This window comes from Salvelinus fontinalis, chromosome 42 (genome assembly GCF_029448725.1).
Source record: "Salvelinus fontinalis isolate EN_2023a chromosome 42, ASM2944872v1, whole genome shotgun sequence".
Classification (NCBI taxonomy): Eukaryota; Metazoa; Chordata; class Actinopteri; order Salmoniformes; family Salmonidae; genus Salvelinus; species Salvelinus fontinalis.
In genome coordinates this window covers 21,017,052-21,122,334 of record NC_074706.1, presented here as the reverse complement: position 1 = coordinate 21,122,334, position 105,283 = coordinate 21,017,052, and the positions used below count along the sequence as shown (strand labels likewise).

General features: G+C 43.1%; 1 protein-coding gene across 1 annotated transcript; it reads right to left on the bottom strand.

Moving 5' to 3' along the window:
* Positions 1–27,787: 27,787 nt before the first annotated feature.
* On the bottom strand, positions 27,788–103,648 carry LOC129841123 (deoxycytidylate deaminase-like). The gene is made up of 6 exons (XM_055909233.1): positions 103,280–103,648; positions 99,017–99,134; positions 93,498–93,633; positions 60,805–60,921; positions 37,753–37,849; positions 27,788–27,968 (listed from the first exon to the last, which is right to left on the bottom strand). Exons 1-6 carry the CDS (start codon positions 103,318–103,320, stop codon positions 27,887–27,889), a joined length of 591 nt encoding a protein of 196 aa, XP_055765208.1. The 5' UTR covers positions 103,321–103,648; the 3' UTR covers positions 27,788–27,886.
* Between the last annotated feature and the right edge of the window lie 1,635 nt (positions 103,649–105,283).

Sequence of the window (105,283 nt, the reverse complement as noted above, 5' to 3'; positions counted from 1 at the left end):
TGTTATATTCATAGTTTATTCATCTGGATATTATGTTTAGATTAAAGCTATTTCTGAGGTTGACTGGATTACGTCAGGTATCTTTATCAGATAACCTCCCTCGTTCGTGAATTTACTTTCCTTTTGGTGGTTTTACTGACTGACCTGAACTACACAGGTAGGATCAATCATGGTTCTTTGCTTCTAGTTTGTGCTTGTTTGGGGGGAGTTTAGGCTGAGAAATGGAGCCCCAGATTGGGCATTGTCTCCATCAGAGGCCTCTGGTCTGGTCTTTGACTACAGCGTAATGTCACATACAGCACCTCCTCAGTCTAATGGATAATTCTCGATGTAACGACAGACCACTACACCAGCTCTGTAGGGTCATGTAATACAGCCAGCTGTGTGTGTGTGTGTGTGTGTGTGTGTGTGTGTGTGTGTGTGTGTGTGTGTGTGTGTGTGTGTGTGTGTGTGTGTGTGTGTGTGTGTGTGTGTGTGTGTGTGTGTGTGTGTGTGTGTGTGTGTGTGTGTGTGTGTGTGTGTGTGTGTGTGTGTGTGTGTGTGTGTGTGTGTGTGTGTGTGTGTGTGTGTGTGTTGTATAAGCTGCATTAGGAAACCCAGAACGGAGAAAACAATCATAACACAACCTTTAGACTAAACAACATATTAAAGACTATGATTCCAGTCCATAGGGGGAAGTAGACTCACAACAAAGACAAAAAGAACTATGGGATCTGACTGTATTGATGCATGATGTTTGCTCTTATTTCCCCGTGGGTCGTCACGACTGGAAGTTTTGTAGTTTGAAGCAATTTTAAGGAAATCAATATGATATACAACATTGGGTCCCTTGTTTCGTTTTTAACACCCCTGTGTCCCTCTGTGCGGTTTGGTTGCCTTGCTGGACGGGTGGAGGGGGAGGATAGGTACATTAGCATTGATTTCAGAGGATGAGAAGAAACTCTGTTACAGTTATCTGGGGATATTTTTGCAGTGTTTGGTAGAGTTTAGGGTTGGCGGCCATCTTGCATTGTTAGTTTACCATCCATGAGGTCTTGTCCTCTGAGGTGTTCTCTTTAATCTTTTAATGAGGGTGATGTTTAGTAAAGCCATGGCAACAGTGGAACACCGGACAATGTTTTTCCTGCGGCCAATTGGCAGGCCCCACTGACGTGTGAAATGATTCAACACTTTTTATTGTTTCCAACCTTGTCGGCTCATAACGAGCAGTTACGGGCATTGACCAAATAGGGTTCTGTATGTTTGAGTGGCATGCCTTGATTTTGGGACCAACTGTAACCCACAAAGTTCCATGGTTCCTTAGAATGTTTAATCAGGCTTTGGGCCCCAGTCACTCCCTAGTCAAAACCCATAGTGGCTTCCTCGTTTACCTCGTCAGCGTCAAATAGGTAGTGGGGTGTGTCAGGAAGGAAGGGGACAACTAGGAGAAATGCATCATCAATGCAGGTGGTGTTATATTCATAGTTTATTCATCTGGACATCATGTTTAGATTAAGGCTTATTCTGAGGTTGACTGGATTACGTCAGGTATCTTTATCAGAAACCTCCCTTGTTCGTGAATTTACTTTCCTTTTGGTGGTTTTACTGACTGGAGGGGGGGTTGGCATCTGGTCTTTGACTACAGCGTAATGTCACATACAGCACCTCCTCAGTCTAATGGATAACTCTCAATGTAACGACAGACCACTACACCAGCCCTGTAGGGTCATGTAATACAGCCAGCTGTGTGCGTGTGTGTGATGACAGACCAACATACTAGACCTGTAGAGGGAGGCGATTATGGGTCTGGACAAAGAGGTTTATAGGGGACCATATTTCTATATTGTACCGAATGTGGCTCAGTGAAATGCCTATTGAGTAAGAATAAGGATTCAATTGATGTACTCCATGTCTACTGCATTGCCTATGGAGTTGATATTATTAGAATATAATCAACTGAGAGAAAAGAATAGCTAGAACCTTGGGACCACATCTCCATCTGTATCCTCTCACACAGAGGAGTCTATGAAGTTCATCCCACTGTAATGTTAGAGCCAAAATGGCCGCCACTCCACAGACAGACCATGTCCACTTAACTTACAGTAGAGCAGATGAATGGCCACTGATGTCTGTTGGCTGAACATGAGAGTCTCTGAGGCTCTGTGTTCAGCCAGCTGAGTGAGTGATCTCAGTGGCAAACATTAGAGACAAAATGGCCACCACAGACATGCCAAGGACTCATCCAACAGTCCAGCTGCCCAGTTTCACTACTGTAATCCTGCATCTGTCATGTCCTTCTGACTGAGCTAAGGCCAGAGCTGGAGTTCTAGTCACACAGACGTTTCATAGAACTCCAGACAGTGTTTTTATAGAACGTTGTCTGTGGTTGTGATTGATGGACTGATTGGTTGATTGATTTTATTTGAGATATGCCAGAATGTGTTAGGGCCCATGGGATATCATATCAAAGCACTAAAACACGTTTCCCTATGTGGTTCTCAATTGTAAAGAATATAAAATATCACATCTCACGTGATCATTACCTATGGACTTGCTCTGTTGACAATGGATAACCATGTATGCATATTGTGCCCGATTCAGACTTAGGAAATGTACGCCTTTCCTACGCACGCCTTTCCTTTGCACTTCTCAGTAGTTGGTGTTCAGACTTACCTTATGCAGGTGCGTAATGGGCTTTGCAGGCGTGGTTCCCTTGCGAGTTCTGAATAATTGTAATTCAACCGTTGAAAACTTTCCCACTTGCTGGCCAACAGATTTTCTCATTGAATTAAAACTCCATCAGCTTTTCAGTTAATTTATCTAAAGCCATCCCTTTAAATTCGTTGTACTTTTAGTTTGAATTTTCTCGACACTCACTAGAATACTTTCAGAATATTAGGAATGAATGAAAGAAAGCCATGTAGGCCTACATTTTTTAATATATATATATATATATATTAATTTAACCTTGATTTAACTAGGCCAGTCAGTTAAGAACAAATTCATATTTACAATGATGGCCTACCCCGGCCAAACCCTAAACCGGACAACGCTGGGCCAATTGTGCGCCGCCCTATGGGGCTCCCAATCCCGGCCGGTTGTGATACAGCCTGGAATCGAACCAGGGTCTGCAGTGACACCTCTAGCACCACCAATTGGTAGATTAAAAATACTCTGATCTTGTATATTATTTAGAGTTAGGAATGCATGAAATATATTGGTGAATCAAAAATACAGTGGTTTGATTCATCCTGAAAGTTGCCATATTAAATTGTTCAAACATTAATATTGGATGTTGAGAAAAGTGTACAGGAGTTGAACAGTAATCCTATAAATCTACCCTAATAATCCTCACTAATCATGGACCGTCCCCCAGGTTCCAGGTTTAAAATGCTACGTATGGTCTGCGTTCCATAATGATTCAAATAGGCAGGCTACATGTCCCAAAAAATGTGCTTGTAATATGTTAACCTAATATGATCCCCTACTGCTAGCAATCCTCAGGAACAGGAAGGTGACAGAGGAAAGAAAGGTAAACTAACTACAGTTGAAGTCTGAAGTTTCCATACACCTTAGCCAAATACATTTAAACTCAGTTTTTCACAGTTCCTGACATTTAATCCTAGTAAAATTCCCTGTCTGAGGTCAGTTAGGATCACCACTTTATTTTAAGAATGTGAAATGTCAGAATAATAGTAGAGAGAATGATTTATTTCAGCTTTTATTTCTTTCATCACATTCTCTGTGGGTCAGAAGTTTACATACACTCAATTAGTATTTGGTAGCATTGCCTTTAAATTGTTTAACTTGGGTCAAACGTTTCAGGTAGCCTTCCACAAGCTTCGCACAATAGGTTGGGGGAATTTTGGCCCATTCCTCCTGACAGAGCTGGTGTAACTGGGTCAGGTTTGTTGGCCTCCTTGCTCACACACACTTTTTCAGTTCTGCCCACAAATTTTCTATGGGATAGAGGTCAGGGCTTTGTGATGGCCACTCCAATACCTTGACTTTGTTGTCCTTAAGCCATTTTGCCACAACTTTGGAAGTATGCTTGGGGTCATTATCCATTTGGAAGACCCATTTGTGACCAAGCTTTAACTTCCTGACTGATGTCTTGAGATGTTGCTTCAATATATTCACATAATTTTCCTGCCTCATGATGCCATCTATTTTGTGAAGTGCACCAGTCCCTCCTGCAGCAAAGCACCCCCACAACATGATGCTGCCACCCCCGTGCTTCACGGTTGGGATGGTGTTCTTCAGCTTGCAAGCATCCCCCATTTTTCTGTTTCATCAGACCAGAGGACATTTCTCCAAAAAGTACGATCTTTGTCCCCATGTGCAGTTGCAAACCGTAGTCTGGCTTTTTTATGGCGGTTTTGGAGCAGTGGCTTCTTCCTTGCTGAGTGGCCTTTCAGGTTATGTCAATATAGGACTCATTTTACTGTGGATATAGATATTTTTGTACCTGTTTCCTCCAGCATCTTCACAAGGTCCTTTGCTGTTGTTCTGGGATTGATTTGCACTTTTCGTACCAAAGTACGTTCATCTCTAGGAGACAAAAAGGGTCTCATTCCTGAGCGGTATGACGGCTGCGTGGTCACATGGTGTTTATTCTTGCGTACTATTGTTTGTACAGGTGAACGTGGTACCTTCAGGCATATGGAAATTGCTCCCAAGGATGAACCAGACTTGTGGAAGTCTACAATTTTTTTCTGAGGTCTTTGCTGATTTCTTTTGATTTTCTCAAGCAAAGAGGCACTGAGTTTAAAGGTAACAGGTACACCTCCAATTGACTCATAATGATGTCAATTCGCCTATCAGAAGCTTCTAAAGCCATGACATTTTCTGGAATTTTCCAAGCTGTTTAAAGGCACAGTCAACTTAGTGTAATTAAACTTCTGACCCACTGGAATTGTGATACAGTGAAATAATCTGTCTGTAAACAATTGTGGGAAAAATTACTTGTGTCATGGACAAAGTAGATGTCCTAATTGACTTGCCAAAACTATAGTTTGTTAACAAGAAATTTGTGGAGTGGGTGAAAAACGAGTTTTAACGATTCCAACCTAAGTGTATGTAAACTTCCGACTTCAAATGTATGTAATGGAATGATACAAAATGTAAGGAAACTAAAGTGACAGTTATACATGTATGTGGGTAAAACTGACGGTGGCTACCGATAGTGGCTAATATTTAACACAGTACAAATGGTAAAATATACAGTAAAGAGTCCTGGCACATAATTAAAACAGTCTGGAAATCATAAATCAACTCAGTAGGTTTGGTGCTATACTGTCATTTGCGCTACAGAAGCCTATAGCGTGGGTTTCCAAATATCATCCTTGCAAGTTATAAGGCCAGCATTTCGTTAACGTCACTGTGGGAAAGGTCATATGTTGATATGCCTCAGTTTGCTCCCATGTGACTGGTTTAACATTTTTTCTCTCCAGTGACCATAAGGTAAAATCGATCTTAAACAATCGTCATTTATATTTACAATCCCCTTATCCAAACGGCTTACTCATTTACCTTTCTCTTATCAATAACTCTTTATCAATTTGTAAATGACAGGGCATGGGGAATGGTGCTATTTCTATGGGGCAAAAGGAAGTAGATGTTGTTTCACTAGGAACTGACAGGTTGCTTGACCTTATGCGTAATGTCGCTGCGCGTAAAGGTGGTAGAATTTATGATGGAATCAAGTCAAGGTCAGAATGTAGACACTCCTCCGCCACAAATTCATACAATATCTTTGACATCCGCCCCAAATGAATAGTGGGTGTATAGCATGCTATTCTCATGCTTAGATTCAAGGTCAGAATACGTGGTATGAGAAAACGGAATCACATCCCATTCACGTATGCTTAACTCGGGTCGGAATTCCACCCATGATGCACATTCATGCTGGATTGGTACTGGCACCTCATGTAGATGCCTTTCATACCAACATCACAGCACGGACTCTCCAGGTATTTTCAACATCACTCGTCTAGCCTCTGGCAGGTGACGGTGTGAATTAGCCACATCATGGACTGTAGCTAACAGTGGCCATATCATGTACTCTCAGTCCGTGCTGCATCTGCATCTGTAAAGCGTAGTTTGTCGCAATTAAATCACTAACGTATTCTGAATTAAATACTCAAATAGTAAATGTACATACATGTTTCCCCTTCTAACTGCAGCAGGTTATTTTAGCTATTCATGATGTAGCACAGGATAAACAAACTAGTATGTCATATCGCTTTTCATACAAAATGGCTGCAGTCTTCTCTTTATCAAACTGTTGACTTTGATCATCCATCCAAGTTTTTCTGATAGCTTTTCCTCGTCCCATCACTCTGCATCGTCACGCGTCTGAGAGAGGGGGGGGGGGGGGGGACTGAGTGGGAGACGGGAGAGAGGGACAGATTGGCTGATTAATCAAAAACGGACTTTAATCGTTGTTTACCGCTGCTTCCTCTGAACGCAAAGATTAATCGGAAATCTAGAAGTCAGAAGGAAATGTCTCTGTTTGTGACAATGCTCCTTAGTCAAAAGCTTTCCAAGAGTTTTGAGTCAATCAGAAAGGACCTTCTGTAAAACACTGCCAAATATTGCATCACAACTAAGAAGCTACAAAAGCAGCAAAGATATTTATTGTAGTCTTGAATGAAGCCATACTATAGCCTATGTACTGAAGCCAACTTTAGTCTTCTATTGTATAGTGCATGGGGATGACACATCATATTTGCCTTCAAACTAGAATCTCCACTTGAAATTTGCTGTGAGCCTCTATCCTTTTTAGGCTGTGTGAGAGAGGGAAGATGTTTGTGAAGAGTGCTGCAAAAGCGAGATGTATGAGTTTGTCAGTGATCATGGTAGCTGTATTCGCTCATAGAGCTGCTAGGGGAGCAATTTAAACTCCCGAGCCCCCTGCCGCTGTCCAGCTGTCCAGATTAATTACAATGGACAGGACCATAGAGAGACTGGCTGGAGAGGAGTAATGATGAATGGACACAATCTCTCACACACACACACACACACACACACACACACACACACACACACACACACACACACACACACACACACACACACACACACACACACACACACACTGCATATGTCCAGACCCAGACTCACTATTAACCCCAGAGAGGTGAGAGACAGCAGCATGTCTTTTCAGTCAGTTCCCACTGGGTACAGATATCAGCTCCATGTCTAGTTTTGCTTTACATTTGGTTGAGTAGTCAACTAACGTGAATTCCATGTGAAATCAACATGTCACCATGTCATTGTATTTAGGTTGAAAGTTTTTTTTTTTATTTTTTTTTTAAGTTAAATAAATAGAAATGCCCATTCGTTAATGACTTTTTGCAAATCCAATCAGTTTTCCACGTTGATTCAATGTCATCACATGTATTTTTGGGGTTGGAAATAACGTGGAAACAACGTTGGTTCGACCTGTCTTTTTCCTAGTGGGTTGTACTGATACGGGAGGAACAGAATGAATGCCTTTGGCCCAGCAAACAACAAGAAGAGTGATATACCCAGACACGTGTCCCACTGGGCACAGACGTCAATTCAGCATCTATTCCACATTGGTTCCACGTAACTTAATTGAAATGACTTGGAAACACCGTTGATTCAACCAGTGTGTTATGCCTGATTCACATAAGTCCGACCCGAACTGTTCTGGCTGGGCTGGCTCAGATATTTTCTTTTCACATGGTCCTTCCAGTAACTATGGTGGATGTGTAACCAGGCCAACACAGTACAGCTCGGCACAGTTCAGCTTGTTTTGGCTCAGTAGTGTTAAACAGTATTACTCTGGAATACTAAATGGCTCATTTTAACGGAGCCTTCACAAAAGAATTGTGCCCATTTTTCAAGGTCTAATGCAAATGACTAATGTTTAGGTTTAGTGTTGGTACAGTATGTACTGTGTGTTCTCAGTGTGCTGGAAGAAGAAATTGTTCCTCCGAGCGTTTTTGTCAGAGCTTTTTTGTCAAAGCTGTGTCTTAATGTCGGATTAGAAAAAGAACCGCCACTCAGGGCCGGTTCAGTGCCAAAATGTCTGATATCTCCCAAACGGGGTTTAGGCTTTCAATGAGGTGCAGAAGAGTATTGGCTTCAAGTAAAGAGAGAGAGAAAGAGAGTGGAACAGAAAAAATATCTAGAGAGAGAAAAAGAACAGAGAAAAGCGATTGAGTGCAGATTATATAAACTCCCCTTGGGACACTACTGCATAATGGGGACATTTAAACCCCTGTTTCATCTATATTTCACTGTTTCCATAATAACAATAATTATATACTGACTTGTATATAGTCTAAAATCTACACACCGATAGCAAGAAAGGAGACGGCTATTCATTTTTTTTTTTATTTTTTTTTTCTCAATGACGATCTGGTTTTAAACTGTCAATCAAAGTCACTACACTAAGAGGAAGAGGATGCCAAGGTACACATTCTTAACTTTCCCCTTCCATTCTTTTCTCTGTGTCTATCTGGGCCCGTATTCATAAACCGTCTCAGTGGGAGTGCTGACCTAGGATCAGTGCTTGCCTTTTAGACCATAATGAATAAGATTATATGGACAGGAGAGGACCTGATCCTAGATCGTTACTCTTCTGAGACGTTTTATGAATGCAGACCCTGTTTTTTAAATCAGTCAGTCACAGACACTATAAATGGATTCCAAGCAACACAGTCTGAAAGCTAGGGAGACTGTCAGGAATGTTATTTTAGTGTTTTGTTTTGTCGTCCATGCTAGTTTGTCTTGAGAGGGACATGGCCTTACGTCTACATTGTGTTCGAACCAACGTCAGTCAAACCCCGGCCCAACTATCCCAATCCAATAAAACATTACCCACTGGGCACACCACGTCATTTCAACGTGGATAATTGGGTAATATTTGGTTGAGACGTTGATCAATGAGATTACAACCTATATTCATCCACTCAAAAAGAGAGCCAAAAGTTAGTTGAATTTCCATTGTGTTATCAACATGTTTTCAACCATCTAAAAGCACAACCAAATTCCAGTGGACTTTTTTCCCCTTGATTTTTGGTTTCGTTGTCACCCAAATGTCTGTCACTGCGCTTTCAACCATTTAAAAACACAGCAAAGTTAAAATGCGAATACAACGTCAGGTATTTTGCCTATTTATCTCGTTATCACTGTGATAGCAGAACAAAAATGACCTGGATTGTAGTTGAGATTACAGTTAAAGTACATGGCACATATTATTACAGCAACTGTGACGATCTCCACAGACCTGCAATGACCTACGCACGCTATCTTAAACATGCAGGCTTTATATGATTCCATATAAGAAGAAATGTATAGTTATAGGACCCTCCAGATGTTAAGGTTGGATGTTACATTTGTTTGTAAGATAGCATTAACTGTAGGTTATTTATTGTATTACAAAAGTAATATTAAATTGTGTTTGGTTGACAATGCAACCCAATATCAACATTTAAAGGAGATCTACTGCTTGGATAGTTCCATGAGCTGAGCCACAGGCTTATTCACATTCTTTAACTTTTATGCGTAGTTGAATTGAAGTGAATCAAACATATCATTTGTTAACTTGTCGACATGTTAATAGACTTTTTATTGTGTATAAACGCAACATGTTGGTCCCATGTTTCATGAGCTGAAATAAAACATCCCAGAAATGTTCCACACGCACAAAAAGCTTATTTCTCTCAAATGTGCACAAATGTATTTACATCCCTGTTAGTGAGCATTTCTCGTTTGGCTAGATAATCCAGACACCTGACAGGTGTGTCATATCAAGAAGATGATTAAACAGCATGGTCATTACACAGATGCACCTTGTGCTGGGGACAATAAAAGGCCACTCTAAAATGTGCAGTTTTGTCACACAACACAATGACAGATGTCTTTTGAGGGAGCATGCAATTGGCATGCTGACTGCAGGGATGTCCACCAGAACAGTTGCCAGATAATTGATTGTTAATTTCTCTACCATAAGCTACCTCCAACCATAAGCTACCTACATGTAACCACGCCAGCCCAGGACCTCCATATCCGGCTTCTTCACCTGTGGGATCATCTGGGACCAGCCACCCTGACAGCTGATAATTTATGTTGGATTCACGTCTCCATCTCAACCAAAAATCTAAGTTAAAGAATAGGAATAAATGAAATCAAACTTTAAACGCGCTTTAGATAAAGTTTGATTGAATTATATTCATTAACTTCGATTTTTGGTTAAAATGGAGACGTGAGTCCAACCTATCAATTATTAATTTGTAGACAAACTGGAATTTAAGCCAGACTAAGTCAGTGGCACAGAAGGAACTATCCAAGCTGAATATTCATCTCCTTTAAATGTTGCTATTTGGTTGTGTTGACAACCAAACACAATTCAACATCACTAAATATCATTACATTTTAAATCCACCAGAGCTTGCAACCCTAGTCCTATTGTCTATTTTTAGCTGAATTCCTTGTTGAATTGAAACAATAGCAGTGGATGCTATACTGAATAGGCCTAAATAGTATATTTGATGATATATAAGTGATCAAGTATGGATACATTTAATTTGCTCTGTTTAACCTACCCTTTGGAATGACTTCGATAGCAACAGTGAATATATTTCATTTTTAAGTGGAGATCGCTCAACAATCATTCTGACGATAGCACATTGGTTATAGTCAGTGACAAATATCATATCTAAGCAGGGCTGGGATTGGTTAAAATCCTGGATGGGAGATCAAAGGGTAGCTATACATAGATCAATTCTCCAGTTGGAGGTCTTGCAAAGCCAAAAGTTTTGACGATCTGACGTTGTTTTAAAGGTTTATCTCTATTGAAATTTGGTTGCCATGATCCTGTGGTTGAAATTTCACACAATTTTTTTTTTATAATGTTGATGAATTCTTTCACAATCCAATGTATTTCCCACGTAGATTCCACATCACAATACGTTGCGAAATGACGTTAAAACAACGTTGATTCAACCAGTGGATAGGGGCCAGTTTCCCAGACACAGATTTTGGCTAATCCTGGACTAAAAAGTATGCTCAATAGGAAATTTGAATTGAAATAGCTATTTAGTCGTACATTTAGGCTTATTCTGTGTCAAGGAAACTGTCACAAACACGAACTACTACTTAGTAATGATAATGGTTTGGAGAGGTGTAGTAATGATAATGGTTTGGAGAGGTGTGGTAATGATAATGGTTTGGAGAGGTGTAGTAATGATAATGGTTTGGAGAGGTGTAGTAATGATAATGGTTTGGAGAGGTGTAGTAATGATAATGGTTTGGAGAGGTGTAGTAATGGTTTGGAGAGGTGTAGTAATGATAATGGTTTGGAGAGTTGCAGTAATGATAATGGTTTGGAGAGGTGTAGTAATGATAATGGTTTGGAGAGGTGTAGTAATGATAATGGTTTGGAGAGGTGTAGTAATGATAATGGTTTGGAGAGTTGCAGTAATGATAATGGTTTGGAGAGGTGTAGTAATGATAATGGTTTGGAGAGGTGTAGTAATGATAATGGTTTGGAGAGGTGTAGTAATGGTTTGGAGAGGTGTAGTAATGATAATGGGTTGGAGAGGTGTAGTAATGATAATGGGTTGGAGAGGTGTAGTAATGATAATGGTTTGGAGAGGTGTAGTAATGATAATGGTTTGGAGAGGTGTAGTAATGGTAATGGTTTGGAGAGGTGTAGTAATGGTAATGGTTTGGAGAGGTGTAGTAATGATAATGGTTTGGAGAGGTGTACTAGCCTAATGATGATAATGATATGGTCATCAAGAAGCACTTTATCCAAAAGCGATTTTAAAGTTTTTAAATTCAAGCAATTTCACCATCTGGACCTGACAGTAGGGATTAAGACTTTATTTTCATTTTAGTTTCTTAACTCACACTAATGAGAGAAGCAGCTGAAAAAATAAAGTTTTTTCCCTTCTATTAGCCTAAACGGACGCGAACTGTCTCCAAATAACCCCTCCCAAAGTTGATGACATCTTCAAAAGACACTACATAAAATTATATCAAGGAGTTGTCTATAAAAATGATCAACTATTAAGTGCGGTCCTATTGACTTAAATTCATCTCTGAGAAGGTCAAGCGCTGCTTGGTTCTTTAATCCAAATGTCACAGCAGAAAGATAAGCAGAGTCCCAATGAGCCAGGGTACGCACATTAGCAGGATAGCATCCTGAGTGTTCCGAGCGAGACACACACACACGAACAGATGGACACACACACCGCACATTAGCAGGATAGCATCCTGAGTGTTCCGAGCGAGACACACACACACACACACACACACACACGCACACACACACACACACACACACACACACGCACACACACACACACACACGAACACATGGACACACACACCGCACATTAGCAGGATAGCATCCTGAGTCTGCCAAAAGATTACCAGCAGTCCTCCTGGGCCAAGCTTTTAAACCCTCTCATTTCCTGATGTCGGCTTAGAGGGAGCACGTGTGTTTTCCATCTTACTTAGAACCTAATTTACCAGCTTCCTTCTTGTGTGTCTCCAATCTTCAAGTAGTAAAGCAACTCATGTACTTGCTTTTAAGCCCATGGCAATATTCAATCTGCATGAAGTTTTCTGGCTGGTCAGTTGTCAAGCTATCCTGAGGGACGATCTCTTTCAGGACATTTCAAGGTGACCCTTAACTGTAACCCTCTGAAGGTCACTCCGGGGTTAGGACGTGGTGACACCAAGACGTCTTATACACTGTGGACTCTGTGGACTGACTGACAGAAAAGGCAGTGAGACTGACAGGTTTTTAAAAGTCTTATACAGTAGGCCTTCAGTCAGGCATATGTCAGGATTCTACATGGGGGAACATTTTGAATTGAATAGGATTTCACCTAACACCTCTAGACTGACCACCAGATAAACTGACGGTGTGGTGTACTACAGTTTTGCCACAGTGGGAATGTGTGTGGCATCCCCAGGTCTCCTCCCCTGAGGCGTGTTTTGAGAAAGCCCGATAAAATGCAGCTGACTCTCTTTTCATCTTCTAAATGAAAGCAGAAATGAGTGAAATAACAAAGGTTTGGAAACAAGCCATTCTGATTCAGAGCTCCAAAACCCAAAGACTAGCGCTCTCCTACCTCTTTTAACAGCTCCTCTGTAGGAAGTGACCAGGAAGGAACAAATATAACAACAAACGCCCACCCTGCCTAACAACAAGACGACAGCCAGGCGGGCGAGGAGGAAGTTAGCGAAAGGCGGCTCGGCCAATAATTGGCGACTGTCACGATGCAATAAGTGGGAGATTGTGGCGCGTGTGTGTTCATTCTCGCTGTAAACGGCATTGTGAAAAGCTTCTCTCATCGCAATGAACTTCGCTGTGCATAAACTGTATCAAGAGAACACTCAAGATTCCATCCCCATTGAATAACATTGGAAAAGAAGTCAGCGAGCATTGCTCCCTCCCAAAGAAAATAGAAACACTATTTAGCTTGACGTTGTACTGGAACCCACTGTGTATGCATAGGCCATTACTCATTTGGGAGATGGACCAAACATAATGTGAAGAATTGGGCTTTATTTCCCCCTTTACTGTTGCATGGTGTAACTATTAACCGTACTCTGGGTGAGTCCAAAATGGCACCATATTCCCTATATAGTGCACTACTTTTGACCAGAGCCTTATGGACCCTGGTCAAAAGTAGTGCACTATAAAGTGATTGAGGTGGTATTTGGGACGTAGCGTCTGTCTGTAAATCTATGCTTGATTCCTTGGTGTCATCACCCCTCTCTGTCTTATACACTGTGGACCGACTGACAGACAAGATGCGTGAGACTGACAGGTTTTTATAAGTATTATACAGTAGGCTCCAGTGAAGGCTGCTTAGGGGAGGACGGCTCATAATAATGGCTGGAATGGCGTGTAATGGAATGGTATCAAACAAATGAAAACCTTGTGTTTGATACCATTCCATTCAGGGCATTATTATGAGCCGCCCTCCCCTCAGCAGCCTCCACTGGTAGGCCTTTAGTCAGCCACATGTCAGGATTCTACATAGGGGACCAAAATGTATTTTAACAGGACTTCACCCAACACCTCCAGACTGTATAGCCACAGTGGGAATGTATGTGCTGCTTCCCCCTGAGGGGTGTTTAGAAAAAGCCAGATAAAATGCAGTTGACTCTCTTTTCATCTTCTAAATGAAAACAGAAATGTGTGAGATAACAAAGACTTGGACACAAGCCATTCCACTTCAGAGCTATAGCTTTCCCCTTGTCGGAACAGATCCTCCATATGAATTGAAGGAACAAATACAACAAAACGCACACCCTGCCTAACAGCAAGACGACTGCCAGGCGGGCGAGGAGGAAGTTAACGAAGTGCCGCTCGGCGGCGAGCCCAATAATTGGCGATGAGCGCGATGCAACAAGTGGGAGATTCTGCCGCTGTAAATTACCTGCATGCGTGCGTAGATGCGCGCGGCATGCATGGGTGCGTTCTCGGTGTGAATGGCACCGGGGGAAACTTATTTCACCACTATGAACTACGCTGTGCATAAACTGTATCACGAGAACCCTCAAGATTCCATCCCCATTGAATAACATTGGAAAAGAAGTCAGCGAGCATTGCTCCCTCCCAAAGAAAATAGAAACACTATTTAGCTTGACGTTGTACTGGAACCCACTGTGTATGCATAGGCCATTACTCATTTGGGAGATGGACCAAACATAATGTGAAGAATTGGGCTTTATTTCCCCCTTTACTGTTGCATGGTGTAACTATTAACCGTACTCTGGGTGCGTCCAAAATGGCACCCTATTCCCTATATAATGCACTACTTTTGATCTTTTTGAAGGAGTTTGAGCTTCTGTAGTGCAGGGGAGGTTAAAGGAGGACATAATAAATCTGTGTACGGTACACACACACACACACACACACACACACACACACACACACACACACACACACACACACACACACACACACACACACACACACACACACACACACACACACACACACACACACACACACACACAGAGAGAGAGCCGTCAGAAAGAGTCAGGAGTGTGTGAGTGTTTGTGTGCACTCTTTAGCAGATGTGTGTGTGTATATGAGAGAGTATTTAGGAGTTACTCATTTAGCCCAAGTCCAGCTCAGTCTTTCGTTAGCGAAACGACACACACACACACACACACACACACACACACACACACACACACACACACACACACACACACACACACACACACACACACACACACACACACACACACACATCACTGTTTCTGACCAGCTCCCACAGCAATTAGAGAAGCTCCCAGGACAACCCAGAGCGGTGTGTGTGCGTGTGCATGCGTTTAGCAGAGCAGGAAATCCAAAAGCCCAGACCTGGGGGCTCTGCTGGCCCACTGTGACACATCCTGATTCCTACAACCTGTTAATACAGAGGGGATACATAGATAGCCCCTCTCTCTTTCTCTCTCTCTCTCCATCTGTTTCTTTTTACTTATTTTCCTTCCTCTCGCTTTCTTTCACTCTCTTTTTCTGTAACTCTATCAAATTGTCTTTCCTATTAGCTGAAACAACACTCTCTTCCCCTCCACTAGATTTCCAATAATTAATGACATGTTGATGCAGCGAGAAGGAAATTAACATTTGTTAAATTGAACACTGACTATTAAAGGAAAGCAACTCTTCCTGTGTGTGCGCGTGTGTGTGTGTGTGTGTGTGTGTGTGTGTGTGTGTGTGTGTGTGTGTGTGTGTGTGTGTGTGTGTGTGTGTGTGTGTGTGTGTGTGTGTGTGTGTGTGTGTGTGTGTGTGTGTGCACGCACGTTGTGCGTGCAAGAGGTCATTGAACCTCTCCATAACATTGTTTTCTTGAGATAAGATGTTATCCCGGGAATCTTGACGGGGAAACAATATTATTCCCATTTGGGAGCGTTGAGACCCAATTTTTACACAGGCACCGTGACAGTACAGCTCTGTGAATAGTCAATTACACATCTGCTCAGGTAGAGAGAGCAAAGTGTTACTTTGATAGATTTAGCCTGTGAGAGATCATTAGGACCCCACAGAAGGACGGATCTCATGCCTCTCATTCATCTCTATTCATTTCCTGAGCATTAGATGGAGTCGGCTGTCTACTACCGGTGGGAATAGGTTTGTAACGCAGGAAGGGGGATATTCTCTACAACAGCGACTGTGATGTCCCACCGACACCAACCATGCATACATCTGTTCTCTGACCATGAACACAAACTAAGATGTCTTCCAGCGTGCTTCAGCACTCTGTGTTTCTCCCCGAGTTGCCTGATTGACATCTACAGAACCGTGAAGAACCTTCATGTCCCTCTGTCTGATTGGCGTGCATTCACATACCACTTCCACAACCACCCAGGATTTATCAGCTAGCTAAGCGACCGGCGTGACCCTCCCTGTCAGAGAGAAGCAGTAGCAGGTTGACTTTAACCAATCACATGCGTTTTCCTTCGGGGCAGAGCTGCCTCCAGAACTCGATTCATCCCAAAAAATGTGAACCTGCGAAGCAGTAGAGTTACTTCCGCAGCAGTTATTAGTCTAACACACCGACTTAATGGGAAGAGACAAGTGTGTAATGATTATTATTTGGCCACACTCTCCTGTCCTGTCTTTCAGCAGAGGAGAAATCTATGGAAGGTGTCACAAATTGCCCATCCGTCCTAGTCGGAATGTAGAGCGACGCTGCTGGAGCGTGTTGTCGTTTTGGAGGGCGGTGGATGGGTCTTTGCGTTTGTGCGTGTGTGTCTGCTACAGATTCCCTGGATCATCTTTTCCTCCCCTTTCCCTACACTCTTTGGAGAAAAAAAGTGCTGTCTAGAACCTAAGGGTTCTTCGGCTGTCCCAGTATGATAACCCTTTTTGGTTCCAGGTAGGACCCTATTGGGTTCCATGTAGAACCCTTTTCCCAGAGGGTTCTAAATGGAACACAAGAGTTCTACCTGGAACCAAAAAGGGTTCTCCTATAGGGACAGCCAACAAACCCTTTTGGAACCCTTTTTTCTAAGAGTGTAAGGTAGACCTTTTGAGCACCATCAGTGCTCTTGGCCATTTCTGAATTTCTAGATAATAGATGGGTAAATAGATGGGAAAATAGATGATAGATGGGTAAATAGATGATAGATGGGTAAATAGATGGGTAAATAGATCGGTAAATAGATGATAGATGGGTAAATAGATGGGTAAATAGATGATAGATGGGTAAATAAATGATAGATGGGTAAATAGATGATAGATGGGTAAATAGATGATAGATGGGTAAATAGATGATAGATGGGTAAATAGATGGGTAAATAGATGATAGATGGGTAAATAGATGATAGATGGGTAAATAGATAATAGATGGGTAAATAGATGGGTAAATAGATGATAGATGGGTAAATAGATGATAGATGGTACATAGGTGGTAAATAGAAGATAGATGGGTAAATAGATGGGTAAATAGATGATAGATGGGTAAATAGATGATAGATGGGTAAATAGATGATAGATGGGTAATTAGATGATAGATGGGTAAATAGATGATAGATGGGTAAATAGATGATAGATGGGTAAATAGATGATAGATGGGTAAATAGATGGGTAAATAGATGATAGATGGGTAAATCGATGATAGATGGGTAAATAGATGATAGATGGGTAAATAGATGATAGATGGGTAAATAGATGATAGATGGGTAAATAGATAATAGATGGGTAAATAGATAATAGATGGGTAAATAGATAATAAATGGGTAAATAGATAATAGATGGGTGAATAGATGAATAGATAATAGCTGGGTAAATAGATAATAGATCGATAAATAGATAATAGATGGGTAAATAGATAATAGATGGGTAATAGATGGGTAAATAGATAATAGATGGGTAAATAGATAATAGATGGGAAAATAAATGGGTAAATAGATAATAGATGGGTAAATAGATGGGTAAATAGATAATAGATGGGTAAATAGATGGATGAATAGATTAATAAATAGAAAATAGCTGGGTAAATAGATAATAGATGGGTAAATAGATAATAGATGGGTAAATAGATAATAGATGGGTAAATAGATAATAATAGCTTGGTAAATAGATAATATTAGCTTGGTAAATAGATAATAGATGGGTAAATAGATAATAGGTGGGTAAATAGATAATAGATGGGTAAATAGATAATAATAGCTTGGTAAATAGATAATAGATGGGTAAATAGATAGATGGGTAAATTGATAATAGATGGGTAAATAGATGAGTAAATATATAATAGATGGTTAAATAGATGGGTGAATGGATAATAGATGGGTGAATCGATGGGTAAATTGATAATAGCTTGGTGAATAGATGGGTGAATAGATGGGTAAATAGATCATAGATGGGTAAATAGATTAATAGATGGGTGAATAGATGAGTAAATAGATAATAGATGGGTGAATAGACAATAGATGGGTGAATAGATGGGTAAATAGATAATAGATGGGTGAATATTTGGGTAAATAGATAATAGCTGGGTAAATAGATAATAGCTGGGTAAATAGATGGGTAAATAGATTAATAGATGGGTAAATAGATGAATAGATGGGTAAATAGATGAATAGATGGGTAAATAGATGAATAGATGGGTGAATAGATGAATAGATACATAAATAGATAAGGCGAGTGTGAATGTTTGACAGATGAAAAAGGTTCACATTGCAGTTTGAGATTAGATGAGCTTTTACCTGTTTGAAATTGAATAAAGATAAGACCATGGGAAAAGGTCAATGACTAAACATAAGTTGAAACTCATCTCTTTGTTCTATATTCAAATCGGCTAAACAGAATACATGTGATGTTTAAATATAGTCCGTTTTCATTAAGCTGTCATAAAACTATCTTTGAAATTAAACGTAAAACTACTAAAACATATTTGACACATTCAGCTGAAGACGTCTTTTGTTTCTAGCCATGTTCAGTACACTCCATCTGCTGTAGTATACACTGTAAATCAATTTCAAGGTGTGCAAATCGTCTCACAAACTATCAGCCTTTGCGCTTTTGTGTGTTGACATACAGTGGAGTGAATATTAAAAAAGACGCCTCAGGTAAAAAAAAAAAATAATAATCTTCGTCTATCTCCACCCGATCCATTATTTCCGTTGTTCGTAATCAAAGATAGCATTTCCAGATGTGAACTATTTTGCTTGTTTCCCACGAGGGAAAAGCAGATGGGGTATGGTGCATCGGGATCAGTAATATGCTATTTCCCAGAAATCCACTTCACATCCCCTAACGGGCCCAGCTGTGATTTGTCGTGATGTATCACGTCTTGTAGTCATTTGTGGATGATCTGTTCTTTCCAATCAGAGGCTTCGGTGGTGATCTGTAGTCAGTGAATGTAATCAAAGGCCTGTCGAGGTAGCTTTTGTTGATTGTGTGTGCTTGCATGCATGTTTTCCCATCAACGGCTTCTGTTACATATCTACCAGTCTCTTAGCATGTGTGTATAGCTCATTTATACCAGAGCATCGCTGACAAGCAGGAAGCTCATAAAACACTGCATTTCCTGTTTCTGTCCCTATCGCCACAGTGACAACTTCACACATTGTTGACAAGCCCCTGCATGATGTCATATCTTTCCTTTTGACATCGGATTCCATCGTCCCAGACTGGCATGCACACAGATTGGAAAATAATGGCTCTGTAATGCTGATATGCCTTTCTGTTATAGGCTTTTACATTAACAACAAACCGTTGTGACAACAACAATATTGTTGTCAGTGAACCATCAATGGCCATGTTATAGTAGTTTTAAAATAATTAAAACATTACTTAATAATAATGAAAAGTACTTTTTTGGGGGGGGTCACTATTCTTTACTACAACTCAATATATGACCTTTGACCAGTCATAGCTCTCACCGTATCGGATCATACGATATATCAGGAATGTCTCAAGGGGCATAATCCAGTCATTTTACCTACACTACTTCCCTGTGGACTTCAGTGACACTCTGGGCAACCAAGCTAAATTGGTCTTGTGAAGGGACAATACTGTAGTTGAATGGAGGTGGCATCATGGGTGTAGTGAGGGATGTGAAACGTTCTTAACGTGGCAGATAGAAATAGACTGAATAGAGCTGACAGGACTGACAGACGATCGTATCTGAACGTTCTGTAACCTTAAAATCCTCCTCGTCACGCCTGGTAGAATGGACAAAGCCAGGACTGTGCACACTGGGCTCCACTGAAGCCCAGCTAGATAAACACCATTTAGATCGGTGGTTGCCAACCTTTTCAAGCCTAAGATCACATCCCAAGCCCAAATGTAAACCAAAATCTACCACTTGCAAAAAATGACGAAAAAAACAAGGCCACTATGTAGTTCCACTTTGACATTCTTTATTTTTGTTACCTGTCAGTCACAAGCAAAGTATTAATTTAATTATACAAATAGTATAATCAGAAGTAAGTGCAACTATCATTCAACATTTTATAACAGTCATATTACATTTTTCAATATTTCCACAGGCCTATGTAACAGTATAACTTTAAACCGTCCCCTCGCCCCGACCCGGGCGCGAACCAGGGACCCTCTGCACACATCAACAACAGTCACCCACGAAGCAGCGTTACCCATCGCTCCACAAAAGCCACGGCCCTTGCAAAGCAAGGGGCAACACTACTTAAGTCTCAGAGCAAGTGACGTAACTGATTGAAATGCTACTAGCGCGCACCCGCTAACTAGCTAGCCATTTCACATCCGTTACACTCACCCCCCTTTCAACCTCCTCCTTTTTCCGCAGCAACCAGTGATCCGGGTCAACAGCATCAATGTCACAGTATAACTTTAAACCGTCCCCTCACCCCGACACGGGCGCGAACCAGGGACCCTCTGCACACACCAACAACGGTTGCCCACGAAGCACGGTCGTTACCCATCGCTCCACAAAGGCCGAGGCCCTTGCAAAGCAAGGGGCAACACTACTTAAGTCTCAGAGCAAGTGACGTAACTGATTGAAATGCTACTAGCGCGCACCCGCTAACTAGCTAGCCATTTCACATCCGTTACACCTACTACTCATTAATCATTCATATATAACCTCAATAATCAGTCAATTACAGGCCGAAGCCAATCATGTACAGTTTCACTTTTCCTTTTTAAACATCATATTTCAAGACATTTCAAAATGACAATACTCAAGTAAGTGCAACTAGCACTCAAAATGTTATGACAACAGTCACGTCATTCAATTGTTCCAAAATATTTTCACACAAATCACAGCCCTACTACCATTCATTACCTCAACAAATCAGTCAATTACAGGCCTAAGCCAATCATGTACAGTACTGTTTCACTTTCCCTTCTTGAACAACACACAACACAGATCATATCCTGTTGTAAACAAATTAGCCTACAACACATTTCAAACTGGCAATACTCACTCACTCTGATGGCCGTGGATGAGATCCCCCTCCCACACTCACACATGCAATGTGATGGCTGTGATTTCACACTATCAACAAGTGCTCTGTAGTCTGGCTCACAGTATCAGCCTTTCTGCGGCAAACTGTCTGTGAGATGTCTATTAGTTGGACAAGACCTGTTCTTTGACTTGATTATTTTCATCTGTGAAAGGGCCATCTCACAGAGATATGCTGATACAAAGTAGGCCTTCGCCCTCAGTGCGCAGGATGAAAGGAGGGGAAACTTTTCAGTGTTTACAGGACCCCAAAAGTCGCTGTCTCTTGATCTTGCTTTCAACTCGATGTCATTTTGCAATTCAATTATCTCCATGTCAACTCCGATTGGTAAAGCAAATACTTGCTGGAATTTGGCAGCCACCTCCTGAATCCCAATGGGGAGGAAAGGGTTTCAGATAAATGCAACAACCTCCCCTGTGTCATTTAACTCCTGAAAACGCCTGTTGAATTCAGATGCCAGTTTCTCCAGGTGGGCACAGAATTCTTGCGGGAGAAAAACACCCTTTGTTTCCGATGTTTTGCGAGATTTTCTCCAGGTTTGGGAAATGCACCAGCCTTCCATTCCTCAGCTGAGAGGCCCCCACCCCCACCTTGGCCTTAAAGGCATCGGCAGCGCTGATCACGTGTGCCACGTCTGTCTTTTCCCTGAAGCTCATAGTTGAGCTGGTTCAGTTTTGCTGTTATGTCCTCATGCTCCTCATTTCGAGACTCCCGAAATGATTTGATCGCGGGCAACAAGTCAACAAATCGCTGCAGTACTTTCCCGCGACTCAACCACCTTACACAAGCGTGGAGAATCAAGTCCCCATATGCGGCATTAAGCTCATTTAATAAAGATTTAAACAAGCGGTGCTGAAGTCCTTTTGCGCGACTCGAATTAACAATCATAATGACAAATGTCATGACATGAGACAATTGCCGGTGTCCGTCTGTAGTGATCGCTACCAGCTTATGAATGGGAATGCTGTTATCATGCACATAACGTTTAAACTCGTTGCAAATGTCCTCACCTCTCGTCCTCCCTTTTAATGGTAAGACTCCTTAGTAGTTGAAACCTTAAAAGCCATGCGAACAAACACCATCAGCTGTGCAGTGTCAGTCATATCCTGAGATTCGTCAAATTGCAGCGAAAAGCACTCATAAAGTGATATCCTTGAGCACTTGTTGATTCACGTCCTCCTATAACAACTCTACCCTTCTTGTCACAGTGGCTGGTCCAAGTGGCACACTTCCGATAGCATTTTTAATTTCCTCTTTGTTTTTGAATTCTTTGGACAATGTCTCGGGGGCAGCGGCCATTGCCTCCAGGTATAGCTCTCCGTCAGTAAACGGGTTCTTTGTTTAGCCAAGAGATGGCTGACACGGAAGAATGCCTCTGTTGCAGCCTTACTGCTAGCTGTCGGTTTGGTAAAAAGCGACTGCTGTGCTTTCAATATAGACTTGAGCTCGTCAACTTTCTTTGAACGAAGCGTGCTCTTTAGCGGGTAGGTTTCTTTGAACTTGGGATGGATGGTGTTGTGGTGCCCTCCACGTTACCCCTTTTAGTGAGCACTAGAGCCTGGTGGAAAATCCTTTTGTCCTTTAACTACCGTGAACAGAAAATTGTGTTTCCATTCTACATGAAAATTATAAGATATTTGGCTTTTTTCCGTTGTGCATCCATCGTTTCGTTAGTTTGATGCTTCCAAGATCGACGGGTTGGTTACTCCTGATTTAAATGGAGATGGGGTTGTGGATCCAGAGTTACATGGAGCACTAGATGAATGGTATTACATTGTATGTCTATAGATTAGCCACCCTATGTGCCCCTGTAAATCCTCTATATCAGTGCCCATCTAGGCCCAATCTGACCCAATCACCGGAGTGAACCCCACAATGGCTGCCATGTAAAGACACATTGTTCCGTTCTACTGGCTCATGGAAGACCCAACATGGGCGACAGCTTCATCTGATTTAGCCATTATATTGATTGATCATTACAAGTCTACGGATTCAACAGGAGAATATGACAGTACTGTGATATTGTTTGGTCTGATTAACAGAAATGTTACTCCAGATATAATTCAAATTGAACCTAACCTCAGATGATGTGCCCATCTGTTTATGTGGAGGGAGAAAAGACAGTGGTACAACCATATTCAAATGAGTTGACATGTAGGCCTTTATTCATCTTCAGTTATTTTATTGCCACTCAGCTTCTCCTCTCCTGTATAAGTGACTTCTTAGATGATGAACTTCTGCAAAGTGAGAAAAATCTTCAGGTGCATATAGGTAGAGAGGAGCGACTTTGCAGTGGCTAGCTACACACACACACACCCCTTCGTCTCACGCGTCATTTCACCTACATAAACAGCAGGTCTGTCGTCTAAGACCTTGGTCACAGCGCTACAAAGACGTTAATGAGACGTCGTCACTTGGACACTAAAGACAGGGAAAGAGACATGATCATTATTCAACACAGGTGCAGCTGTTGTGTTCGCTACTTATGAGGAGAAAGAAAGGAAAAAGAGGGGGTGGATAGAGACAAAGACAGAAAGGAAGAGATGCTGACAGGTGAGGCAAAGCGACAGACAGACAGACGGACCCATAAGAAAAAAACCTACGCAAAAAATGTTTAACAAATATAACGTGAAATATACAAAGAGTGTACAAAACATTAGGAACACCTTCCTAATATTCAGTTGCACCCCCTTATGCCCTCAGAACAGCCTCAATTCGTTGGCATGGACTCTACAAGGTGTCGAAAGCGTTCCAAAGGGATGCTGGCACATGTTGACTCCAATGCTTCCTACGGTTGTGTCAAGTTGGCTGGATGTCCTTTGGGTGGTGGACCATTCTTGATACACACGGGAAACTGTTGAGCGTGGAAAACCCAGCAGCGTTGCAGTTCTTGACACACTCAAACCAGTGCGCCTGGTACCTACTACCATACCCCGTTCAAAGGCACATAAATCTTTTGTCTTGCTCATTCCCCCTCTGAATGACACACATACACAATCCATGTCTCAATTGTCTCAAGGTTTAAAAATCCTCCTTTAACATGTCTCCTCTCCTTCATCTACACTGATTTTAAAGTGGGGTTAACAGGTGACGTCAATAACGCATCATAGCTTTCACCTGGATTCAACTGGTCAGTCTTTGTCATGGAAAGAGCAAATGTACCTAATATTTTGTACACTCAGTGTACAAACAATAGTACTGTAACGACCCTGGGTTTATACGCATGGATATCGACTCTGCCGCTTGAGCATGCTTTTGCGGCACAGTCGATAGCGCGCTGGACTTCGGGCTAGAAGGTCGAGGGTTCAAGACCTGCTCCCTGCTGTTTCATTACAGTACGCAAGAATAAACACTATGGGACCACGCAGCAATCATACCGCTCAGGAAGGAGAAGCGTTCTGTCTCCTAGAGATGAACGTACTTTGGTGCGAAAAGTGCAAATCAATCCCAGAACAACAGCAAAGGACCTTGTGAAGATGCTGAAGGAAACGGGTACAAAAGTATCTATATCCACAGTAAAACGAGTCCTATATCGACATAACCTGAAAGGCCACTCAGCAAGGAAGAAGCCACTGCTCCAAAGCCACGGGGACAAAGAACGTACTTTTTGGTGAAATGTCCTCAGGTCTGGTGAAACAAAAATTGAACTGTTTAGCCATAATGACCATCGTTATGTTTGGAGGAAAAAGGGGGAGGCTTGCAAGCAGAAGAACACCATCCCAACCGTAAAACACGGGGGTGGCAGCATCATGTTGTGGGGGTGCTTTGCTGCAGAAGGGACTGGTGCACTTCACAACATAGATGGCATCATGAGGCAGGGAATGTGGATATGTGGATATATTGAAGCAAAATCTCAAGACATCAGTCAGGAAGTTAAAGCGTGGTCGCAAATGGGTCTTCCAAATGGACAATAACCCCAAGCATACTTCCAAAGTTGTGGCATAATGGCTTAAGGACAACAAAGTCAAGGTATTGGAGTGGCCATCACAAAGCCCTGACCTCAATCCTGTAGAAAAGTTATGGGCAGAACAGATAAAGCATGTGTGACACCAGCTCTGTCAGGAGGAACTTATTGTGGGAAGCTTGTGGAAGGCTACCCAAAACATTTGACCCAAGTTAAACAATTTAAAGGCAATGCTACCAAATACTAATTGAGTGTATGTAAACTTCTTACCCACTGGGAATGTGATAAAATAAATAAAATCTTAAATTATTCTCTCTACTATTATTCTGACATTTCACATTCTTAAAATAAAGTGGTGATCCTAAGACAGGGAATCTTTACTATGATTAAATGTCAGGAAGTGTGAAAAACTGAGTTTAAATGTATTTGGTATTTCCATACAAATGTATTACACATAGATTTTAAATGTATGTCACACATTAAAATGCATTTCAAAAGGCATATTTTTGTATCCTAAAATGCATTCCCCAAAATATATATAAAAAAATCTGTATGAGACGAAAATAGAACCAGACAGTGATCGCTCGTTGGCATGTCCACCTGTACCTCCAACATGGACCTAGCTATAAAATGGGAGTCCACTACTGCTCCTTAGCGCTCTGTCTCTCTTCCCTCCTCTCTCTCTCTCTCCCAGCCCTGGCTGGCCGGCGTGCATTTTTATACGATAACCGCAGCAATCACTCTGGTTGGCAAACCTGAGATGCTCATGCCAACATCAGATGTGAGCATGCAGGACGAAAGCATTTCAGGTAATACTAGCAAGGCCATTCAGGTGAAGCTGAGGTGTAGACTTGAGACAAAGGATTCAGGGAAGCTGAGGTGTAGACTTGAGACAGGCGATTCAGGGAAGCTGAGGTGTAGACTTGAGACAGGCGATTCAGGGAAGCTGAGGTGTAGACTTGAGACAGGCGATTCAGGGAAGCTGAGGTGTAGACTTGAGACAGGCGATTCAGGGAAGCTGAGGTGTAGACTTGAGACAGGCGATTCAGGGAAGCTGAGGTGTAGACTTGAGACAGGCGATTCAGGGAAGCTGAGGTGTAGACTTGAGACAGGCGATTCAGGGAAGCTGAGGTGTAGACTTGAGACAGGCGATTCAGGGAAGCTGAGGTGTAGACTTGAGACAGGCGATTGTAAGTGGAGGCATCCAGCAAAACATGTTGTGGCTGCGTTCAGGGTTTATGGGCCAACAGAGGCCCTAACACACTGGAGGTAGAGATGCAGAGGGAACCAGGGTAAGATGTGCATGCATTGCCTTGCACCTTCCAAAGCTCTTGAACTAACAGCAGTCGCTCTCGGTGTACTTTCGTCAGAGGCACCTATTAAAGAGCATGAAGGGCGTCGCCTGAAAGGGTGGAGAGGAAAAGAGGTTGGGGGAGAAGAGAACGGAGAAGGAAAAAAAAGTGTTTGAGTGTGGTGTCCCAGAGGCCTCTCCGAACCCTCTCCTGAGACTCACCATATCAACACCCTCTAGATCAGACACAGGCTAATCAATTACCTTTTCATTCTACCTTCCTCTCCATCACAGACACTCGTTTCAAGGCCGGGGAAAGATGGAAATGTCAGGTTCTTTTATTACCACTTCACACGCTCTCGGACTGCCTTTTTGTCAGGAGTGAGTGGGGATGATTTCCTATTCTGTATACATGTCTACATGGAGGTTGTTTGAGTAGCACACCTAAAAGGCATCTGTTATGGAGTTATCCTTCTTCAAATATCTATTCCATTTCTCTCCCTTTTTTCTGTCCGGGTCCAACCACCAGCTCGATTTGCAAACCTGTTTCTTGGCAACGCAAGCAGAACATGGGGTCCAGGGAAATTGAACAGCATAGTTTAGTGTGGGGTATAGAATTGACCTGCATATTCACAGTATTACACACGCACGCACCACTTCATGTCCAGCAGATCTATGCTTGGATATTACCCAAAATACTGTGTGTCTTTGGAGGAATTAGAGCTTTTGTCAATGTACAGTACTTCTACCACCTGATCACACCTCTATTCAAAGTAATAACCAGAAAGAATGAGAGACAACGCTATAGCAGTTTCTATATTTTTTTCATAAACACTGTACACTTGAATGATTTTAAAAAACATTGCTCATAGTTTATTTGGTTGACATTGCATGTGTAGCACACAATGTGTTTAGTGTTTCAGTACTCCCACCATTTGTGACATTGTCTAACCTTTAGAATGACTAAAACAGTAACGATTGGAAAGAGTATCCTGACTGAAAAAAAAGAATCGAAAGAGACCACAGTAAAAGTAACCCCATGTAAATTCACAAGTCAATAAAAAAAAAAACATTTCACACTGTAAAAGACAAACAAAATCTTTACAATGACATTTTTCTATATGATTTAACTTTTACAGTAGATATCCTACTAGTTCCTCTAGTCGTGGTAGGTTGTTAGGGGAGGAGTAGACATCAAAGCACCCACTCTTTCTTTCCCTCTTCTTTCTTTCTCAAGGTGAGTGTGTTCAGCCTGTTCCGTTGAACATCCCAGAGTGGTTAATAGAATTAAAATCGATGACAATCTTGTCTCGCTTGGGCTTGAACTGCCTGTGAACAAACAGACACACACAGAGGGAGAGAGCGATGAAAAAAGGAGAAAAAGCAAGTCACTCTTTGTGAAGCTAGCTTTTTCAGCACAGGGACTGTTTTGAGTCAGAGACAGGAGAGGGAGAGCAGCAGAGACTGTTTTGAGTCAGAGACAGGAGAGGGGGAGAGGCAGCAGAGACAAAGATGAAGGGATGGGAGACAGGTAAAAAAAAAAAAAAAAAATTGAGAGAAAGAAGAAACTCAGCTTCCAGATTTTATTTATCTCCTGCGCCCAGGAAGGAGCTCTGGGGGATCCAATTACCCACAAGCCGCCTGGGGAGAGGGGGTGTAGGGTGGAGTGGCCGCCCCTTTGATGAGGTAATGACAGGGACCAGGGACGCATTCTGCCCCCTTATCGCCGCAACCCCCTGCCGAGGTCCCCAATACCAGCAGAGAGTAGACTCCTCCTGTCCTCATCTGTCTCTTTACTTATCTCTCGCTGTCCCGCTTTCTCAGTCCCCATGCCTGGACTCCCCGTACAGACCTGAAGCTGTATAGTTAGATCATGTCTATTAGCAGGACCCCTGGATCTGTCCCGGGGCCCTGGAAAGAGAGGCCTGTAGCACTCCACCCTGTGTGGCTCAAGCGCATCACAGGCTACATTTCAAAATGGCACCCTATATAGTGCATTACTTTTGACCAGTGCCTAGGGTACCACTTTGGACGTAAAAGCTTTGGTAGCACAACAGCTACCACTACCGCAGTGAAATGGCAGGCCACTAGCCTTTCTGGAGGCTTTTTATAAAGTCGTTTCTTAACACCTTGTCGTGGCGTACGTGCCCAAGCAGAAGAGGAGAGGCACTGTAGCGTGTCACAGTTCACCACTGCACAACACACTAAAAGCCTTGCTGCCTTGTAAAACGCCACCACTAATAGCGTTCCAGGACACCTTTCTTTCTGAAGACAGACCCACCGTCCTGCACATACACGCCCTTAGCCTGTTCACGGGCGCGCACACACACTGAATGAATGCTGCTTGCCACCTGCTTTTAAATCCCAAGGCCAAAGATGTTCTCACCACTCAATCAAATCAAAATGTTATTTGTCACGTGCCAAATACAACAGGTGTAGACGTGAAATGCATACTTACAAGCCCTTAACTTCTTATGGCTGGGGGCAGTATTGAGTAGCTTGGATGAATAAGGTGCCCAGAGTGAACTGCCTGCTACTCAGGCCCAGAAGTTAAGATATGCATATTATTAGTAGATTTGGATAGAAAACACTCTGAATGATGTCTGAGTATAACAGAACTCATATGGCAGGCAAAAACCTGAGAAAAAATCCAACCAGAAAGTGGGAAATCTGAGGTTTGCCTATCCAATATACAGTGTCTATGGGGTCATATACACTTCCTAAGGCTTCCACTAGACGTCAACAGTCTTTAGAACCCCGTTTGATGCTTCGACTGTGAAGGATGAGGGAATGAGAGCTGATTGAGTCAGGGGTCTGAGCTCACTCAGGCGTGCCCCTGTGAGTTAGCTGCGTTCCTTTTCTTTTCTAAAGACAAAAAAATTCTCTGGTTAAAACATTATTGAGGATTTATGTTAACATCCTAAAGATTGATTCTATACATCGTTTGACATGTTTCTACAAACTGTAATGGAATTTTTCGACTTTGTTTGGCCTGCGCGTCATGATTTTGGATTTTTGAACTAAATGTGAACAAAAAGGAGGTATTTGGATATAAATTATGGACTTTATCGAACAAAATAAACATTTATTGTGGAACTGGGATTCCTGTGAGTGCATTCTGATGAAGGTCATCAAAGGTAAGTGAATATTTATAATGCTATTTCTGACTTCTGTTGACTCCACAACATGGCAGGGACCTGTATGGCTTGTTTTTGTGTCTGAGCGCCGTACTCAGATTAATGCATGGTGTGCTTTTTCCGTAAAGTTTTAAAAAAAAATCTGACAGCGGTTGCATTAAAAAAAAATATGCATTTTGTTGGTTAAGTAAGAAAATACTTGCGGGGAAAAAAGTTACAAAATAATGAGGCTATATACAGGGGGTACCGGTACCGTGTCAATGTGTTGGGGTACAGATAATTAAGGTAATATGTAAAGTACCAGTCAAAGGTTCAGACACACCTACTCATTCAAGGGTTTTTCTTTATTTTTACTGTTTTCTACATTGTAGTGAAGCCATCAAAACTATGAAACACATATGGAATCATATGGCCCATCAGGAAGTCCAGGATCCAGTTGCAGAGGGAGGTGTTTAGTGATGAGCTTTGAAGGCACTATGGTGTTGAACGCTGAACTGTAGTCAACGAACAGCATTCTCACGTAGGTGTTCCTTTTGTCCAGGTGGCAAAGGGCAGTTTATAGTGCAATGGAGATTGCATCATCTGTGGATCTGTTGGGGCGGTATGCAAATTGTAGTGGGTCTAGGGTTTCTGGGATGATGGTGTTAATGTGAGCAATGACTAACCTTTCAAAGCACTTCATGGCTACATACGTGAGTGCTACAGGGCGGTAGTCATTTAGGCAGGCTACCTTGGCATTCTTGGGCACAGGGACTTTGGTGGTCTGCTTGAAACATGTAGGTATTACAGACTCGGTCAGGGAGAGGTTTGAAATGTCAGTGAAGACACTTGCCAGTTGGTCAGCGCATGCTCTGAGTACGAGTACTGGTAATCTGTCTGGCCCTGCGGCCTTGTGAATGTTGACCTGTTTAAAGGTCTTACATCGGCTACGGAGAGCGTGATCACACAGTCGTCCGGAACAGCTGGTGCAGTGTTGCTTGCCTTGAAGCAAGCATAGAAGGCATTTAGCTCGTCTGGTAGGATTGCGTTACTGGGCAGCTCGCGATTGGGTTTCCCTTTGTAATCCGTAATCGTTTGCAAGCTCCACCACATCTGACGAGCATCAGAGCCGGTGTCGTAGGATTCAATCTTAGTCCTGTAATGATGCTTTGCCTGTTTGATGGTTTGTCGGAGTGCATAGTGGGAAAGTCTTGCAGCTTAGCATCCACATCATCAGACCACTTCCGTAATAAGCGAGTCACTGGTACTTTCCGCTTTAGTTCTTTCTTGTAAGCAAAAACCAGTAGGATAGAATTATGGTCAGACTTTCCAAATGGAGGGAGAGCTTTGTATGCGTCTGTGTTTTTTTTTGCCCTCTGGTTGCACATCCTGGTAGAAATTAGGTCAAACGTATTTAAGATTTCCTGCATTAAAGCTCCTAGAAGCCAGGGACACTGTTTCTGGGTGAGCATTCTCGTTTGCTTATGGCCTTATACATCCCGTTGAGAGCGGTCTTAGTCCCTGCATCAGTTTGTGATAACACTATTTACCAAGAGTTGTCTACAGCTTATCATGAGGTACTCTACCTCAGGCGAACAAAACCTTGAGACTTCTTTAATATTAGAGATTGAGCACCAGCTGTTGACAAATAAACCACCACCCGTCTTACCGGAGGTTGCTGTTCTGTCTTGCCACGGAAAACCCAGCCAACTGTATATTATCCATGTCCTTGTTCAGCCATGACTCAGTGAAACATAAGATATTATATTTAATGTCCCATTGGTAGGATAGTTTCGAACAGAGCTCATCCAGTTTATTTTCCAGAGATTGCGCGTTAGCCAGTAGGAGAGATGGTAAAGGCAGATTATCCACTCGCCGCTGAATTTTCAAAGCCTCCATTTCAGTCCACATAACATTTGACAAACTACAGTAAATTTTACAAAACACAAATTGTATTTTTCTGTAATTCCTATTTTTGGAAAGGGGAGGATGCTCAACCAACGTGAGTCGAGGTTCTACCAAAGAAAAAAAAAGTACTCATAATTGAAAAGGAGTAACACTTGCTCACCATTAGAATTTTGTTTTAAGCAGGGTTAAAAGATTAACGCTTCAGCCTTCAACGAGGGCAATTCAACTGGTTATACTGCGTCAACACTGATTCATTCATTTGTGTATTTTCCTCAAGGTCAAAAAAGTTCCTTGAAACTTCTATTGAGTATGCGATCCAGTTAGTCAAATGTAATACACGCTTTCGATCCAAAATGCCAACGGATAAAGACGGAAAATAAAGAGAGGGATGGCGGAAAGGAGAGGAATAAAATAGTAATTGCAAACGTGTAGGAGGAAGTACATGATCAGCTAGCTCAGGGATTTGGCCTTGTTTCCCAAACTCGGTCCTGGGGACCCCCCTGAGTGCACATTTTGTTTTTTGCCCTAACACTACACAGCTGATTTAAAATGATCAGAGCTTGATGGGGGCACCAGGACCGAGTTTTGGAAACCCTGAGCTAGAGGACAACCTGAATAGGTGTGTGTGCACGCATGTAGAGGACATACTCAATAAAACCAGCTAGTGGAGGTAACCTCTACCCCATATGAACACATCTTCAAAGATTTCTATATACACTGCTCAAAAAAATAAAGGGAACACTAAAATAACACATCCTAGATCTGAATGAATGAAATATTCTTATTAAATACTTTTTTCTTTACATAGTTGAATGTGCTGACAACAAAATCACACAAATTATCAATGGAAATCAAATTTATCAACCCATGGAGGTCTGGATTTGGAGTCACACTCAAAATTAAAGTGGAAAACCACACTACAGGCTGATCCAACTTTGATGTAATGTCCTTAGAACAAGTCAAAATTAGGCTCAGTAGTGTGTGTGGCCTCCAAGTGCCTCTATGACCTCCCTACAACGCCTGGGCATGCTCCTGATGAGGTGGCGGATGGTCTCCTGAGGGATCTCCTCCCAGACCTGGACTAAAGCATCTGCCAAGTCCTGGACAGTCTGTGGTGCAACGTGGCGTTGGTGGATGGAGCGAGACATGATGTCCCAGATGTGCTCAATTGGATTCAGGTCTGGGGAACGGGCGGGCCAGTCCATAGCATCAATGCCTTCCTCTTGCAGGAACTGCTGACACACTCCAGCCACATGAGGTCTAGCATTGTCTTGCATTAGGAGGAATCCAGGGCCAACCGCACCAGCATATGGTCTCACAAGGGGTCTGAGGATCTCATCTCGGTACCTAATGGCAGTCAGGCTACCTCTGGCGAGCACATGGAGGGCTGTGCGGCCCCCCAAAGAAAAGCCACCCTACACCATGACTGACCCACCGCCAAACCGGTCATGCTGGAGGATGTTGCAGACAGCAGAACGTTCTCCACGGCGTCTCCAGACTCTGTCACATGTGCGTGTGAACCTGCTTTCATCTGTGAAGAGCACAGGGTGCCAGTGGCGAATTTGCCAATCTTGGTGTTCTCTGGCAAATGCCAATCGTCTTGCACGGTGTTGGGCTGTAAGCACAACCCCCACCTGTGGATGACGGGCCCTCATACCACCCTCATGGAGTCTGTTTCTGACCGTTTGAGCAGACACATGCACATTTGTGGCCTGCTGGAGGTCATTTTGCAGGGCTCTGGCAGTGCTCCTCCTTGCACAAAGGCGGAGGTAGTGGTCCTGCTGCTGGGTTGTTGCCCTCCTACGGCCTCCTCCACGTCTCCTGATGTACTGGCCTGTCTCCTGGTAGCGCCTCCATGCTCTGGACACTACGCTGACAGACACAGCAAACCTTCTTGCCACAGCTCGCATTGATGTGCCATCCTGGATGAGCTGCACTATCTGAGCCACTTGTGTGGGTTGTAGACTCCGTCTCATGCAACCACTAGAGTGAAAGCATCGCCAGCATTCAAAAGTGACCAAAACATCAGCCAGGAAGCATAGGAACTGAGAAGTGGTCTGTGGTCACCACCTGCAGAACCACTCCTTTATTGGGGGTGTCTTGCTAATTGCCTATAATTTCCACCTGTTGTCTATTCCATTTGCACAACAGCATGTGAAATGTATTGTCAATCAGTGTTGCTTCCTAAGTGGACAGTTTGATTTCACAGAAGTGTGATTGACTTGGAGTTACATTGTGTTGTTTAAGTGTTCCCTTTATTTTTTTGAGCAGTGTATATATATATTTTTTTAATCATTGGAAGTGTATGGGTACATCCCAAATGGCACCGTATTCCCTGTAGAGTGCACTACGTTTGACCAGAGCCCTATGGGTAGTGCCATAAAGTAGGGCACTATATAAGGAACAGGGTGCCATTTGGAACGCAAACCAATATTTCGTATTTTCTGGCTTCCTGTCTCCAACAGTAAAAGTCTTATTTGATCTGACGAGGATGAAGTATTAAGACTGTATTTAAATACCTAAGCTGTAACCCTGTGTGTGTAATGTGGCTCAGAGGGAGATTTCCAAGCATGTGTAGTAGCGAAAGACATTTCAATGGGAATCAATTAAAGAACGTTCTGCTTGTTCATGTACCTGCAAATAAGGACATGTTGGTGAAAGATATGCTTTATTTTTCCCAGTGTTTATCTATAGAGTATGAAAGTGTTGTTCGGGGTCTATACAGTTTGTTAAAGTCCTGCAACGGGTCGGATACCCACGATTCCCTGCGGTTGAGCCGCAAAAATAAAAATAAATCTGCTAGCGGGTGGAATGAAAACATTCAACACACGGATCAGAACAATTATATTGCGGGTCGGAAATGTTTTCAATCAAGATAAAAAAATAAAAATAAAAAAACCCAGGAACTTGTGTTGAACTGTGTTGCAAAATCAATTAGGCTATGTGAGCGGTGAGGCAGACATTGCCTGGGCCTAGGCTACCAGCCACATAGCGAGAGATTAGAGCAGGAAACTGTCCAATAGTAGAATGTGTGGTGCTGAAACATTCCTAAATTTGACGACGTGCAGAGCTTATATTTCCTTCTGCCACGTGACAATATGTTGCAAAGTTTATTTTCCCTGACTACTAGCTCACGTGAAAATGGGTAACGTAACAGGAGAAATAAAACCAAAAAGGGTACGATGGTGAAATACAAATCAAATGTATTTATAAAGCCCTTCGTACATCAGCTGATATCTCAAAGTGCTGTACAGAAACCCAGCCTAAAACCCCAAACAGCAAGCAATGCAGGTGTAGAAGCACGTTTGTGGAAACTGGTCCTGCTCGATTGAAATCGCCTGTTTGGAAGGATTTTGGAGTAATTGTGGACAAGGACGACAACAACCCAGTAGATGGAAAAGTGCAAGCAGGTATTTGTTCATGATAATTCAGTAGATTATTTTAATTCAGGCTTTCGTTCATTTCGACCATACACAGCCATATCAATTTTAAACCTGTGCAGCTGGTAAAAGTTAGAGTAGCCAATAGCCTACTAAATAAATGAATGCTATTTGATTCTGGGAATTGTTTAAATTTCAATTAAACTGTTTAATTATCTAAATAATATTGAATGTAAAGGTATAGGCTTACATTTGGTAGTAAGAAAGCCTATAGAAGGCTCTTTTTCAAATGTGAGATGTCAATGTGCAATTCTTAAGAGGCGCTGAACTTCATAATTTGGTCTAGTTTTTTGGCTTGGTCATTATTAAGAAATGCTGCAGCCATGACTGAAGCCAAACGAGAGTTGTCTTGTGGGGACCGTCAATAAATTAGTTCATTAAGCCCCATCTATGGATTTCACATGACTGGGAATACAGATACCTTAGAAAAAAGGTAGAGGCGTGGATCAGAAAACCAGTCAGTATCTGGTGTAACCCACATTTGCCTCATGCAGCGTGACATATCTCCTTCATACAGAGTTGATCAGGCTGTTGATTGTGGCCTGTTGAATGTTGTCCCACTCCTCTTCATGGCTGTGCGAAGTTCCTGGATATTGGCGGGAACTGCAACACATCGATCCAGAGCATCTCAAACATGCTCAATGGGTGATGTGTGAGTATGCAGGCCATTGAAGAACTGGGACATTTTCAGCTTCCAGGAATTGTGTACAGATCCTTGCAACATGGGGCATTGTATTATCATGCTGAAACATGAGGTGATGGTGATGGATGAATGGCATGACAACGGGCCTCAGGATCTCGTCACGGTATCTCTGTGCATTCAAATTGGCATTGATAAAACGCAATTGTGTTTGTTTTCTGTAGTTTATGCCTATCCATACCATAACCCCACCGCCACCATGGGGCACTAGGTTCACAACGTTGACATCAGCAAACTGCTCGCCCCCACACAACGCCATATACACTGTCTGCCATCTGCCTGGTACAGTTGAAACCGGGATTCATCCGTGAAGAGCACACTTCTCCAGTGTCCATCGAAGTTGAGCACTGTGGTCAGGTCAAGACCCTGGTGAGGATGATGAGCACGCAGATTAGCTTCCTGATAAGGGAATTTATATGTTTAAGGTAATAACTAAAGAATTCCACCCTGAAACGTATTAGAATTATAAGACTATATTCCAATATTACATGTGTGGGACAAGTTAAGAGGGCGAAATGTATGGTTGAGAAAACAGAGGCTGGTAGACTACACATGACAACTCTAAAAAGGCTGACAACAGGAGGGCCCTTCCAATCTAGGGAGGAGAGGAGAGTACGGCGAGAAACTGCCAAGGCTGGTAGAAAAGTGATAAAGCTGTGTGTGTGCGGGCGCGTGTAGCGGGGGTTATAAAGAGTGTTCAAATTTTGGTTGACTTTAGAATGTTCTCGTGAATAAAGAACCAACCTTATGCAGAAATCTGGGACTTTGCCTAATTCTTATTAACCATAGCTTTACAACCTAGGGGGAATTGGTCAAAGCTGTAGTGATTGTTATCGTCATTGGGATTGAAAATTCTCGTGACAGTTTCTGACAGTTTGAGCAGAAATTCTTCAGTTGTTCAAACCCACAGTCTGGGTGGTTGGTCGGATGTGGAGGTCCTGGGCTGGCGTGGTTACAAGTGGTCTGCGGTTGTGAGGCTGGTTGGACTTACTGCCAAATTCTCTAAAAAGACACGGCTTATAGTAGAGATTTTATTCTCTGGCAACAGCTCTGGAGGACTTTCTTGCAGTCAGCACGCCAATTGAACACTCCCTCAACTTGAGATATCTGTGGCATTGTGTTCTGTGCCAAAACTGCCCATTTTAGAGTGTCCTTTTATTGTCCCCAGCATAAGGTGCACCTGTGTAATGATCACGCTGGTTAATAAGCGTCTTGATATGCCACACCTGTCAGGTGGATGGATAATCTTGGTAAAAGAGAAATGCTCACTAACAGGGATGTAAACACATCTGTGCATAACATTTGAGAGAAATAAGCTTTTGTGAGTGTGGACCATTTCTGGGATATTTTATTTCAGCTCATGAAACATGAGACCAACACAACATGTTGCGTTTATATTTTTGTTCAGTGTAGATTATGTAGAGACATGACATTATCAAAATATCTATCTGCTCTTTTCATCACACCTCTTTCCACCCACTCACATCTCACCACCCCTCTCCCCCCCCCCACCTCTATGACCTCCCCCCCCCCACTCAATCCTGTGTTGTTTGTGAGAGCAGATTGGCAGCAGGTAGTTAGCTGTAGGCTGTATGGGGTCTGGTGCAGTCTGGCACTGATGACCCCCCCCCCCCCCCAGTAGTCCCAGGACAGGTCGTTAGTGGGTAGGGTTTACACCCCTGAAACAACCTCCATATCCAGGCACTAACCCCCCCCCCCCCCCCCCCCCCAACCCTCTGACACGCATGTATACAGGTTCAAAAAGACACACATGTAACTCCGAGGGGAGCGCCATCTAAGCTCCAACTCTGTTTGTTTGGACCCTCTTCTCACAGAACTGTCAGCCCTCTCTGGCTGGCAGATGTCAATTAAGTCATCCACACTCCTCGTCCCTCCATCCCCTCAATCCAGGAGCAATACACACACACACGGCGGCTCAGGAGACTCACTTGTATTGGATCCCTGCCAAGTTAAGCAGCCGTCTGGAGGCAGTCATTTCAGGGATGTCGTGGTACTTGTCTGACAAATAAATCACGTCCTTTATACCTGTAGGTAAGAGACAGCGAGGGGAAAGAGGGAGGGAGAGAGTCAATTATCTATCGGACAGGCTCGGGATGATGGTGAGTGGTGACTAAGGGAGGGAGGGAGGCCTCAGTAAGCCCTGCAGAGTAGAGAGGGAGGAGGGGTGCAATTTTGAGTGTGTGTACTGTATGGGGGCGGTCGATAAACCCTCAACAGCAGGCCGAGTCCAATACCGAGAACTAAAGACGACGCAGGAAATCTACCAACCCCAGCTGTCATCTTTAAAAGCACCCCCTTCCTGCTTAATGGAGGTGTGTGTGTGTGTGTGTGTGTGTGTGTGTGTGTGTGTGTGTGTGTGTGAGAGACTAAGCGGTATACAACAGGGCCTGGCTCGATTAGTATATCTACCGTACCATCATGCTTGGGAGGTCCTCGGCTCCCTACACAAACACAATATACACACACACAATATCACTCTGGCAAAAAGGTCACATACAGCGGGTGCCCGCCTTATCTGCCATCACCCCACTGAAAGCCCCCTAAACTGCAGAGATAGGATTGGTTGTCCCCCATGGCTCTGTGCTGGGCCCGCCTGATATCTTCCCCGCATCATCAGAGCTTTCGGAGCCGCTGGCTCAATCCGGCTCAGAGTTACCCAGCATGGCTTCCCAGTCTCACCTACCCTGTATTATCGGACAGTTTCATCTGCGGGAAACTGTGAAAGAACCGGTATTTATCCTGTGATCTGCTGAGGGGAGACCACGCAGAGTGAATTCTATTCACCACAGTAGATAAAGAGCGACTGACTATAGGGCTGGCTGGTGGTGTTACTGTTAGCAGCACTATCTATACAGGGAGTGAAAGACAGGCTAGCCTCTAGCATAGTGGTTTACCCCTTCCAGTAGACAAACAGTGGCGATAATATCCACTCAACTGGTATGGATTGGACTGTTATGCTCATCATATTCTCTTCACTTTGTATCACACCAGTTGTTGTACAGTTACTAGTCCGATCGCTGATGTTAACAGAAGAGAAATGGCAGCATGTGGAGCTACTGAAATCTAACTAATCACAGCAAAGCAGAGGTTCTTAATTCTGGTCCAGGTAATCCAGGGTGCATATGTGTTTGCCCTAACACTACACACCTGATTCCACTCATCGTCAAACCTTTTCCTAGTGGAATCAAGTGTGTCGTGCAGATTTAAGAAACACTGGTCTGAGCAACTACAAGAGCGAAGCTTACTTCACAACAACCACACAGACCACTATTCAAAAGAAACATTAGCAGCGAATAAATATGGACGGAAAACAACAAAGCCTATCTGAATGTGTGCAGCGATGCTGCCTGGCCTAACAATGGATCAGATAAATAGATGAAAACGCACAAAGCGTCGCTTCTCCCAAGTGGAAGTAACAAAGACCTTTATGGTCGGATTGTTTGCAGCCGTAGAAGGCCGCAGAGACAGTACGTGGGCGAGTTCCTTTATTCATAAACCACCCGCTGAGAATATTATCTCTGATATCTGGATTTGCATATAAGGTTATTATCATTATTCCTAGGTGTATTAGCTTTGAAAACCACAGAGATGCAATGAGTGTGAATATACATCCTAAAAAAACACCTATGACATTCTTGGGAAGAACTTGTACACGGCAAAGAAAACAATGTAAGAAAAAAAAACTTTCCTGCAAAAATAAATAACCGCAACAAATAAATAAAACATTTAATCAAACTTGCTTACTTATTGAAGTAATGTCCGGGTGTGAGTTTGCATATGGTAGTAGTCTGAACGGGGATAATGCCAGTGTTCCAAATGTATAGCCAATAAACAAACCATGAATAAAAATGCACACACAATGGACTGTCAATATTGCCTAGTGAGGGCTCTGCAGGATTTGGCATTCGCGCTTGGCTGACTCCGCTGGGGTGTGATGGAAGGGGAATAATGATTGGTGGTGGAGATGGTGAGGGTGGGGGCCACAGTAGGTGTTGCTCATGCTGTCAAGACCACCATGACTCTTAAGTAGCACAGAGGGGTGGGGGGGGGGGGGGGATCAGGGAGATGGCTTGAAATTACACTGGTTTATTTTGGCAGAGAAATGTGTGTGTGATGACCTTACTATGTAATTGGGCAACTGGGAATTTCGTTTTGATGTGTGTAAGGAAGGCGCGGGCTGTGTGTGTGTTCTTTGGGCCGAGATATGGTCGTTTGGGGGTGCAGTGGTTATGAAGTGGGTCTTCACTGCCTCACAGCTCTAATAAGAAGGCAAAGCCTCTAGAGGATCCAAGATCAACCCAACCCACAGCCCGGAGTGAACAGGCCGCAGCATGGAAAAGTGGTGTGTGTTTCTGTTTGAAAGCGCTTCTCCCAAGAGAGAGAAGACTCAACATCCGCACTGCTTGAGACACAGTTTCAGATAACCTTCTGCACCAAACGGGGAGCTTTACAAGTCGCCAAGGACAAGAGCTTTAGTCTAGCGTACGGTAGCCGATACACATAATTTAAAAAGAAAATGGTATGAAATTAAACTAGTCCTTCTAAAACACATCCTTCAGAGCCAAGATGGGGGGGGGGGGGGGGTGCAATGGAGGTTTGCCTTACGACCATAGAGAAGAGGTTGTGAGTTGTGAGTGTCGGAATCTGGTCAAGCAGCAGTGGCCAGCCCAGTCTCAGCCACCTTCTGCCTATGCTTCTACTATCGGTCTCCCTGTTCCCGTGTACTGTCCAAATACGGACAAAAAGAAATACAACAGGGATTAGATGTTCCTAGATGGGGTTCTGAGTCTGACGACTTGAGACGCCAGTCGTAGTCATGTTAGAAAAGGGAGGTGCAGAATTGAACAAATGTACTATTGAAAATCATCTCTTTCCACTGATCTATAGTGAAGCAACAGAGGAAAACAGAGCCATATTTTAAATATAAAACGTAAAAGGACAATATATTTAAATAAAGCACATTTGTTTTCTCTCTCTGGTAGATATATTTTTGTGAAGTATACTGAAGGTGAAATGCACATCCCAACCTTTAGAAAACCAATGTTACTGTAGAAGGCCTGCACGGCACAATGTATAATTTATCATGTCTGTAAAAACATAAATAGCCTTTTATCCATCTCTACCCGTTGCCAAGACAACAGACTAGCAATAAAGAAAATACATTTTATAGATTGAAGACTGAGAAACAATACATTTTGAACTGATAACAGACCGCAAAGCGCTACAGAGGGTTGTGCGGACTGCCCAGTACATCACTGAGGCCGAGCTCCCTGCCATCCATGATCTCTAGATCAGGCGGTGTCAAAGGAAGGCCAAAAATTGCCAAAGACTAAAGCCATAAACTGTTCACTCTGCTACCATCCGGCAAATGTCACCGGATCATCGAATCTCGGACCAACAGGCTCTGAGACAGCATTCTTATGGCTTGGGGGTAGAAGCTAAAGAGTTAATTGAATGGTTACTCTGAGTATTTGCATCGACCCCATCTTGCACTGACTCTATGCAGACTCACAAAGACGAATATATTGCAGCTCAAAAATGTATGTATGTAAACTCTATGTATGTAAATAAATGTCCATTTCAGGACTCTGTCGTTCAAAAGATAATTCGGAAAAATCTAAATAACTTCACAAATCTTCATTGTAAAGGGTTTAAAAACTGTTTCCAATGCTTGTTCAATATTCCAAGGTGGCTTAGCAGTTCAGACGTCTTTTTCCGTATTGTCGTGTCGTGTCCTGTATATATATATATTTACACCTTTTCTTCACATATCTTTTATTTATTTTATTATTCAAGAACTCAACTACAAAAGCTTTCCTGCAAAAGCTTTCCTGCAACCCGCTTCACCAATTACAATAAGTATTATTTACCTCAATCTGAAAATCCATCGTGGAAGCTAGCCAGGGGCTAATTCAGAAGCTAGCCTGAAAGCTAACCAGAAGCTACTCCGATAGCTAGCCAGAAGCTAATCTGTAGCTGCCCCGAAATTAGCCGGTTTGCTGGCTAGCGTTGGTGTTTCAGCTGCCCACGTTTTGCGGTCATCAGCTATTCCTTTAGCTCGATAATCTACCGGCACTTTTGTGCAACTCGACTCGGACCGGAGCATTCCGGAACTTTTTTTCTCTCAGTTTCCCCGGATTCTAACCGCAGGCTCTGGACACTTGCACCCTGATTTCGCAGCTAGCTAGCTGCATACCGTGTGACTATTGGCTTACGTCGACCCCGGAGCAAACTCAAATCATGCTGGAGCTAGCCAGCTGAGGAGTTCCATCACCATCCGGACCCGTTTCTTTTGTTGCTGCTGCAGATACGGAACCCCACCGGGCCTTCACGACTGACTGCCGCGACTGACTGCCGACGTTATCTGCCCGAGGGATTTATCCAACCGGCACCTCCGTCCCGACGCTACCTGAACGCTCATCTGAGGCCCGCTAATCGTTAGCTGTCTTATCGGCTGCTATCTGAACAAAACCCCACTACACGGAACCTACCGACGGAAACGCACGAGGTATCTACAAACAGACCTCCATCCTATGCTGCTACCGATAGCCATATACCCGGCCAGCTGTCTGGATCGCCACGACCCCAACCAACCTCTACTCACTGGACCCTTATTGATCACTCGATTAAGCATGCCTCTCCTTAATGTAAATATGCCTTGTCCATTGCTGTTCTGGTTAGTGTTTATTGGCTTATTTCACTGTAGAGATTCTAGCCCTGCTCTCTATACCATATCCAACCTCTCAGTTCCACCACCCACATATGCGATGACATCACCTGGTTTCAATGATGTTTCTAGAGACAAGATCTCTCTCATCATCACTCAATACCTAGGTTTACCTCCACTGTATTCACATCCTACCATACCTTTGTCTGTACATTATTCCTTTAAACTATTTTATCGCCCCCAGAAACTTCCTTTTACTCTCTGCTCTAGTAGCTCTAGGCGACCAATTCTCATAGCTTTTAGCCGTACCCTTATCCTACTTCTCCTCTGTTCCTCTGGTGATGTAGAGGTGAATCCAGGCCCTGCAGTACCTGGCTCCACTCCTATTCCCCAGGCGCTCTCTTTTGATGACTTCTGTAACCGTAATAGCCTTGGCTTCATGCATGTTAACATTAGAAGCCTCCTCCCTAAGTTTGTTTTGTTCACTGCTTTAGCACACTCTACCAACCCGGATGTTTTAGCCGTGTCTGAATCCTGGCTTAGAAAGACCACCAAAAATTCAGACATTTTTATCCCCAATTACAAGATTTTCAGACAAGATAGAACGGCCAAAGGGGGCGGTGTTGCAATCTACTGCAAAGACTGCCTGCAGAGTTCTGTTATACTATCCAGGTCTGTTCCCAAACAATTTGAACTTCTACTTTTAAAAATCCACCTCTCTAAAAACAAGTCTCTCACCGTTGCCGCCTGCTATAGACCACCCTCTGCCCCCAGCTGTGCTCTGGACACTATATGTGAACTGATTGCCCCCCATCTATCTTCAGAGCTCGTGCTGCTAGGCGACCTAAATTTGAACATGCTCAACACCCCAGCCACCCTACAATCTAAGCTTGATGCCCTCAATCTCACACAAATTATCAATGAACCTACCAGGTACCACCCCAATTCCGTAAACACGGGTACCCTCATAGATATCATCCTAACAAACTTGCCCTCCAAATACACCTCTGCTGTTTTCAACCAAGATCTCAGCGATCACTGCCTCATTGCCTGCATCCGTAATGGGTCAGCGGTCAAACGACCTCCACTCATCACTGTCAAACGCTCCCTGAAACACTTCAGCGAGCAGGCCTTCCTAATCGACCTGGCCGGGGTATCCTGGAAGGATATTGATCTCATCCCGTCAGTAGAGGATGCCTGGTCATTTTTTTAAAATGACTTCCTCACCATCTTGAATAAGCATGCCCCATTCAAGAAATTTAGAACCAGGAACAGATATAGCCCTTGGTTCTCTCCTGACCTGACTGCCCTTAACCAACAGAAAAACATCCTATGGCGTTCTGCATTAGCATCGAACAGCCCCCGTGATATGCAACTTTTCAGGGAAGCCAGAAACCAATATACACAGGCAGTTAGAACAGCCAAGGCTAGCTTTTTCAAGCAGAAATTTGCTTCCTGCAACACAAATTCAAAAAAGTTCTGGGACACCGTAAAGTCCATGGAGAATAAGAACACCTCCTCCCAGCTTCCAACCGCTCTGAAGATAGGAAACACTGTCACCACCGACAAATCCACTATAATTGAGAATTTCAATAAGCATTTTTCTACGGCTGGCCGTGCTTTCCACCTGGCTACCCCTACCCCGGACAACAGCACTGCCCTCCCCTCTGCTACTCGCCCAAGCCTTCCCCATTTCTCTTTCTCCCAAATACAGTCAGCTGATGTTCTTAATGAGCTGCAAAATCTGGACCCTTACAAATCAGCCGGGCTAGATAATCTGGACCCTTTCTTTCTAAAACTATCTGCTGAAATTGTTGCCACCCCTATTACTAGCCTCTTCAACCTCTCTTTCGTGTCGTCTGAGATCCCCAAAGATTGGAAAGCAGCTGCGGTTATCCCCCTCTTCAAAGGGGGGGACACCCTTGACCCTAACTGCTACAGACCTATATCTATCCTACCCTGCCTTTCTAAGGTCTTCGAAAGCCAAGTCAACAAACAGATTACCGACCATTTCGAATCACACCACACCTTCTCCGCTATGCAATCTGGTTTCAGAGCTGGTCATGGGTGCACCTCAGCCACGCTCAAGGTCATAAACGATATCGTAACCGCCATCGATAGGAAACAATACTGTGCAGCCGTATTCATTGACCTGGCCAAGGCTTTTGACTCTGTCAATCACCACATCCTCATTGGCAGACTCGACAGCCTTGGTTTCTCTAATGATTGCCTCGCCTGGTTCACCAACTACTTCTCTGATAGAGTTCAGTGTGTCAAATCGGAGGGTCTGTTGTCCGGGCCTCTGGCAGTCTCTATGGGGGTGCCACAGGGTTCAATTCTTGGACCGACTCTCTTCTCTGTTTACATCAATGATGTCGCTCTTGCTGCTGGTGATTCTCTGATCCACCTCTACGCAGACGACACTATTCTGTATACTTCTGGCCCTTCTTTTGACACTGTGTTAACAACCCTCCAGGCGAGCTTCAATGCCATACAACTCTCCTTCCGTGGCCTCCAACTGCTCTTAAATACAAGTAAAACCAAATGCATGCTCTTCAACCGATCGCTGCCTGCTCCTGCCCGCCTGTCCAACATCACTACTTTGGACGGCTCTGACTTAGAATATGTGGACAACTACAAATACCTAGGTGTCTGGTTAGACTGTAAACTCTCCTTCCAGACCCACATCAAACATCTCCAATCCAAAGTCAAATCTAGAATTGGCTTCCTATTCCGCAACAAAGCATCCTTTACTCATGCTGCCAAACATACCCTTGTAAAACTGACCATCCTACCAATCCTCGACTTCGGTGATGTCATTTACAAAATAGCCTCCAAAACCCTACTCAATAAATTGGATGCAGTCTATCACAGTGCCATCCGTTTTGTCACCAAAGCCCCATATACTACCCACCACTGCGACCTGTACACTCTCGTCGGCTGGCCCCCGCTTCATACTCGTCGCCAAACCCACTGGTTCCAGGTCATCTACAAGACCCTGCTAGGTAAAGTCCCCCCTTATCTCAGCTCGCTGGTCACCATAGCAGCACCTACCTGTAGCACGCGCTCCAGCAGGTATATCTCTCTAGTCACCCCCAAAACCAATTCTTCCTTTGGACGCCTCTCCTTCCAGTTCTCTGCTGCCAATGACTGGAAGGAACTACAAAAATCTCTGAAACTGGAAACACCTATCTCCCTCACTAGCTTTAAGCACCAGCTGTCAGAGCAGCTCATAGATTACTGCACCTGTACATAACCCATCTACAATTTAGCCCAAACAACTACCTCTTTACCTACTGTATTTATTTATTAATTTATTTTGCTCCTTTGCACCCCATTATTTCTGTCTCTACTTTTCACTTTCTTCCACTGCAAACCAACCATTCCAGTGTTTTTTTTTTTTTTTTTTTTTTTTTAACTTGCTGTGTTGTACTCACTTCGCCTCCATGGCCTTTTTATATTTTTATTTATTTATACATATATCTGTTTGCCTTCACCTCCCTTATCTCACCTCACTTGCTCACATTGTATATAGACTTTTTTTTTTTTCCACTGTATTATTGACTATATGTTTGTTTTACTCCATGTGTAACTATGTGTTGTTGTATGTGTCGAACTGCTTTGCTTTATCTTGGCCAGGTCGCAATTGAAAATGAGAACGTGTTCTCAATTTGCCTACCTGGTTAAATAAAGGTTAAATAAATAAATAAATAAATTAACCATAAACATTTAATGAATATGCACCTGTGGAACGGTCGTTAAGACACTAACAGCTTACAGACGGTAGGCAATTAAGTTCAGTGATGAAAAGTTAGGACACTAAAGAGGCATTTCTACTGACTCTGAAAAACACCAAAAGAAAGTTGCCCAGGGTCCCTGCTCTGCGTGAACGTGCCTTAGGCATGCTGCAAAGAGGCATGAGGACTGCCTCATTGCAATGTCCGTACTGTGAGCCGCCTAAGACAGAGCTACAGGGATACAGGACGGACAGCTGATCGTCCTTGCAGTGGCAAACCACATGTAACAACACTTGCACAGGATCGGTACATCCGAACATCACACTTGCTGGACAGGTACAGGATGGCAACAACAACTGCCCGAGTTATACCAGGAACGCACAATCCCTCCAGCAGTGCTCAGACTGTGCGCAATAGGCTGAGAGAGGCTGGACTGAGGGCTTGTAGGCCTGTTGTAAGGCAAGTCATCACCAGACATCACCGGCAACAACGTCGCCTGGACCCACCATCGCTGGACCAGACAGGACTGGAAAAAAGTGCTCTTCACTGATGAGTCACGGTTTTGTCTCACCAGGGGTGATGGTCGAATTTGTGTTTATCGTCGAAGGAATGAGCATTACACCGAGGCCTGTACTCTGGAGCGGGATCGATTTGGAGGTGGAGCATCCGTCATGGTCTGGGGCAGTGTGTCACAGCATCATTGGACTGAGCTTGTTGTCATTGCAGGCGATCTCAACACTGTGCATTACAGAGAAGACATCCTCCTCCCTCATGTGAAACACTTCCTGCAGGCTCATCCTGACATGACCCTCCAGCATGACGATGCCACCAACCATACTGCTCGTTCTGTGCGTGATTTGCTGCAAGACAGGAATGTCAGTGTTCTGCCATGGCCAGTGAAGAGCCCGGATCTCAATCCCATCGAGCACGTCTGGGACCTGTTGGACCAGAGGGTGAGGGCTAGGGCCATTACCCCCCCAGAAATTTCCAGGAACTTGCAGGTGCCTTGGTGGAAGAGTTGCTCAGACACATTATTCAATTTCGGTTAACCAGATTCAACAACAGACATTTGACTATGTTCATACAAATATTTACACATGTTAAGTTTGCTAAAAATAAACGCAGTTGACGTTTCATTTTTTGCTGAGTTTATCTATGCATGTACACACACACACACACACACATATTAAAATAACAAAATTGATCAGAAATACAGCGCAGACATTGTTAATGACTATTGTAGCTGGAAACGGCAGATTAATGGAATATCTACAAAGGCCCATTATCAGCAACCATCACTCCTGTGTTCCAATGGCACATTGTGTTAGCTAATTTATTTATTTATTTATTTATTTTACCATTATTTTACCAGGTAAATTGACTGAGAACACATTCTCATTTGCAGCAACGACCTGGGGAATAGTTACAGGGGAGAGGAGGGGGATGAATGAGCCAATTGTAAACTGGGGATTATTAGGTGACCATGATGGTTTGAGGGCCAGATTGGGAATTTAGCCAGGACACCGGGGTTAACACCCCTACTCTTACGATAAGTGCCATGGGATCTTTAATGACCTCAGAGAGTCAGGACACCCGTTTAACGTCCCATCCGAAAGACGGCACCCTACACAGGGCAGTGTCTTTCGGATGGGACGTTAAACGGCACCCTACACACTGCATTGGGATATTTTTTTTTTAGACCAGAGGAAAGAGTGCCTCCTACTGGCCCTCCAACACCACTTCCAGCAGCATCTGGTCTCCCATCCAGGGACTGACCAGGACCAACCCTGCTTAGCTTCAGAAGCAAGCCAGCAGTGGTATGCAGGGTGGTATGCAAGTGTATAATTTTAAAAGGCTAATTAATCATTAGAAAACCCTTTTGCAATCATGTTAGCACAGCTGAAAACTGTTGTCCTGATTAAAGAAGCAATAAAACTGGCCTTCTTTAGACTAGTTGAGTATCTGGAGCATCAGCATTTATGGGTTCGATTACAGGCTCAAAATGGTCAGAAACAAAGAACTTTCTTCTGAAACTCATCAGTCTATTCTTGTTCTGAGAAATGAAAGCTATTCCATGCGAGAAATTGCCAAGAAACTGAAGATCTCGTACAACGCTGTGTACTACTCCCTTCACAGAACAGTGCAAACTGGCTCTAACCAGACTAGAAAGAGGAGTGGGAGGCCACGGTGCACAACTGAGCAAGAGGACAAGTACATTAGTGTCTAGTTTGAGAAACAGACGCCTCTCAAGTCCTCAACTCGCAGCTTCATTAAATAGTACCTGCAAAACACAAGTCTAAACGTCAGCAGTGAAGAGGCAACTCCGGGATGCTGGCCTTCTAGGCAGAGTTGCAAAGAAAAAGCCATATCTCAGACTTGCCAATAAAAAGAAAAGAACACAGTCACTGGACAGAGGAACTCTGCCTAGTAGGCCAGCAACATTAACAATGTCTACACTGTATTCCTGATTAATTTGATGTTATTTTAATGGACAAGGACATTTATAAGTTACCCCGTACATGCATACACACACAGTACCAGTCAAAGGTTTGGACACCTATTCATTCTAGGGTTTTTCTTTATTGTTACTATTTCCTACAATGTAGAATAGTGAAGACATCAAAACTATGAAATAACACATATGGAATCATGTAGTAACCAAAAAAAAAAGTGTTAAACAAATCTAAATATATTTTATAATAGAGATTCTTCAAAGTAGCCACCCTTTGCCTTGATGACAGCTTTAAACACTCTTATTTTACCTCTGCATTGTTGGGAAGGGCTTGTAAACAAGCATTTCATTGTGAAGTCTAGACCCGTCGTATTCGGCGCGTGTGACAAATCAAATGTTATTTGATATTGTTGTTATGTAACTAACCAGTCACTCCGGAATACTAGTGACCAGTCATGAATGGGATGGAAAACTCTAGTTGGAACCAGAGAGACAGTTTGAGTTGTAAAAAAAGCAACATTCTGGAACGTTCCACAACAGTGACTTAAGTGGATGGGAGAGCAGCTTAAGTAATTCAGAAAAGAGGGAGGAGGATAGGGTAGCTAGCCATTTGGGACCAGACTAAAACTTTGGAACATTTCAAAATTAGCCCACTCTCTGCGACGGTGGAAGTTGGTGACAGACACAGAGTTTGTGTGTGCGGGTGAATGCCTCAGAGCGTGTGCCTGTGACAGACATGTTCGGCCCCTTGCAAGCGTCAGCCCAAAGTGACAAGATGGTAGAGAAGGATGGCAGGCAGGCGCTGGGGAGTCAGTCCAAGCCCAATAGACTGAGGAGGCTCCCACGAATCCATGTTTTACACATCCTTTTGGCCAGCTACAGAAAGAAAAGAGGGAGTGAAGGAGAGAGAGGAATATCAGGCAAGGAAAGTAAAAGAAAAAACAGAGAAAGGGGGGCCTAATACGTGGCAGTCGAGAGACCAAATGAGAAAGAGGAGAGAAAGAGAGATAAGGCAAGGGAAATCTGAGGTGAGGAAGAAAGCAGCCTTTCGTTATGGCTAAGTGGAAGGATGGGCATCACCTTAAGAGTTCCAACCCAACTTTACTATATAGTGACTTCTACCGTGATCATCATTACTTTTTTGTACAGAAAGCTCTTATTACTGTCACATATTATATTATCACATATTATTGTCACCGTCGAAGCACTTCTGGATATCAGATCGACAGCTACTAACCTAGATTTTGACTTCAACTCCGACCTCAGCTGTTCCACTGTTCATACCGAACCCTATTCCTTTGTTCCACGGGCTACCAAAACGCTGCAGGCATAGACGTGGGAGACGAGGTGGAGTCCTGGTGAAATTGAGGCGAAGTGAACACCGAACGGCGCTCCCTTCCGTTCGATTGGCAAATCACGTGAGAATAACATGAGCTTCGTTCGAGAGTCTCCTATCAGAGAGACTTGAAAAGCTGCAAAATTATATGTCTTACTGAAACGTGGCTGGATGATGACGCTATGCACGTGATACACTGTGGATTCGCCATGCAGCGGCAGGATCGGACGGCAGTGGCGGCAAGTCGAAAGGAGGTGGAGTGTTTTTTCAAAAGTAACTGGTTCTGCTGCTTCAAGTGTGAAGGAAATCGCTTTTGATCACCTGGTATATAATAGGTCATGGTAAGCTGTAGGCCCTTTTACCTACCAAGAGAGTTCTAATTTGTAATTATCACAGTCTACATCCCTTTACAATCCAACACCACTCTGGCTCTCAAACTGTATGGGGCCATAAACGAACACGAAACTGCTCCCCCAGAGGAAGCATTTATGGTGGGCAGAGACTTTAACGTTGGGAGACTTGAAACTGTTCTACCAAAACGTCTCTTGCGCCACTAGGGGCGCTAAAACTACCCACAGAATCGTACACAAGGACCTCCCTCGTCCACCTTTCGGAAAATCTGACCATGACTCCGTTCTCCTGCTTCCCGTTTACAAAGAGGAAGTACAGTGAGGCACTCAATACGGAAGTGGTTGGATAAAGCAGACGCGAGGCTACAAGACTGTTTGCTAGTACAGACTAGGATATGTTCTGGGATTGATCTGATAGCATTGAGGAGTTTACCACAAAAGTCACAGGGTTCATCAATAAGTGCATAGACAATGTAATCCCCACAGTGACTATAAGAACGTATACAAACCAAAAACCATGTATTACAGAAAATAGAGTTGGGCTAAAGGTTAGAGCTACCGCTTACAAGAAACAGGACATGGAAAGAAAGCCCGCTATTACCTCCGACAAGACATTAAACATGCAAAAGCTCTATATAGGAAGGTGGAATCCTATTACACCGTCTCCGATGCTCGTCGTTTGTGGCAGGGTTTACAGATGATAACGGATTACAAATGGAAACCCAGCCATGAGTTCCCCAGAAATGTAGAACTCCCAAATGAGCTACATGCCTTTCATGCTCCCGTCGAGGAGTATAACACTGTGCCTTGAGTGAAAGCCCATGTTTTTCCGGATTACTGTGCGAGCTCGCTCTTTGTGGACGATGTGAGCAAAACGTTCACAAGGTCGCCAGGTCAGACGGAATACCAGGCCGTGGTCACAAAGCATGCGCAGAGCAGCTGGAAAGTGTCTTCACACATTTTCTCTCCTTGTCGCAGTCTGTAATCCCAACATGTTTCGAGATGACCACCATTATCCCTGTTCCCAAGAGCTCCAAGGTAGCCTGCCTAAATCGCCCTGTAGTCATGACCCACATCAACACCATTATCCCAGACACCCTAAACCCACTAAAATTAGCATACTGCCCCAACAGTTGATGCAATTTCTGGACAAGAGAAATAACTTTGAGAATGATGTTTATTCAACACCATAGTCCCCTCCAAGCTAAGGACCCTGGGACTGAACCCCTCCCTCTGCAACTGGATCCTGGACCTCCTGACGGGCCCTGTGGTGAGGGATGGCAACAACACCTCCGCCCCGTTGACCCTCAACACAGGGGCCCCTCAGGGGTGTTTGCTTAGTACTCCCTGTTCACCCACGACTGCGTGGCAGTGCACGACTCCGATACCATTGAGTTTGCGGACGACACAACAGTGGTAGGCCTGATCACGGACGGAAATGAGTCAGCCTACAAGGAGGAGGTCAGAGACTTAGCAGTGTGGTGCCAGGACAACAACAACCTCTCCATCAACGTCAGTAAGACCAAGGAGCTGATTGAGACAATAGGAGAGACAAGGGAGTGCACGCCCCAATCCACATCGTCAGGGCTTTTGTGGAGTGGGTCGAAAGCTTCAAGTTCCTTGGCGTCCACATCACTATGGACTTAACATGGTCCACACATACCCGTGAAGAGGGCACGGCAGCGCCTCTTCCACCTCAGGAGGCTGGAAAGATTTTTCATGGGGCCTCGGCTCCTCAAAGTTCTACAGCTGCACCATCGAGAACATCTTGATGAGCAGCATCACCGCTTGGTATGGCAAATGCACCGCCCTTGACAGCAAAGTGCTACAGAGGGTGGTTCGGACAGCACAGTACATTCAGGACTTCTATATCAGGCGGTGTTAGAGGAAGGCCCTAAAAATTGCCAAGACTCCAGCCACCCAAGCCATAGACTGTTCACTCTGCTACCGTCCGGCAAACAGTACAGGTTCCAACAAATCTTCTACCCACAAGCCATAACACTGCTAAATAGTGAATTAAAATGGTACCTGAACTATCTTCCACTGGCCCTACGCACACTCACTAGACTACCCCACTGAGTGTACAAAACATTAGCAACACCATAATATTGCGTTGCACGCCTAAATTCTTCTGGGCATGGACTCTACAAGGTGTCGAAAGCGTTCCACAGGGATGCTGGCCCATGTTGACTCCAATGCCTCCCACAGTTGTCAAGATGGCTGGATGTCCTTTGGATGGTGGACCCTTCTTGATACACACAGGAAACTGTTGAGTGAAAAACCCAACAGCATTGCAGTTCTTGGCACACTCAAACGGTGCGCCTGGTACCTACTACTTTACCCTGTTCAAAAGGCACCTAAATCTTTTGTCTTGCTCATTAACCCCCCCGAAAGTCCCATCTCAATTGTCTCAAGGCTTAAAAATCATTCTTTAACCAGACTCCTACCTTTCAACCACCCCATAGTGGATTTATCAAGTGACATAAATAAGTGATTGTAGCTTTCACCTGGTCAGTCTTTGTCATGAGAGAACAGTGTACATTGACACTCCCACACACATTACTACATACGCGCACATAAAAATTATGTCAAAATACGTAAACATCTAGTGGAAAGCTACTGCTACTCTGTTCTTCATTGTATTATTATTTATCCTGATGCCTAGTCACGTCACCCTGCCTTAATGTATATACACTACATTACCAAAAATATGTGGACATCTGCTCGTCAAACATTTAATTCCAAAATCATGGGCATAAATATGGTGTTGGTCCCCATTTGCTGCTATAACAGCCTCCACTCTTCTGAAGGCTTTCCACTAGATGTTGGAACATTGAAGCAGGGACTTGTTTCCATTCAGAAACGAGCATTAATGAGTTCGGGTACTGATGTTGGGCAATTAAGTGTGGCTCACAGTCGGCGTTCCAATTCATCCCAAAGGTGGTTGATGGGGTTTAGGTCAGGGCTCTGTGTAGGCCAGTCAAGTTCTTCAACACCGATCTCGACAAACCATTTCTGTATGGACCTCACGTTGTTCACGGGGACATTGTCATGCTGAAACAGGAAAGGGCCTTCCTCAAAATGTTGCCACAAAGTTGGAAGCACTGAATGTATGCTGTAGTGTTAAGATATGCCTTCACTGGAACTAAGGAGCCTGAACCATGAAAAACAGCCCCAGACCATTATTCCTCCTCCACCAAACTTTTGAGTTGGCACTGCGTTTGGGCAAGTAGCGTTCTCCTTTCATCCCCCAAACCCAGATTTGTCCGTCAGACTGACGGTGCAGCGAGATTCATCACTACAGAGAACGAGTTTCCATTGCTCCAGAGTCCAACAGTGTCAAGCTTTACACCACTCCAGCCAACACATGGTGATCTTAGGCTTGTGTGCGGCTGCTCGGCCATGGAAACCCATTTCATTAAGCTCTCGACAAAACAGTTATTGTGCTGAGGTTGCTTCCAGAGGCAGTTTGGAACTCAGTAGTGGGTGTTGCAACTGAGGATAGACGATATTGAAGCTCTACGAGCTTCAGCACTGGGTGGTCCAGTTCTGTGAGCTTGTGCGGCCTACCAGTTTGCGGCTGAGCTGTTGTTGCTCCTAGTCATTTCCACTTCACAATAACAGCACTTACAGTTGACCGGGGCAGCTCTACCAGGGCAGAAATTTGACAAACTGACTTGCCACGTTGAAAGTCACTGAGCTCTTCAGTAAGGCCATTCCACTGCCAATGTTTGGCTGTGGAGATTGCATGGCTGTGTTCTCAATTTTATACACCTGTCATCAACAGCCAAATCCAGTAATTTTGAAGGGATGTCCACATACTTTTGTGTGTGTGTATATATAGTGTATACCTCAAATACCTCCTACTTCTCCACATTGATCTGGTACTGGTTCTCCCTGTGCAGTTGAAGTCGGAAGTTTACATACACTTAGGTTGGAGTCATTAAAACTCGTTTTTCAACCACTCCACAGATTTCTTGTTAACAAACTAGTTTTGACAAGTCGGTTAGGACATCTACTTTGTGCATGACAAGTAATTTTCCCAACAATTGTTTAAAGACAGATTATTTCACTTATAATTCACTGTATCACAATTCCAGTGGGTCAGAAGTTTACATACACTAAGTTGACTGTGCCTTTAAACAGCTTGGAAAATTACAGAAAATGTAATTGCTTTAGAAGCTTCTGATTGACTCAAATTATATCAAGTAGCCTATTGGAGGTGTACCTGTGGATGTACACTGCTCAAAAAAATAAAGGGAACACTTAAACAACACAGTGTAACTCCAAGTCAATCACACTTCTGTGAAATCAAACTGTCCACTTAGGAAGCATATAGGCAATTATAGGCAATTAGCAAGACACCCCCAAAAAAGGAGTGATTCTGCAGGTGGTGACCACAGACCACTTCTCAGTTCCTACTAGAGTGAGAGCACCGCCAGCATTCAAAAGTGACCAAAACATCAGCCAGGAAGCATAGGAACTGAGAAGTGGTCTGTGGTCACCACCTGCAGAATCACTCCTTTTTTGGGGGTGTCTTGCTAATTGCCTATAATTTCCACCTTTTGTCTATTCCATTTGCACAACAGCATGTGAAATGTATTGTCAATCAGTGTTGCTTCCTAAGTGGACAGTTTGATTTCACAGAAGTGTGATTGACTTGGAGTTACATTGTGTTGTTTAAGTGTTCCCTTTATTTTTTTGAGCAGTGTATTTCAAGGCCTACCTTCAAACTCAGTGTCACTTTGCTTGACATAATAGAAAAAAAAAGAGAAAAAAATCAGCCAAGACCTCAGAAAATAAATTGTAGACCTCCACAAGTCTGGTTCATCCTTGGGAGCAATTTCCAAACGCCTGAAGGTACCACGCTCATCTGTACAAACAATAATACGCAAGTATAAACACCATGGGACCACGCAGCCATACCGCTCAGGAAGGAGACGTGTTCTTTCTCCTAGAGATGAACGTACTTTTGTGCGAAAAGTGCAAATCAATCCCAGAACAACAGCAAAGGACCTTGTGAAGATGCTGGAGGAAACAGGTACAAAAGTATCTATATCCACAGTAAAACGAGTCAGCAAGGAAGAAGCCACTGCTCCATAAAAAAGCCAGACTACGGTTTGCAACTGCACATGGGGACAAAGATTGTACTTTTTGGAGAAATGTCCTCTGGCCTGATGAAACAAAAATAGAACTGTTTGGCCATAATGACCATCTTTATGTTTGGAGGAAAAATGGGTGAGGCTTTCAAGCTGAAGAACACCATCCCAACCGTGAAACACGGGGGTAGCAGCATCATGTTGTGGGGATGCTTTGCTGCATAAGGGACTGGTGCACTTCACAAAATAGATGACATCATGAGGCAGGAAAATGTGGATATATTGAAAAAACATCTCAAGACATCAGTCAGGAAGTTAAAGCTTGGTCACAAATGGGTCTTCCAAATGGACAATGACCCCAAGCATACTTCCAAAGTTGTGGCAAAACGGCTTAAGGACAACAAAGTCAAGGTATTGGATTGGCCATCATAAAGCCCTGGCCTCAATACTATAGAACATTTTTGGGCAGAACTGAAAAAGTGTGCAAGCAAGAAGGCCTACAAGCCTGACCCAGTTACACCAGCTCTGTCAGAAGGAATGGGCCAACATTCACCAAACTTATTGTGGGAAGCTTATGGAAGGCTACCTGAAATATTTGACCCAATATAAACAATTTAAAGACAATGCTAGCAAATACTAATTGAGTGCATGTAAACTTCTGACCCACTGGGAATGTAATGAAAGAAATAAAAGCTGAAATAAATAATTCTCTACTATTATTCTGACATTTCACATTCTTAAAATAAAGTGGTGATCCTAACTGACCTAAAACAGGGAATTTTTACTAGGATTAAATGTCAGGAATTGTGAAAAACTGAGTTGAAATGTATTTGGCTAAGGTGCATGTAAACTTGACTTAAACTGCATATAGCTCCATTCTTGTGTATTTTATTCTTCCTTACGATTGTATTTTTAAACTCTGCATTGTTGTGAGGAGTTGTAAGAAAGCATGTCACAGTTAAGTCTACAACAGTTGTATTTGGCAAATAAAATGTTAATAGATTTTATATTTCAAGTGACTTACAATAGCAGGTCTTGTAATGGGCCAGTCATAAACAGGAGAGGGAGACACTATGGAGGAGCATTCCAATGGGATTAGGAAAACAAAAGGCCTCCAGATTAGCTAATGGGAATACAATGGTAGCGAGGCCGCTGGGAGGAGAGGGGTGAAGAGGGGCAACCAGTGAATTAGCTATGTAGACTCAGAGGACGGATAACCTGCTAGGTGTTAGGACAGGACACCGCTTGTCAACACAAATATTCTTCATTATATGTACAACGATCTTAAGACGGATAATGATTCCTCAATTCAAAATCCATACTGAGTCGTTAAAGATAAATGCGCCAACGCATGACTGAGTTGAGGATTGAGGAGAGAGATAGTTTGGCGCGCTACACCAACACAGCTCTCAGTATTAAAGTACTGCCAGCGTGGGAGTCAGGCCGGACCACAGCACTGCCAGCGTGGGAGTCAGGCCGGACCACAGCACTGCCAGCGTGGGAGTCAGGCCGGACCACAGCACTGCCAGCGTGGGAGTCAGGCCGGACCACAGCACTGCCAGCGTGGGAGTCAGGCCGGACCACAGCACTGCCAGCGTGGGAGTCAGGCCGGACCACAGCACTGCCAGCGTGGGAGTCAGGCCGGACCACAGCACTGCCAGCGTGGGAGTCAGGCCGGACCACAGCACTGCCAGCGTGGGAGTCAGGCCGGACCACAGCACTGCCAGCGTGGGAGTCAGGCCGGACCACAGCACTGCCAGCGTGGGAGTCAGGCCGGACCACAGCACTGCCAGCGTGGGAGACAGGCCGGACCACAGCACTGCCAGCGTGGGAGACAGGCCGGGCCACAGCACTGTCAGCGTGGGAGTCAGGCCGGGCCACAGCACTGCCAGCGTGGGAGTCAGGCCGGACCACAGCACTGCCAGCGTGGGAGTCAGGCCGGACCACAGCACTGCCAGCGAGGGAGTCAGGTCGGACCTCAGCACTGCCAGCGTGGGAGTCAGGTCGGACCTCAGCACTGCCAGCGTGGGAGTCAGGCCGGGCCACAGCACTGCCAGCGTGGGAGTCAGGCCGGGCCACAGCACTGCCAGCGTGGGAGTCAGGCCGGGCCACAGCACTGCCAGCGTGGGAGTCAGGCCGGGCCACAGCACTGCCAGCGTGGGAGTCAGGCCGGGCCACAGCACTGCCAGCGTGGGAGTCAGGCCGGGCCACAGCACTGCCAGCGTGGGAGTCAGGCCGGACCACAGCACTGCCAGCGAGGGAGTCAGGTCGGACCACAGCACTGCCAGCGAGGGAGTCAGGTTGGACCACAGCACTGCCAGCGTGGCAGTCAGGCCGGACCACAGCACTGCCAGCGTGGGAATCAGGCCGGACCACAGCACTGCCAGCGAGGGAATCAGGTCGGACCACAGCACCAGATTTTTCACATTAGAACTGAGACCGGCTGAGAATATAATAGGAGGCTGATTTGAGGATTTATAGTGTAAATAACAAGACAGTTATGTACTATTAACCGTCTGGTAACATGGGGGGGGGGGGGGGGGGGGGTGGAGGAGAGCGAGAGAGGGGGAAAGGAGGAGAGAGAGGAGGAAAGGAGGAGAGAGTCAAAGTAAGTAATTGGGTGAATAAAAGAGTGCCAGTGAAAATGGGAGAAAAACAGAATGATTGAAATAGAAAAGAAAAGCGAAAGATAAAAAGGTGAAAAGATATTGGAGGGAGAGAGAGAGAGTTCTGGGTGGCTCCACATGGTTACTGAGAAGCAGCGCAACTCATTTCAACTTCAGTCCAAAAATAAAAGCCAACAGAGATTTGTTCAAACGTTGATTGAATGGGTGGCCTGCTGGAGACCGAGAGGAAACGAAGGGGGAGCGGTGAGAATGATACGACCACAGTGCCCCCTAAAGCCAGATGAGTACACCTCTTTTTCCCTCCATCTCTCATCTGAAGAGCCTGTGTATTGAGAGGCCAAGAGGGTTTCGTTCAAGGCGCGCCGAGAGGCTATCGTTCAAGGCCTTGCAAGCGTTCTTAGAGAGCTGAGCCGTTCTCTTCGTCGGTACATGAGGCGCATTTATTAAAACACACAAACGACCGGACAGAGCGGCCCACACAGACAGACAGACAGACAGAGACAGACAGAGAGACCCACTCTGTCAGACCATACTTTAACTTATTCCCTAGGTTTCAGAGGTTCAAACGCACTCTTTGACCCCACAAATGGAGACGTTGTAATCAAGGCTGAATGGAAATAAGCTTATTTCTAGAGTGAGAGATTAAAACCAGACGAACAGGTGCAGCGCTAAGGAGCGTTGTGGAATTGAGCCCAACTGCCTTCCGTAGGCCTATCGGATTCCCTGACACGTTTCACGGTAAATAGCAAACACATCTAAACACATCTATTGTTAAACCCTCTGATTCTCCTCATGCTGTTATGACAGTGAGACGGATAGATAGGAGAGAGAGAGTCGGGGGAGAAAAAGGGAAAGAAAAAGAGAGAATTAGTAAGAGATTCAGAGAGGAAAAAAGCTTTTTCTAGTGGCGGGGAGGAGTGAACAGTCATCACACGCCACCTTTGTGAAACATGGCACTTGTTGCTAAGCGTTTGACGAGCCAGGTTGAAACTGCATCACAAATTAGGTTGGCTTGTTGCTGTTCAGTTTCCTTCTCTGCTCTTGCAGGTGCGGGTGAACGAGAAGTGTGTGTGTGTGTCTGTGAGTGTATACACTCTCTCCTTAACGAAGTAGGAGCCTGGAGATAGATCTTACACCCCACTGTGCCGGGGAGAGAAGAGGGCCTGGCAAGCCCCGCTTGTGATCAGAGTGAAATAGTGTGTGTGGGAGTGTGTCGGAACTATGAGTGTGTGTATGCATGGCTGCATACATGTCAGTATATATAGCTCCGTGTGTGTGGGCGTAGGAGTTGAGTGTGTGTGTGCCTCACTTCGGTATGCAGCTCCAGGAGGGCCTCTTGCCTAAGGAGCAACAGCAGGGGGTTGTGGGAAGATAACGGGGAAAGGAAAGTTTTTCGAGCGAGGGCAGAAAGCGGTAGAGAGGGAGCGAAGGAGAAAGAGAAGGATAGAAAAGGGGGGGAAAGAGCTGTGCTTGCCGTTCGTGTTTGAAAAAGGCGGAGGTTGCGGAGTATAATAGTCCTGTTTTCTATCGTAGGTGGGGGGGAGCAATGAGAGCGGTAGGGGTACTGGTTGCACCACCCCCTTGAAACCTTGTCCTCTGTTGGGGGGGGGGGGGGTCCCCAATCCCCCGTGTGACGTCGCTCCCTCGCCGAGCGTTCTGTCTAACAGAATCACCTTGACACACAGACTGTACCACGGCACACGCGCGAGCGACATTGGTGATGATCAAAACGCACCCAAAACACTCTGCTGAGAAGCTGTTGAGATTGTCCCGAGAGCAATCGCCGCAGTTGAATTAGTTTTAACAAAAAAATTTATATACGTTACTGCCATTTGGTAAACAAACGCCAGTGCAGCAGGAAGCTAAGTTAAAAAGGGAAGACGGTATCTCCTACCTGCGTGCTTGTTGTAGGTTGCTGTGTGGTCTGCCCATCCATCAAAGCTAATCACGTAAGCGTTAGTCTAATACCTGCATAACTGATACTGCACAGAGTGAACACTGTGTGGCACTTAGGCTAAACACAATGTGAGGTAAGCTAAACTGCTATGCATTGTGGTTGTCAAGCGGGATGTACAGAGGGAGAAAAGATGGAAAGAGGTGATGCGTTTAGTGGACTGAGGAGAGAGCTCTCGCTGTGAATAGCTGAGTCAAGGACGAGAGAGGGAGGAGCGTGTGTGTCCCTGAGAGAAGAGGCATAGAGAGGAGCAGTAGTGTGTGTGTCCCTGAGAGAAGAGGCATAGAAAGAGAGGAGCAGGAGTGTGTGTCCCTGAGAGAAGAGGCATAGAGAGGAGCAGTAGTGTGTGTGTCCCTGAGAGAAGAGGCATAGAAAGAGAGGAGCAGGAGTGTGTGTCCCTGAGAGAAGAGGCATAGAAAGAGAGGAGCAGGAGTGGAACACGGGAAGAGCATGAACGAAGGTAGAAAATAAAAAAGGAATGCGGAGAGAGAAGAAACCACGACAACACCAAAGGTATGGAACGAGAGAATGAGTGTGTGACCCTGAAAGGATGAAAAGGAGCGGAGAAAAGGTGTCACAGAGAGATGAAAAAGAAAGGTAAAGGGTGGAGAAAAGCAAAGGCAGTTGTGAGGGAAGGCAACAGTTGGGAGAAGGCTCGCCTGTTTGGAAATGGAGAACAAAAATGACAGAACAGAGGGATGGGTGAAGGAGAGAGGGAGGGGTCTCATCTGCGTGTGTGGGGGGGGGGGGGTTCCCACCTGCTTGGATGATGAGCTTGGCACACTCGTTGCAGGGGAACAGAGCCACGTACATGGAACAGCCCTTCACGTCCGCTGAGTTCTTATTCATGATCGCATTCAGCTCCGCATGGCACACTGGAGGAGAGAGGGGGAGGAAGAGAGAAGGGGAGAAGGGGTGGAAGAGTGTGAAAATCTGGTCAACACACCAGGGGTGGCAGTGAGTCAAAAGAGACATTAATATGCAGATGATACAGGTTTCCTAGTTCCAACAGCCACATAAAAAAATTCACTGGTCTAGGATCAGGTCCCCCCCTGTCCATATAATCTCATTCATTGATCTAAAAAGGCTAAACTGATCCTAGTTCAGCAATTCCACTTTGAGACTCAATACAGGCCTTAATTCCCATTGTCCAGTGGAAAGTGATGCAACGAGAGTGAACAGATGCCTCCTCTCCCCTCCACCCTGGCAGCCATAAAATGACTGCTTCCTAACGTTAATTACGGGAAATGAATTGCCCCCTATCAGCGACGGTGGCCAATTACAGAGCACACCGGCCAACCCCCAAACTGTAGTATGATTACCATACCCATACCCCCCCCCCCCCCCCACTAGCCCCATGCCAGCCAGCCAACCACGCCGCCACCCGCTACTGCTGCAGATTGGCTTTGGCACAACATCAGAGCACGGAACGGCACGACATGCATGTTGGTCCACTGCGCTCACAGCAAGCAGGCAGAACTCATGAGAGAGAGAGAGCCAAGGGATGGTTAACTTGGAGAATTTGTGACAAACAGTTGTCATGGCAGCATGTCTTCGGTGGGGAACACGACAAGATATTATCCTGAGCACTGTTTAATGTTACGGTCACTGGTCTCAGTTACTATTAGAACAGTGGTAGTTACCATTACCACCACTGGTCTCAGTTACTATTAGAACAGTGGTAGTTACCATTACAGTCACTGGTCTCAGTTACCATTAGAACAGTGGTAGTTACCATTACAGTCACTGGTCTCAGTTACTATTAGAACAGTGGTAGTTACCATTACAGTCACTGGTCTCAGTTACTATTAGAACAGTGGTAGTTACCATTACAGTCACTGGTCTCAGTTACTATTAGAACAGTGGTAGTTACCATTACAGTCACTGGTCTCAGTTACTATTAGAACAGTGGTAGTTACCATTACCACTCACTGGTCTCAGTTACTATTAGAACAGTGATAGTTACCATTACCAGTCACTGGTCTCAGTTACTATTAGAACAGTGGTAGTTACCATTACAGTCACTGGTCTCAGTTACTATTAGAACAGTGGTAGTTACCATTACAGTCACAGTTACCATTAGAACAGTGGTAGTTACCATTACCAGTCACTGGTCTCAGTTACCATTAGAACAGTGGTAGTTACCATTACCGTCACTGGTCTCAGTTACTATTAGAACAGTGGTAGTTACCATTACAGTCACTGGTCTCAGTTACTATTAGAACAGTGGTAGTTACCATTACAGTCTCAGTTACTATTAGAACAGTGGTAGTTACCATTACAGTCACTGGTCTCAGTTACTATTAGAACAGTGGTAGTTACCATTACCAGTCACTGGTCTCAGTTACTATTAGAACAGTGGTAGTTACCATTACAGTCTCAGTTACCATTAGAACAGTGGTAGTTACCATTACAGTCACTGGTCTCAGTTACCATTAGAACAGTGGTAGTTACCATTACAGTCACTGGTCTCAGTTACTATTAGAACAGTGGTAGTTACCATTACCAGTCACTGGTCTCAGTTACTATTAGAACAGTGGTAGTTACCATTACCACCACTGGTCTCAGTTACTATTAGAACAGTGGTAGTTACCATTACAGTCACTGGTCTCAGTTACCATTAGAACAGTGGTAGTTACCATTACAGTCACTGGTCTCAGTTACCATTAGAACAGTGGTAGTTACCATTACAGTCACTGGTCTCAGTTACCATTAGAACAGTGGTAGTTACCATTACAGTCACTGGTCTCAGTTACTATTAGAACAGTGGTAGTTACCATTACCACCACTGGTCTCAGTTACTATTAGAACAGTGGTAGTTACCATTACAGTCACTGGTCTCAGTTACCATTAGAACAGTGGTAGTTACCATTACAGTCACTGGTCTCAGTTACCATTAGAACAGTGGTAGTTACCATTACAGTCACTGGTCTCAGTTACCATTAGAACAGTGGTAGTTACCATTACAGTCACTGGTCTCAGCTACTATTAGAACAGTGGTAGTTACCATTACCACTCACTGGTCTCAGTTACTATTAGAACAGTGGTAGTTACCATTACAGTCACTGGTCTCAGTTACCATTAGAACAGTGGTAGTTACCATTACAGTCACTAGTCTCAGTTACTATTAGAACAGTGGTAGTTACCATTACCGTCACTGGTCTCAGTTACTATTAGAACAGTGGTAGTTACCATTACAGTCACTGGTCTCAGTTACTATTAGAACAGTGGTAGTTACCATTACAGTCACTAGTCTCAGTTACCATTAGAACAGTGGTAGTTACCATTACCACCACTGGTCTCAGTTACTATTAGAACAGTGGTAGTTACTATTAGAACAGTGGTAGTTACCATTACAGTCACTAGTCTCAGTTACTATTAGAACAGTGGTAGTTACTATTAGAACAGTGGTAGTTACCATTACAGTCACTGGTCTCAGTTACTATTAGAACAGTGGTAGTTACCATTACAGTCACTGGTCTCAGTTACTATTAGAACAGTGGTAGTTACCATTACAGTCACTGGTCTCAGTTACTATTAGAACAGTGGTAGTTACCATTACAGTCACTGGTCTCAGTTACTATTAGAACAGTGGTAGTTACCATTACAGTCACTGGTCTCAGTTACTATTAGAACAGTGGTAGTTACCATTACAGTCTCAGTTACTATTAGAACAGTGGTAGTTACCATTACAGTCACTGGTCTCAGTTACTATTAGAACAGTGGTAGTTACCATTACCAGTCACTGGTCTCAGTTACTATTAGAACAGTGGTAGTTACCATTACACTCACTGGTCTCAGTTACTATTAGAACAGTGGTAGTTACCATTACAGTCACTGGTCTCAGTTACTATTAGAACAGTGGTAGTTACCATTACACTCACTGGTCTCAGTTACTATTAGAACAGTGATAGTTACCATTACCAGTCACTGGTCTCAGTTACTATTAGAACAGTGGTAGTTACCATTACAGTCACTGGTCTCAGTTACTATTAGAACAGTGGTAGTTACCATTACAGTCACAGTTACCATTAGAACAGTGGTAGTTACCATTACCAGTCACTGGTCTCAGTTACCATTAGAACAGTGGTAGTTACCATTACCGTCACTGGTCTCAGTTACTATTAGAACAGTGTTAGTTACCATTACAGTCACTGGTCTCAGTTACTATTAGAACAGTGGAGGTTACCATTACAGTCACTAGTCTCAGTTACTATTAGAACAGTGGTAGTTAACATTACAGTCTCAGTTACCATTAGAACAGTGGTAGTTACCATTACAGTCACTGGTCTCAGTTACTATTAGAACAGTGGTAGTTACCATTACAGTCACTGGTCTCAGTTACTATTAGAACAGTGGTAGTTACCATTACCACTCACTGGTCTCAGTTACTATTAGAACAGTGGTAGTTACCATTACAGTCACTGGTCTCAGTTACTATTAGAACAGTGGAGGTTACCATTACAGTCACTAGTCTCAGTTACTATTAGAACAGTGGTAGTTAACATTACAGTCTCAGTTACCATTAGAACAGTGGTAGTTACCATTACAGTCACTGGTCTCAGTTACTATTAGAACAGTGGTAGTTACCATTACAGTCACTGGTCTCAGTTACTATTAGAACAGTGGTAGTTACCATTACAGTCACTGGTCTCAGTTACTATTAGAACAGTGGTAGTTAACATTACAGTCACTGGTCTCAGTTACCATTAGAACAGTGGTAGTTACCATTACAGTCACTGGTCTCAGTTACTATTAGAACAGTGGTAGTTACCATTAGTCACTGGTCTCAGTTACCATTAGAACAGTGGTAGTTACCATTACCACTCACTAGTCTCAGTTACTATTAGAACAGTGGTAGTTACTATTAGAACAGTGGTAGTTACCATTACAGTCACTGGTCTCAGTTACTATTAGAACAGTGGTAGTTACCATTACAGTCACTGGTCTCAGTTACCATTAGAACAGTGGTAGTTACCATTACAGTCACTAGTCTCAGTTACCATTAGAACAGTGGTAGTTACCATTACCACTCACTAGTCTCAGTTACTATTAGAACAGTGGTAGTTACTATTAGAACAGTGGTAGTTACCATTACAGTCACTGGTCTCAGTTACTATTAGAACAGTGGTAGTTACCATTACAGTCACTGGTCTCAGTTACTATTAGAACAGTGGTAGTTACCATTACAGTCACTGGTCTCAGTTACCATTAGAACAGTGGTAGTTACCATTACAGTCACTGGTCTCAGTTACTATTAGAACAGTGGTAGTTACCATTAGTCACTGGTCTCAGTTACCATTAGAACAGTGGTAGTTACCATTACCACTCACTAGTCTCAGTTACTATTAGAACAGTGGTAGTTACTATTAGAACAGTGGTAGTTACCATTACAGTCACTGGTCTCAGTTACTATTAGAACAGTGGTAGTTACCATTACAGTCACTGGTCTCAGTTACTATTAGAACAGTGGTAGTTACCATTACCACCACTGGTCTCAGTTACTATTAGAACAGTGGTAGTTACCATTACAGTCACTGGTCTCAGTTACTATTAGAACAGTGGTAGTTACCATTACAGTCACTGGTCTCAGTTACTATTAGAACAGTGGTAGTTACCATTACAGTCACTGGTCTCAGTTACTATTAGAACAGTGGTAGTTACCATTACAGTCACTGGTCTCAGTTACTATTAGAACAGTGGTAGTTACCATTACCAGTCACTGGTCTCAGTTACTATTAGAACAGTGGTAGTTACCATTACACTCACTGGTCTCAGTTACTATTAGAACAGTGGTAGTTACCATTACACTCACTGGTCTCAGTTACTATTAGAACAGTGATAGTTACCATTACCAGTCACTGGTCTCAGTTACTATTAGAACAGTGGTAGTTACCATTATTGTCACTGGTCTCAGTTACTATTAGAACAGTGGTAGTTACCATTACAGTCACAGTTACCATTAGAACAGTGGTAGTTACCATTACCGTCACTGGTCTCAGTTACCATTAGAACAGTGGTAGTTACCATTACCGTCACTGGTCTCAGTTACTATTAGAACAGTGGTAGTTACCATTACAGTCACTGGTCTCAGTTACTATTAGAACAGTGGTAGTTACCATTACAGTCTCAGTTACTATTAGAACAGTGGTAGTTACCATTACCAGTCACTGGTCTCAGTTACTATTAGAACAGTGGTAGTTACCATTACAGTCTCAGTTACCATTAGAACAGTGGTAGTTACCATTACAGTCACTGGTCTCAGTTACTATTAGAACAGTGGTAGTTACCATTACACTCACTGGTCTCAGTTACTATTAGAACAGTGGTAGTTACCATTAGTCACTGGTCTCAGTTACCATTAGAACAGTGGTAGTTACCATTACAGTCACTGGTCTCAGTTACCATTAGAACAGTGGTAGTTACCATTACCACTCACTAGTCTAAGTTACTATTAGAACAGTGGTAGTTACCATTACCACTCACTAGTCTCAGTTACTATTAGAACAGTGGTAGTTACTATTAGAACAGTGGTAGTTACCATTACAGTCACTGGTCTCAGTTACTATTAGAACAGTGGTAGTTACCATTACAGTCACTGGTCTCAGTTACCATTAGAACAGTGGTAGTTACCATTACAGTCACTGGTCTCAGTTACCATTAGAACAGTGGTAGTTACCATTACAGTCACTGGTCTCAGTTACTATTAGAACAGTGGTAGTTACCATTAGTCACTGGTCTCAGTTACCATTAGAACAGTGGTAGTTACCATTACAGTCACTGGTCTCAGTTACCATTAGAACAGTGGTAGTTACCATTACCACTCACTAGTCTCAGTTACTATTAGAACAGTGGTAGTTACCATTACCACCACTGGTCTCAGTTACTATTAGAACAGTGGTAGTTACCATTACAGTCACTGGTCTCAGTTACTATTAGAACAGTGGTATTTACCATTACAGTCACTGGTCTCAGTTCCTATTAGAACAGTGGTAGTTACTATTAGAACAGTGGTAGTTACTATTAGAACAGTGGTAGTTACCATTACAGTCACTGGTCTCAGTTACTATTAGAACAGTGGTAGTTACCATTACAGTCACTGGTCTCAGTTACCATTAGAACAGTGGTAGTTACAATTACAGTCACTAGTCTCAGATACCATTAGAACAGTGGTAGTTACCATTACCACTCACTAGTCTCAGTTACTATTAGAACAGTGGTAGTTACTATTAGAACAGTGGTAGTTACCATTACAGTCACTGGTCTCAGTTACTATTAGAACAGTGGTAGTTACCATTACACTCACTGGTCTCAGTTACTATTAGAACAGTGGTAGTTACCATTACCACCACTGGTCTCAGTTACTATTAGAACAGTGGTAGTTACCATTACAGTCACTGGTCTCAGTTACTATTAGAACAGTGGTAGTTACCATTACAGTCACTGGTCTCAGTTACTATTAGAACAGTGGTATTTACCATTACAGTCACTGGTCTCAGTTACTATTAGAACAGTGGTAGTTACCATTACAGTCACTGGTCTCAGTTACTATTAGAACAGTGGTAGTTACCATTACAGTCACTGGTCTCAGTTACTATTAGAACAGTGGTAGTTACCATTACAGTCACTGGTCTCAGTTACTATTAGAACAGTGGTAGTTACCATTAGAACAGTGGTAGTTACCATTACCACTCACTGGTCTCAGTTACTATTAGAACAGTGGTAGTTACCATTACCACTCACTGTCTCAGTTACTATTAGAACAGTGGTAGTTACCATTACCACTCACTGTCTCAGTTACTATTAGAACAGTGGTAGTTACCATTACCAGTCACTGGTCTCAGTTCCTATTAGAACAGTGGTAGTTACTATTAGAACAGTGGTAGTTACTATTAGAACAGTGGTAGTTACCATTACAGTCACTGGTCTCAGTTACTATTAGAACAGTGGTAGTTACCATTACAGTCACAGTTACCATTAGAACAGTGGTAGTTACCATTACCAGTCACTGGTCTCAGTTACCATTAGAACAGTGGTAGTTACCATTACAGTAACTGGTCTCAGTTACTATTAGAACAGTGGTAGTTACCATTACCGTCACTGGTCTCAGTTACTATTAGAACAGTGGTAGTTACCATTACCGTCACTGGTCTCAGTTACTATTAGAACAGTGGTAGTTACCATTACAGTCACTGGTCTCAGTTACTATTAGAACAGTGGTAGTTACCATTACCACTCACTGGTCTCAGTTACTATTAGAACAGTGGTAGTTACCATTACAGTCACTGGTCTCAGTTACTATTAGAACAGTGGTAGTTACCATTACAGTCTCAGTTACTATTAGAACAGTGGTAGTTACCATTACCAGTCACTGGTCTCAGTTACTATTAGAACAGTGGTAGTTACCATTACCACTCACTGGTCTCAGTTACTATTAGAACAGTGGTAGTTACCATTAGAACAGTGGTAGTTACCAATACCACTCACTGGTCTCAGTTACTATTAGAACAGTGGTAGTTACCATTACCACTCACTGGTCTCAGTTACTATTAGAACAGTGGTAGTTACCATTACCAGTCACTGGTCTCAGTTCCTATTAGAACAGTGGTAGTTACTATTAGAACAGTGGTAGTTACTATTAGAACAGTGGTAGTTACCATTACAGTCACTGGTCTCAGTTACTATTAGAACAGTGGTAGTTACCATTACAGTCACAGTTACCATTAGAACAGTGGTAGTTACCATTACCAGTCACTGGTCTCAGTTACCATTAGAACAGTGGTAGTTACCATTACAGTCACTGGTCTCAGTTACTATTAGAACAGTGGTAGTTACCATTACCGTCACTGGTCTCAGTTACTATTAGAACAGTGGTAGTTACCATTACCGTCACTGGTCTCAGTTACTATTAGAACAGTGGTAGTTACCATTACAGTCACTGGTCTCAGTTACTATTAGAACAGTGGTAGTTACCATTACAGTCTCAGTTACTATTAGAACAGTGGTAGTTACCATTACCAGTCACTGGTCTCAGTTACTATTAGAACAGTGGTAGTTACCATTACCACTCACTGGTCTCAGTTACTATTAGAACAGTGGTAGTTACTATTAGAACAGTGGTAGTTACCATTACAGTCACTGGTCTCAGTTACTATTAGAACAGTGGTAGTTACCATTACAGTCACTGGTCTCAGTTACTATTAGAACAGTGGTAGTTACCATTACAGTCACTGGTCTCAGTTACTATTAGAACAGTGGTAGTTACCATTACAGTCACTGGTCTCAGTTACTATTAGAACAGTGGTAGTTACCATTACCACCACTGGTCTCAGTTACTATTAGAACAGTGGTAGTTACCATTACCACTCACTGGTCTCAGTTACTATTAGAACAGTGGTAGTTACTATTAGAACAGTGGTAGTTACCATTACAGTCACTGGTCTCAGTTACTATTAGAACAGTGGTAGTTACCATTACAGTCACTGGTCTCAGTTACTATTAGAACAGTGGTAGTTACCATTACAGTCACTGGTCTCAGTTACTATTAGAACAGTGGTAGTTACCATTACAGTCACTGGTCTCAGTTACTATTAGAACAGTGGTAGTTACCATTAGAACAGTGGTAGTTACCATTACCACTCACTGGTCTCAGTTACTATTAGAACAGTGGTAGTTACTATTAGAACAGTGGTAGTTACCATTACCACTCACTGTCTCAGTTACTATTAGAACAGTGGTAGTTACCATTACCAGTCACTGGTCTCAGTTCCTATTAGAACAGTGGTAGTTACTATTAGAACAGTGGTAGTTACTATTAGAACAGTGGTAGTTACCATTACAGTCACTGGTCTCAGTTACTATTAGAACAGTGGTAGTTACCATTACAGTCAAAATTACCATTAGAACAGTGGAAGTTACCATTACCAGTCACTGGTCTCAGTTACCATTAGAACAGTGGTAGTTACCATTACAGTCACTGGTCTCAGTTACTATTAGAACAGTGGTAGTTACCATTACAGTCACTGGTCTCAGTTACTATTAGAACAGTGGTAGTTACCATTACAGTCTCAGTTACTATTAGAACAGTGGTAGTTACCATTACTAGTCACTGGTCTCAGTTACTATTAGAACAGTGGTAGTTACCATTACAGTCTCAGTTACCATTAGAACAGTGGTAGTTACCATTACACTCACTGGTCTCAGTTACTATTAGAACAGTGGTAGTTACCATTACAGTCACTGGTCTCAGTTACCATTAGAACAGTGGTAGTTACCATTACAGTCACTGGTCTCAGTTACCATTAGAACAGTGGTAGTTACCATTACAGTCACTGGTCTCAGTTACTATTAGAACAGTGGTAGTTACCATTACAGTCACTGGTCTCAGTTACCATTAGAACAGTGGTAGTTACCATTATAGTCACTGGTCTCAGTTACCATTAGAACAGTGGTAGTTACCATTACAGTCACTGGTCTCAGTTACTATTAGAACAGTGGTAGTTACCATTACCACTCACTGGTCTCAGTTACTATTAGAACAGTGGTAGTTACCATTACAGTCACTGGTCTCAGTTACCATTAGAACAGTGGTAGTTACCATTACAGTCACTAGTCTCAGTTACCATTAGAACAGTGGTAGTTACCATTACCACTCACTGGTCTCAGTTACTATTAGAACAGTGGTAGTTACCATTACAGTCACTGGTCTCAGTTACCATTAGAACAGTGGTAGTTACCATTACAGTCACTAGTCTCAGTTACCATTAGAACAGTGGTAGTTACCATTACCACTCACTGGTCTCAGTTACCATTAGAACAGTGGTAGTTACCATTACCAGTCACTGGTCTCAGTTACCATTAGAACAGTGGTAGTTACCATTACAGTCACTGGTCTCAGTTACTATTAGAACAGTGGTAGTTACCATTAGTCACTAGTCTCAGTTACTATTAGAACAGTGGTAGTTACCATTACCACTCACTAGTCTCAGTTACTATTAGAACAGTGGTAGTTACTATTAGAACAGTGGTAGTTACCATTACAGTCACTGGTCTCAGTTACTATTAGAACAGTGGTAGTTACCATTACAGTCACTGGTCTCAGTTACTATTAGAACAGTGGTAGTTACCATTACCACCACTGGTCTCAGTTACTATTAGAACAGTGGTAGTTACCATTACAGTCACTGGTCTCAGTTACTATTAGAACAGTGGTATTTACCATTACAGTCACTGGTCTCAGTTACTATTAGAACAGTGGTAGTTACCATTAAAGTCACTGGTCTCAGTTACTATTAGAACAGTGGTAGTTACCATTACAGTCACTGGTCTCAGTTACTATTAGAACAGTGGTAGTTACCATTAGAACAGTGGTAGTTACCATTACCACTCACTGGTCTCAGTTACTATTAGAACAGTGGTAGTTACCATTACCACTCACTGTCTCAGTTACTATTAGAACAGTGGTAGTTACCATTACCAGTCACTGGTCTCAGTTCCTATTAGAACAGTGGTAGTTACTATTAGAACAGTGGTAGTTACTATTAGAACAGTGGTAGTTACCATTACAGTCACTGGTCTCAGTTACTATTAGAACAGTGGTAGTTACCATTACAGTCACTGGTCTCAGTTACCATTAGAACAGTGGTAGTTACCATTACAGTCACTGGTCTCAGTTACCATTAGAACAGTGGTAGTTACCATTACAGTCACTGGTCTCAGTTACTATTAGAACAGTGGTAGTTACCATTAGTCACTGGTCTCAGTTACCATTAGAACAGTGGTAGTTACCATTACAGTCACTGGTCTCAGTTACCATTAGAACAGTGGTAGTTACCATTACAGTCACTGGTCTCAGCTACTATTAGAACAGTGGTAGTTACCATTACCACTCAATGGTCTCAGTTACTATTAGAACAGTGGTAGTTACCATTACAGTCACTGGTCTCAGTTACCATTAGAACAGTGGTAGTTACCATTACAGTCACTAGTCTCAGTTACCATTAGAACAGTGGTAGTTACCATTACCACTCACTAGTCTCAGTTACTATTAGAACAGTGGTAGTTACTATTAGAACAGTGGTAGTTACCATTACAGTCACTGGTCTCAGTTACTATTAGAACAGTGGTAGTTACCATTACAGTCACTGGTCTCAGTTACTATTAGAACAGTGGTAGTTACCATTACCACCACTGGTCTCAGTTACTATTAGAACAGTGGTAGTTACCATTACAGTCACTGGTCTCAGTTACTATTAGAACAGTGGTAGTTACCATTACAGTCACTGGTCTCAGTTACTATTAGAACAGTGGTATTTACCATTACAGTCACTGGTCTCAGTTACTATTAGAACAGTGGTAGTTACCATTACAGTCACTGGTCTCAGTTACTATTAGAACAGTGGTAGTTACCATTACAGTCACTGGTCTCAGTTACTATTAGAACAGTGGTAGTTACCATTAGAACAGTGGTAGTTACCATTAGAACAGTGGTAGTTACCATTACCACTCACTGGTCTCAGTTACTATTAGAACAGTGGTAGTTACCATTACCACTCACTGTCTCAGTTACTATTAGAACAGTGGTAGTTACCATTACCAGTCACTGGTCTCAGTTCCTATTAGAACAGTGGTAGTTACTATTAGAACAGTGGTAGTTACCATTACAGTCACTGGTCTCAGTTACTATTAGAACAGTGGTAGTTACCATTACAGTCACAGTTACCATTAGAACAGTGGTAGTTACCATTACCAGTCACTGGTCTCAGTTACCATTAGAACAGTGGTAGTTACCATTACAGTCACTGGTCTCAGTTACTATTAGAACAGTGGTAGTTACCATTACCGTCACTGGTCTCAGTTACTATTAGAACAGTGGTAGTTACCATTACCGTCACTGGTCTCAGTTACTATTAGAACAGTGGTAGTTACCATTACAGTCACTGGTCTCAGTTACTATTAGAACAGTGGTAGTTACCATTACAGTCTCAGTTACTATTAGAACAGTGGTAGTTACCATTACCAGTCACTGGTCTCAGTTACTATTAGAACAGTGGTAGTTACCATTACAGTCACTAGTCTCAGTTACCATTAGAACAGTGGTAGTTACCATTACCACTCACTGGTCTCAGTTACTATTAGAACAGTGGTAGTTACTATTAGAACAGTGGTAGTTACCATTACAGTCACTGGTCTCAGTTACTATTAGAACAGTGGTAGTTACCATTACCACCACTGGTCTCAGTTACTATTAGAACAGTGGTAGTTACCATTACAGTCACTGGTCTCAGTTACTATTAGAACAGTGGTAGTTACCATTACAGTCACTGGTCTCAGTTACTATTAGAACAGTGGTAGTTACCATTACAGTCACTGGTCTCAGTTACTATTAGAACAGTGGTAGTTACCATTACAGTCACTGGTCTCAGTTACTATTAGAACAGTGGTAGTTACCATTAGAACAGTGGTAGTTACCATTACCACTCACTGGTCTCAGTTACTATTAGAACAGTGGAAGTTACCATTACAACTCACTGGTCTCAGTTCCTATTAGAACAGTGGTAGTTACTATTAGAACAGTGGTAGTTACTATTAGAACAGTGGTAGTTACCATGACAGTCACTGGTCTCAGTTACTATTAGAACAGTGGTAGTTACCATTACCAGTCACTGGTCTCAGTTCCTATTAGAACAGTGGTAGTTACTATTAGAACAGTGGTAGTTACTATTAGAACAGTGGTAGTTACCATGACAGTCACTGGTCTCAGTTCCTATTAGAACAGTGGTAGTTACTATTAGAACAGTGGTAGTTACTATTAGAACAGTGGTAGTTACCATGACAGTCACTGGTCTCAGTTACTATTAGAACAGTGGTAGTTACCATTACCAGTCACTGGTCTCAGTTCCTATTAGAACAGTGGTAGTTACTATTAGAACAGTGGTAGTTACTATTAGAACAGTGGTAGTTACCATGACAGTCACTGGTCTCAGTTACTATTAGAACAGTGGTAGTTACCATTACCAGTCACTGGTCTCAGTTACCATTAGAACAGTGGTAGTTACCATTACAGTCACTGGTCTCAGTTACTATTAGAACAGTGGTAGTTACCATTACAGTCACTGGTCTCAGTTACTATTAGAACAGTGGTAGTTACCATTACAGTCTCAGTTACTATTAGAACAGTGGTAGTTACCATTACTAGTCACTGGTCTCAGTTACTATTAGAACAGTGGTAGTTACCATTACACTCACTGGTCTCAGTTACCATTAGAACAGTGGTAGTTACCATTACAGTCACTGGTCTCAGTTACCATTAGAACAGTGGTAGTTACCATTACAGTCACTGGTCTCAGTTACTATTAGAACAGTGGTAGTTACCATTACAGTCACTGGTCTCAGTTACCATTAGAACAGTGGTAGTTACCATTATAGTCACTGGTCTCAGTTACTATTAGAACAGTTGTAGTTACCATTACAGTCACTGGTCTCAGTTACTATTAGAACAGTGGTAGTTACCATTACCACTCACTGGTCTCAGTTACTATTAGAACAGTTGTAGTTACCATTACAGTCACTGGTCTCAGTTACTATTAGAACAGTGGTAGTTACCATTACCACCACTGGTCTCAGTTACTATTAGAACAGTGGTAGTTTCCATTACAGTCACTGGTCTCAGTTACTATTAGAACAGTGGTAGTTACCATTACAGTCACTGGTCTCAGTTACTATTAGAACAGTGGTAGTTACCATTACAGTCACTGGTCTCAGTTACTATTAGAACAGTGGTAGTTACCATTACAGTCACTGGTCTCAGTTACTATTAGAACAGTGGTAGTTACCATTAGAACAGTGGTAGTTACCATTACCACTCACTGGTCTCAGTTACTATTAGAACAGTGGAAGTTACCATTACAACTCACTGGTCTCAGTTCCTATTAGAACAGTGGTAGTTACTATTAGAACAGTGGTAGTTACTATTAGAACAGTGGTAGTTACCATGACAGTCACTGGTCTCAGTTACTATTAGAACAGTGGTAGTTACCATTACCAGTCACTGGTCTCAGTTCCTATTAGAACAGTGGTAGTTACTATTAGAACAGTGGTAGTTACTATTAGAACAGTGGTAGTTACCATGACAGTCACTGGTCTCAGTTACTATTAGAACAGTGGTAGTTACCATTACAGTCAAAGTTACCATTAGAACAGTGGTAGTTACCATTACCAGTCACTGGTCTCAGTTACCATTAGAACAGTGGTAGTTACCATTACAGTCACTGGTCTCAGTTACTATTAGAACAGTGGTAGTTACCATTACTAGTCACTGGTCTCAGTTACTATTAGAACAGTGGTAGTTACCATTACACTCACTGGTCTCAGTTACTATTAGAACAGTGGTAGTTACCATTACACTCACTGGTCTCAGTTACCATTAGAACAGTGGTAGTTACCATTACAGTCACTGGTCTCAGTTACCATTAGAACAGTGGTAGTTACCATTACAGTCACTGGTCTCAGTTACTATTAGAACAGTGGTAGTTACCATTACAGTCACTGGTCTCAGTTACCATTAGAACAGTGGTAGTTACCATTATAGTCACTGGTCTCAGTTACCATTAGAACAGTGGTAGTTACCATTACAGTCACTGGTCTCAGCTACTATTAGAACAGTGGTAGTTACCATTACCACTCACTGGTCTCAGTTACTATTAGAACAGTGGTAGTTACCATTACAGTCACTGGTCTCAGTTACCATTAGAACAGTGGTAGTTACCATTACAGTCACTAGTCTAAGTTACCATTAGAACAGTGGTAGTTACCATTAAAACTCACTGGTCTCAGTTACTATTAGAACAGTGGTAGTTACTATTAGAACAGTGGTAGTTACCATTACAGTCACTGGTCTCAGTTACTATTAGAACAGTGGTAGTTACCATTACAGTCACTGGTCTCAGTTACTATTAGAACAGTGGTAGTTACCATTACCAGTCACTGGTCTCAGTTCCTATTAGAACAGTGGTAGTTACTATTAGAACAGTGGTAGTTACTATTAGAACAGTGGTAGTTACCATTACAGTCACTGGTCTCAGTTACTATTAGAACAGTGGTAGTTACCATTACAGTCACAGTTACCATTAGAACAGTGGTAGTTACCATTACCGTCACTGGTCTCAGTTACTATTAGAACAGTGGTAGTTACCATTACAGTCACTGGTCTCAGTTACCATTAGAACAGTGGTAGTTACCATTACCGTCACTGGTCTCAGTTACTATTAGAACAGTGGTAGTTACCATTACCGTCACTGGTCTCAGTTACTATTAGAACAGTGGTAGTTACCATTACAGTCACTGGTCTCAGTTACTATTAGAACAGTGGTAGTTACCATTACAGTCTCAGTTACTATTAGAACAGTGGTAGTTACCATTACCAGTCACTGGTCTCAGTTACTATTAGAACAGTGGTAGTTACCATTACAGTCACTAGTCTCAGTTACCATTAGAACAGTGGTAGTTACCATTACCACTCACTGGTCTCAGTTACTATTAGAACAGTGGTAGTTACTATTAGAACAGTGGTAGTTACCATTACAGTCACTGGTCTCAGTTACTATTAGAACAGTTGTAGTTACCATTACAGTCACTGGTCTCAGTTACTATTAGAACAGTGGTAGTTACCATTACCACCACTGGTCTCAGTTACTATTAGAACAGTGGTAGTTACCATTACAGTCACTGGTCTCAGTTACTATTAGAACAGTGGTAGTTACCATTACAGTCACTGGTCTCAGTTACTATTAGAACAGTGGTAGTTACCATTACAGTCACTGGTCTCAGTTACTATTAGAACAGTGGTAGTTACCATTACAGTCACTGGTCTCAGTTACTATTAGAACAGTGGTAGTTACCATTAGAACAGTGGTAGTTACCATTACCACTCACTGGTCTCAGTTACTATTAGAACAGTGGAAGTTACCATTACAACTCACTGGTCTCAGTTCCTATTAGAACAGTGGTAGTTACTATTAGAACAGTGGTAGTTACTATTAGAACAGTGGTAGTTACCATGACAGTCACTGGTCTCAGTTACTATTAGAACAGTGGTAGTTACCATTACCAGTCACTGGTCTCAGTTCCTATTAGAACAGTGGTAGTTACTATTAGAACAGTGGTAGTTACTATTAGAACAGTGGTAGTTACCATGACAGTCACTGGTCTCAGTTACTATTAGAACAGTGGTAGTTACCATTACAGTCAAAGTTACCATTAGAACAGTGGTAGTTACCATTACCAGTCACTGGTCTCAGTTACCATTAGAACAGTGGTAGTTACCATTACAGTCACTGGTCTCAGTTACTATTAGAACAGTGGTAGTTACCATTACAGTCACTGGTCTCAGTTACTATTAGAACAGTGGTAGTTACCATTACAGTCTCAGTTACTATTAGAACAGTGGTAGTTACCATTACTAGTCACTGGTCTCAGTTACTATTAGAACAGTGGTAGTTACCATTACACTCACTGGTCTCAGTTACTATTAGAACAGTGGTAGTTACCATTACACTCACTGGTCTCAGTTACCATTAGAACAGTGGTAGTTACCATTACAGTCACTGGTCTCAGTTACCATTAGAACAGTGGTAGTTACCATTACAGTCACTGGTCTCAGTTACTATTAGAACAGTGGTAGTTACCATTACAGTCACTGGTCTCAGTTACCATTAGAACAGTGGTAGTTACCATTATAGTCACTGGTCTCAGTTACCATTAGAACAGTGGTAGTTACCATTACAGTCACTGGTCTCAGCTACTATTAGAACAGTGGTAGTTACCATTAACACTCACTGGTCTCAGTTACTATTAGAACAGTGGTAGTTACCATTACAGTCACTGGTCTCAGTTACCATTAGAACAGTGGTAGTTACCATTACAGTCACTAGTCTCAGTTACCATTAGAACAGTGGTAGTTACCATTACCACTCACTGGTCTCAGTTACTATTAGAACAGTGGTAGTTACTATTAGAACAGTGGTAGTTACCATTACAGTCACTGGTCTCAGTTACTATTAGAACAGTGGTAGTTACCATTACAGTCACTGGTCTCAGTTACTATTAGAACAGTGGTAGTTACCATTACCACCACTGGTCTCAGTTACTATTAGAACAGTGGTAGTTACCATTACAGTCACTGGTCTCAGTTACTATTAGAACAGTGGTAGTTACCATTACAGTCACTGGTCTCAGTTACTATTAGAACAGTGGTAGATACCATTAGAACAGTGGTAGTTACCATTACCACTCACTGGTCTCAGTTACTATTAGAACAGTGGTAGTTACCATTACCACTCACTGTCTCAGTTACTATTAGAACAGTGGTAGTTACCATTACCAGTCACTGGTCTCAGTTCCTATTAGAACAGTGGTAGTTACTATTAGAACAGTGGTAGTTACTATTAGAACAGTGGTAGTTACCATTACCAGTCACTAGTCTCTGTTACTATTAGAACAGTGGTAGTTACTATTAGAACAGTGGTAGTTACTATTAGAACAGTGGTAGTTACTATTAGAACAGTGGTAGTTACTATTAGAACAGTGGTAGTTACTATTAGAACAGTGGTAGTTACTATTAGAACAGTGGTAGTTACCATTACAGTCACTGGTCTCAGTTACTATTAGAACAGTGGTAGTTACCATTACCACTTACTGGTCTCAGTTACTATTAGAACAGTGGTAGTTACCATTACAGTCACTGGTCTCAGTTACTATTAGAACAGTGGTAGTTACCATTACACTCACTGGTCTCAGTTACTATTAGAACAGTGGTAGTTACCATTACAGTCACTGGTCTCAGTTACCATTAGAACAGTGGTAGTTACCATTACAGTCACTGGTCTCAGTTACCATTAGAACAGTGGTAGTTACCATTACCAGTCACTGGTCTCAAGTTACTATTAGAATAGTGGTAGTTACTATTAGAACAGTGGTAGTTACCATTACAGTCACTGGTCTCAGTTACTATTAGAACAGTGGTAGTTACCATTACCAGTCACTGGTCTCAGTTACTATTAGAACAGTGGTAGTTACCATTACCAGTCACTGGTCTCTGTTACTATTAGAACAGTGGTAGTTACCATTACAGTCACTGGTCTCAGTTACCATTAGAACAGTGGTAGTTACCATTACCACTCACTGGTCTCAGTTACTATTAGAACAGTGGTAGTTACTATTAGAACAGTGGTAGTTACCATTACAGTCACTAGTCTCAGTTACTATTAGAACAGTGGTAGTTACTATTAGAACAGTGGTAGTTACTATTAGAACAGTGGTAGTTACCATTACAGTCACTGGTCTCAGTTACTATTAGAACAGTGGTAGTTACCATTACAGTCACTGGTCTCAGTTACTATTAGAACAGTGGTAGTTACCATTACCACTCACTGGTCTCAGTTACTATTAGAACAGTGGTAGTTACTATTAGAACAGTGGTAGTTACCATTACAGTCACTGGTCTCAGTTACTATTAGAACAGTGGTAGTTACCATTACCAGTCACTGGTCTCAGTTACTATTAGAACAGTGGTAGTTCCCATTACAGTCTCAGTTACTATTAGAACAGTGGTAGTTACCATTACCAGTCACTGGTCTCAGTTACCATTAGAACAGTGGTAGTTACCATCACTGGTCTCAGTTACTATTAGAACAGTGGTAGTTACCATTACCAGTCACTGGTCTCAGTTACCATTAGAACAGTGGCAGTTACCATTAAAAACCACTGGTCTCAGTTACTATTAGAACAGTGGTAGTTACCATCACTGGTCTCAGTTACTATTAGAACAGTGGTAGTTACCATTATAGTCACTGGTCTCAGTTACTATTAGAACAGTGGTAGTTACCATTACAGTCACTGGTCTCAGTTACCATTAGAACAGTGGTAGTTACCATTACACTCACTGGTCTCAGTTACTATTAGAACAGTGGTAGTTACCATTACAGTCACTGGTCTCAGTTACTATTAGAACAGTGATAGTTACCATTACCAGTCACTGGTCTCAGTTACCATTAGAACAGTGGTAGTTACCATTACCACTCACTGGTCTCAGTTACCATTAGAACAGTGGTAGTTACCATTACCACTCACTGGTCTCAGTTACTATTAGAACAGTGGTAGTTACTATTAGAACAGTGGTAGTTACCATTACAGTCACTAGTCTCAGTTACCATTAGAACAGTGGTAGTTACCATTACCACTCACTGGTCTCAGTTACTATTAGAACAGTGGTAGTTACTATTAGAACAGTGGTAGTTACCATTACAGTCACTAGTCTCAGTTACTATTAGAACAGTGGTAGTTACTATTAGAACAGTGGTAGTTACCATTAGAACAGTGGTAGTTACCATTACAGTCACTGGTCTCAGTTACTATTAGAACAGTGGTAGTTACCATTACAGTCACTGGTCTCAGTTACTATTAGAACAGTGGTAGTTACCATTACCACTCACTGGTCTCAGTTACTATTAGAACAGTGGTAGTTACTATTAGAACAGTGGTAGTTACCATTACAGTCACTGGTCTCAGTTACTATTAGAACAGTGGTAGTTACCATTACTAGTCACTGGTCTCAGTTACCATTAGAACAGTGGTAGTTACCATCACTGGTCTCAGTTACTATTAGAACAGTGGTAGTTACCATTATAGTCACTGGTCTCAGTTACTATTAGAACAGTGGTAGTTACCATTACAGTCACTGGTCTCAGTTACTATTAGAACAGTGATAGTTACCATTACCAGTCACTGGTCTCAGTTACTATTAGAACAGTGGTAGTTACCATTATTGTCACTGGTCTCAGTTACTATTAGAACAGTGGTAGTTACCATTACAGTCACAGTTACCATTAGAACAGTGGTAGTTACCATTACAGTCACTGGTCTCAGTTACTATTAGAACAGTGGTAGTTACCATTACACTCACTGGTCTCAGTTACCATTAGAACAGTGGTAGTTACCATTACAGTCACTGGTCTCAGTTACCATTAGAACAGTGGTAGTTACCATTACCAGTCACTGGTCTCAAGTTACTATTAGAATAGTGGTAGTTACTATTAGAACAGTGGTAGTTACTATTAGAACAGTGGTAGTTACCATTACAGTCACTGGTCTCAGTTACCATTAGAACAGTGGTAGTTACCATTACCAGTCACTGGTCTCAAGTTACTATTAGAATAGTGGTAGTTACTATTAGAACAGTGGTAGTTACCATTACAGTCACTGGTCTCAGTTACTATTAGAACAGTGGTAGTTACTATTAGAACAGTGGTAGTTACCATTACAGTCACTGGTCTCAGTTACCATTAGAACAGTGGTAGTTACCATTACCACTCACTGGTCTCAGTTACTATTAGAACAGTGGTAGTTACTATTAGAACAGTGGTAGTTACCATTACAGTCACTAGTCTCAGTTACCATTAGAACAGTGGTAGTTACCATTACCACTCACTGGTCTCAGTTACTATTAGAACAGTGGTAGTTACTATTAGAACAGTGGTAGTTACTATTAGAACAGTGGTAGTTACTATTAGAACAGTGGTAGTTACTATTAGAACAGTGGTAGTTACTATTAGAACAGTGGTAGTTACTATTAGAACAGTGGTAGTTACCATTAGAACAGTGGTAGTTACTATTAGAACAGTGGTAGTTACCATTACAGTCACTGGTCTCAGTTACTATTAGAACAGTGGTAGTTACCATTACAGTCTCAGTTACTATTAGAACAGTGGTAGTTACCATTACTAGTCACTGGTCTCAGTTACTATTAGAACAGTGGTAGTTACCATTACAGTCTCAGTTACCATTAGAACAGTGGTAGTTACCATTACAGTCACTGGTCTCAGTTACTATTAGAACAGTGGTAGTTACCATTACCACTCACTGGTCTCAGTTACTATTAGAACAGTGGTAGTTACTATTAGAACAGTGGTAGTTACCATTACAGTCACTGGTCTCAGTTACTATTAGAACAGTGGTAGTTACCATTACCAGTCACTGGTCTCAGTTACTATTAGAACAGTGGTAGTTACCATTACCACTCACTGGTCTCAGTTACTATTAGAACAGTGGTAGTTACCATTACAGTCTCAGTTACTATTAGAACAGTGGTAGTTACCATTACCAGTCACTGGTCTCAGTTACCGTTAGAACAGTGGTAGTTACCATCACTGGTCTCAGTTACTATTAGAACAGTGGTAGTTACCACCACTGGTCTCAGTTACTATTAGAACAGTGGTAGTTACCATCACTGGTCTCAGTTACCATTAGAACAGTGGTAGTTACCATTACAGTCACTGGTCTCAGTTCCTATTAGAACAGTGGTAGTTACCATTACCACTCACTGGTCTCAGTTACTATTAGAACAGTGGTAGTTACCATTACAGTCACTGGTCTCAGTTACCATTAGAACAGTGGTAGTTACCATTACAGTCACTAGTCTCAGTTACCATTAGAACAGTGGTAGTTACCATTACCACTCACTAGTCTCAGTTACTATTAGAACAGTGGTAGTTACCATTACAGTCACTGGTCTCAGTTACCATTAGAACAGTGGTAGTTACCATTACACTCACTGGTCTCAGTTACTATTAGAACAGTGATAGTTACCATTACCAGTCACTGGTCTCAGTTACTATTAGAACAGTGGTAGTTACCATTATTGTCACTGGTCTCAGTTACTATTAGAACAGTGGTAGTTACCATTACAGTCACAGTTACCATTAGAACAGTGGTAGTTACCATTACAGTCACTGGTCTCAGTTACTATTAGAACAGTGGTAGTTACCATTACACTCACTGGTCTCAGTTACTATTAGAACAGTGGTAGTTACCATTACAGTCACTGGTCTCAGTTACCATTAGAACAGTGGTAGTTACCATTACCAGTCACTGGTCTCAAGTTACTATTAGAATAGTGGTAGTTACTATTAGAACAGTGGTAGTTACCATTACAGTCACTGGTCTCAGTTACTATTAGAACAGTGGTAGTTACCATTACCAGTCACTGGTCTCAGTTACTATTAGAACAGTGGTAGTTACCATTACCAGTCACTGGTCTCTGTTACTATTAGAACAGTGGTAGTTACCATTACAGTCACTGGTCTCAGTTACCATTAGAACAGTGGTAGTTACCATTACCACTCACTGGTCTCAGTTACTATTAGAACAGTGGTAGTTACTATTAGAACAGTGGTAGTTACTATTAGAACAGTGGTAGTTACTATTAGAACAGTGGTAGTTACTATTAGAACAGTGGTAGTTACTATTAGAACAGTGGTAGTTACTATTAGAACAGTGGTAGTTACCATTACAGTCACTGGTCTCAGTTACTATTAGAACAGTGGTAGTTACCATTACAGTCACTAGTCTCAGTTACTATTAGAACAGTGGTAGTTACCATTACCACTCACTGGTCTCAGTTACTATTAGAACAGTGGTAGTTACCATTACAGTCACTAGTCTCAGTTACTATTAGAACAGTGGTAGTTACCATTACCACTCACTGGTCTCAGTTACTATTAGAACAGTGGTAGTTACCATTACAGTGTCAGTTACTATTAGAACAGTGGTAGTTACCATTACCAGTCACTGGTCTCAGTTACCATTAGAACAGTGGTAGTTACCATCACTGGTCTCAGTTACTATTAGAACAGTGGTAGTTACCATTACAGTCACTGGTCTCAGTTACTATTAGAACAGTGATAGTTACCATTACCAGTCACTGGTCTCAGTTACTATTAGAACAGTGGTAGTTACCATTACAGTCACAGTTACCATTAGAACAGTGGTAGTTACCATTACACTCACTGGTCTCAGTTACTATTAGAACAGTGGTAGTTACTATTAGAACAGTGGTAGTTACCATTACAGTCACTAGTCTCAGTTACCATTAGAACAGTGGTAGTTACCATTACCACTCACTGGTCTCAGTTACTATTAGAACAGTGGTAGTTACTATTAGAACAGTGGTAGTTACTATTAGAACAGTGGTAGTTACTATTAGAACAGTGGTAGTTACCATTACAGTCACTGGTCCCAGTTACTATTAGAACAGTGGTAGTTACCATTACCACCACTGGTCTCAGTTACTATTAGAACAGTGGTAGTTACCATTACCAGTCACTGGTCTCAGTTCCTATTAGAACAGTGGTAGTTACTATTAGAACAGTGGTAGTTACCATTACCAGTCACTGGTCCCAGTTACTATTAGAACAGTGGTAGTTACCATTACAGTCACTGGTCTCAGTTACTATTAGAACAGTGGTAGTTACCATTACACTCACTGGTCTCAGTTACTATTAGAACAGTGGTAGTTACCATTACAGTCACTGGTCTCAGTTACTATTAGAACAGTGGTAGTTACCATTACCACCACTGGTCTCAGTTACTATTAGAACAGTGGTAGTTACCATTACCAGTCACTGGTCTCAGTTCCTATTAGAACAGTGGTAGTTACCATTACACTCACTGGTCTCAGTTACTATTAGAACAGTGGTAGTTACCATTACAGTCACTGGTCTCAGTTACTATTAGAACAATGGTAGTTACCATTACCATCACTAGTGTATACCGTAAATGAACACTGATCCGCAGTGTGATCCAACAGCCAGCCCCCCCCCCCCCCTTTAAAACTGCTCCTAAAATTGACCAATAATGTGGACCTCACAAAAGCCTTTTGTGGTCCCAATTAGCTGCAGAGTTACTTGAAACCAGAATGGCCTTCCCAGGTAGAGGGCAATTATCCCCAGTAACCATGAGACTTTCTGAACAAGAGGGATGTTAAGTGTGTGTGTGTGTGTGTGTGTGTGTGTGTGTGTGTGGTCTTGGCTAAGATGACTGCTGTTCCTTGTAATTGCATATTACAGCCTTTATTATGGCCAATTATTTCCCTTTGAAGATGATTAGACATTTTCTACAAGGTTTTTTTTCTTTTTCCCCCTTTACCCAGTTTCACAAAGAAATTGCTGTGTAAAAAACCCTTCACATTGTGTCTAACATCATGCTACAACCTGGGCAGCAAATGTACACAAGGACCTGGATAGTGGAAACCCTAAGAGGGCTTTTAAGATACCCCTGGATGGGATGAGGAGAAGAAGAAATCTTGTGTTTGAAGATACAAAATCATAATGAGATTCTTTCTGACGAGAAGAGGATGCAGAGCAGAGAGCGTAAGAGCGAGGAAGAGGGGTGAGAGAGAGACCCATTGGCCAGAAAGAGTGGGAGAGAAATAGATTAGGGGAAATAAGTGATTCTTCACCTAGCTTTGCTAACAGCACGAGAAGACTTGGGCATATCTGCGCCACAGCTATGCACAATACGTTGCCCAGTATATTCCCCATCTGCAAAAACATAAACGTATCTTTATGAAAGAGCTTGGAGAGAGGTAGGGAGAAACTAGACAGGAAAGACTAGGGTGTTTCTCTAAAACCTTGAAATTATTCTGAAGTGGACCGGAGGAAGAAATAGGCCTACATCCTTTGAATGTAAAAAAGGGCTGTCTGGAGATTCGCCAACTCATTTACTTTCGTCAGTTCGCTCTCCCTCTCTGTCCTCCAAACCCAGCAACCCTCCTAACCTCTGCATATTAACTGGATACATCCTTAAAGCTTCAGGTATCTCAACACACACACACACACACACACACACACACACACACACACACACACACAAAGCTTCAGGTCTCAACTCAAACTGCTTTCAATTACCGGTGAAACTCGAAGAATTCAAAAAGAACTCCTTCAAAAATTAATAACTGGGCAGTTAGTTTGACTTTCCATATTTTTTGTAGAACCATCTCTCCTGAACTCTGGAGATTCATTCTCCGGGTCCCGTGGCCATTAGAAAAAGCTGTGATGAAACACTGATGTGTCTAATGTATAGTCTGTCTGGGAATGTTGGAATGGAATATTCTGGAACACCTGTAGCCAATTACATGTGGATGTTGGGCTGCCAGTGACCCAATGGCATAGTGTATAGGGTTTCTGTAGGAAGCCAGAGAGGGAGGGGTCTGGAATTGTCTAGGATAGACTGGAGTGCACTGAAGGGTTAGTACTATACATTGTCAACTTATAAAGCCCTGTAGAAGTTTCTATAAGGCCTTTGGCTATTAGGTAAAATAAACTGTACACATGCAAAGTCAGTGTGTGTGTGTGTGTGTGTGTGTGTGTGTGTGTGTGTGTGTGTGTGTGTGTGTGTGTGTGTGTGTGTGTGTGTGTGTGTGTGTTCTGGCAGATGGTCAGTTAGGTGCTCTCTGACCACTGTAGCCAATTAGAGAAGCTATTGAGAGGTCAGAGGTCAAGATTGGCCACCTGCCAACCGACATGGAGTCTTGTATTTGCATGCACCTTAAAAAATAAATTAAAATTAAAAAATAAAAAATCACACACACCATGTCCGAATACCCATACTAGCGTACTACATGCTTAAACTGCATACAATGCATGTACTCATCGTCGCATACTATTTAGCACGTACTGTTTAGTAAAAAAGTATGCAGTATGCCACGGCCACAGCCGTAACGGCTCCTGACTGGTTGAGTAGGTGGGGCGGGGCCGAGTGCCGGTGGATTTTTCAAAATTCAACAGACGTGCACCACATTAAGCAGCCTGATAATAGCTCATTTCCAATTCGATTCATTTCTCTTAACTCTGAATAGAATAGATATGGAGTTATAGGCCTACTCAGGCTGGTTATAAGCAGACTATCACATTCAACCTAAACCGTAGGTAAATATTTTCCACTTGAACATATTTATTAGTGAAACCAAAGTGCTGTAACATAAATAAATTAAATCAAATAGTCTAGGACACACCAAAACTTTAACTGTTCAAATCGGGTGTATGGCAAATTCAGAACAGCTGTGCAGCAACATAGTAAACTAAAGCACTGGTCATTGGGAATGAGATCAGAGTGACTGCTAAGGCTTGTCCCCGGTGCCGACATTGTCAGAAATCCAAAGATGGTTTAGAAAGCCAAGAGAAGAATAAAAGCTTTTCAAATTAGAAAACCGTAATCGACTATTTATAAAAAAGAAGATTTTTTTTTTTTTCAAAGATGTAGCCTATGATGCAATACTCAATCATTTTAAGGATAACAAAATCTACTTCCACTACATTTGAACACCGCCGCAGAAACTTCGCTATTCGGCATCTTCCCAATTAAGTAGCCTAGTTTTGTTGTTTGGCTACTTGAAGAGAACTAGGGCCCGTCACTCGCAGACCACCTCTTCCAATGCATTGTGGGAAAGTGTGCATCTAATCCCACTAGATAAAGAACTGAGATGAGTATAACATCCTGGCATTTAAACTATTCTCGATTTTCGAAAACTCACATACTATAAAACACATTTTCACCTACTGAAAACGCCCCATTGCGTCGTTTCACGCTATTCAGTGATTTTGGGAGCGCATCCCCTTATCTAATTGATCAGCTTTTGTCAAAGCCAACATGAGTATGACATCCGGACAATAAAAGTATACTCTTATTTTCAAAATGTCGCATACTATTATACTTAAATTTTTTCTGCATACTATTTAGGATGCAACTATGGTTATTCGGACTCTCTCCCAGAGTCAACACACTCACACAAAAAGCGCTAATATAACCACTGCAGCACAAAATATTGCGGCACTACAGCCTATTAGCCAGTCACCCTGATTTAAGACACACGTCTTTCCTGATTCCCACAGGCTTGTCGAGTCATGTGACTTCTAAAGCGCCACTAGATTCTGTCTGCATCTCAAATTGCACCCAATTCCCTATAGGCCCCGGTCAAAAGTAGTGCAATATGTAGGGGATAGAGTGTCACTTGGAACACAGATTCTGTCTCCGCTGCCAGGGGACACCAGAGAGTGCCTGGCCCCTAGCCAGAGATGCCACAACCCTGAGGAGACTAGAGAGAGGGAGGGGGAGATGGAGAGAGGGCATAGGGAGAGAGAAAGAGAGCAAAAACAAGCGTGTGCCAGTGGGAGAGAGGCTGTAGAGCCGACCGACACAGCAGACAAATAGAGGGCCTTTAACTTTGCTACATCGGCTCAAGCAATTACATGGCTATTCCTTTGTGTTAGTAGGGAAAAGAATGGGTACGAACTAGGCATTAGGAATGAACCGGGTCGGGAGCAGAACAGAGTTACGGGCAGAGGACCGAGTTTCTATTATTCCTAGATAGTTTTGCTGTGTGTGTGTGTGTGTCTGTGAGAGAGAGTCACTGCCAAGGGAGCGGTTTGATTACCTCTCCTCTCATTCTCTTTAATAACAGTACTTAAAGAATGCTTCATCTACAGAACAGAGAGAGACAATAGTTACTGGGCTTACTAAGGAAGAAAGGGATGAGGGTTTTCTGAATGTGCTTTTAGAAAAGGGTGGACGCAGTATTAATCGTCTTGAATATACTGTCCTGCTCTGTATATTATAGTATGATCATACATTCCCTCTAGTTAAACGAAGTGGGACAATGCAACATATTGTGATATTATAGAGGTAGAAAGTCATTTATCTGAGACACACACTTTGTAGGGTCAGGAAGAGTTTAAAAGATCAGTCCCCCAGAAATTGACAAACTGCTCTTAGTGCTTTGCCTCTTCACACCCTCGCCATGGTAACCGTTGATAGTCTCCCACGCTGGCATCTGCTGCCCACAGTCTGCCAACTGTGCCCTCCACCTTCTCTCCCAGTGGGCCCTGTCCCCATTGCATTCACAATAGTCTATCTCCCCCCCCCCCCCCCCCCCAGAGTTCCCCCAAAGTGGCCTACACCTTATATAAGCAATTTAATACGGTATGCGATTGCAGTGAAAAGTATGACTCTGAAAGAAAGGCCCTTGGTAAGGTAACCGGATTTAGGAAATTAAAAAGCGGGAATTTTATTTATTTTATGTATAGCTGTGCGAAAATTATTAAAAATAAAAAGTGGACTTGGAACTATATTTAACTATCAATTTTCATTATAGTTCTTTCAAATAATTTAATTGTAAAACACAAAATGGATTACCCTCCCAGGTCTTAATCTTAGCCCATCTAGTAATTCAAAAACTACCCAAGTCTGGTAGCCTATGCTGTTGGAGACACTTTCTGGCCATGGTTATTCTCGAGATGGTTACAATGCATCACCGATCAAACGTTCTTGTAAAAAAGGTCCAACTAGGACATTTTAAGGGGACAGGCCACCAAAACCGGGGAACGTCAGCGGAAACCGGGGAAATCCGGTCACCCTAGGTATCTCTAACAGGTTATAATTGCATATGATTAGTAAGTCCTTATGTACTAGGAATGTACTTGTTTCACTTCACAAACTAACTGCCACCACTGGTCCTAATACCTATCATGAGCTCTCAAGGCTTATACATCAAACTTTTCTACATTTCACACCAACCAGAACGCTCAATAGATCAGGACCTGATTAGAATAGCGTCTGGTACAAGAGGCACAGCTGCTGCTGCACTAGTAATGTGGTTTACACACACACAAAAAAATATTCACTGACAATTAGGTTCACGATAACAACTAAAAACGTTTTAAATATGCCAGTCATAGTTGCCAGAGTAGAGGCTAATATCGTCATTAAAATCAGAAGTTGGGAGAGAAAACACTAGTAGTACGTTCCATCTAGGTTGTGTGTGTGTGTGTGCGCATTCGCTCTGTGAGCTTTGAGAGGACAAGGACACTAACTGGAAGTTGTAGTCTCCAGCGCCCTCTTCAGGTGAAACTGTGTCACTTCTTCTAGTTCAGACATCCAGGGGCTGAGACAAGAATCAAGATGTCCTTGTAGAACAGAGGTATAGCTACTGAATCATTTCACTGTAAAAGCTCTCACTCGGACACGCTCTCTCTCGCTCGCTCTCAGAAGTAGAAACAGATAGTACGAGCAAGCAGTTGAAGGAGACAGGAGAGCATTCCATCTTCCACCCAGCTATTCTATCATTTTCGAAGAAACACATTTATTTTCCAGCGTGTGCCATCCGCTCTCATTTCACCCTCAAACTACCTGGTTTCCATGACAACTGCACAAAAACATCTCTCCTTTCCCGCTCGTTGGGGTTAAGAGCACCGGCCTCCATCGCCGGTGTTACATTAAAACCCCATCTGTGCTGCCGAGTAGTCGCTCTCTTCCTTGTTGGCCTCAGCTGTGTTGTCTGAGCGTGTGACGCTTGTTGTTTCGCCCATTAAAAAAACAACTGCCTTAAGCAACAACAGATGACTGGCTACTGCTTATTGTTAAGGGCTTGTCTGGTTTGAAAGAGGCTGTGCACTGTAATCAGAGGCAACTACGAGGTGAGAGAGAGAGAATAAGAGTGAGGATGAGTGTGAAAAAGGACACCATGTGGTACTGTGAGGAAAAGGACGGCCTCGGCAGGCCCAGACAGATGGAGCCTAGCGTCTGTCTTGAGTGCGAGAGAGAGAGGGGGCATCGGGGGGTGAGAAGGCAGGAGTCAATCACCGCACACACTTCACATGTTCGACTGGCTAGTGCTGTTCAAGTGGCTCGTGTGATTATGGCCTAGCAGCATGTCAGTTGGGGTTCACAGTTCACTAGCTGCCGAAGTGGCCGGCATGTTGCCCAGGCCTGGGTTCCACCCTTCATTTCCCTTCAAATGCTTTAGTTAAGATTGATTGAGCTTGTTTGCAGCATTGGAACGAATGGAATAGACCCAAAAATGCTAACACCGCTAATATGGCACCGAATCGAATGCTTAGTATTTCAAGGAAAGCTCATGCTGTTTTAAACCTAGTTCCGACTTACATCAAGTTATGGAACCAGCATACACCGAGTGTACAAAACATTAAGAACACCTGCTCTTTCCATGACAGACTGATCAGGTGAAAGCTATGATCCCTTATTGATGTCACTTGCTCACTGTTCGCTGCTCTGGCACCCCAATGGTGGAACAAACTCCCTCACGACGCCAGGACAGCGGAGTCAATCACCACCTTCCGGAGACACCTGAAACCCCCTCTTCAAGGAATACCTAGGATAGGATAAAGCAATCCTTCTGCCCCCCCCCCCCCCCCCCCCCCCTTAAAAGATTTAGATGCACTATTGTAAAGTGGCTGTTCCACTGGATGTCATAAGGTGAATGCACCAATTTGTAAGTCGCTCTGGATAAGAGCGTCTGCTAAATGACTTAAATGTAATGTAAATGTAACTTGCTAAATCCACTTCAAATCAGTGTAGATGAAGGGGAGGAAACAGGTTAAAGAAGGATTTTTAAGCCTTGAGACGTGGATTGTGTATGTGTGCCATTCAAAGGGTGAAGGGGCAAGACAAAAGATTGAAGTACCTTTGAACATCGTAGGTGCCAGGCGCACCAGTTTGTGTCAAGAACTGCAACGCTGCTGGATTTTTCCACACACAACTTAATACAATTGTGGGAAGCATTGGAGTCAACATGGGCCAGCATCCCTGTGGAACGCTTTCGAAAACTTGTAGAGTCTATGCCCCAACAAATTGAGGCTGTTCTGACTGCAAAAAGGGGGGTGCAACTCAATATTAGGAAGGTGTTCCTAATGTTTTGTAAACTCAGTGTATATAGTCGAGTTTTCACATTAACCTAGGATTCCTCATTGTGGTGATATTACTAAAGTAAATCTTACCGCAGGGATAGTAGGTAGTGGTACCATAGCGATGTTCCTAGGTAGATCCTACCATAAGGAGACTTGATAGTGGACTGTGGTACTATAGCGATGTTCCTAGGTAGATCCTACCATAAGGATACTTGATAGTGGACTGTGGTACTATAGTGATGTTCCTAGGTAGATCCTACCATAAGGAGACTTGATAGTGGACTGTGGTACTATAGTGATGTTCCTAGGTAGATCCTACCATAAGGATACTTGATAGTGGACTGTGGTACTATAGTGATGTTCCTAGGTAGATCCTACCATAAGGATACTTGATAGTGGACTGTGGTACCATAGCGATGTTCCTAGGTAGATCCTACCATAAGGATACTTGATAGTGGACTGTGGTACCATAGTGATGTTCCTAGGTAGATCCTACCATAAGGAGACTTGATAGTGGACTGTGGTACTATAGTGATGTTCCTAGGTAGATCCTACCATAAGGAGACTTGATAGTGGACTGTGGTACCATAGCGATGTTCCTAGGTAGATCCTACCATAAGGATACTTGATAGTGGACTGTGGTACTATAGTGATGTCCCTAGGTAGATCCTACCATAAGGATACTTGATAGTGGACTGTGGTACTATAGTGATGTTCCTAGGTAGATCCTACCATAAGGAGACTTGGTAATGGACTGTGGTACTATAGTGATGTTCCTAGGTAGATCCTACCATAAGGAGACTTGATAGTGGACTGTGGTACTATAGTGATGTTCCTAGGTAGATCCTACCATAAGGAGACTTGATAGTGGACTGTGGTACTATAGTGATGTTCCTAGGTAAATCCTACCATAAGGATACTTGATAGTGGACTGTGGTACTATAGTGATGTTCCTAGGTAGATCCTACCATAAGGAGACTTGGTAGTGGACTGTGGTACTACAGCAATGTTGCTAGGTAGATCCTACCATAAGGAGACTTGATAGTGGACTGTGGTACTACAGCAATGTTGCTAGGTAGATCCTACAATAAGGAGACTTGATAGTGGACTGTGGTACTATAGTGATGTTGCTAGGTAGATCCTACCATAAGGAGACTTGGTAGTGGACTGTGGTACTACAGCAATGTTGCTAGGTAGATCCTACCATAAGGAGACTTGATAGTGGACTGTGGTACTACAGCAATGTTGCTAGGTAGATCCTACCATAAGGAGACTTGATAGTGGACTGTGGTACTATAGTGATGTTGCTAGGTAGATCCTACCATAAGGAGACTTGATAGTGGACTGTGGTACTATAGTGATGTTGCTAGGTAGATCCTACCATAAGGAGACTTGGTAGTGGACTGTGGTACTATAGTGATGTTGCTAGGTAGATCCTACCATAAGGATACTTGATAGTGGACTGTGGACTGTGGTACTATAGTGATGTTCCTAGGTAGATCCTACCATAAGGAGACTTGATAGTGGACTGTGGTACTACAGCAATGTTGCTAGGTAGATCCTACCATAAGGATACTTGATAGTGGACTGTGGTACTATAGTGATGTTCCTAGGTAGATCCTACCATAAGGAGACTTGATAGTGGACTGTGGTACTACAGCAATGTTGCTAGGTAGATCCTACCATAAGGAGACTTGGTAGTGGACTGTGGTACTACAGCAATGTTGCTAGGTAGATCCTACCATAAGGAGACTTGGTAATGGACTGTGGTACTATAGTGATGTTGCTAGGTAGATCCTACCATAAGGAGACTTGGTAGTGGACTGTGGTACTACAGCAATGTTGCTAGGTAGATCCTACCATAAGGAGAATTGGTAATGGACTGTGGTACCATGGCGATGTTGCTCGGGAGATCCTACCGTAGGGGTATTTGGTATCCAGTCTGTCTTTGGCAGAGCAGGACCAGGGCAGCAGGTCATCATCACAGCCGTTGGGCATGCCGTTGTAGCCAATGCCCACGATCTTATTCTCCCGGTTAACAATACATGCTCCAACCTAACACACACACAGAGACAGAGACAGAGTTCATTTAACGTTCAGACAGAGTGCACATATTATTTCGCAACTGTGTCGCATCTAGGCTAGAAGATGTGACTAGGAGTACCATTGGTCCCCCTCAAAAACAAACGGCAAAACATTATGTATTTGGGTGAGAAACTATTTTCCTACCCAATCTAGCCTAGCATGTAGGCCTAAGAGTTTAACATTTATGCAAGTAGAGGCAGAGCAAGTTGGAATGAAAAGTGAGGAGGGTCAATGTTCAGTGGTTTAGAGAGTTGGGGAAGAGAGGAGAGAGGGATGTCCAGCTGAGAGCTAGGCCAATTAGAGATGGAGCGAGCGAGAGAGATGAGAGAGACATCAACTTTATCAGGAATCGCATGCAAGCACAAAACCTCTACTCCGCCGTAACTAACACAGTGGAACAGGCAATCAGGAGGGATTCTAATCTAACTCACAAAAACATCGAAGTTTTCTAACCACTTCTTCTCACTTCTTCTCTAATAACGATCGGTCATCCAACCAATGAGGGTGCGGCGGCGGAACCGTACCGCATGCCCTTCACTGTACTGTTAGTTGGTTTTCTCCAGATGAACTGGCATAGCTCCAACACATCAAACGACCCAGAGAGCCCACCCCCCGCCATGGCTCTCCCCAGGACGCTGTGCTTTGATCAGGGCTAGAAACGCACCGCCAGGCCCCTTATCACTTTAAAAAGACCCACGCACCACCTTCCTCCGCTCGCCCCCCTCTCCTAGCCTCATCCCGTCCATCGATACATCAACCCCCCCAATACCCTCCACCCAGCCCCATCACTCATATGTTAGAATGATAGAAGGGTGTCAGAGAAATGTGTGAAAGACAAAGTCAGCCAGAGAGACAAAAAGACTAGAGAGCGAGTCAGAGAGAGAGCGAAACGATAGAGGGTCCTTCTCTGTGTCATAGGACCGACTAAGACAAAGTCAGACGAAGCTTGAAGATGGTACGTAGTGTTGCTGTTCAGATCACAGATCAAATTAAGTTCAGTCTCGACTCGCTGTGTGCACACATGCGACTGTCTAGAGAGCATTGCTGAATTAATGTAGGGGGGCTATTTGAAGGGTACATCTGACGAGGGTAGAGACTAGAGAGAGAGCTGAGCCTTAAAACAGAGGCTGTAGCGTACACACGACCACATCGACAGAAGAGGGGGGAACTAAAAGGGGGGGGGGGGACTAAGAAAGTGGCTTCTTGAGAGCGAGAGAGCTCACTGAGGGATAAGCTACCATCCTTTCTTGTGGGTGGACTGCGTCAACTAAGGTGGTCAGATATCAACGGGGGGGAAATGTGGCAAAAGCGAAAGGCGGAAGGAAGCCTCGTCCTTCGGCCCCCCCGTGGCTGTCTGTAAACACGGAGGCCTCGTGAGGACCCGTCGCTGAGAGACATGAAACGGCACCAGATATCCCTTTCTTCCGAGAGGGAAAAAGGAGGAGAAAATAAAGGATAGACGACTAAAGCGCCAACCCTCCGTTTCATCCTCGTACTGTTTTGATCAGGAAAGGCTTGGCTGGCTTAAAAACTTTTCTTTCTTTCGTTCTTCTAATCCCCACCTCTCTCTCTCCTGAGGTGGAGACAAGACAACATCCTGAACTAGCTTAGAAATGAGAGGTCATTAGAGAGGGCTTGTGTTGAAATTTCCTCCCTTTCTCGGTCTCGGTCTCGGTCTCTTGACTTTTTCTACATTTAGTTGTGTTACAGGCAGAATTTAAAATGTATTACATTTACATTCATGGTAACTGGCCTACAAACACACACGAAATACTCCATAACGTCAACGTAGAATTGTTTTTAGACATGTTTACATAAATGAAAAACTGAAATGTCTTGAGTCAATAAGTATTCAAACCCTTTGTTATGGCAAGCCTAAATAAGTTCAGGAGTAAAGTTTTGCTTAACAAGTCACAATAAGTGGCATGGACTCACTGTGTGCAATAATAGTGTTTAACATGATTTCTGAATGACTACCCCATCTCTGTACCCCACACATACAATTATCTGTAAGGTCCCGCAGTCAAATCAGTGAATTTCAACCACAAAGACCAGGGAGGTTTTCTAGACAGTCGCAGACACGCACCTCATGTGCACTTACTCGCGCACACACAGAACAAAGCCAAGGGGACTTTAAAAGTTCAAGTTAAATGGCTAGTTAGTTAAATGGCTGTGATCGGAGACAACTGAAGATGGATCCACAACATTGTGGCAAATAAATATACTTTATGTCCTAAATACAAAGCGTTATGTTTGGGGCAAATTCAATATCTCTGAGTACCACTTCATATTTTCAAGCATGGTGGTGGCTGCATCATGTTATGGGTATGCTTGTCATCGGCAAGGACTAGGGAGTTTGTGATAAAAAGAAATTGAATTTTTCACTTTGTCATTATGGGATAGTGTGTAGATAAATGAGAGAGAAAAAAATCAATTAAATCCAGTTTGAATTACATTTACATTACATTTAAGTCATTTAGCAGACGCTCTTATCCAGAGCGACTTACAATCAGGCTTTAACACAATAACATGTGGAACAAGTCAAGGGGTGTGAATACTTTCTGAAGGCACTTACTCCCAGCAGCAGGTGTGGAGTCAGTGGGCACCTGGATAGAGAGAGAGATGGAGTGAGGATTATTGGATCCATAGACCCCCCTGCTGTGCCCCACTGGTCTCTCCCCCCTCCGTCCCCATTCCTTCCCCTGGGGGTTGAGCTTATCACAGAGGAGCAGAGCCAGCACTCGTCGAGGGCTGGGCGATATGGCCAGCATATCATGGTATTTTTCTCATGTTTGACGGTATTTCATTAGGATCCCCATTAGCCTGTTGCAAAAGCAGCAGCTACTCTTCCTGGGGTCCATACACAACATGAATCACGACATAACACAGAACATTAATAGACAAGAACAGCTCAAGGATAGAACTACATAAAAAAAACTGTAAAGGCACACGTAGCCTACATATCAATACAGACACACAAACTAACGGGAGGTGTTGCTTTATCTGTTTTTGAAACCAGGTTTGCTCTTAATTTGAGCAATATGAGATGGAACAGAGTTCCATGCAATAATGGCTCTATATAATACTGTAGACTTTCTTGAATTTGTTCTGGATTTGGGGACTGTGGAAAGACCCCTGGTGGCATGTTTGGTGGGGTGTGTGTGTGTGTCAGAGCTGTGCGTAAGTTGACTATGCAAACAATTTGGGATTTTCAACACAATGTGATTCAGTCAGTCTCTACTCAACTCTTAGCCAAGAGAGACTGGGGCATGCATAGTATTTATATCAGCCCTCTGATTACAATGAAGAGCAAGACGTACCGCTCTGTTCTGGGCCAGCTGCAGCTTAACTGGGTCTTTCCTTGCAGCACCCGACCACACGACTGGACAATAATTAAGCTTGACAAAACTAGAGCCTGCAGGACTAGCTTGGTGGAGTGTGGTGTCAAAAAAGCAGAGCATTTCTATCACGGACAAACCTCTCCCCATCTTTACAACCATTGAATCTATATGTTTTGACCATGACAGTTTACAATCTAAGGTAACACCAAGTAATTTTGTCTCCTCAACTTGTTCAACAGCCACACCATTCCTTACCAGATTCAGGTCTAGAATTTAGGAGATGATTTGTACCAAATACAATGCTCTTAGTTTTAGAGATGTTCAGGACCAGTTAATTACTGGCCACCCATTCCAAAACAGACTGCAACTCTAAGGGTTGCAGTGACTTCAACTGTGCTTTATTTTGACGTTATTTTATGTTTTTGAATAACGTAAATTCAAAATTTGCTTTATGAGTAGTGTGTGACCCTAGGATGGCAACACATACATTCTAAGTGATTTCAATGGGTCTCTCTCCCCATTCTTATTGTTTTATACTATTCAATTCAACTTCAACTCAGAACTGTTCAGCATTTATCAATTTCTGCATTTCCTGCACTAATTTGAGATCATATCCATACTGCCACATAGGGCTGCACAATATTGGCAAATGTTGCAATTGCGATTTTTAACCAAATGTTGCAATTGCTGATCAAAACTCTTGGGTGAACTATTGGAATCATGGAAATATTATTATTATTTTAATTCTATAGTTAGAATAGAATAGTAGGCATAGTTTGACATGACAACAAATGAAAATGCCAGGGAGGAGTTATTGTGACAGGGTAGGAACCAAAGTGTTGGTCAGTGTTCCCTTCGGGACACTAATATTTTTGGCTACATGAAATGTTGTTTTCTCTTCGCTACTTCATGTAGCTAACATACTCATGCTTCGCCTAATACTCTTTGGTTTAGAAGCATGTTGCACAAACAACATGCTGATTTAGGCCTAAACCGTCACTGGTTTCAGGCTGTATAGCTAGCTATGTTTGCACTGACTCAATACATTTATTAGCTAGCTATAACTATTTAGTGGCAACTTGCTAAGAAAAGACAGACTAGCTGTTTGCAGATGTAAGAAACAAACTAATAGTGTAATTATAGAATGCTTGTGGATTTATATTACTGAACGCAAGTGTTTCGTGGTCGAGCAACAACAAACGCGCTCAAGTGACAGGGGGCGGGGCTAGGACGAGAGACTTTTGTACTCACACACACACTAACATGCACAAATGCACATACACTTTCATACAGCTGTATACAGCTGTATCGAATAATTAAAAATTAGTCCAGATTTCCCACACATCTATTTTTGACCAAATACTTTAGGAACCATTAAAAAAAAAGTATTGAAAATCTCTGCCCTGTAGCCATTTTTCCCCCTCCATTTCTCCAATATCCCTCACTCTCCCTCCATCCACTTCTGTGGGTCAGAAATCCATTTCAAAACAAGCTCTAGGTCGATCATCAAACTAGACAGCACAGTGCAGACAGGGGGTATAGGTGTCGAAACAAATCAAAACCGACATCCAACTTGGAGCTAACAGGCCTACACCAGTCATCCAATCCCTGACTAAGGCAGACAAGGGCTAAGGCCCCCGACCGCTTGAAACACCCCCCCACCGCCCAAACCGGGTGCTTGCCCCACAGCCAGGGAACTCTGGGAACTCAATCAAATACCCGCCGCCGTCTTGACCGGCAGTGTCAAAGAGTGGCGTCCGTGCCAGGGCCTGATCAGAAAGGCAGGGGGGCTTTATTGAGGGCGAAGGGCCTGGCATCTGGATTAATATTTAATAACAGGCGGGGCTGTGGACGCCTTACACAGCCGTGGTAGAGGGAGAAAGGGAGAGAAAGCGGGTTGGAGGGCTGGGGGTGTCAGGATCAATGACGAGGTGGGGTAGGAGGTGGTGATGTTGTTACCTAGGATCTCGAAAGCTTCTTTGAGCTGTGTGTGTGTGTATGTATGCGTTTACCTGTGAGCTGGGATCCTTGCTTCTCTGAGCTGACAGGAAGGCTACAGCCATGAAATATTCAGGCCACTCCAGGTAGTCCTCACGCTTTTTCGTCTGAGCAGAATCAGAGGCCGGGGTCCTAATGGAGGGGAAGAAAGGAGAAAGAGATGGATAGAGAGAAAGAAAACGGAGAAAAGGTCAGAACGGGGGGGGATAGAAGGGGAGACAAAAACAAGGAGACAAAAGAAAATGGTCAGAAAAATGAGCGAAAGAAAGGTGAGGAAGAGAAATAGAGAAAAGGAGGAGAAGACAAAAGGAGGGAGGATGAGGGAAAGAAAGCGGGTGAGTCTTCGGGATAAGAGAAGACAATAGAAGGAAAGTGACAAGCTAGGGCGGGATGGAGTAAAACAAATTAAATCTTCAAAAGGCTCGTTGGTCAAAAAGGAGCAGTCAGGGGCATCGGTCACGTGTTTCACTTGAGGGCGGCATGATGTAGTCTCGGTCTCCATCCTCTTGCTTTACAAAGGAACACGTGTGCCGGCGTGAACGCAAACACACACAGACAAGTTCAGACCGACACTTCACACACATCGATTCAAAGGGCTTCAAACCTGGGTCTTAACCCCATGGAGAACAGACACCCACTCCTTATAATTACAACACCCCTGTCTAGAGTCCTCACTATCCCAGCGTACCTTCTTCGCGTTTTGAAAACAATTATATCCTCTCTTCACTGCTGTGCTCCAGGCCACTCACCCGCCATTACGGATCCAGACACAGGAACCGGGAGCTATTATGGGTACAGTCGCAGAAAGTCCCACTGGGTCAGGCTGGAGCACCTTGGAAACTGAAGCAGCAGTACCCAGCAATTAAACACTACCCATCGCCAACCTAGGGCCGATCGTGGCATAGATCTAGGCCTAGATATCATGTCTGCCTGTCTACAAAGCACTCTCTAAAGTGGATCCAAAGACACAGCGACGGCAGAAGAGGAAGGGATACTTTGAGCTCCTCCACAGTTTGGAGTGTGATCTCTCGGCCGTGCGTTTCGACCTGGCAATTAAACCCTACCCACCTGGCTGGCACACGACAAAGAAATGAAAAGAGTGCCAACCTAGGGCAATAGAGCCAATCGAGACCCATTGCTGTCTAGCAACGCACCACGTCTGCCTGTCTACAAAGACAAGATCGGTGATGTCTTTCGCCTATACCCCCCCCCCCGCAGACACGACTGGAATCGAAAGAAATGAAGAAGGGATCAGAGAAAGAGATGGAGGGAGAAAGAGGGACGTGTTTGGAGTCTGACACTTTGAACTCCTCTACAGCGGAGATCTCGTCCCTACATTTCAAATTGGCTAATGGTTGCCAGCATGCGGAGCAAGACTGTCAAACGGGGAAAACTTTAAAGTGACATTTCCAGGCGTTCGGATGCATTAAGTGGCGTACATCATAGGGCAGAGGGGCCGTCGTCGCTCAAAAGACAAAAGAAACTACTTGTGTATGCCTTTTCATTGCGGCTTGATCAAATGACGTGGCATTTGTATTTAATTAGGCCTAGCGAATCTAGTTAGAGAGGCTGTTGTAAAATCATTTACAGTTGATGTAGCGATTTGATTTGTTCAAATGTTTAATAAAGCAAGATGAGAGGAATAATACATGACATGAATCATAAAACATGAATCGAAACACATTTTCAGTTGAGTAGGCCTCCATCTTCCAATGCAGACTTTCAATCTGGTCCAGCTTTTTAGGGAGAGCATCTGACTCTTCCTTGATACATCTAATTAAGCATTGGTCTCCGGGGAAGCTTTGGTAGCTTAAATGTCTTCTGTTGTCAATTTGTGCAGATGGGTCTTCCATCTCATCATTCATTAAAGCATCACCTCGAATCTTAATAATCGCCCCACCTGAGACCTGACACCTGGTGGTATTCACGCGGTCTTTCAGAACCCTGGAATCGTCCTGCTGCCATATGTTCAAATGCTGACATAGAATTACAATGACTAGAACAGTCAGACATTGCAGTGCCCAATCCCATGCCGCTCAAGTTCAATTCATTGTAATTCTATGGTTCTCCTATGCTACTCCAATGCTAGCTGTTGCTGTGGTCTCAGTCACCCTTCCCTCCAGGACATTGGTCCTTTAAATGAGATGCAGATGAGTGTGTTCGATCCCCTGGGCTCTTCTGGCTTTCACAGGCACCAGATTGTCATATCAGAGGTCCTACTCTGCAGAACGGTGGCCAGCCTTCCTGAACAGGATTTTCAACCGTACAGCTGCTGGGAGAAGAGATAACATGCCATGGGATAATGCTTCCCGGGCGTTCTCCCTTCTGGGGTTTATTATTCCCCAAAATGCCCATTCCTTATTGGCTTAATGAGCGGGAGGATTAGGCTATCATCGCGCTTCCAAGCAGCACGCCAAAATAGGACTTTTCCTGGCTATACTTGGCCCTACATCGTAGGCTCTATCTGGGAACAGAGTTTGGGAAGTTAAGGCATTAGGCTACCTGGTTTAGTGAAAGTGCAGAATGCCTGTCTGAAAGGGACGCTCGACATAGTGAGTGGTATTAGGGAAGGCAGGAAGGCACCTCGGAATGCCAAGTTTGCCAACGTGCATGTTGCGTGGGGATGGAAAGGTCAGAGGTACGCGACCAAACTGTCAACTCAATACATGCACCCTATGGTTGCTACCATAGAATTAGGAATTGAATAGGACATTTATGGTTGCAACCAGTTCAGAGTTGATATGGAACACGTCGGCCTATACGCCTAGCCTTCAGCCTCAGCATTCTTCACTGCAATGATGAGAATGCAAAAGCAGAGCTTGGGTCAGAAGAACATGACCAAACTGTCAACTCGATGGCAAGCCACAGTTACTCTGAAGGCAGCCTAAAGAGTTCAGGCTGAGGATTAATATGGAAACGGTATAGGCCTTCAGCCAAAGCATTCTTCACATCAATGAAGGTGATACAAGTGTAAGCAGGGTGGAGAGTCGAATACATTCAAAGGCTGAACCAGTAAAAAGAGAACAGCGGTGTGCCGTACACTGAAAAATATCTATGATGAAGGCTAAACATGATGCAACCAGTCTCAAAATGCCATCCAGATTTCAATCAAACACATCCGGAACTCAAGCCTTCATAACAGCGTGAAATCACGGTGCAAAGAGACCGTTATCGAGCCTGTAGAGGCCCTGGGAGGCACCGTCTCATTTTGGGGGATCAAAACAGCCAAAGTGGGCCTTCAGCCAGCAAAAAGTGGTGGTGAAGAGGGCCAGGGGCCAGCCCAGGTCCCCTTAACCTTTCTGGGCCCCTGGCACTCTGCTGGGCGACGGGAACCCCTCCAGGTGTGTGTGAGACAGTTGAGGGCATGTTACTGGTTGAGCTAGAGTGCTCCTCGTGTTTGACATTTGACACAGAGTCAGAGTGACAGTGTGGTTGCGACTGGGAGTAGTGTGTGTGGGATGTGTGTGCTTGTCCTCATTGCCCTCCTGCTCATTAGCTTAGGCCCTGTGCCAACGCTGCTGACATTCCATGGGCACACCCTCAAATAAGTATGAACGGGGGGACACGTCATCCCTTTTTGAGGGCCACGGATTCATATTGTACTATTTTCAGCTGAAGAGAAACTCTCTGTGTGTGTGTCATGGCTTATGCAGGATCCATATTCTACATCTTAATTAAACATCCCGTCCTCATGTCTTTCACCAAGATGGGATCGGGAACTAAGGGGAGTAGGAAAGAGATTACCTGATGCTAACTATAAAACTGAGACACAGTGCACGGAAACTAAGTGAAAATCATGTCTGAAGAGGATAGATTCTATTTTATCCTGAGAATGAGGACAGCTACAGTGGTTTCTAAGGTGTACACACAGACTGTTGAAGCTGCCAACCCTCCCCAGTCTCGCACACACTTTTCCCTCTTAGTTATTCCCACAACTCTCACTAAATGCCTTGATCCCAATGAAGTTAGTTCTGTCGGTTGGTATACATTATAGCTAAGTGCCCAGCTTGCACATGACCTTATTTCAATATACTGTAACTTAGCTAGCTATCTATCTATCTTACTAGCTAGCTACATTGCTAATGACTTTCTGAATATGCTGCTAACAACAAACGCGAACTATGTTTATTTATTGAAGTTGTGTGTTGCTATCAGAGAACTGAAGGAGCTAGCTAGCTATTACTACTTAGCCTAGCTAGCTAGTACTACTGTAAAACGTATGCAACCAAACAACTGACAATTCGCTGCTAACTTCAAAGTGAAACCATAAAAGTTACCCATTCAGTTGGGATGCCTCGTGCTTCATTTCTTGACTCATCTTTGCTTCTGTGCTAGCAAACGGCCAAGCTAACACTGTACAGATGAAGCGTAGGGCGCCTTTCTTTCTCCCAACACAGTTAAGCCAAAACCACGCCCAGTTATTCAGAGGGGCGTCTACAAGGCGTTGAGCGCTCTCCAAGTCTGGAAGTGAATATCGCGTTGAGCGCTCTCCAAGTCTGGAAGTGAATATCGCGTTGAGCGCTCTCCAAGTCTGGAAGTGAATATCGCGTTGAGCGCTCTCCAAGTCTGGAAGTGAATATCGCGTTGAGCGCTCTCCAAGTCTGGAAGTGAATATCGCGTTGAGCGCTCTCCAAGTCTGGAAGTGAATATCGCGTTGAGCGCTCTCCAAGTCTGGAAAGGAATATCGCGTTGAGCGCTCTCCAAGTCTGGTAGTGAATATCGCGTTGAGCGCTCTCTAAGTCTGGAAGTGAATATCGCGTTGAGCGCTCTCCAAGACTGGTAGTGAATATCGCGTAGCGCGAAATTTCAGTCACTGATTAATAACATTTCCCCGTATTTCAAGATTGAAAATATGAAAACATAATGTCGTGGACCAAGTGAGCCATTAAAGTCCCTTAAACGCTCAAAGACAGATTCAATGGCTGTAGCATAGTGTATTCAACTGAATGATTAGCTAATAAATATTTGAGAAATTATGAATAATAAGCATATTCTTTTACCTGATAATAGGCTACTACTGATAATATAGCAACTTCAAATACCGAGCTAGTAACGTTAAGTAGCCTGGGTTAGCTGACCTTCAATTGAGGGACACAGCACAAGCATGAAAATCTCCCACGCTGGAAATTGTAATGAGGTTCAACCCCCAGCCTATATTAGTGAATGTGTAAGTACACGTGGTTGTCTTGTTGAACAAACATCTGTAGAGCGCACCAAACTACAGTTAGTCTTCCAAGGTGGACTTCCGTGAACAATATGTATAACCTGCGAAATGTGTGCTCTCTGCCACTGTAAACTGAAGAAATTGCTGCATACGGCCAAAAACAGTAAAGCGAGGGACAATATATCCTCCCCGGCCACTACGTGGCGGTCATGTGTCTTACTAAAACCACAGACAAAACAAGGAGTTGGCTGTGTGGCTTTGTGTCGTCACAGATTCAGAGGTGTTACTGTTCTTCCCTGGTGCAGATGTGTTTGGGAACAGAATGATGGTACAATCTCCCTTCTTTTTTTATGCTGCTAAGTTTTCCAAAAACGATGCTAAATATCTGCTCTGAATTAAGATTCAAAGACGTCTGCAGAAAGAATGGGGTGTCAGCTGTGACATGACACCTTGACTTTGAAAGAATATATTTTGGTTATTGAACTACAGTGAGTGAAGTGGATTTCCACTGGTAACTGAATTACGGTAACAGAATTACATCATGGGTCCCTGATCTGTACTACACAGAAATACATAATTATAGATATGAATGTCATTCTGCATGGTGATGTATCCTGAATAGGTTCACAAAGGGAGAAATATGCAATATCTTCCTTTGCATATATGACTATTATTCTACAAACGGACTATCAATCTAATGAGTTCTGCCCCCAAACAAGACCACATTTGTTTTTTGTTTTTAACCTTTATTTAACTAGGCAAGTCAGTTAAGAACAAATTCTTATTTACAATGACGGCCTACAGATTTGGTTGGTCCGGACCAGACCAAATCTGAACCAATCATAGACGTCTAATGTTTCACAAGTTTGGACATCACAGCACAGCACAGTAGAGTACAGTATAGTAGAATTCAGTACAGGACAGTAGAGTAGAGCAGTGGTTCCCAACCTTTCTGGTTACTGTACCACCAACTATTTTGCTCTGCCCAGAGTACCCCTGAAGTACCCCCTCATGTGCATTTTACCAGTAGGCCTATGGTCTCGTGAGTCTTCTCAAGTACCACCTGTGGATAGGCCAAATACCCCCAGGGGTCCTAGTACCCCTGGTTGGGAACCAC

Bases quoted from the DNA above. Each gene is read 5' to 3' on its own strand.
- LOC129841123 (XM_055909233.1), bottom strand. From the start codon at position 103,320: ATGAGTCAAGAAATGAAGCACGAGGCATCCCAACTGAATGG. The intron at 60,922-93,497 runs GTAGGATCTCCC...TCTCTCCTCCAG, and splicing joins GGATACCAAATACCCCTACG to TGTGCCATGCGGAGCTGAAT. The intron at 27,969-37,752 runs GTGAGTCTCCTG...GTTTGTTCACAG, and splicing joins TTGGCAGGGATCCAATACAA to GCAGTTCAAGCCCAAGCGAG.